Source organism: Chanos chanos, chromosome 8 (assembly GCF_902362185.1).
Source record: "Chanos chanos chromosome 8, fChaCha1.1, whole genome shotgun sequence".
In the NCBI taxonomy this organism is placed as follows: Eukaryota; Metazoa; Chordata; class Actinopteri; order Gonorynchiformes; family Chanidae; genus Chanos; species Chanos chanos.
Window position 1 is genome coordinate 38275459 of NC_044502.1, and position 143086 is coordinate 38418544.

Consider the following 143086-nt stretch of genomic DNA (forward strand, 5'->3'; position numbering starts at 1 on the left):
GTTTAGGTATAACTTCACAACATGGAAAAGGAACGAGCGCCACGTGAGTAATGCACTGTTTTCAGTTTATGCTCCGCTACCAGATTACGGTTGTCATACAGACCTCAATTGCTTTTCATGGACTTAACTGGAAAATTCAGTGTGTCAAGTTTTGAATCGTGACACCCAAACTGCCTGAGAAGTAAAGAGTATTTGCATACTTTGACCAGAGACCATCTCGTGGAATAAATGTTTGACAGGGTTATTTTGAATGTTTCTGCAATGTTACTGCATCTTTCTTTGTTCCTTTCTGAATAACCAACAACCAACACCTCATTATAGCTACTGTGTATCGCTAGTGTTATCTCTATATTTGTATTATGCTATTCTGCAAACCTGAAATTGCTTACAACCACAAACCAGCATACCTGAAGCATAGACTAGACTGTTTCATACATTTCAGAACAATGAAAACCATAATTGTGCTGATGCACAAGTGTCAACCAATTTCAACAAGGGATCACAGCAGGACTCCAAGACAGACGATCAGAACGCTGTCATTTATTCCGATGTCCGACAGTCTGGTCGAAAAAGTGATGGAGATCTCCAATACGCCACTCTCAACTTTCCAAGCAGTGGGAATGCTGTCAGTGTAAATACTGTATCACATCACCTTAAGACGGAAGAGAATACCATATACTCCACAGTGAAGGCACAAGATGAGCCTCACTATACCACCATTCAGCATGGATTCAACAGCACAGCCAGCAGGTACAACTCTGACTTCACAACTACACCATTCTGCCCTCTTGTGGAATTGTGGTGTATCTGTGTGTGTGTGTGTGTGTGTGTGTGTGTGTGTGTGTGTGATTGTGTCTATGTGTGTTTAATTACAGCTACACATTCACATTTATATATCAGGATATCAGTTTATACATTAACAAACAATGCACTGAAGATGTTTCATGTGTGTTCTTTGTTCTTTGACTAATTTGACCATACATGCTATTTGCAGGTCTGAAGAGCCTGGTGAAGACACTGCTGTGACATATAGTGCAGTCAGAGTAAAGTCTGAATAGTGAGTAACTTATGGATCAGATAATTATGTCATAACAGCAGATTTACAAACTTTAATCTTCAAGAGTAATGGTAAAGTGTCTTTATTGAACAAGAACATGAAGCAAAATGACACTGAGAGTGAATAAATACGGTAAAATGAGACTATACCAAGACAAGCTTACAAAAAGGCAAACCAATTAGTAAAACTGAAGTTTGTTACAAAGCAAAGTAAGCTGGAAACAAATGTCAGGTAGATGTATACATTTAAATAACAATAACAATAACAACAACAACAACAATAGTACTACTACTACTACTACTACTAATACTAATAGTAATTTTAATCTGTTTTAACAGCTAAGACTGACAACTATTTAATATTATTGATAAATTTGAAATAAATATTTGGAGAAATAAATAAAGCTCTTTTGTAATATTAATAGCAGGGTTACCAGAAAGTATAACTGAGAGTTTTGCTTTTGCATTCAGTTTCCTTCAGTAGGTTCAGCTTTATTTACAGCTGGACCACGAGGTCTGTCTTCCGATCTATACTTCGCTCGGAATGCAGCTGTAACACACATGCTTTAACCAATGCTCTGCTCATAGACAGATCAGCTGTCACGGAGATCATGAATCATAAACTATAAACCCAGAGGCTTACCTTACATAAACACATAATTTATTTCTGTGCAATGTATTTTAAAAATTAATAACATGTGATAGGTTTGTTGAAGTATATACAATATGTTTTGTATCAGTATACTGATACTAATATTTTGTGGCTTACGTAAAAAATAAAAAAAAAGTGATCAAAAAACACGCGGAAGACAAATGTATTTTGATGCATCAGACGCCACCATGAGGCCTAGCGTACAGTTCATAAGCAAAGTCATAGAAAAGAATAAGTTGTGACCTCTTCTTCTGTCATTTCTTTCTCAATGAATGAAAAACTCAGCTGTGACTTCACTCAGAAGCTGTCCTGTGTAGCGTCCTCTGGTTGATGTGATTTTGTGATGACCTTTCTGAAAGAAATGTTCGTTAGATCCCTTAGTTTCTTTGTTCACTGTGAAGGATGGAATGAATTTAATTAACAGTTACGTTGAAGAAAAGCATGACTTACCCCCCAACACAGGCAACGATGACAATGACCATCACAGTGAATAAAGTGAGTGGTACTGCAATTGCGATCGAATCTCTTCTTACTGTGCAAAGATCACACAAGATTTTGTATTGACATAAGCCTGTTAGATGTCACATGACTAAGTATGACGCATATGATATGAAAAGTTTGTAGATTACCAGTGGGACTGTTCTACTAAAATTTATAAAACGTATTTGATAAACTGTGATGTGATGGTTATATAAAATTAGGTTATGTTATCGCATGCTAGCACATCTGAATTATACTTTACCATTTTGGACTGTTATTGTAATGGTTGCGTTATCTGTTCCGAAGCGATTTGTTGCCACACACATGTATTTTCCGTTATCCTTGGGCCGGAGGCAATCAGTGGTATAATTCTGACCTGATCCTCTAAGTGCAATTCCGTTCCCATCAATCTTAAACCATGTGTAGTTCTTCACTGGTTGTTCTCCCTGGCTGCTACACATCAGGGTCAGTGGAGCACCCACCACAATCTCCCCAGAGATAACCATCACTGTTGTGTTTTTTGGAGGATCTGAGAGGCAGACAAATTGACTCCTGAGCACTACCGACACTGTCTGACCTGATTGAAGAAGACTTACAGGGTGTATTTTTTAAATTTGTATTCAGTAGCATGTATTTTCACAGTTTAACAGCTCTATTCACAGCGGTAAAAATGAAGATAGGAAAAAAACCCCACTTCCTTCTAGAAGTCTTACGAGAAATTACTGTACTGAATAGCATCATACCAGATGTACTGTATGAAGAGGCAAACTGACAATTTGGAACCTGACATTTTCTTATAGTGTTAGAAAAGTTTAGTTTGATAGTCCCTATACTTCATCATATGTTAAACTATTTTTAAGCAGTCTTGCTGATATAGTCTCATCTGGGATACCCAAGTACTTTGCGTGACTCAGAAAAAAAATCTTGAAAGGGTGCTTCCAGAAAACAGTCATAATCACGCGACTTCTGTCAGCACCTCGACCCCCGGTTCCCAGTATTTTCACACTGCAGGCTGACAATGTGGTAACCAGGGGTGGAAAAAATAAAAGAAGAAGTCCTCCTGCTAAAAAAAAAAAAAGTACTCTAAGTAGAGTTAAAGTATCCCTCCTGAAAAATACTTAAGTAAGAATAAAATAATTACTCATTTGCAATTTACATAAACAGTTGTTGGTTTAACTCTACGTAGGGTACCTTTTTTTGGCAAGAGTACTTCTACTTCTACTTTTTCCACCCCTGGTTGTAACTGTATTTCAACATATATAACGTATCACAAAAGCATTTTTATCACATAGATCAAACAATAGTTTAATGTGACCTTTATATATATTTTATATTTATTATTAGCAGTATTGGTAGTAGAAGTAGTACTTGTATTAGTATTATATGTAGAGATCTGAAGATTTGAACTGATTCAGAACAATTAAACCAACTGTTTGAGGAAGTGTCTAGGCATTGTTACTAAGATTCCTTGCAGCATGCAATGTGCGAGAACATAAAAGAGGAAGATGTCCATTTGTTTTACTTCTTCCTTTTATCTGTATCTTGTTCTATGTTCTATGTGGTAAAGAAACAAAAACAAAAACAAAAACAAACAAGCAAAAAAAACCAAAGCTTGATATATTCATGTCCACATTCTTTTTCACTATGATATTTCTGCAGATTTTATGTATGTCACATATGGACCGTTATACAAAAGCAATGAGAAAAGCACTTACCAGTAACCACTAGGGTGACACCAGGCTGGCCTGGCAGCTTGGCCACAGGGTGGTCAGTGATGAAGCGAAACACATACACACCACTGTCTGATGTCCTCATGTTGGAGATCTTTAAGGAGCAGTTCTTTGACCCTGGAACCCCCAGGTACTCCACTCTTCCCTGGTATGCGGGCTCAGGAGAAATCCCTTTGCTGTGGTACACATATCTGGGAGTGATGCAGTAGCTCTGTCCCAAGCACCACATCTCAGACAGCACTTTGTGATGCAAACTCTGCACAGACTTCTCCGGAAAGTCATACGAGCAGGGAAGAGTCACTGCTGAACCACTCAGGGCATAGACTGTATGAGTAGGCACATGTACAGTCCAGTCACCAGCAAAGGAAACTGAACATAAAGAACATATTTAAGAAAGAAATCTTACTGACTCCCTGATAAAATAGTTGATAAAAGTCCTGGTAAAGAAGTAAATGCATTTTTGAATATGATTTTATATAATAACTAACAGTTACATGAGAAAGATTAACAGGAAACAGGAAAAGTGAAGTGAAGTTTCAGCTATCATACTCTACATTCAGATCCTCCAAACTGTCTGTAAATAACTTCTGACATATGTTGCTTTGACTGAGTCCTCAATTAAGTCGTGTTATACAGTGACGTGTTTATAGACAGTTTTAGATGTTGCTCTTTGTGCTCTGGAGATAGCAATGGTGCAATATGAGTGATGTTAATATTGAACCAATAAAGCTCACCTGGTAGTATTAGACAGGTCGTTATCCATCTGATCGGAATGTGCCCTACACTCATGTTTATTGCTCTGTAACTCAGACGCTACTCAGAGCCCACCTATAAAGGAACAGTGGATGCACCACTTCTCCTTTTCACTCTCCACTCCTCCTTTAAGAACCCTTAAGTATTAGTTCAGCTTCGTCTAACTGTTAAAATAAAATATGTCTGCATGTTGTTTTACGTCTACATTTATGACAAGCATGTCTAGTTTGATTTACTACTCTATTAAACTTTAAACAGTAGTCTATATGTAATTTCCTCAGTTCGTTGCCACCATGACTAGTGTTCGTCGATCCCATTGTACTCTGCGATAACGGAAAGAATCCTTTTGATTTGACGCAAGACGGTAGATCTTTTCTGAGGGTTAGCCTAATGATCTCATCTGCAATGAATTCAAGCAAGCCACCTGTTCCTCACAGTTTTCGCACCATTGTAGAACAGAATTTCCATTACTTTCCCGTATTGCTGTATGGTCAAGTTTATCATATTTAAACAGATGATGACGTTAATCGTGTAAATGAGGTAAGCGATCGGCAATAATCTAACGGTCATGCGCCTACGACCCACCACTACTGATATCAAAGAGAAAATGTGCGCTCATCCAGTGTTCATTGCGAATTGTTACAGCGTCAAGAGAACGGATGTAGCTGCACTGTGGAACTCATGCAAGGTATCTATTCAATGACCGGAAGAAGGAGGTTGCGACTGAACCAGGCAGGACAGAGAAGGAATAGTGAGGAAACAGACCGTCGGTCGGGATTGCTGGAAAATTGTTACTTTTAACTGTAAACAGGACATCCAAAATCTAATCTACATGTCCCCGTGGTCCTTCCTCATCTTAACTTACATTTTCCAGGACAACATTCGATAAAGGATAGCCTACATGTGAGACAAATTTGGTTTCTCAGGAGTACTCCAAGAGGCACCTGTTGCGGACTGAGAGGTGAGCTCTTGAGTTCCTAACGGGCAGGAAATGAAAAGTAAATTTAGCATTCAGGAGGCCAATTAGATTGCCTTTTTAAGATTAATACTTACTTATGTTGGAAGTAAGTGGGATATCAGTAACATTTTCAGTAAGAAGTATTTAAAAATTCACAAGTCGTTTTTCTAAAGAAAGGAATATTTGAGTCCTTCAGGACATGAATTTAAATCTCTATCTCAACACAGAATTCGTGTTTTTCATTTAAAACCAAACTACAGGCTCTTTCAAGTAACTTACTGTTGTGTTTTCAACAGATATAGTAGACCGCCAAAACTTTTTGTGTTGAAATGAAATATACCCATTACTAAGATTAAATGAAATAAATGTAAACATTTTGTTAAATTGTTCTAATACATTTTTGAAGGAATCTGCTGTCTAAATAAAAAACAACAAACAAACAAAAAAAAAAAAGTTCTGAACTCTCAGTATCGTGCAACAGCTCATATTGCCCTTTGGTTTATTTAACTTGTTTAACCCATCTATGTCCACAGCTTCAATTTTTATTTATCAATTTCTTTCAATCTGTTGCAGGCCAAATCTTTGGAATTTAAAGCTGAACATTGCAATAACAGTGCTGGGAGGATTTTTTTTGTTTAATTTTTGGAGAGAAATGACAGACAAAAAAATGGGTGAGTTCCATATACAAAAAGACAGATTGTGCTTGTTTCTCTGTAGACATCAGATATCAGACGATGGGGATGTTAAATATTAATGGAGTTGGCCTCCGCCGGCTTATTTTTTATGAACTTCATTTGTTTTGTCCAGTCTATGACTCTGTGAGTCTGCGATAAAACGATCAATTATCTGTTCATCTTACAAGACCAATCAGTGACCCAGTAATAACTCTGTGACACATAAGGAAACACTATATTCAATGTTCCAGAATATTCTTACTGAACATTCACTCAGCTATTTGACTTATTCATACAGACAAATGTCATACAATTTCAAACCTAACCACACCAAACTGGACAAGCACATTTAAGGATTGAAGCCTGGTGTACCTGTTTGTTATTTTGCTTGATGTCTTGTTATAGGAGCCAGTATGGAGTGCAGATTGCCCTCAGTTTGTTTTTCCATATAGTGCTAAGACAAGTGAAAGGAGTCCAGTTCTGATGTTTCATAATTTATATAGACGAAAGGGAAAATCCTTTCAGTAGTTTGAGATATAAATAAACTGACTTTAATAACTGATTATAACACACTATGTGGCTTTGCTGTAAAATTTAGATACTAATGCAGTAAATGACTAACATGATATGATCTTACCTGATTACTACTTAGCATCATAGCACATAGATGTAGAGAAATGTGTCTGGTTAAATATTTGAAGTCTTGTCCAGAGGAGTGTTAAGGTGGCATTTTATTACACGAATTTAGGAGTGAAGTATTTAATGGACTTTTTATTTTAAAGGTTTAAAAGGTTTAAAGGTTTCATATAAAGAAAAAGTAGCAACTACAAATTCCAGGTTCTGATTTTTTTATATTTTTTTGTTACCGTGATGTTAGCGGTGACTATACAGTGTCGAGTGGGTTTAGCTGTCCCATAGACCGTGTTACGGGCTCATGCCGGGAGTTGAGGACTTTTACAGAAACTGCAAATCTCAGTCTACTCATGTCTCAAGGATACCTGACTCAGCGAGCACGCTTATAATTGTTACTAAAGACGACTAACACAGGAGAAAGGTTTCAGTACAGGACATTCCTAACAACGGATACATTTAAGAATAAGACTTGCCTGTCTCTAACGCCTTGAGCAATTTGAGATTTGCTCCATTACAAATGAAGTCAAATTTCTTTGTCTGGAGACGTCATCGCCTGGCTATATAAGTCTTATACTTTAAATACTGATTGTTTAAATTCTATGGTTTGATTGGGAGATTTGTGGTAGCAGTTTGAAAAAGGACTGCATTGTCTGAATTTCTTCACATTATTTAAAGCAATGGAGTGCGACCATCTCCTATTGGATGAGACAGAAGGAGCCCACCGTAGCAAACATGGCAGCATGTCTTTCACTCATGTGCACTGACTACCTTCAGTTTAAGTTCTGGGCAGACAATAGCTGTGTTTGTTCTCCTGTCCAGTGGGTCAGAACAGGTGGGGGAACTGAAGGGTGTAAGGTGGGGGTGGGGTCTAAGAGAGGATGACAGGAATTGGAAGTAGCTAGCTTTGCGGAAAAAAACAAAAAAAACACCTTTTCGGAACAAAAATATTAACATGACCTCTTATATCTTTTTACCGTAAGTGCAGACGAAAAAAAAAAAAGAAAAGAACTCCACTGGTGAATTCTAGTACAACAGGATTCTAATAGAAAGGTCTGAAATGAAATTTCTCTGCTGGGACTACTTGCTTTTGATAAATTGCTGTAACCTGACAGCAGTCGCATTGTGTAAGAGTGTTTGTATCCTGCAGCAGTTCTGAACATACCTGGCACTGAATCAGAATGTTCCATGGTTTTCCGTCCTGAGTTTAAAATGGATTTTTGCTAACACTGAGGTTACCATCAAATGATGTAATTACCCCCACAAAATGTTTTGTAGAGAATTATGTAATTTGAAATGAAAATTTTATTACTATTTAAACGTGTTTATAGATTCATTTGACAACTTATGGATCTGTATCAACTTCTTCACAGATTTCTTGGTAGCTGGCTGAATTGCCACACAAGTGAATTTCTTAAGTAATTTAATGATATAATTTTTGTAGAAACCTGCAAATTTGTAAGCTTGAAACAACATATAATAATTGTCTTTTACAATATTAGGAAATTAATTTCAATTCAATTTTTCATGGAATTTTTATATTTCAGAACACACATGCTTATCCTGAAGTAATTTTTATCTAGTATTAAGCAGGTTCATATGATAGAACTTGCCACTGAAGATTGCTGTGAATAAGCATTTAATGATGTATAACAAAATAATTATACCCCTTATCACAAAATGTTCTACTGTACAGATAACTGCAGGAACAAGAGACATTGGCTGCATTGTGTTTTCATATATATATACAGGTATATATTTATGCACTCCGTGATGTGTCTCTTATTTGACGGCCAATATCAAATAGCTTCACAAGCAGCCTTTAATGTTGCAAATTAGGCATAATTACGTTATATAGCATCATTTGTGATAATGATCACGATTGAACTTTCCTGTTCTTTTGTGTTCAGTCTGACATTTACGTGCTTTGAGTATATAATGTACGTATTTCTGTTCTCTTTTATTATTTTTATCGTCCTTGAAAGCCCCTCAGATGTTTTGATTAACTGTCACTAATCAGGGCAGACTGATCAAGTGAAGTGTTCCCCCCATTCTCCCGCTTCCTTTCTCAGGGTGTCCACACCCTGTTAGAGAGATGGAGGGTCATCCGACAGAGTGTCCGAAGGGACAGTGAAAGCCTCTCACTCATCCAAGGCTGTTGTATTCTCACTGGAGTTCACGATGCCCTATTGTGCTTTAACATGTTTTGTTACGAAATTCCAGATTCTCATCTCATTGTACGACTAGTGTTGATCTTCCTCTCTGTCAGGAGCTAGCAAGTTATATCTTTATTTTGTCACCTTAGGTGTAACAGGAAAGGAAAGTGATGTTATGATAATGATAAGAAGCATTGCTCACTGAACATACTCATAAAATTGTGAAATACAATAGACCACCCGAGCTTCTACACGACAGCATTTTAACTTTGCTGTATTGTTGCTACTGTAGCTTATTGTTTCTGCTTTTAGAACAAATATGGAACCATGATTTTTGAAAGCTCAAGATTGGAAATTCATTAGATTCCTGTGATACGTTTATTTGCTCTTAGCTTATCAGGTTTCAGTGTCTCATGTGTGCCTGCTGACATGGTGTCTATGGCCCTTTTCTACAGCTGGATGGGCATTCCAGTTAATGATCACACAAAAACCCTCTGTCACATGCAGTACCATTTAAACAAGAGCCGACTTGTGCATGAAATAGAGATGCATGTGTGGGGCTGTGTGCATCTGCGTTCACGTGTGCTTTACAAAGTTGGCGTAAATGTATGTAAGCAAGTTCACAGTTTCAAGTATGTCGAAGTGTGTGTTTATGTGTGTTTTCTCACAGGATACATGTTAGATATATGATGTGTCTTCCCCTATTCAAATAACCAATTGCATGCAGAAGAATGAAAAGGTGGCTGTTTATCGTTTTAAGATGATAGGATTAAGAGGTATACAGTGCATGACACTTTTCTGCTCAGGTTCATTACAGGTATACTAGACATTAGATTCCTTTATTTTATGTAACTGACCACTCACATGGCTAGACCTCAGTGAATGTTGCCAGGGACAGGATGACACCATGTGTCTGTGTGTGTGTGTGTGTGTGTGCAAGCATTTGTGCTAGGTCCGTGGTAATGCAGACTTTGGACTATTGATTGAGTCATCCCTATTTTCTCGTTCTGCGAGGCTCTGACTTTTTGTGTATGTACTTTATATTCCTGGTCTTCATCCAAAGTCATAGTTCAAATGCTATACTATCACAGTGTTTTATTTTTTTAGGTCACCAGTCAGACTAGGAGCTCATATTAAATACGTTTTTGGACACATATTAAAGTTCAATTTTGATCCCTCTCTAACAGGAAGTCCAGGGGTGGCAATATTCAGCCCATGCCGGTTAGCTATTGCCATCTCTCTGACTGTGATCATTCTGGGGGGACTTGGAGCTGCCATCTGGGCTCTTGGTGAGGAACTGAACTTGCTACTCTGGGAAATGAAGTTAATTTATGGAAGCTGTAGATTTTTAGCACACACTCAATTGTTTTCAAAGCGCACATGAATATAGCGATTTTTTGAAATCAGTATGCTTAACGTAAGAGCATAATTTTGGAATCATCTGAATATGGATTCTTCTGAATATGTACTGTGAATGCTATTTGGGCTGTAATATTTATTATGCTTGAACAATAATTATGTTTTTTTTTTAGTTACATATTTGGGAAGAGCGGAAGGCACAGGTTTATATGATGGTAAGAACAAACAGAATATGTGGACAGTGGGCTATGAATAGATTACCTGTGAAAAGTTGCCATCCAAACCTTGTACATAGGCACTTTAATGAGCTGTTGCATATGCCATAGTTATAAGCTTCTCTCATCTAGTGATCAGGCTGGAAAACATGATTCCAAAAATGAGAAAAAGGAAATATGTAGGGTCATAGGGCATGTCTGTCCCATTTTTAAGTTATTTTTTGGCCACGTCCGGGACTACAGTTGCCAAATGTGATTAATCGTGTACTTAGTCCATGTGTGTTCCTGTTATTTTATTACTGTTCTACAAAAATGAGCTGTTATTATACATTCGGATGTGAAATGATCATCTAGAAACCTCACACTCCAGCTCATTTTAACTGTCTTCAATATTTTTGACGTGTGAATGTGTCATAGTGATACTACACCCACAGAAATACATTAACAAAAACCTCCAATCAATGCAGCAAGGCATAAAAGACAGTTAGTCTGTCCAGCTCAACAGCATGTTACATAACAATTAACAGCGTCTAATGCCTCAGTGCAGGATTATGTAACAGTTCTGAAGAGTGGCTATGACCTGTTGTGTCAGACTTGAGCCACATTTATAACAGTGTTATGACAGTGTTTATGCTTCATTAAGGTGTCAAATTTTCATGTACCACAGTGCAGGTGAGCGTTGCAGACCGGCGGCTGCGGGTTTTTGACTCCGCTGTGCATAAATGGAAGCATGTGTGTTCTTCCAGTGCAAATCCGCTCTTGGCATCCATCAGCTGTGAGGAAATGGGCTTTGTGAGGTAACTGGGCAGGGGAGGGCGAGCAAGACACAAATCGTTATGAACTTGAAACTGATACGTGACAGGCCATAAAATCAATTTAAAAAAAAAACTGATGAAAAAAAAAAAAACTGTGCCTAAAACAAATGGTCCGTAATTCTACATATACCTTAAACTGGTCCAAAGCACTCACTTCCTCCTGTGTTAAAGTTCCCCTCGTAAAATGTGTTATGTCTTTTAAAACATTCTGCATTTGTACTCACACTCACATACTTTATTACTCCTAACCTCACCCCCTTAAGGCTGCAGTAGATATTTATTTATGGTGGCTCGGATCAGATTGTGTTGAGTTTGATCAGAGAAGTTATTCAACTCTATTTGTTTTGTTACCCACGCAGGGCAGTGAATTTCTCCGTGACTTGCGCCCCTGACAGCAGTAACGATAACGATTTCTTCTGTGTAAAAGAGAGTGAGTTATCATACGGGAAGAAGATCAAAACTGCTTTTTATCCATGGTAAGACTTTGCTTTAAAATGTTCATCTACTCACACTAAGACCAAATGTGTAAGAATAAAATATAAACAAGCCAATAAACCACTTCAAAGAGCTTGGTAAAAATCAATTTTGACCAAAATTGCGGTAAAACTGCAGGATGTTCTGTTATTGGAAGTGAAACCTTATTTGCAAAACCTCATTTGAATCTTAATTTTTCAGTAAATGCCCAAATGGACAGATTCTTGAAGTGTTGTGCCAAGGTAAGTTGCCCTAAGTGAAAATAAAACAGTTTGTGGGGGGATTTGATGTGTGTGCGTTTGGGGAGGAGGATCTTTTTTTTTCCCTTACCCACATTCTTTTCTCTCTATCCTGAGACTGCGGGCGTCGTATGTTGCCGGAGGAGAGGATAGTGGGGGGTTTGGATGCCAGGCAGGGCTCTTGGCCTTGGCAAGTCAGCCTGCAGTATGATGGTGTTCACCAGTGTGGAGGTTCCATCATATCAGACCGCTGGATTGTCAGTGCAGCACACTGTTTCCCAGAGTGAGTACTTCACACACACACACATGCACACGCACACACACGCACGCACACACACACACACACACACACACACACACCCCCAGACTCACACACACACACTCAGTCATATGTACCCATGTTCTCTCGCTGATTGTTACCGTCCTCTAGGAGGTATCGTAACATTGGGAGATGGAGGGTCTTGCTTGGCTCTATCTACAACACCCCGACACATAAAAACGTGGTCACAGCTGAGGTGAAAACAGTGGTCTACCACAGCAGTTACCTGCCATTCGTGGACCCCAACATTGACGATAACAGCCGCGATATTGCCGTCTTGGCTCTCACCTCCCCGCTGCAATTTAACGGTGAGGATACACTCCCCAAGTCAGTGTTCGAAGGTTTTTTAATACTGTTTTAATTTGTTTTAATGTTTTTGTTACGATACTTTAATGTTTAAATAGTATCATGGTCTGATAAATTCACCTAATCAATGAAATTATCCCAATCACTGAAATGATTTGAACGTAAATATTTGCATCTGTCTTGTTCGTGTTTGCAAGCTTCATTCAAAGTTCCACTTAATTAGGAGGCCCCGTGGTGAAGATGTAGGGACAAACTGGTCTCACACAGGTTTGTCTTGGGCTAGGATATCTTTTTGACAGAGTCTAGATATTTAGATCATGTCTGGCCATTATTGTAATGAACCAATATTCCCTCTAGAATAGCAGCACATAACACACCTAAGGACATTTAAGAGCGCGTGCAACGTTTCCATGTCTGACTATGTGAACGAAAGGAAGGCACTGGAGTGGGTGATGCCAGTTTGAAGGCAGTATTATAGTCATTTCTTCCTCAGGTGTCAGATTTCTGCTAAGACTTAGGGACAAAGCCCTCTTTCTCAGGCCTGCTGCTGTTGGAACAAAAGACAGCACTATCAGTACCCGAAATACTCCTGAAATACTTTTCATCATTAGCACAGTTCCATGTAACTGTACAGGACAAGAATGTTCCTGGTTTGTTACTAATGTATTGTACTATATGAACAATTAACAATAGTGTAGTGCTTTGTGAATATTAAGATGAGCAGAGCAAATAAACACGTGACTGATGTAATCAGGAGAGATTTTATCCTGTATCTGTGTTTTGGCCTAAAATACTGGGCTTTAGCATAGAATGTCACTGATGTTTCTCCGGTTGTATAGAGTAGTGTTTCTCAATCCTGACCTGCAAAGAGCACTGCACTGACTGTTTCTATGTTAGCTCAAGATCTGGCACGGCAGACAAAATTCATCTGTTTGTTGTCACACTCTTTTAATGTTTGAATTACGTTTCCACAACAGGTTTGAGTAAAAAGAAAATACACGGGGAATTGGTCTTGAATAGAAAAATTGCGAAACACTGGTGAGAGACAACTGAGAGCTAGTTGGAACTAGCAAAAGACAGTGTAACTTTTATATACAGTAGATCACCTACAGGGTCCTCAGTTTAATTTTGAAGAGGTTTCCATTTTGTGTAAACTCTCATACATAAAATTCTCTGATTAGTTGGACACTACTGTGGTAACAGCTCAAAGTAACATCTCTCCTCCTCTTCCTCTCTCTCTCTCTCTCTCTCTCTCTCTTTTTCTGTCTTGTTCTTCCCTGATCTCTTATAGATTACATTCAGCCAGTGTGCCTGCCAACATACGGCCAGCGTTTGATAGATGGGCAGATGGGTACAGTGACTGGTTGGGGAAACACTGAGTATTATGGTGAGTGACAACAAGGCCTGTACACCTCATTTGTTCTTGGCTAGGAGCTCCTTTTGAAATATTGTCCGGAACTCACGTCCTCCCTCTGATAACAGAGCACATGCAGTCCAATATCCCTGATTACCCCCGGACTGGGCTTTCGTGGCCAAAAGCCAAAATCTCTTTCTCTCTCGGTGACCTTTGTGCTTGTAAACTGTGTCAGTGCCTTTGTGCTGAGGTGTACTGAGTGCTGGAACAAACAGTTGAAAAATGAAGATATGTTTATTTCTTACTGTTTTCTGTGATGAGCTAAGTACGTTGACCTTTCGGCTAACGACATCTCTCCCCGTCTCTCTCTTTCTTTACTCCTCTCCGTCTCTGTTCGCAGGCACACTGGCAAACGTGCTTCAAGAGGCCAGCGTCCCTGTTATTAGCGATGCTGTGTGCAACGCCCCAGATTACTATGACAACCAGATCACTACCAGCATGTTCTGTGCTGGTTATGAGAAAGGAGGCACAGATGCTTGCCAGGTAAACTTGAGCTATAAAATCAGCTCACTGCATGGAAAAAAGATCACTCCACCTGTGGCCAGCAGAGGGAGCTCTTCAATGGACATTATGATTGTGTACAGGGACTACAGTTCTGATTCTTATCCAGTAGCCAATTTGATGGTGTTTTGTTTGGTAGTATGTGGTTTTAAGCTTTTGGTGTGTGATTTGTGTTTGTGTGTGTGTGATTTGTGTGTGTGTGTGTGTGTGTGTGTGTGTGTGGTTGTAGGGAGACAGTGGCGGTCCCTTTGTGGCAGCAGACTGTTTGTCGAAGACCAGTCGTTACCGCTTACTTGGTGTTGTGAGTTGGGGCACTGGTTGTGCCATGGCTAAGAAGCCTGGTGTTTATACCAAGGTATCCCGCTTCCTGCCCTGGATCTCTACTGCCATGAGGGTGAGTAGCGATAGACCATATGATACCGCACACTCACACACACACACTTATTCATAATTGCATATACAAATGCACAAAGACTGTGCAAAAATCCAAAAAACTCTCATACTAACACACACAAATATTTTTTTTTTCATATTTCATGTCTTCTTTATGTTCTCTTTCTCTGTCTGTCTCTCTGTCTCTCTCTCTCTCTCTGTCTCTCTCTCTCTCTCTCTCTTTCTCTCAACACAGACCTATGAGAACAATCCTGGAGTACATAAAATGGCTCGTACATGAGGCATTAAATCAATCAAATTTAGCCCCTGTCAGACTCTGATGCGTCTGAAGAGACTGAGAGTGTCTCTGCTGAGCTGTCTGTATTTCACCCGTCGGACGTCCTCTGTCAAAAGGAGCAACACTAAAATCTATTTTGACTCAAGGAGCCTAAGTTATCCCCTGTTGCTTATCCTTGTGTAAACTCTGAGTTCTGTCACTGTTACACATTTAATGTTATCCAAAGTTAGCATCATTTATAAAAGTAAATATTTTTACCCCGTGATGAAATCACAATTTGAGTCAGTATTGTTAGTCTGTAACCATTATGAATGTAAATATTTTATAGGGTGTTTCTCTGGCCTTTGCAGAAGAAGGGATATTTCACTCATATTTCTGTCATTCTTACAATTTTTGTCAAGTGCTAGATGTCTTCTCCAAAACAATTCTTAAAACAAATTTCACAGATACTCTACTGCATGTCTAATGTGCATGCCTCAACGCAGCAAACACGGACATGAAAATATGATGTTCCAAAGGGATTCTAACCTTGAAGCTCAGATCAATGAACACAAATACTTCTGAGGTGAATCCACCATTGTCAAATGCAATGTGATTGTGTCACCTGAATCTGTTTGGTTTCTGTAAATTAAAATGTTGGGATGGAAGAAGAATATTAGATATATGCCATACATTACACAGTTCTCAAAGAAAGGGTCGTATATAAAGATACTTTAAAACCATGGAGCCACTGGTAAATATGCAATGTAACTTCAGGTAATGAATGCAATGATGTGATGTCATGAAAGCCTAACGATTTGACATCATTTCTCAAAGTAATGCAGTACATTATATCATTGTTTTCAATGTTGGAATGATGTCACTTTGAATAGTCAAACAGTTGGTGCAACCGAATTAAAAAACTTTCTCACTTTGAAATTTAAGTGTGGGTTGAAAAAAAAAAATAGTCGAAATATTTAGTTGATATGTAATTTTTTGATTCTGTTTTGTTATGTTATTTGTTTTGTTTTGTAACTGCAAGTTATACCATGCAAATTTTAATCAGAAATTGGTTCATTTAGAGCTGAAAGGATTGCTGTTGCTGTCAGTATTTTTTGTTTATGTTATTTTCATTATTGTAAATATTGATAACTTCATTACTATGCAATGAAATGTTTAATTAAGTCTTTTAAGACATTTTCTATGATTTTACCCTCAGCTGCTATAGTGACATGTAGATGTTTTTTCTGTTATAAGCTTTGTTTTGAGTTATATATTCAGTTGAACACATCTCATAACGGCCACATAAAATAGTGCACAGCAGATGAAAACTCATATGAAAGATTTGAGTTCATTCGAGAGCAGGAGGTTTTGGTTTCCTGAAATGGTTGCTATAGAGTAATTTAAGCTGAACTCAGTTCAGTCTAGTTAGTGGTGCTGCTTCCAGTGCAATCTTTCATTCTGAATGCTGTCCTACGATAAAGTAAACCACATTTCACACGGAAGATGTTGTTCAGTGTTGGAAAATTTCTTAGCTTTTTACTTGCACTTCTGTCTTTGCTTCGAGTGTCTTTTATGTGGGTTAAAAACTAATGAATGTGAATGTATGTATATTTTCAATTTTGCTGCGAAATTTCAACTTTCAATAATCTTACCTCAGACAAATACACCGTTAATACACTGTGTTCACTGATTCAAACATCTTAAAATTTCATTGAAATAAAGCGATAATTGTAAGTGCAAGGTGTTTAATGTTGTTTTAATGAGAATGCTGATTTGATGCACCCCCAATGTGTCCAAACATCAAATGATCAGTATAAGCTGCAATCAGCAGTTTACCTCCACCCTTTATCTGCAGATCACCTCATTCCCAAGCCTGATTTAGCTGGGAAAACGAGTTTGACCAGGACGGGATCACTAAAAACACAGTCAGCTTCGTGCAGTTACTTCCTACTTCAGTCTTAATGCAATCTTCCAGTTAAATATAGCCTATGGCACCTCTCCACCTGGGATGCTACTCAAGCAGTGTATGTGTAAACTACACAATGTAGGTAGATATTCGATTTTGCAAAGATAAGGTTTAACATGTGTAAGCATCATTGGAAAATGATTTACTGATTTGCCCATCACTCTCAGATGAAAACTTGTCCGTCTAAGACACTTACAGTGAAGATAAAGCAAGGCGTAATGGAGAGAACTGTCTTAGGCTAAAGTTAATAAACAGGGTTTTTTTTTTTTTTTTGTGCAGCATGATTGAGGAGAGCTCTTAAGCATCTGTCTAAAGTGCACTGATTTCATCTTAACGTTACCCATGCTTATGCTTTTAGTTTAACAACTTCATGGTCACATAATGCTCAGGTGGCACTATCGCCATAGCTACTTGTTTGTTTTAGACATTGAATCTGCATGGCTGCTTTTGACGAGATCCTGTCCTGTCTTTCTTGTGACGTAACAGTCAAATCACTGTTGAGCTTATTTAGTATGCAAATCAGCATGAAGCTATGTCAAAATGGAATGAAAACAATGGGCACATTGGCTAGTATCTGATTTATGTGTAATGTTTATTTGTGCATAGAGTCCATTTAAAAACTGCATGCTGATTTCTGTCAGACAACATAACTGGTCATTGTTCACTACTTATTACTTATAATTTGTGTTGTGATGTTCAGTCAAGGCAGTAGCAGTTGAACATTTCTCCCTAGAAGTTGAAAAGTACTGTGAACAATGTTGTTAATGGTGATCCACCCTTAGTTTAGCAGACTAAAGCACCTATTTGTTCTTCATTTGGAATGTAATGACAAAGGCCTAAATGCAGCTGATACACATATATATTTAAGGCTGGATTAGGTCTCAGCTAACTGCTTTGCTATATATATTTATACCTAAACAATGATACATAAAACCAAACCGTAATTTCTCAGTAAAGTTTAATACTTGTCTATCGTAAGAGTCAGAGATATAATGACAGACTAACTTCTCACAGCATTTATGTAATTGACGTACAATATACTTGTCATTAAATCTTTAATTTCCTTCAGCTGGATGAATATGTACTGCAGCAAAGGAGGAAGATAGAACTGGAGAAATATTCTTTCAAAAAACACAAGTTGCGATAACGTTGGTTTCAGTTGTACCCCTGTCAGAATTGATCTGTTAAAACTGTAGAGGAGTGGAAATTGTGTATTTTTTATTCCAGCACTGATGATGGGAATTGGAAATTGGGTCTGCTTTGGAAGTGAAATACCTTTGCGTCATATGTTAAATGACTTTTAAGAAGGCTGGTACAAAGTGTAGAGCACAGGGAAGATGGTGTGACCTGTAACAGGAAGCGACAATAATGCATTCCACAGTCTTAAGGCTGATGCGTACTTGTCCAACCTGTTTGAAACCAATTCTCAGAAGTCCTTGCAAATGAGGAGTTTTGCTGTAATTTGTTTGCCATTGTCATCACTTTTTCTGGACCTGCTGGCTGAATAGTCTTACCGTGCGGCTTCGGTGAGCGTCAGGCGAAAAGGGGCATCTCCGTGCCCTGGCCGACGGGCATCAGTCCCCTCATTGTTTTTCAGTCTGCTGGTGAAAAGCACAGATTTTGGAGATGTTGTCATACGTGAATGTTGGGATTTCTCTGTCTTGGCTCACAATTTTACTGCCGTATCTCTCACCACCACTGACAGGTAGGATTGTATAGTCACCTGTGTTTGTTTCTTAAAGGTGAATAGCATGCAGTAGTGTTCTGTCAAGAAATTGGAATAATTATCCAGTGGTGTCAATTATTTTCGGCCTGGTGTGGTGGACTGTGAAGTTGTTCTAGGGCGTCGTTAAATATGAAACATAGAGGTTGAAGACAGTGAAATCACTTAAAAATAACTGCCACATGCCATTGGTTTGTTGCTACCAGCACTCTGAATATTTTACGGAGACCTTCGTGTTATAAGTTATAATAAGTTATGATTAGTTGAAATCAGTATTTAATAGCTGATTACATCAGTATTACTCAATTGATTCTACGTCCATAAAGAGCTGCCATATTTGATATTTATTTTGGATTTAGGCACTTAAGATATTGTTAGTTTGAGAGAAGACTGTTTGGATCAGGACAAAATGCATGAGTTTTGTGTACAGAGCCGGCCATTAGAATAGTCAAAGGTTTTGTCATTTCCAAGTCAAATGCGAGGGGAAATTTACAAAAACTTTACATTTTGCTTTTTTTTAAAATCCTTTCCTCATCCTGTTTTACCTTCTCTAAATTTTCATCCACTTCTTTTTTCGGAACCTTTAGCTGCCTCTCAGGCAACCTACACCGTCACTCCTCAGAATGAGACTTTGGCCAGCGGGAAGGCCGCGAGCTTCCGCTGTGCTGTTAAACCTGCCACGGCTGTCAACTTCACTGTCAGCGGAGATCAAGTGGATCTCATTCTAAAATGCCCGGGCACTTCCATTTATAGTGCCGCTGAGGTGAGAGACCGATCTCTCTCTCTCTCTCACTCACTCACTCTCTCTCTCTCTCTCTCTCTCTCTCTCTCTCTCTCTCTCTCTCTCTCTCTCTCTCTCTCGCTCTCTCTCTCTCTCTGTCTGAGGAGTCCCTGCATTGGGAGACACTGTGGGACAGGCAAAACAAACACATAAACAAACAAACAAACAAACAAAGCAGAAAACAAAGTGTATACATGAAGTAGAGATTTACTAAAGTTCTAAATTGATAAATGTTGTAAATCTTATTAATGTTAATCCAAATTCTGGATTTAGAGAGATACGGTAGTCTTTTACTCTACTGTTGCCGACACTCTTTTCCTCTCTTCTGTTCTTCCTTTCTTTGATTACAGTCATTGAAGGGGTACTGTGAAGAGAGAAGTGATGAAACAGTGGCAGTTTGGAGCATTAGTGGGACATCAATGGCGCTTAATGGCACCTCATTCAAATGCCAGGGTGATGGTCTTCCTGATAAATACGGATTTCTTTGGGTGTATGGTAGGTGCATGCATTCAAGCCTCTGGTGACACATGGTATAACATACAATTTGTTTTCCACGTTAAACAATAGCATAAATATAAGTGCAGTAAAAGTCAATTGACCATTACAAGATGTCTCTCGCCGACATCTTGTAATGGAGATGAGAGGCTAAAGGGTTTTTCCCTGAAGTTAAACTCTCTGAAACAGTTGCACCCAGATCTCAAAACTGGTGCAGTCGCTCCATTACAGATTTCTATCCAAACTAATTCAGGTTTAACGTGCAGGCAGCAGAAATCTATCCTTTTGCTGTTTATTATACCATCCTAAATATAGCATGCACTCCAGACAAAAGCTTCTACTAAATCCACCGCGTAACTCTTTCCCTCTCACTGACTTTCTCTGCTCTCTGTGTTTTACTCTTATTCTCTTACAGTAAGTGACAGTTACTATGGTATGCTCATTGGCTGCGTTATTGGGGGATTTTTTGGCATTCTCATTGTTTTTGGCATGTCCTACGTCTTTCTACAGAGATCAGAGAGATTTCAGAAATGTTTCCGTAAGTATTCAACCCTTCATCTCAAATTATTCACGACGCCGTTCCGTAATCCGGGTTAATCTGATGTTGCTAATGATTTTCTCCTGTTTATTTTAGGAGGAGGTGACGGTGAAGATGATGTGGCAACAATAGTAGAGGGCTCAAAAGACTTCTCTTGAGACCCTCTGCTTCCCTTTTTATCAGGCCACAGAGAGGGAAAGAATTTCTTTCATGTCTGTTTACTGTTTACGAGTCTGTTTTTAAAATGATGTAACAATAAAGATATTAGGCCCCTAAACAACGATGCCTCGGGGGTTGCTCGGTGAACCTTTTCAGGCAGTTCTTAATATTGTCCACCAGAGGGCAACTTGTTGTTCTGCGTAAGAATCGTTAAGATCTGGTATAGTAACTAGCACACTATCACTAGATTAGAGATAACAGCTATACATACAAGCAAAGCGCTTAATTCATTCATACAAACATAATGTATTTGTCTTAACTTTTTTTACCCACTGAGTACTGCCAAGCCCATGCACTTAAGAGGAGGAAGCTTATCTTATTGTCTGTATGTGCATTTCTTTGCTCTTTATTCCTTAGACTTACTGTGGCATTTGAATGTAAGAGTAAGTGTCTGTTATCTGAATGTTCTGAAAGCTGTAGTTACGAGACACTGAAGGGTAACATCAGCAGGACACGGTCTGGGATTCACACGCTTCAACAAGTAGATTGGTGGTAGATCAATATTGACACAGCTGGTATGTTTTGTACTGGAATGACTGTTACAGTTCGAGTCATTTTTTACTCTCCCAGATGTGTAAATGGAAGGCAGTTTACATTCAGTTCTAAATCTGCCTCTTTTTTGACCCTTGATTTAGTTTTTTTTTTGTTTGTTTGTTTGTTTTTTGTTTTAAATAATGTGCTTTTTTAAAAAAAATGTACACAAGGCTAACACACTATGTAAAATCTGCACATCATAAAATGCCATAAACATGTATGTTTAAATATAAATATTTTAAACCCATGTAGATTTTGAAAATTGTTAACTAGTTTGCATCATACAAAAACATGTCTGTCATAATTTACTTAACCCTTCAATTAAAAATGTTCACTTTATCACAGAAGACCAATCTTTTGTAACAATTCGAGGTGACAAATTCTTCAGGAAATGTTATACAAAGAACCAAGGTAATACAAAAGTTAAAGGCTTTTCCTCAGCTGTTCCAGGACTCAGCATTCATTGATTCAATGATTCAATGATTCAATGATTCGTTCATTCATTCATTCATTCATTCATTCATTCATTCATTCATTCATTCATGCATTCATTTGTGTGGACAAGCTATTTTGTTATCTTTACAGTAGGGCGAAGTCATTTGTTATTAGTGTCAAACACAAAATTGAGGTCCACTCCCTTATTTGCATCTGAATAAAGAAACCAGAGGAGATAGACTATGAAGGCTAAAGATTTTGTTTAAGCTCTGTCAATTCCCAAGTCTCCTTTCTGTAACAGATGTCTGATAGTCTTTGTTCACCTTCATGGCTCAGGTGGAGGCTTTGAAGAGGTATAATCAATAGGTGTGTAAGCTTTGTTTGCAAAGTGAAATACCTGAGATGTTCGCTCAAGATAAGAGAGCTTTAATCATTAATCTCAGGCTTTTGCAATTTGAAAATTGAATCAAGAAACTGTTCTACAGTGTTTGTGTTCTGTGTTTGTGTCTGTGTTGGTTGCCAGATATGAATAAGACTTTGATAGTTAAGTTAGTTTGAAGGCCATAGTGATTTCTCCTGCAGTGTAACTTTGCAGTTGCTTCTTGAGAGTTTCAGTCAAGGCCTAGTTGTTTTTCTGCTATCAAAACTCTCCAAGACAAAGTTAATCATTTCATGAGAGTCAGACCTATGTTCTTTCCATGTGTCAGTTTGATGAAATTTATATTAATGTAAACAGATGTGCATCGCAAAACCATAGACTGTAGAGATAATTTCCTATATGCTTTGGATCCTGCTGAGAGGTGTGTTTCCTGGCTCCAAGCTTTGCCTGAAGGGCAGAATCAGAAAACAAGTGGAATATTCCAGAAGACTACACTGCTATTGACACACCCTCTCCTCTTCCATGTCCTTTAGGGTACATCACCTCCTGAACGGTCTTCTCTCTCCTCCTGGAGATGATCCTTGTTAATCTACTGTTTGAGGAAAGATTGCCAACAGAAACTGATCAGGAAGGAGGGTTTAAAAAAAGAAAACTTCCCATGTGCTTAAAGATTGAACAGAATGAAATTTCTTGATCAGTAAGTTCAAGTTTGTTGTTTTCTTCTGAAAATGTGGGAGCCACGATCTATACCTGTATCTATACGTCTGACTGATATTTAGTGTTTAAGCAGAGGCACCTTTTCGGCCTTGTAATGTTTCTTCGGCCCTCACACATCCTGTATGCGTCTCACTGAGGAGTCCTTGAAGGACTTTGAGTGGCGATATTGTGCTGATAGGAGACTGAAATGGAACAGCTTGCCAAAATGCACTGAGCCTTGCTGAAATGTCCCAACAAGTGGGGTTACCTTTTGGATAAATCTGAGTGTATTTACTTACTCTTTGATCACAGTGCTTGTGAGTATTTTGCCAGTTTTCACCAAGAGCAAACAACAGAAATCAATGACAGACTTTTATCTCTTAGAGCCGGACAATTAAAGGCATTTTTAAAAGTGTGTTAACTTCATTAACTGCCGTTTCTCCAGGACACATTGGTTTCTGAGACAAATGTTTCAGAAACAGTTTGGAAAGTGCTTCCATGGCCAGAAGAATAATTCATGAAGGATTCCTCTCTGATAGAAACACTGTCTGAATTTTCCTCCTTTTGAAGCCAGCACAACTCGAAATGATTGCCAGTCTCTGGCTGTAACTTCCATGCTTATACATATTTCTCCAAAGACATTAAAAACATCACTGAATTCACAGAAATAAAAGAAGAAATGACATGTCCCATTGCAACTTGCCACTGATTTACCCATAAACAGCATGTCCGTGTTTAGGGCATAACAGTGTATGATGACGTAGGACACAGGTTCAGCATGTGGGGTCCTGATGCCTGGCCTTCTGTTGTATGTGTATACATAAAGGAGGAGTCATCTGTCAAGGTATAAGCTAGAGGAGAAATTGTTTTATGAATTCAAAGACTACCTGAAGTACTCATCAGATACCTTCAGATTCTTTGAGGAACACATACTCAGTAAGGTAAGACTTATCTTCTATTCATTTCCATTTTCAGTCTGGAACGGAATTCGTTGAGGTTTTGGGTGAAGAACCTTTACATGCAGTAATCATTTTATACCAAGATGGACACTTTATTTGGTATTGTCACATTTTCATATAAATTTATCTTCTGAGTTCTGTAAATATGGATCATAAATGATGAAATCAACTGGGAAAAAAAAAACTAACATCACTGTATACAATCACCATCTTTGGCCTTGTGAGATAGCCATGGGCAGTCAGAGCTTCACACGGCATTCATGACAGAGATTTGAGGCTACATAAGAGTATTGTCTGAAATTTAAATGCTGAAATAGAAATAAAAAGGCCAGCGGTTTATTTTTCATTTTAGTCTTGACTCACATCAAATAATACAGATCTCAGTATTTTATCCCTCAATGAATTAAACTGTTTGACCTCTACTATGGTCTATGGGTCCAGAAACTGAAGCAATGACATGTGAACCTCTTCCAAAATGACAGGAGAATATGAATGGCAACATATCCTTCACTGCCTTGCAAGCAGTTTGAAAGCGAACACAAGCAGCAGATACCAGTCAAATCCAGAAATGGACTCGATTTCAAAACAATCCAAACTGATACTCTGCCTATGGTGGAGGGCCCCAAATTTCCAAAACATGCCCAAAAACATCCACCGCAGGAGTCCAAGGGCAAGCCAAGGGTGCACTGGGGCCTGCTGTGTCCTTCATGCAATGACCCACAGTTCTGTTGTTTACTGTGAAAACACCAAGCCTGCTCAGTTTCAGCTGTTCTTCCAGCTGCCCATAGGGACATTTTACCACATTCCTTTCCTGCTCTCAGGGTACACTGTCATTAGTCATTTCAGATTACACAGATGTTTGGAACTACGCTGTTTTTTTTATTAGCATTCTTTTTTTTGTCAAGAATTGACTTGGACGATATAGGATATGCATGTGAAATTTTGGCTAACACTTGGACGATTTCCAAGATTCTGTCATATTTGAGCACTTGACAGTAATCACTGGAAGCCCACTTTATGCAACAGGTCTGTATAGTGTTTTTTTTTTTCTCTCTTTCCTTTCTTGGTTAGGTGGTGTGAAAGATGCGCCAGTTCGCAGCTCTGATTCTATTGGCAGGTAAGTCAAGAATTTCCTCAAGGTTTGAACGAGCAAAAAGTCATTCAGGGGGAGGAGACGTATTCCCTTATTGCGTTGCCCTTGGTGTGAAGGTCATAAACTCTAATAAACAAAATGAAACTGACTGTGCTTCAGTGGAGCACACACAGTCTCACGGTGATTTCACGGAAAGTGTGATGGGTAAGGGTGGGGGGGCGGAGCCACCATTTCTCCGTGGACTGATGAGTCACAGGTGCACACCATTGCGTGGCTCGTCAGTGCAGGCGTAAAAGCACCCAGCCTCGCAGGGGTTTCGAGAGAGGACGTTTGGGCTACATTTGGGTTTGAAAAGAGCCTGGGCTCACAGGCCAGTATCTCAGTTTGTCCACTTGTATTTAGTTTCTTAAAGGCTCAGTGAGGTTTTTTTTTTTTTGTTTTTGTTTTAATTAAGAGCCAAATCAGCGCCCTGCTTTGACCTGCTCTTTGCCTCTGGTGCCTGTCTGGCTGTTTATCTGCCCCAGGCGTCAGAGAAGTTACCACGGAGGAGTGATAAATGAAGCAACGGCAGAGAAAAAAAAAAACACTTCACACACAATTCAGTGAACAAGAAAACACTTATTTTTATATTTTGACCAGTAGTTCCAGGCATCGGTAACTGAACAGTGTAGCATTCTTAAAATTTGATGGTTTAAGCTCCTCTTTGATGTTGTTGAGGTCAGGCACTATTCTCTGAAAATGACACTCCAAAAAAAAAAAAAAAAAAAATCATTCTCTTAACTGTGTGTTTTATTTGATAAATGGCTAATACTCTTTTTTTTTCTTTTTTACTCTTTCTGTTCAGTTTTCTGCACATTCTTCTGTGAAGCTGAAGCAAGTAAGCTATTATCTCAATTGGGGGTTTTTTGGGGGATGGGGCGGTGGGATGGGTCATGTGATTCTTAGTTCAGTTATTATCATTATAACAATTATATTTCTGCCCATTATCAAAGGTCATGTGTAGGCTTGATTAACTGACAGCTGTGACTACTGAAAGAGTTCTTTATGCCTCTAACATTCTTTACTTCTATCTCCAAATTTTTGTTTTCATGAACAGATCCATTTTATTACAGTAAGTATTGATGACATTGCTTTCTCTCAGATCAATACTATTATTACTATAATCATAAATGAGTTTCTTGTTTTCTTAAATGCTGTTCTAAAGCCATACTGGTGTTTTAGTTTGATCTCTCCTCACTAATCAAACTACCATACTGCCTGATATACTCTTCAGACTATGACAGGCTACGAATCGGAGGCCTAGTGTTTGCAGGATTGCTCGTAGGAGGAGGAGTTGGTATCCTTGTCTGTATGTAAAAATTCTCATTTTTCATAGCTGAATTTTTCTCTTGCTGAAAGTTAAGTACATCAGCTATTATTTTTCTGCTGGGACTTTGTGACTTGCGTAACACTATGCATTTTTCTTTGCAGGGAACAAGTGCAAATCAAAAAACAAGTAAGTTTTTCGTTTTTCGTTGTGATCACTCTGAATTACTTTCACCTGAGTACTTTTGTTTTCCGAATATTGACTTCAAATTACAAGAAGCATTCAAACTTCAATCTGAGTTTGTATGTAATTGTCTAAATTTCAGCATATTATAAATCACCAATTCTGTGCTTTTTGTTCATCTAATGTACATCTTTCCACTTTGATTTGCCAGGAAAGGAGATGACGCAAGCGAAATCTGAGCGTCTCACTGGGATTTTGGTCGGCTTGCTTGCTGTTGTCATGGCGGTCGTGATGCGAGAGGGATTGGGGGGGGGGGAGGTGTTGTGATGATGGTGACTCTGTGGGGAGACACTTGCCCTATCTGACTGCTCAAAAATAGCTCCCACATTGATTGATCCCTTCTTCTGTCTTTTTATGTTGCACTCGAGGGACAGGATGAGGAGAACTGGCTATATTTGAGCAGTCAAAGAGGCCAGTTGATTGTGCATGGACCAAGATCATACCAAAAAACAAAAAAAAAAACCCAAACAAACAAAAAACCAAATGTCAGACCCTGTTTTTGTTATTTAAGCATATTTTTCATTGGTTGAGTTTCTATTCACATTCTTAAGGAATAAGCAGTCTAACATAACCTCACCATTATGTTCTATTAATATTTTATTTACAAACAGTTACTAAGGATTTGTTGGGAATATCTAAATTGTAAGAAACACACCTAAAACATCGTATAGTTATGAAACTGTTAATGACGAGAGATTCTTAATATTCTAGTTTGCAATCAGTTGCAATCAGAACAACTATTTTTCATTCCTCTTCTGGATTAATGTGAGTTAGAAATTGTCTGTAATACAAACTGACCTTGTCTCTCATTCTGAGCTTTCCTAATGGGTGAAGAAGTTAAACAGAAACATTCTTTTTTTTCACTTCTCTGGACATTTTAATTTATTTGTTCATTATTTCTCATATTCTGATCTGCAGATCAATAAAGTGAAATCACCTGTCAACGGTCGATTCTGATATGCTTTTTGTTCCTTCACATTCTCAACAAACAAAATATTGGTTTAAACGATCAAAAATCAAGTCAAATACGGGACTTTTGAGGCAGCCAACCGGAATGGGGGCAAAATTCGCTGCAGCGCGTTTGACAAACAAAGAAATAAAAACGCCCTCCAGTGACTTCCAAGGTACTTCATTCCAAACTCAGCCCCTTCGCTGTCTGAGCCAACCTGTAGAGCGCCACTGAAAAGGGTGTTGGTCGGAAAAACTCAATTGACAGCACTCACTCGAGGTGCTCATACGCTATTTCGTGGTTCCTGGGATTTTCCGTATAGAGAGTTTCCAATCTGTCATAAGGTCAGTTATCATTCATGTACATCTTCCTCTTGTATCGTAACTCTTTTGTAGTGATTTTTATCTTGTGGTCATCTTATCTTAGCAGCATTCTTTAAGTTGGTATTTTAATATAAGAATTTTCGATAAGCTTCTTACCGTTTTCGCCACTTTTACTTTTTGAAAACGGTGTTTCTAATGCTTAACTCTACAGCTAATGGTCTGCTTTCAAAAATTAAAAGAAAAAACAAACTTTAGCGCCCGTTTTGTTTGTGAAGAATGGGGACTGCAGATAGACCTATAGGACTAACAGCAAATCCAGGCAATTTACTTCCAGGGGCATCTGTATACAGAGTATACTCACCCTTGAAAACTATTTCACAGTCTTCAGAATTAGGCCACTTTAGTTTTGGCTGAGACTGTAATGCCTTTTCAGACATGATCACGCGGACGTAAATGCTCAAAGTTATAGTACAAACAACGTCTCTGTCTGGGATATTTAGCCCTAACCAGTACTACTGTAAACTTTTCGAGCCAATATCGTGTTTTCTTTCGGGGTATCAAATATTTAACTCATTCTAGACTATTTGACCCAAAAGCTGTTAGATCTGACGACTACGAACCACATGTCTGTACTGTGCAACATCAGTCACCGAAGTGGAAGTGGAATATATGGAATATATAATATACCATATTACTTTTTTATATTATTATCCTTATTCGTGGGGAAATCGACATTTGTGTGTGCATTCATACATACATATATGAAAAGATCGTATGGAAAACGGAAAACAGAATTAGAAATACATGCGAGATTAAAAATTCATGGGAATGATGTGTTGCTCTGCTCGGAACAATCAACATGCTTCCTCCACCATGACAACCATAAAGTAAACCTTGACTGATGGGTGCCGGGTTAATGAGGCAGCATATATGCTGCATCATTTTATATATATATATATTAACACACACACACACATATATACATATATTTATACATATCCTGCCTAATTAGAAGCTTGACCTTGCTTAACCATTCCATTCTATTTGTTAATCACTTGAATATGACCACACAAACGAAGAGTAAAAATGGCCCCTGAAAACGCATATCATCTGTAAAGAAGCTCAACAGTACAAACAAATGGCACTTTTTTTTTTCTTACATCCCTTCCTCTGTGTACAGATTGTAACACTATTCTATCAGTATGGCTGTGAAATCCTAACACACATGAACATGAAGTTAATTAGCGTACTGAGTTTGCTTAGTTTTGCGGTTCTTTTCTATGACAGACGATCGCATGCCATCTGTAACCACTGGCGGAAGGAAGGAGAATGACTCACAAGTTCCTCTCCCCCTCCAAAACACGTTGTTGCACTGAAGGCATGGGGAACAACTCGTAGCTCGCTGTGACTCCTTTTAATGTCCTCTTTTTAAAGGATAGAAAGACTCAGTTAAAATGACAGCTCCTCACAGATGTTTGTAAAGTTTTTGTGTTTGTGTGAGAGGAGGGGTGCCTGAGAAAGGGTGCGTGCACTGTTTCATGGTTCTTCAGGCCGCACACCGAATTCTGACTCAGTATGTATCAGTGTAGTTATTCAGTTAGCTTTTCCAAAGTACGTGCGTCGCACTGTTAGGTCTCTTTTCGTAACCATTTAAACACCTCTTCTGAGAGCCCTGCAGCTTTGAGGGGTTTTTTTTGCGGACGGCGCGCGGACCTCGTGTACTTCAAAGTGCCCAGCCTGTGCTCAGCGACTGTGTTTGTTCCTAATTTAGCCCAGCTCTAGATTCCTGTCCATGTGCAACATCTTTTGTGTGACACTTGATTGTGTCATGCACTCTTTTAAGGAAGTGAAAGAGAATGTGAGCGGGGACGGACAAAGCTTTTGAGTGCAGCTCACCAGCCTGTTGGAAATCTTGTACCTCACAGGCCTCACACATTCAGGGAGAGAGAGAGAGAGTAAAAGAGGGAGAGAGAGAGAAAAAAAGGGAGAGAGAGAGTGAGAAAAAGGGAGAGAGAGAGAGAAAAAAAAAGGGAGTGTTACAGCTGTTGCTGAAGCTTTGACCCTGAGAGAAGAAAATCTCTCTTAGGCACATTTTATCCAGCAGGAAGATAAACGTGTGTGTGCTGGGAGCAGTGACACATTGATTCCTATAGATCTCTTAGATTAGTCACATGACTTCTTCACACAGTCCACCCAAGGAGAGAATTAGTAAACTCGGCCTATATCAGAGACCTCTGTTTACGGTGAATCACAATGAGAAAAGATATGGATTGTTCTGTATAGGAAGTAGTATTTTATGTTGTGTTGTGCCTGTTCTTTTCCTATTAGTTACAGACTTTCCTATTGGTTCACCTTCCTATTGATTTTAGACTTACCTACCCAATAGGTGGCTACTAACATAACATCAACAGATTTCATTCTGGTTACGATGGATTTTCGATGCACTGCTTAATGTTATGTTGTGATATAGGCACCATGTAATGACTTAATGTTGCACTATATATAATTGTGGCTTTTTCCATTTTAGTGGGGCCTCTAATATAAATGTAATATTTGTTGTCTGTTATAGTAATATTTTCTGTGCTGAACGGAGACCTTTTTCACGATGAAAGTCCATTGATCTGCACTGTAATTTTTTATTTCGCAGTAATTTATTGATAAAAATTCACATTTTCCATGATCAAAGTTCACGCTTATAAGCAGTGTTTGATTCACATTTAAAAAATTCAGTTAAAGAATTATCAGAATTTACCACCAAATTACAACAACAACCATGCTTACACTCCTACACAGATAGATGCAAGTACACCACACAAGAGACAAGCTCACAGATACAAACACACTAAGACCACTTACACAGGTGTTAGTCTAACTGTCTAGTGTAAGTCTAACACAGATGTACATCTATTGGTACCTACACTTGTGGAGTGTTTACTCTTTGTTTGAAAGGTCTTTTTGAAGCAGGCCCACGGGGCCTATGAGCTACATTGTTAGCTCTTTTATCTCAGTCAGTGTCCAGAGAAGAAAAAAAAAAAAAAAACACTCTTTGAAACCCCTCACTACAGCCTCTAGGCGGTCACACCAACTACCTCTGAAGCCTAGGTAATGTACCATATAAAACCAACAGGGTAGAAGTCTTTGCAATTCCTTACAGAAACTGGGATTTAGCTATTAGTAACGAGTGGGTGAGTGACTAAGTGAGTGCATGTGTGAGCATGTTAGAATATGCCCAATAGGAGATTCTGATTTTGCTCTCTTGGGAAAGAAGGAGGGACTTGCGTGAACGTGGGTGCAGTAGTGTGCTTTTTGATTTTGATAAGAGAGCAAGGGTAGTGGATGATTGTGAGCGTACACAGAAGGTATTTTTGTGAGTGATACTGCATTAGACGATCTCTTTGTGTAAGAGGTGAGCATGTAAACTGTTAGACACAACCAGGAACGCGGTAAAATTACACAAACGCGTGTAAATAAAAGAGCACGGTGAAAGTGACAAGGCAAGTGTAGTCTGAGAAGAAGAGAAACACGTCTAACAAGTCAGGATAGTGTGGGCCTATCAGATACAGCACCACAATGAGACCCCAACGTGACCAGACAAGAACAAAAGACTCTTATTATTACAAGCACAGAGTGCCCTGGGTGATTCTGCCTGGCACTGGAGCTGCGATGGGGGTGGAAGTCTGTTAGTATCAGGACTTTGGGGATTTGCATACACAAAACCAGAGTGATTAGAGTCATCCTCTCTTTCAGTTCCACTCCAGGAAGCATGTGTTCTGTAATATGATACCACTTCAGCAAAACCTCCTCTCAGGCTCTCTGAACTGCATTATAAAATGTTCAGAGACAGTGCCTGGAACCTTCCGTCTGTGCTTCTGTACATTTTGTTTTCTTTTGGGTTTTTTTTTTTTTTTTTTTACAATAACATTGCTTGGGAGAGCAGAAGAATCTCTGTTCCGTCATTGAAAGTTCTGGCATTTGTAGACGAGTCACTGGATCATAAAAGACTGTCTGTGAACAGACTCAATGTGGTGTTTATTCTTAAGCTAAGAGAATTTTGAGCCTCAGCTTGGTATTGTCAGTGGAAAACAATGAAGCAGTCTGTTTCCAAGCAGGCTCCATAATACAGAAACTGGTTTGTCTCGTTTTGTATAAACATATCAGTGGCAAGACCTACTGGCTGTAATTCACTTCAGTGGAGTAAAAGACTGATGGTTCTGTTGGGTTGAAGAAATCTATCTGGAAGAAACAGATCAGACTAGCATGCGAATGACCTTTATATGATCGAGTTTGCATGGAGTTTTAGAGTGTGTGCATCTGTGCTTGAGACAATGTCACATCAACTGAGAATTCACGGTTGCGTAAGACGAGCCAGACATATTGGATTTTCTAAATCTCTCCCAAGACTCACCCTAAATTAGGTGCTGCCTTTTTTCCCCCCAGAGAGGTCTGACTGTGCCTGCTGTGATCAAAGGGGTGAAATATTGGGCTTTATTTCAGCCCAGCGTGATTTTGGTGATCCTGTCAAGTTTTTCTTTCTTTCTCTCTGTGCCTGGAAAGCTGGCTCTGGGTAGCAGCAGTGGTATTATTGTAGTGAATTGCGTCAGTGCTGCCATGTGAGATGGGTGTGGGCATTCCCTCTTTTCTTTAAGAGGTGCCATGGAAAAACACAGGGCTCCCATTGGCAGAGGTTTGGTGTTACAGCATGTTTGCAGAATGCCTTTGTACATGTGTTGTAATAGCACTAACAGTGTAAGCTCTAAATCTAATCTGTACTGATACAGCAAGGAGAGAGTTAGCACAGAGCGTTATACTTTGTTAGTTCATTTGAGTCCCACAAATCATGTTAAACATTAAATAACAAACAGGCTGTGATTCTCATCATTATGAAATTTGTTATTCTGCTAAAGTATTGCTTTCTTCAGAGTTCTTTGAAAATAGGCGAAAACTTACCATGTAATGTCATTGCGCCTGCCAAATGTGCTTTTAGCGGCTTATGTTTAGTCCCTGTCATAAAGCAGCCATTTTGGTCAAATTTGATCAAATGACTGGACTCAATGGGCAGTGGAAAAGTTTCAGCAGCTTGTTATTAAGATTGGAACCAGTGTGGCTTGGTTTTGTGTTCCAGTAGTTTCTATTCTTGCCCTGTCTAAAGTATGTTTTATCAAATCAGATTGACTGTAGGAGGTAATTTAATCCCTTTTCTCAATGACCTTGCACTAGACAATCACCAGACAATCATTTTGACATGAAGAAGGTCAATGTGATATATTTAGAGCATAGCTGGCTTTTTACAGGTTGTTGGCTCCAGAGCCCAGAGATACATGATATGCTTTTGTTCACAAAATTATCAAGGAAATTGCCTTTTTTTCTCTCATGTTCTCTTGTTGCTATTGTGTGATTGTGCTGTTTAATTTAAGCTGCCTTTTTGTTTTTCAGGCGAAGCACATCAAACAATGGCCAAGGTTTTTGGTGTGATCTTCTTCACATGTAAGAACTATTGATTGTGCTATTAATGTTTTATTGCCAGGCTAGGATCCACCCATTATCTGTATGTGCAGCACTGTCAGCTAGCAGCCAATCAGGTGATGGAAATGTAGCTTGTTTCTTCAACAGCATAATAGTAAGGGTGGCCAGGCAGACAGCAAGAACACATTAACAAGCAACAAAACTTCACATTAATACATTAATGTGCATTAATGCAACAAGAATTTATATATATATTTATATATATCTGTTGATATTTCATGATGTAGATCATTTTCAAAAGTCAGTTCATGTTTGCCAAAATACTTATTCTGCATAAAAATAATGAAATTTAATTTTTGCATTTTGGGAGAAAGTGTAGGACATTCAAAAAAGGCCTTGTAAACATCCTTTTGTTATGAAGTCTTACCCTTGCTCCTTTTTTCCAGTTCTGTCCCTTGTGTTGGCAGAGGACAATCAACAAAGTAAGTCATTGCCTGTTATTTAAATGACATTTTTTTTAAAATGAAAAAGCAGTTTACCACAAGACATTGTTTTCCCCTATAAATCTACCTTTCGATTCAGTTCTAGTTTTAAGATTGTGTGAATGCCTGTTCAATCTCTCCATATTTTGTCTCATTATAGATGAGGACGATCCTTTCACCTTTGGTAAGTCAAGGAAAACCATTTTACTTTATATTGCACCATGTGTTTGAGGATCTCAATGTGTGATACAGGTCTCATTGACATTTCAATTGTTGTCATATTTTACTGAAAAATTAAATTGCTGTTTTCTGTCAATGTGTCCAGATTACCACAGGCTTCGTGTGGGTGGACTGATTCTAGCAGGTGTCCTAAGTCTGATCGGTGTCACCATTCTCCTCAGTGAGTTCTCTCTCTCTCTCTCTCTCTCTCTGTCTCTCTCTCTCTCTCTCTCTCTCTCTCTCTCTCTCTCCCCTCTCTCTGTACTAATTTAGTCCTCTGTCATCACTACGCTGATATACTCTTGCATCTCTTCTCTTAATAAAGGTGGCCACTGCAGATGCAAGTTCAAGCAAGACAAAAGGTAAGAGACAGGCTTTGTTTTCGAATGTATTTTTTTTTCCATCTATCCACCAAAGGACCAGAACACGATTTAATGTTTATGGCTCTGACGCACCGCTTTTCCCCCACAGGCGAAGAACAGGAAGCAATGCTGCAGCCCAGCAGATGCTTAATGACACAGGTGGGAATATGCTTCGTTCATTTATTAATTCATTGGTTCATACTGTGCCCAAGACAGCTCCAAGTGACTGTGGCCTACCTTGTGAAGGTTAATGGTCTGAATTACAGATATACTACATTTGCTGGCCAGCACAAGGAAGCGCAGTTGGTAACGTGGGGTTTTCGGCCAGTGTCTATATCTCTCTGGCCGCACAGCAGTTTTTGCTGAGGCAACTATGTTATTTTGGCTAAATTTCAGGGAGTAGTGCTCACCTTCAGGTATGATATGTTGTTTGACAACATTATCAGACTAGATGATGCAGTTAGTCCAGCTCTCCTTCTCTGAGGTGATCATCACGTAAGGAAGAAACATTCAGGATTATGGAAAATTGGACTTTTCCAACTAGAAAACTGGGGGAAGGAGGGGGGGGGGGGTTTAATTCAAAAATCTGTTTGGAAAGCCTACTACATTGTCCGTGAAATCCATCTGCTTTAGTGGCGAGGCCAACAGTTCTGTTATGCAATGGTAGACAATGAGGGAGTGTTTGGGCACACACACCATATGGTCTGTTATCAAGAGGTAATGATATCCAAACACAAACATGAGTAAGTTTCCAGGATGACTCAATCTCCACCTTCTGTGGAAAGTCAATCCACAGAATCCCTCTGAAATAATTGAAAGTAAATTAATAAATAAATAAGATAATAAGAAAATAAAGGTATTATGCTCTCTGTGAAATTCTGGAAGTTTTGAAGTGTCTTGGGTTTAAATTTACATCGTCAGAGCTGCTTGTGATGTCTCGAATACTCCTGTTAAGATAGTAAGTCATTTGAGCAGTGGAAAAAGTTGCACTTTTCCAGGAAACATACAAATTTGTTTAGTGTGCTAAACAAACACACGCTTCTTCAATGTTGTTCTGATCTGCTCCATTCTAACCCTTCCGTTTAAATTGTTAATCTTCATAAACAGGCTTCAGATGATTTATGTAACTTCACACCTTCTTACAGCCCCTTTGTAGTCATATATTTTAGAATTCGTCATCAGTCTTTTCTTGACGGGGCATATTTTGTAGTTTGCTTATAGAACAGCGTATTTAAAAAATGATAATTATGTCAAATCTTTTTGGTTGTGTTTTTTTTTTACAGCCCGGGCCAGCGAATGCTAAGAATCAGTCCATGACCTGTTCAAGAAAACAGCATGGTTGTGACCATTGTTTTCTATCAAATGCTGGTTTTTTTTTTTTATGAGGATGGGCCTTACTCTCTAAAAAGAGGGGGAAGGCATCTGTAAAAGGTGTGCCTTACATCTGACCCGTCTCTCACTCACTCTGTGAGCGATGGACAATGGTACAACACAATCCATACCTGTGTTTCCAAACCATATACTTGTCTCAAATGTAAGATGTGTCTGAAATGATTACCAAAAAATACTGTGTTGAATCCTCTGGTTTTTTTTTTTGTTTTGTTTTGTTTTGTTTTTTCATTTCAACGTTTTTGTATTGTTAACATAAGCACATTAGCCTCTCAGCAGTAGATTTGAGAAGATCAATTTGTTTTGAAATGCCACTATGCTTACTTAAATTCAATCACACACTGAAAAATAAAGCCAAAAATACAAACAATATATTTACAAGCATCTCTCTTTCTCTCACCACATTGACGCTGCTTTTTGCATAGTGTAGAGCATTGTTAAATTAAGCTCAGTAGCTATTTAATGTATCAAATGTCAAAGTGTGTTTATGACAATAAATATTTGAGTGAGAAATTGGACTAATTGGATGTGTTTTAATGTTATCTGTCTGTAACGGTGTCATATTTTTGTCTCTTGGGTCAGTCCTCCATTAGAATATAAAACCAAACATTTCAACTGATCAAAGTTTCAGGACTGATTTTTTTGTTCTTGCAGAATAGGTCAGTTTAACAGAACATTCAAAGAAGTTATTGTCATGCTAAGATATTTTAAGGTAATGGGTGTTATGTGTATTCACATACTGTCAGTTGTCCTGAAGTACTCATAACACAATACAAACTAGTTTGTGTAGTCTGTTTGAGGGTAGTTAGATATAAACAGTATCTCCCTAATGCACTTATCACAGGTAGCTGTGACACACGGGGCATTTAGAATAATCATCAACTGGATAGGTCCACAATAGGAACATGAAAGGAAAAAGGGTATTGCTTGCTTCCACAGACATTTGTACTGAAGACTTGGATGGGCTTTGGTGCTTGTCACCACCTACTGGTGTGAGCTTTTATCATGGAACATCTGAACGAGAGACTTTAAAACTTTAGCAGCATAGTTTCGTATTGTGTCTCCCTAGGACTTGAACACAGCATGTCGGCATACCCAAGGCATCTTTTTAAAAATTCTATTTGTTTGTATATATAAACATCTGTTTGTTTATTTTCAACTGATGCCTTAGATGAGTGATTCTCAGCTCTAAACCTGGGAACCCACCAGACAGCACAATTTGTTCCATGACACACGATTAGATTGGCAATGAACAAAGAAGACATGTATAAACATAGGCATATATAAACAAGGTCACAACTCTAAAAGAGAAGTCCAACATTTTTTAATAGAGCTACAGCACTCCATGGTGCTCTTTGTGCTGAAACAGAGGAAATCAAGAGAAAATATAGGAAGTATCTCTTTAAGATCTGTGGTCACCAGTCACTCGGTGGAAACAAATGATTTAATGCCATCTGCTGGACTGCTCTGGTTACTGCTATAGCTTATGACCACTGGCAAGCACAGATTGTTCCAGAAACAAAACAAAACAAAAAGGGCATCTCCCTGAAATAGATTAAGGTCCTTATGGCAAGCAAAAAATAAATTACTATAATAATACAACTAAAAGGTACTACTAAAATATTAATGGATGGACATTGAAAAAAATGTCAAACAAAATGCAAACTTCACTCATCTTTCATGACTTTTTAAGTTTTATGCGTGCGTCTCCATAAACCATATGAACAGATGCTCTGCTGAATTAATATTAGTCATAAATTAAGTGAACATTTATTTGCTTGAAGAGGCTTCCTCTATTGATTTCAATACATTTCAGTACAGTTTTAGAAATACTAAATTTTCACATATATTAAAACTCAAAACAGAGAGCGTTATACAGGACCCATTGGACAGAGGGGGCAGAACGGGGCCTGTGGCAAAAAGAAATGATAGTGTGTATGGATAATCATTTTTGACCTGCAATCTGAAAATGGCACATTTGTACTTTCAACTGAAAGGTCAAGGGGAGTCACTGCCTTCGCGCTCCCATGCTTATGACATGCTTGTGACACATTTTATTATTTCCTTTCTTGCTATCGATGCTGCACCACCAGTCAATGATTGGAGAAAATATCCCTCCAACGCCCAACCCCCCCCCCCCCCCCCGGTGGTTTAAAATAACTGCCTGACTCAGATAGCTGCCCGTATTTTGTCATCATATGGCGTGAAAGAGGTAGATCAAAATTGTTATTAAGGTAATACTTATGGCCACATAGTTGAAGTCATAAAGGTAGGTAGAGTCCAAAAATATTTCCCCAGTTGCTCACCTGAGGCCAATACCACATGTGGAAATGCCTGGATGCATTTATATGATATGACAGACTTAGTGTCAAGTGAACCAGGACCTGCTCTGAGGGCCTTGACAAAGAAACTCAGGATCAGTTCTGACAAAGGACACATCCCTGTTCCTATCACAAGGAAACATTATATCGTTCTTTTTAGCTCAGCCACTTTCGGGAGTATGCTAGAAGACCTGTTGTCACCGTGGGTGATGCACTTCTTTATCCTTTGAGGGGAAAGTATGGCATTTTAGCAGAGGGAACACTGACGTACTTCAGTTAAGATAGGGCTTTTTAATGTGATTTACAATTGTGCTAAACAAGTACTTGGGAATCAAAAAGCTATTGAGGATGGGTTAATGTTCAAATGCTGCCTTTGAATCCTTCTGTAGATTGGACTATCTGTCCTTTTCTACAATTAAGAAACGCTGTAGAGGTCTCCTAGGTGCAGGCATCTTATATTATTATGAGCTATGATTAGATTAGCTTAGATATAAATATACCAGCTGGGACCAACGCCAACTCAGCTGGGACCAAGGCCAGCTCTGGTCCCCTATACACACACACACACACACACACACACACACACACATATATATATATAGGCATCGAGTCGTAGGGCTTTCTTGTAGTCAATATATATATATATATATATATATATATATATATATATATATATATATATATATATATATATAGACTACAAGAAAGCCTATGAGTCGATGCCTCACATATGGATTCTGGAATGCTTGGAGCTGTATAACATCAACAGGACACTAAGAGCCTTCTTCAAGAACTCAATGGGGCTGTGGAAAACAACACTAGAGGCCAACTTCAAACCAATAGCACAAGTCGCCATCAAGTGCAGCATCTACCAAGGAGATGCTTTGTCCCCGCTGCTGTTCTGCATAAGCCTGAACCACCTCAGAGAGATCATCATGAAGGGTGGCTACCGACCACGGAACGGATCGCCCATCAGCCACCTCCTCTACATGGATGACATCAAACTGTATGCCAGGAGTGAGCAAGACATCGACTCACTGATCCACACCACTAGGATCTACAGCAATGACATCGGCATGTCATTCGGGCTTGAGAAGTGTGGTTGGATGGTAACAGAGAGAGGAAAGGTTGTCAGAACAGAGGGGCTTGTACTACCAGAGGGCAACATAGCAGATGTGGAGGAAAACTACAAGTACCTTGGAATCCTAGAGACAAATGGGAATGATGAAGAGGTCGATAGGAAAGCAGCGACTGCCAAATACCTGCAGAGAGTAAGGCAAGTCCTGAGAAGTGAATGGGAAAACAATGTCCAGGCTATCAACACCTATAGGAAGAGATAGAAGCCACTGAAATCAAGACAAGAAAGCTCCTTACAATGCCTGGAGGATTTCACCCCAAATCCAGCATCCCGAGACTATACACTAAGCGGAATGAAGGAGGTCGAGGACTAGTGAGCGTCAGAGCCACTATCCAGGATGAGACAACAAAGATCCAAGACTACATCAGGAAGATGGCCCCAAGTTATGAAGTGCTTAACGAATACCTCAGGCAGCAGAATCCTGTGAGGGAAGAAGAACAGGAGCAGGAACCGTCATGGAAGGACAAGCCCCTGCACGGCATGTATCACCGTCAAATAGAGGAAGTGGCTGACATCGAGAAGTCCTACCAGTGGCTGGACAAGGCCGGATCAAAGGACAGCACAGAGGCACTGATAATGGCAGCACAGGAACAGGCCCTGAGTACAAGATCAGTAGAGGCCAAGGTCTACCACACCAGGCAGGACCCCAGGTGCAGGCTGTGCAAAGATGCCCCTGAGACAGTCCAGCACAGGAACAGCAGGGTGTAAGACAGTAGGGGGCAGGGCGTACAAGGAACGCTATGACCAAGTGGCTGGCATAGTATACAGAAACATCTGTGCCAAGTATGAACTGGAAGTCACAAGGTCAAAATGGGAAACACCCCCAGGTCATGGAGGACAACAGGGCTAAGATCCTGTGGGACTTCCAGATACAGACTGACAAGCTGGTTATGGCTAATCAACCGGACATAGTAGTGGTGGACAAGCAGGAGAAGAGAGCCATAGTGATAGACATAGCAGTCCCAAGCGAGGTGTGTGTGTGTGTGTGTGTGTGTGTGTGTGTGTGTGTATGTATGTATATATGTATATAGGGAGATGGGGATGAAAGCCAGTAGGCCAAAAACCCAGGGTTAATCTGAATACCCTAACCCTATCAACCTATCAACAAAATTACAATAATTCCCATTTAAATAAATTTCAGACGTTCATGAAACATAACTTTTAAAAAAAGAATTGCAAATTTAAAACAAAAAAACTCTGTAGTCATCTGTCATTTCTATACCACATCCGGGTTCTTCTTAATCTGCACTTATCAGAAGCATGCACACATGTATTTAGTACATCAGTATGTTTATCAGAAATAAAACAGACGTAGTGGCACATTGGCCCGCCCCCAGTGCAGCTCTCTACCACTGCATTTGACCTCACTGTGGTCAGAGTCAATATTGTGTTCACAAATATTTAGGAAAAGGTATGAAAATGAATAAAATTTTTAAAAAAAGCTCAAATAGCCTTACCGCTAAAATGGCTTGCTAGTGGTTGCCTTCATTCAGCAACATTTTTATGCTATGTTTGTGTTGGCTCAGAAACACACTAATGTGAATGACTGGACGACATATCTTTGTAACCATTTACAGTCTGAGACTCAAGGTATGATTAAAAAATATTTAAAGCAATAACATCAGAAACTGCACAACCTCAACAGCAATGACCGAACATATGACATGTCTATAGTTGGTACAGCAAATGAAAAAATAGACTATCACTCGCCAGAATGATAGTATGTATGTGTGTGCGTGTGAGTGTGAGTGTTTGGAGTGTGGGGGGGGGGGGGGGCTGATAGCAGTTCACACAGCTAACAATAAACACTGATGTGTGTGCACTGTAGAGATGCAGAAAGGAACAACCTTCTTAGACAAATCAAAATAAGACTGTTTATGTTTGTTATTGATGATTATGCCACCCATAGTATATCACTAGCAAATAGGAAACAGATGGCTGTGCATTTAGTTTTTATTCAAAGCAAATCAGCTGCCTTTTTTTGTGTTCTTAATCATTTCAGGACTGTCGCTATGAGTGGTGTCCATTCATAAACTCAGTGCAGCACTCTTGGGGCTAAGTGAGTTTAAGTATTTTGGTCAAAGACAAATAAACAAGGCCAGGAACTCTAAATAACTACTCTCCATCTCCATCATAGTTCTCTGATTCATCCTATTCCCTTACCACTAAACACTGTTTTTGCTGTTGTTATTATTTGTTTGTTTGTTTGTTTTTATGTTTAAAACGTTTTTTGATTGCTGGGACTTTTTATGCTAAGCAGTTTGGGGTCAGGACCCCACAGCCAGAATAATGACCACAGGGTGGAGCTGTTGTCCCACAGCACTGGAAGATGTGATATATTTCGCAATACATTGCCACTGGACAGGCCAAAGCTCCTCCTTTCTGACCTCCCCACTGACGTCTGCTAATAGCAAATGGGTGTGAGAGGGAGGAGAAAGAGTGAGAGAGAGAGAGAGAGAGAGAGAGAGAGAGAGAGAGAGAGAGAAAGGGCTGAGTTGGGATCATTTTCAGCAACATAAGCTCTGGTCTCAAAGATTCAGCCAGGAAGCAAGTGAAAAGTCAAGAGAGCAAAAGTAAAGCAGAGAGCAAGCAGAGCAAAAGTCATACGCCATTCAGTGATCTACAAGCTCTGCCTAACAGGGGAGTTTCAGAGGATACAGAGTACTACAAAAGAGAGTCAGATAATAAAGAAAAAGAAAAATGGATCCCAACAAGTCATCAAGTGCTCCTCCACCAGGCTGGAATCCAGATGAGAAATCAGCCATGGGACAGCCTGCACCACCACCTTACCAGGACTATCAACAGGGAGTTTACCCAGCTGCCTATCCACCGCCTCAGCCTTATGGAGGAGCCGCCCATCCACCGACTCAGCCTTATGGAGGAGCCCCCTACGGGCAACCCTACCCCCAGGGTCAGGTTCCCCCGGGGCAGTATTCACAGCCTGCTGTTATGGTCCAACCCACCGTCTATGTGGCCAGAGGCCCTCTGCCCAATCCCCTGCCAGATTATCTTGGCTACTCCATTTTTACCATGTTGTGCTGCTGTTTACCATTAGGCATTGCAGCTCTCATTTACTCCATCTCGGTGAGTATGCGCCATATGTAAATCCAGTTATGTGTAAACCATACCTAAAACTGAAATGTTAACCTACCTCTATGTGTGAACTGCAATTCATATGAATGTAAACATAAATAGGCATAAATTCTGACTCTAAATAGTCTCCCTTAACAAGACAAAACCTTAAAAGCTTCAAAATAAGCACTGATTGGAACATGACTGATTTTTTGTTTGATGAAATTTTTGACATGGCTTGGGATGGCAAAAGGTAACACTTGAATTTCCCATTTGGATAGTCCCAGTTAGTGTTTTAATGTACATTTCTTTTATATATTTGATCTCTGTGGCTTTTTACAATTGCAATGCTGTTATCCGATAGATTATCACCTGAGACATTTGTATATTAACTGATTCAAAGCTGTGTCCTATTGTCCAAAGTTAAGTTTTGTGTTGTTTCAGGATCAAATGACATTTTCTGGGCCTCTTGATTTTATGGGCAATATGCATATATTTGCCTAATAACTTAAAAAAAAACTGTTTTTCTTGTATCCACTGCAAGGGTTCTATTGGTTTTGAGACGCTTTGACACACTTGCACGCTTTCATTTTTGCATACTGCTCTACATGTGAGGGAAGGTTAGATCCACATAGATGTCCAATGTCAGGTTTGAGTAATAGGAATTTGTGTCACTACCGGAAGCACTGTAACTCTTCAGTACACACGTATGATACTTCCAGTAAAAGTGGACGGGGGTGGGGGCCCATCAACAAAAAAGGAAGGAAGCCAGACATGAAGCTGTGAACCAAGGGGGTGGGAGGATTTTGCTCCAAAAGGATGTGGCTGACTGTGTAAAAAACACTTGTTTCTGTGACCCATTTCCTCAGATATGAAGAAGAGGGGAGAAAGAGAGAGAAAGAGAGAGGGAGAGAGGGTGAGAGAGAGAGACTGAGAGAGAGAAAGAGAAATTCTAATCAGGAGCCTCTGCCATTATCAAGCATTCCCCTCTTTCATAAAACAAAATGGGGGGGCACTTTAGATAGCTCCATGCATGAAATAAAAATTCCCAGTTTGTTCTTTCAATTACAAGAGAAAGGTGAGAATTGCTATATGCTACTACTATTTGTTAGTATCCGTGGCTGTATGTTAAAAAAATAAGCACTGTGGAATAAGAGTGGAAAATTGTAACTACAGATACTGTGATCATTCGCTATTTTTGGCCCCAGTATGAACCAAGCTTTTTTTGTTCAACACAGCTGTTTTCTATGCTTATCTTTGAAGAGGGGGAGAGGGAGCGAGAGAGAGAGAGAGAGAGAGAGAGAGAAAGAGAGAGAGAGAACCTAAAAATACCTAAAACATACTGAAAAGTATCCTAAAAATTTCAGATTGTAATTATTCTCACAAAATAAGGATTTTCTTTTTAAATCACTGGGCAATAAGCGAAAACAAATTCCCCCAACATACCAAACTAAACCTGTGTATGCACCCCAACTCACAGCAGACCTCATAATAACTCAGAGACACATAACAGCAAAGTAAATGGATGTAGGAATTTTACCATCCCAAATTTTGGCATCCCAAAATATATATCCACCATTATAAAGAAATATTCTGTTGCAGCTTTTGGAATCTGAGGAAACACATATATGCTTTAGACCGTTGTCAGGGCACTATCCTGTGCTTTTTATGGAAAACTAAAGCATAATAATGCAGTTTTAATCCCATTTCTCAGCATCATGTGAAACAACTATTCTATTAAGCAAGTTCGGCCAGATAACCATCATCTTTTTACACTACCTGATTTTGCAGTTATTGTTAGCATCTTGAAACTCAGTTCCCCTCCAAAATGAAATTCATTTATTGAGTTATTTTAAAATAAGCGCGCAATAGTGAAAGAATGGTCAGATCCTTTCATTTTAATGTGTTCCGGAAAGATCAATAATCAAAGATCAGTGTCCTCAAAATATGATTCCCCTGGCTTCTGGCTATGCACTTAGTCATCTGTAGCTGATACAAGTTCAGTTGGCAGGGTTAAGGAACAGAGTCACAGATTACTGTAGGTGGCCCATTATGAGTCACCCAGACCACATGGAGCCAGTGTTAGAAGTGCGGGGGTGGGGAGTGTGGGGCTGTGGGGGGGGTGGGGGGGGGGGGCGTCGAGATGGAGTGTGATGTTCTTTTGCACCTACATGTTTACATCCAAGTCCTTTTCGACATTAACAGCTAGTTACAGTTAACAGTTATCCAGTAATCCCACTGGTTAGATCAGATTTAAAAAGTTATGTAAATGCACAGTAAGTAAAAGCATAAAAGCCTTTAATAACCCAAATGAGTCAGAGGAATTTCAGGTGCAAGAGCAGTGTGTGAAAGTATGAGTAGGGATCAGCAGTAACAACCCACTCCAGTTGTCAACTTCACCATTCATGCTTGTTCAAGGGTACATCATAATGAAGTCTCTGATCAACTTTAAAAAAGCAGAAAAAAAAGACCAGGTTTAAATGTTAAACTCAACACTTCTGTTCACACTAACACCACGTAATGAATCATATAGTATATCTTGATGATGTTTACTGAAAGAAGTGGGTATCATGTGCATATATACAAAGCTCTTTAAATGAACAGGGCTTCCCCACTCTATATTTTCTAGTACTAATAATGGATATTAATTAAGAGGAGGTAGAAGTAATTCCTAAACTGCTCAAAAAAACAGAACATTTTGGCCCCTCTTAGCTGTATAAACGAGGTGCTTCTGAGGCTGAAATATGTACAGTTGAAGAAGTATTTTCACCAGTTACAGTCAGCTCAAATTTCATGACCACATATATTTTGACATATATTTTACATTTCATGTCATAAATTTGAATATAATGAATATATTTCACACAACATTATATATTTTGTTTTGTTTCAAACTATATTTCGAAATTACAAATGTATGTGAACAATAATGCAAATATATTGCAGTGTATTTACAATATATTCCACATATATTTTGGACACTTTCACTTTAAAAGATATTTCAAAACATTTTTTTCTGTATGGGAATGTTGCTTTTTTTTTTTTTTTCCAAAAAATGAAATGTTTCAAAATATTTTACAGAAGCTCTGCTGAATTATGATAACACTGTAGTCCACATATTTTTTTTCTTTTTTAATTAAGAGAATATGATAGAAACATTTTGAAACATATCAAAATTGGAATGTTCATAAATGGAGACAAATCCGAATTTTTCAGGAGCAGCCTACATGAACAACCTACATTAAGTCTCCGAAATGTTCCTCTGTCTGTTTTCCTGATGAGTACTCTGTGTGCTAAGACATTGCCCTGGATTTAATTTGTCCCCCTAGTTGGGGCCTTCCAGCCATTTGCCTTTGTTGCGTACCATTGTGAACACTGCGTGCGAGAAACAGAACATGTTATAAATGAATTACTCTCAAACATTGCATCCCGTTCACATTCAAAAAGAATGTTTATTTTTCTCTACTGTTTCCTGGACCATTTTATTTTGCCACGAAAATGAAAAGTGAAGACTGAAAGGAGAACATCCTGTTTTTCCTGATAAAGGGGAATTCATGATAGTCATTTTCTTATCCTGGAAATGATCCTTTGCAATCAAAGAGGAAGGATACATAATGCCTGTTTAGTGAGCATCATATTTTACCGCTGCACATAAGGGCCTGCTAAACTCAATTTTTTTTGGTATGGAAAGTACAGAATTTCATAATACCTTGTGATACCACTGCTTAAAAAGCTGTATTTTTTCTTTCTTCTCCATCTGTTATCCATAGGTTCACATAGAAGCTTTTTCTAATCACAGCTGGTTTTCATTGTTTTTTGTTTTTTTTCAGTTGTTGAATCTACAATGCTTACATTCCATTCAGATGACTAAATTAGCTCATGAGAGAGAGAGAGAGAGAGAGAGAGAGAGAGCAAGTATTAAGAGTTTAAAACATTTTCCACACTGATTTTGTCAAAACTGGGGTAAGCCACACATTTCTCAATATAAGTATTATAAAGAATGAGCAAAGAGCTGGAAGACTGTAGATGAATTTATTAAAAGTACCTGCAGTATCAGAAAATACACACCTGCACACACACACATGCATACACTAAAAACAAACCTCTGGATTTGGTAACATCAGTTGGAATGTCTTTGCTTTGCTTTTTAGTTTAGGTTTGTACACTTTTGTAGCTTCAAACATAGATGAACAGTTATCTCGCCTTTTAATGGAAACATATGATTATGAATTGATCTCAGTAGAATAGCTCATCACCTATGTCAGTTTTTATTCAACTGTCAAACCTATTGCCAACTAGACACACAGGTCACATCATCCAGTTCCACACTTTGTTATAATTAGCATCATAGTTTGTTAGATCGGTTTTCAAAAGCAAGTGAAATGGCAGTTTTTTTATACCACGTCTGTCATGATATATCATTTGATGACAAGGCAGATAATTTCTAATAATGCTATGAAGGAATATATATATATATATATATATATATATATATATATATATATATATATATATATATATATATATATATATATATATATGTGTGTGTGTGTGTGTGTGTGTGTGTGTGTGTGTATGTGTGTGTGTGTGTTATATGCAATACTGCTGATAGTTAGTGCTTGCCTGAAACTTTCTGTGCTGTTCTTTTACATTCAAACAGTTAATTAGGGTTGTACCCAACTCGGAATTCTGTCAGTCGAATCAGATTTGGCTGCTCAATACAAAGATTCGACTATTCGCTACTTTTTTCATATGGACTATCTGGCGATCAGAGAATCCATTGGCATGAGTTTCAGTGATGATTTCGACCACATTAACATAGTCAAATGCAACAGTGTCATGGGAACATATTTTTGATAAGGTCGGGCTACCATATGGATTTGTCAGAATAAGGAGACAGGCAGTGCACATGTATTACTGTTTAAATCAAGCTCTTATAGCCTAATTGTTTTATTTCGCTTTAAACATTAAAAACAAAGTGTAGCCTAAATGAATAAACAAATGAAACTGAAATAAAATAAATTCACGGCATTGCCCTCTATGAAATAATAACTTCTTAAGCTACTGTATGCCTAAATCTTAAGTGTGAAATAATAAATAAACAAATTAAACATCTGCAACTTAAGATTTTAAATTTCTAAGGCGAAAAAGCAAAGTCTTCAGTCTGTTTATCGATGGCCGCCTAGCTATGCCACTTACCCATTTCAACTGGTTTGCCATGTTCGTTGTGGTTGAGTGATAAGCGAATTCTTGCATGAGGCTGTCCCTCAAAAGTTTCAACTGCTGCCATACTTTAGACTTTTTCTGAGGCTTAGTTATAGCTAGCCTAGTTTACCAATCACTCCACCTCAGGTTTCAGCTGCTCTCATCAGTTAACCATCAGCACATGTTGTGACGTGGTTTTTTTTAGTAGCGTGCGAGCTAGCCCTGCTAGAATATAAAAATATATTTATCTCACTCACTCGTTTTCAAAGTACCTTACCCTAATTAGGGTCGCGGGGGGTGCTGGAGCCTATCCCAGCTTTCGCTGGAGGAAAGGCAGGTACACCCTGGGCAGGTCGCCAGTCCATCGCATATAATTCCTCTTTGAAATGTTATCCCTGTGCATTTTTTGTTACCTTCTATCTGTTTTATCCGCTTATTGTAATGCACACTGAATGACCAAAAAAAAACAAAAACAAGAAACAAACAAAAAAAAACTGCTGGCTTTGAAGAATCTCGGTCGACTGACGGGTCTCCGACAAATGATTCGACTAGTCGACTTTAAGGGAGCAGTCCTACAGTTTGTCATTACTTAAAGATGAATTCATTTCACTTAAGCATCGCTTGCAAATGATCAAAAATTACATTTGACTGATGAATGTTTTTCTGGGAAAGATAAAGACGTTACAGAAATTCTTGTCACATGACTGAATGACTAAACATCAAATCCAATTAGCCAGGCCTCTGGTGGTCAGCTGGACAGAAGGTGAATCACTCACAGATGTTCTGATGAGTGATGCACTTTCGTAATTTTCCTCCTCTGGTAATTGGCAGGGGGGCTTCTTGAGAGTCTTGTGGGGTGGGGTGACCGTTGCATTCACTTGATTCATGGCATAGCTATGCGCTTCATTGGGGGCTTGTCCTGAGCACTGATAAACACTAACCAAACTTACCAGTCTCACTGTTACTGCTGATTGGCAACGTATAAAGAAAGTATGCATCAACACTCCTCTTCCAAAAGTGAAGTAGAAATGATGTATTTTTTTTGTTTCTGTGTTCAGTACAGAGTTGTTCTTCCATTCCTTTAAAATGCTACCCATAACACAAGGACCTGTGTAAGTCGGGCTGTTCCAGTCAGAAAAAGAAAATGGGAGCCGGGGGGGGGGGGGGGGGGGGGGGGAGAAGCAAGAGAGAGAGAAAAAGTACAAGGGAGGGGAAGTACGAAAGGGAGGGGAGTTAACTGGAATCTGACTCCACAGTGGGGCCCTCTCAAAATGAACAGTGAACAAGAGGGCAAAGTTAGACAGCAGAAAGAACCTCTTTATAGCGTGGTGTGTGTGTGCGCGCGAGCATGTGTGTGCGCGCGTGTGTGCGTGTGTGTGTGTGTGTGTGTGTGTGTGTGTGTGTGTGTGCGTGTGTGTGTGCACGTGTGTGTGTGTGTGTGTGTGTGTGTTTTTGTGCGCATTCGTGTGTTTTAGGGTGAGGGTTCTGCCGTGTTTACCAGTGTTTGAGAGTCATGATACAGTGAGAGTGACCATTATATTGTTTTCAATAACTGCTCTGTATGTAGAAAAGTCAAAAGATAGGACACTGCCATTTTCTATGTGACTTTCTCTGTTGATAAGTTCTACAGAACAGTCTTATTTACATACATTTGTGTTCTGTTTAACTTCAGTCAGAACCACTAGACTTACTTTCTCTGAACATTCCCACACAATCACTATCAGCTGTCAAGTTGCTAGAGAAACATTCATTTTTAACAAGCTGCCTCCTGCTAAGGCTTATAGCATTGCCCAAAATTAAGGGAAATGAGACCTTTCTTTTGTGTACCACATGTTTCTCACATGCAGCACTTTGCAAAATCATTCAGCAATATGAGAAAGTTTGAGGAAGCGTTTTCAACCAAATTCCTCTCAGTTCAAAGTATGTGCATGCATGTTTGTGTTGGTTTGTTCAGCGAACTTATTCATCCACAGCAGATCAGTTCTACTGTCTGGGAAGTGTCATGTTTTTAACGTCACAGCACAGTGGCTATCTGAGAGTTCATGCCCTGTTTCCTCTCATCAGGACAAAGCAGTGGTATTTAAAACATTCCATAGAGATATGCTGCTCTCGGTTCTGGAAAAAAAATATTGCCTCTAAGTGTGTTCTGACTCATTAAATAAGTAGAGTAATGTCTCCCTACATAACATAAGAAGCACTTTGAAAATCAATGGCCTCAATGCTTAAACAGGGATATGTCAATATCAATATCTAGAAGGGAACTTTATCAACACAGTCTCATAAAAAAACTTCCTCTTGGAATGACTCCCTGTACACACTCCATGTAATTAACCATTAAAGATCAATGATCAGTGGGTAATATGAAAATATACCCTGATGGTTGTTTTTTTTTTAAAATCAAAACAACTAGATGGAGAGGTAGACAACTTACACAGAGCAACATTTGAAAATATAGTTTTTTTATTTCCTTTACAGAAAATTTGTTTTTTTGTACAAGAACATAATCTACAGTGTTTATCCAAAAACTGCACAGATAAATGCTTAAAGAAGGGTTGTACAGAGCCCAAGTGTTGAAAAGGGCAAATAGCCCTGTTAAAAGGTCACACACATTGATTTACCCCAAAATATAGACCCACCATAGTGTCTCAAAAACCTTTCTTCCAGACTGCATCATGTACAAGGTAAATAACTAGTGTTTTAAAGCAGGATTTCGCTGTGAAAACAATGTAGAAATGGGTTGCGTTGGATATCTTATCAATCGACTCTCTGTAGTTTTTTGTTTTGGTGAAGTACTCAGATAGTTGATCTGTAAAATCAACCATCTGTTTTGAATGTGGTTACAGCAACTGTTTGCTTTCCTTTTGCACACGCCCCACATGCATTTTTTCTCTCTGTCCATACCTCTGCTGATTCAGTCGCAGTAATTTGTTATTCAAGTTATGTTTACAGAGTAAATCAATAGGATCTACTGAATATATTCGAATAAATCATATTTCAACGGACAGTGTCCGTTATCAGTGAAAGGGAGAAAGAGTCACCGGGGATTTCTAAACATCTCTCTCTGGGCTTATCTATTACAGTGGCTACAGAAAGCTGTGGCACCCTCTCTCTCTCAATTTTGTCTCCTCCTACCATCTATTGGCTGTTTGGTCATGTCCAAGAATTGGAAGCTGAGCCAATGCATTTAACATTAATTAAAAAGTCCAAAGAACAATACATTTTCTTAAAAGTGAAAAGTAATAAAATATTAGTTCACCATAGTCATCAAGAAACGACAGCCACGGGGTTAAGACTTGTTTACAATAAAAAAAAAAAAATACATGATACTGAATATGTAGGCACGGTGGTGAAACCCGGAGTGAGTTTATAATCTATGTTTACATTTACGTTTACATTGATTCATTTAGCAGATTTGTCCAAAGTGACTTCCGAGACAGGAGGAATACAAACCAAGCATGGAGCTATGTAGTGGCTGTCTGTGCAATAAGTGTCACCACTCAAGTTCTATATTAATTTGCCATTGTTTCAGTCTGTCGTTAGCTTACTCTGGTTATCCACACAGAATGGAGTGCTGGTATAAAGAAAGGTAAAACATGTTGAGAAACCACAAGTGTACTGGCTCTTGGCTGTCTCTATCAACATATTCTTTTATGCAAAAAACAAGTTATTCAAGGACAATGCAGGAAATGCTTCTGGTAACATCTCCACCCAGTCTTGCTCTTCTGTGCTCAACTGTTTACAGCGGAGTTGAATGCTGTACAGAGAGGAACAAATATTGTTAAGCATAATTTCTGTTCTTAGTTTCAGTTATCATACGTCAGAGGAAAGTCTGCCCTCAAAAACAAGAGAAACTTTCGGTTGGTAAGAACAAGCAGCTGCAAAAGACAGTAGTGTAACTGTCAGAGTGTTCCATGTTAGTTTGTTGTAACGCCGTTAGGTATGTCACACACGAATTCAATAACTGAATGAGTCTGCAGAAGAAAAAAATGAAATTGAAAGAGTCTGATGATTTTCAAATAAGACCAGAACGAAAAACAGGTATAACAACGATAATGCCCCACCCATTGCATTCACCTCTGTTTTGATAACTCATTTTCTTCCTTCCTGGAAGTCTTTTATATAACTTTTTTCTTTTTTTTTTACTTTTTGTCTATACATGTTGTTTTTGCCTCTTTAGATCTACTTGTCAGCACTGTAAATCTTATAAATATTACCACATGGAATAACATTCTTTTAAAGTAGAATAGAAAAGAAAAAGACATGCCAAAACGGGGTGGTAGTGCAGATTACATTTTTAAAATATAATCTCTCTATTGCCCCATTGGACATAAAAAAAAAAGAGATTATTTGTGCAATGAGCTGTAGTGGTAATAACTAAGTCAAAGATTCCTATCATACAAGTAGTGTGAATATTGTCTTTTCCTGACACCATTCAGTACCTTTTTTTTTTTTTGGTACTTTCAGTTATTTTTCAGTACCTCTTCATTCTTCATGAACCGTGGAAGACCTGTGGAACCGAGCATAAAGTTGTGTTTCTAATTGTTTCCCACACTACACATTGGTTTTTCATTTCCTGTTAGAGAGTGTCAGATGCAACCACGTGCTTTGGAGACATCATCAAAGGTCTAGAGATACATTGATATCACTGTCTTATCATTCAGAGTCTATGCTGCTATTCACAGTCTTTTTTTTTCTTTTTTTTATGCTTTTTCTTTCACAGTCCCTACACAGTTGAGGCTCTAAACCAGAATGTCATTCTCAGTTTTGTTCACTCATATTCATCCCTTTTCTTCTCTCTGCTCTTCTAGACTCGAGATGCTAATAACCAGGGGAACCAGCAGCAGGCTGAGCGGAGCTCCCGACTCGCACGAAACCTGAACCACGCTGCACTGGGGATTGGCATCACCTTAGTCGTTCTGTGGATCATCCTTGTCACAGTTGCCAGGAACTGATCTGCCATCAGCTCTTGGCAACATCATGCATATGTTGGCCTTATACAAAGAAGCCATTTGAAGCTGACCATATTCCAAAGAAAAATGTTGTACGTTTTGTCCAATATGTTTTTTGTCTTCCCCTCATTTCCTTTATGAAGCTTTTGCATTCTACAGTTGTCAAATTATTTGCATGCTTTGCTGCTTTTTGTTTAGCATCAGGTCTTATAGGGCATTATATAGTGGTTTGGATGCAAAATTCATTTAAATTGTTTGTTTAAAGAGACATATACACATAAATATATATCTCATCTAATAAACCATCTCTTTTCAATATTTCAAAAATTGTATCGCAGAATATCAGTATCAGCATTTCAAAATACATTTTCCCCCACAATTAGCAGCTACCTGCTTAGCAATGTAAAATACACACTGATTGAGAAACACAGTTCATTCAGTTCACTCAGATTAGGACAGCCTAAGGTTATGATCATTCTAAAAAGAGGACAGTTTTTCCAAAGTGGGAAATATCTATAATGTGTTTTCTTAAATATGCAAATGGCTTTTGCTTTGTATATGAATACACCCATGTATACAAAAAAGTTATATTCTAGCATAATAAGATCTATAGTGCGACTGAGTAAACTAAACCGTGTAAACTAAATGCCATGTAAACCAAATGCCACGTGAACTTCTAACTTAAGTTAGGTATTTTATGCTTGTTGCACAGTCACAGGCAAGATACATTACATTTTTAGGCTTCATTTTACAACCATAACATTGCAAGACTATGCAGAGGGCCACAGCAAACCATTGTATTTTAATGCTAAGTCTAATTAGGTTTAATTTCTTTCAAATCCCACCGGTATCATTTTGATATGTTTTGTTATGAGTATATGCAATATAGTTTAGTTTCACTCATACTCTGTATTTTATGGGGAAGATTACTATAGAACATCCTATAAATGTTCGTTTGTTTGGTACAATAGAAGTTTATACCATAAGTGAATACACTGTAACAAAAACATATATAAACAAATGATTTAATAAATCTGAAAGCCTTAAACATTATGATGAAAGGTGTTGTTATTTGAAATTCAGTAAGTGAAGTTGTTATTCACAAATTGCAGTAAATAGTTCACTGATTTTTACTTAGGCTTTAAAAACAAGCAATAAATTTGTTGTCAGCCACCTGACGAATACTTTTTTTACATTGTTCAAAGCAAAAAAAAAAAAAAAGACACATTAGTTTACTGAATTGGCAAAGATTTAATATCCTTGAAAGCTGTGATAGGAAAAAGAAAGAGTTAAGTTTCATTGGATTTGATTTGATTTGATTTGATTTGATTTCTGTATTTTTGTCTTGAAATTTGTTGTTGCTGAATGTGAAACATGTGTTTCACTTTCACATATCACGATAAACATTGAAAATATTAAATACAACAGGTTCCTCTAATTGTCCATTTAGTTGAATATCTTGGTCCTTGCCTTTTTCCAACACTTCCAGACGAAAGTTAGAATACCACCTTGACGAAATAAATGAAATTCCCAGTTAGGCTTGAGGACTCTCAGTTAGGCCTCAGACTTAATTTCTTGTAGGCTCATCAGATGAATCAATTTCAAATGCTGTTCTTTCAGTTCAGCTCAGTGCTTTCTCCCTACAAGTTGTTGGTTGTGCAGGACGAAAGCTCTGTTAATGTTTCAATATTTATTTTGTCGCTCTACGAAATCCTCGGGTGTACAAATAACACTCTCTGTTATATTTCATCATTTCTGCACCATGTCCAAAATCTACAAATCAATTATTTTTGTCAAGTGAAACAGAACCGTTTTAGCTCTTTATTTTGTCAACTAATATAAAAATATATATATATAGCTGCATTCAAAGCTTGCATTCTGGGATCATGACAGCACCTTTGCAGTGTTATCATGTACTTGACTGGATCAGTGCTTTCTTTAAAAAATGACACTCACCAGTATTTGGGACAAACTAAAGAGAACTGTCAGGGGTTATGCAGGTGAGTGGGCATGGATGTGATGGTTATTCATGTGGCCTTCTCACAACTGGAGGGCACATGATTACATCACTTATGTTTTGTGCTTGACCCATATTAAAGCAAGGTAGGGTGTGGCAGAACTGGCTTTGTTTGTTTTTCTTTTTTTTTCAGGTAAGCAAGCTTCTCTTTCACTTTTTAACAACAGTTGCCTTTTAAATGTGAAGGATAGAGCAACTGTGATAGCGTGTTATTGCAAGCATTACCATTGACGGATTTGACGAGGATTGAGATCAAACACAGTTCTTTTTCTTCCAACAATCTTTTCATTAAGTTTCCATGTGTGTGCTGACTGTCTTAAAGTTGATGCTCAGTGCAGACTATGAGAGGGAGATAAGACACAGAGCTACTGACGAGACTGACAAGATTATATCAGCCCCACTCCTTCAATCCCTACAAGACACGTGTCTATTTATCAACACGTGGCAACTCTATATTGGGTATTTGACTTGGCATTTAGCAACTGTTTTTTTCTGTTATTCTTTCTATCTCTGAAATTGACTACACGTTATACACCAACACCTATGCAAACCAATGATCTGGTTCATCAGTTTACATTTTTTTTTACAATGATCATTTTTTTTTGGAAGGAAGAGCTCAAGCATAGTTTAAGTTTGAACTCAGTATTCTGCACATTAAAAATAAGAGTATTAAAACCCTCTAAGTGTATTTATCATAAAAAATTGACTTCAGCGAAGACCTACATGTATAATGGCTTAAGGCTGGTTTGATAATTACCTGGGAGGTCAGACTGGGTGCATTGGAGCATGGCTGGAACAAAATGTTCCCACTGAACAGGAAGCACTACTCATTGTTCATTATTTTTTTTTTAAGCCTTAGGCCAAAGAATACACCCAACTTATGAAAACATATCCAATTTGGATTAAAAAAAAAACACGCTATATACCATCCGTTGAGACAAGAATACCGTGAGAAAAGATTCAACACATGAGAAATTTCTTGCCCGTTTGCGTAAACTGACCTTTGGAATTGCTCTCACTGCAAAAAAAAAAAAGATATTCAACATCAGATATTTCAATAAAACTTTAACGGAATAAATAATACAATGACCTAAATATAAGGGTTTTTTTTTACAAAAAGCAATCAATCCTGGTCTTATTTGCATCATGCTGATGAGAGCCTCAGGATGTGCTGTTCTAGACTTGTGCTGCCTCGTGAAAGCGTGGAAAATATTTTCTCGAAACACCTTCAGCCTCCTGATGTTGCACAAGGTCTGGATGCAGAAGCACATCTGATCTGTGGCTAACCAGCCACAATCTTTCTCTGCTTCAGTTTGCCCTCCAGCAATGAGCTCTTCCAGCAGGATGATGAGCCATTTTCAAAAAGCAGATATTATCAACGAGAGTGGTTCCAGGAACGCCGCACATGTTTGTTTTACTTGCGGCCTGCACAACCCCCTAATCACAAGCAAACAGAGCATCATTCAGTCAGCATTGAATGAGTTATTAATGACATGAGTGAACCGCCCTTCAGTCTGCAGCCACTGCATTACAACATTACATAATTGTGCAGCAGCATCCCTGTGCCATGTTTTCCCCAGTTTTTTTAAGAAAAATTTTGTCTCAAAGACCTCAGAACCGACCAGGCGGGAAAGGGATGGGCGTGTGTGTGTGTGTGTGTGTGTGTGTTGGAGGGGGGGGGGGGGCGGTTAATTTGCACATACATGGAAATGTGGGTCAGTAACAGCGCCCATTGCAGAAATATGAGAGAATAGAAAAATGAGAATTTTAGAGCATTTATTATATAATTATTACCTTATATACTATATATATTTAAAAAGTAAATATTTACATTTACATTTCATTTCTACACACAGGATATGCTTTTGCTTCAGCGTCCTCACGCTGGGAATTTTCAGCTGATTCAGTTCAGTCCAAAGTGATTTTTTCAAGACTCCCTCTGAAGGCTTTTGGCTGTCTGTCTTTTTCTAGACCAGTTTCTCTTTGGCTCTCGCCTCTCTTCTTTTATTTTGGCTTTGTCTGTCCTCCCTGCCTGGCAGTCCCTGACTCGTGCTTCTGAATCATCAATAGACTTGAAAAATATGTATTGGTATTTCAAATAAATTTATGACTGGATCTGCACTTCACATTGGTGACTTTCCTGTAAATCCTCCTACTTCCAAGCAAGCAGAACCGACTACGTCAATATGTAACTACGCAGTTATGACTGATGAAGCAGTACACAACAAGAGCTCTTCCTCTTTCCCCACTGACTGCTTCCCCCTTTTCTTTTGTTCTCTAATTCCCGGTTTTTTGATTTTAAAAAAAAAAAAGTAACATCAAAGATTTGAAGAGATTTATTCACCACTCTAATTGCTGCTTCTTCACTAGCCCATGCTTCTGTAACAGCAGATCAGTTTGCTCTTAAACTGGTGTGAAAACACCAATTCACAGCCTGACTGATGCAGGGAGACTGCTTCGGTTGGGCTACAAAGTGAATTATACACGAGTTTGAGCATATCACAAAATTAACCAAATTATTACTGAATTAGGATTTTAAAAGAATACGAAATCCAGTGTACAATTAAATCACCATCTCTCGTTGAATATATTGAAGACAAAAGCTCACCCCCCCGCCCCCCCCAGTCAGATCTGTCAAATTTCTGCAGGGAGACAGCACTAGACAGCACAAACATCAGGGTATGGGCGTGACTTAACGACTCTGCCAAAGACCTTTAATATACCCTCTGAGTCAGCGTTGGCAGGAATGTTTGTTTCATTGCCTTGGAAATGAGTTAAACGTCTCGGACTCGCAAACTGACTTCTCAGACTCGGTCACGAAACATTTCCAAGTGTTTTAGTTGATTATGTAGTGTCTCTGTAATTCTTTCGAAATGAAATTGAATTGAAATGGACAAACTTCTTATCATTCTGAGGCAGAACTCATTCAGCCTGAAATTTTACTCCCCATATCACAGTGGATTTTGGCCCATTCCCAGGCCTATTTACAGGCTGGTTCCACTTGGGTATAATTAATCAAGTTTTTGTGTGCTGGTTTACACAAGTGTGTTTTTTTATACATATAAAAGCTAAAAAAAAACATGCTAGTCTTTTCTTTTTTTATCCATCCAGTTACACCCTTTTCTTGATTTTCAGTGAGCAAAAAATGTGTTTTCTTACCAATTGTGTAAACTGACCTTTGGATTTGCTCTCACTGCAAAACAAGGGGGAAAAAAAGATATTCAACATCAGACATTTCAATAAAACTTTAATGGAATAAATAATACAATGACCTAAATATATAGTTTCTTCGTGAAATCTGATCCTCATTTTCAAAGCATACACAAGAATGTGATTAAAGTTCACACTTAACACTTTCTTCATCAAGTCACATGGTTGAACTTGAGAAGCAAATGCTACTTAGGTCAATTTGGGCAACACCCAACTGTTTTATTTTATAATCTCTGGCTTTCACACTTAGAACTCAAGGTTTATCTGAGTCTTACTGTACGTTCACACTGAGAGCGGCGAGAGCGTCAAAGGTTGCTCAAACCTCCCTGCCAACGACGCTGTTGAACACTGTGGACGATCTGACATTGATGAAATAGGCGGGTACAAGTGCAAGGCTAGGTCAAATTCCAGCATGGAGTTTATAGGACACGTTTACTAGCCTTGGTCTTTAATTAACACTACCGTTTGTGCATAACCTACATTACAGTACAACATGGGGAAACCCACCACAGTATAATTAGTTTCTCCTCCATTTTGCCTAGGACTTCAACGGTATTTTGCCGCGACGCTCTTCGCTGCTTAAAGACGCTGGCTCTCATAGAAAATGAATGACTTCCGGTCACTTTGACGCTCTCGCCGCTCTCAGTGTGAACGTACAGTTAGAATATTGTGACATGGTTCAATATTTGTCTGCAGACTTTCAAAATGGTTTATTTCAACACCTGAAAACATAAGAATTCATGAATGAATAGTAATAAACTCATATTTATTTGTAGTTTAAGAATCATAGCACACAATTCTTAGGGATTATCTTGTTTCAGTTTATTGTTAAAAAAAAAAATAACATTAAAAAAAAGCAATAGTAAAGTGCTTTCATTCTTGGTCTTCTCTCTGGCTATATAAACTGTTCTCTGGGGAATATAATGTACTGCTGTGACAGTTTAAGCTGTATTGTTCTATAAACGAGTTCTTGCTTCTGGAATTTACAGTACAATGCTCTACCTTGTGAGCCCTACTGGCGGATGTGTGCAAAGTCCAAAGACAGAAAAGATAGAATGGATAGAGCGGATAAAAAAGCAGCCTGGACCCGTTCAGATGTACTCAGCAGCAATAGACCACTTGTAGTTTTTCAGTGGTGTCTTCATCAAGTGCAGGAATGCACGAACAGTTTCCAAAAAGAGGTACCTAATGCTTACTGAAAGCAGTAAAATAGAGTCTGACATTGTTTGATTTGGTGTATAACTAATTGGTTATAAATGTCTCTCTTTTAAGAAAGCATCATCAACTCATTCCTGTCCAGAATGATTCTTCTTTTTCTTCATCTTGTGCAACGGGAGAAATGAGTTCGTGTACTGTTGTTATATGCGTGATAAAAAAAAAAAAAAACAGACATACCAGCCATGAAAAATTGATTTCAGGGAGTGAAAAGAATACAAGGAGGCATCTCCTCTTCAAAAAAAGATTGCAGATGTAATTCAGTTCACTGATCTGAGGGTATAACAGTTTCGACCGGGGGCGTCCCGTCAATATCTTAGACATTCCCGAGCAATTCCGGCTTACTTACAGGAATCAGGGAGGTGGCGCTGATTTCCGGGACGCTCCAAGAACTTTCCAAAAGACTTGGGATGCCTGAAACAGCAATGTTGTGTTTTTGAGGCACTTAGCTCATTGATGTATTTCAGTGTCCCATTTGAAAACAACACTTATTAATTTCTCTGCATTAGATATGCATGTATCCTGAGGGACTTTTTTTGGACACATGAATTGGATTTTATTTGTGTTCATTTTACTTTTAGTTTACATCTTGCTTTTACTTTTACTGATCTTGGTGGGTCTGTCTACAATTATTGGTCCTAAACATTAGCAGAGAATTAGTTGTTTATCATGACTATTGAGAAGAGTTTCCACTATCAAACGAAAGTTCCTTTCTGGGAAAACATGTCCATCCATCTTGTGTCCTGTAAATCAGTAAACAGGAGGGCAGGAATGTTACGGGAAATGTTATTGGGAACAATCCATTATGGACTCTTATCGCCCTCTTTTGGTAGACTCCATACTGGAACACATTCAAGAAACATATTTGAGAACAAAAACAAGACGTCTCAGGCATGCAGTTTTTCCTCTCAAATTTGGTCTTGAAAAACTTTAACATGAAAAACCAGTGTGAGATTCATGCAGTGTGTGTAAGCATTTGTGTACAGCCTTTAAGATTTCTAACAATGAATTCCAAATGTTCTTATATAGAACGCATGAATGGTCATCTTACAGAGAACATGTTTAATGTCATGTTTGAGCACATTTAGAGAGAGGGAGAGAGAGAGAGAGAGAGAGAGAGAGAGAGAGAGAGAGAGAGAGAGAGAGAGAATGAGAGATACAAATGGTGCAATGTGAAAACCGATATGTATATCAGAAAACAATCTACTTTACTTCTATTTTTTACTTACTTTCATTGTTTTGCAAAATCTCTCTGTCTCCCTCTCCCTCATTCTCTCTCTCCCTCCCTCCCTCCCTCCCTCCCTCTCTCTCCCTCCCTCCCTCCCTCCCTCTCTCTCTCCCCCTCCCTCCCTCCCTCCCTCCCTCTCTCTCTCTCTCTCTCTCTCTGTCTCTCTCTCTCTCTCTCTCCCCCCTCCCTCTCGCTCTACCTCCCTCTCTCTCTCTCTCTCTCTCTCTCTCTCTCTCTCTCTCTCTCTCACTCTCTCCTCAGACGTCTCCAGACTTTCCACCCTTAAGTTCAGCTTTATTTACGTGGACGGAATAGAAAGCATTTGACTAATTAGACCATCCATTCTGGAGCCATTTGTTTTCTCCCAGGGATTTAAAGTAAAGTGCTCCATGGTAGAGCTGAGAGTGTACTGAAGGTCAACAGTAGCTCAAGAGCTTTTATTGCTGGGGGAGGGTGTTAGTCCGGGTTGCACGCTGTCAGGCATGCAGTACTCCATCACCATAATAGCGCAGGTGCAGTTGCATCACTATATTCTACACAGAGGATGTGATGGTTTCTGCAGCTGCAAACAGTGATGAGGAAGTTGAATTCCATTGTCAAAATCTATTCTGTCAGGGTAAGAGTTTATGACATTTAGTGGGTAAATGGGAAGAAGTAAGGTGCATCATTTTAACCATCAGGGCCAAAGTGGTCAAAAAAGCAGGATGAAATATTTTGGGGGTTATTTAGGACTCTGTTCCACAGATTACTGACTCCTCTCCTGCAGACATGTCTTTGGAGGGAGCAAAAAGGAAATAGGAAAGTGTTAAGCAGTCTGGTAGGCTGTCACGTTATGAACAATCTGGTTGCAGTGGCACAGAGACTGGGCATGCAGTCTGCTCATCTGACGGGACTCTTCTCTGGGGACTTTCTGACAAGTCTGAGGAGAGGGCTGTTTTACTGAGGAATTGGTTGGCTAAAACATTGAACTCAAACACTTCAGTTTTCTTTCTGAAGATTGCTACTGGTCCCAACTTATTAGAGACTGAAAATAATGTCTTCCTTGTTTAATGCAAGGGACCTGGAGAATATGGGTTTGGACTCAGTTTGGACTCAGATCTATATGTTAAATTTTTGAATACAGAAAAAAAATCAGAAATAGGGTTGACATACCATGAAGATCTTGCCTTGGGGTTGAATCCAAACTATGTCTCACTGTAACGCTCTCCTCAAGTATCTTGACCAGTTGAGGTGGAGACATGCACTAGTGTATGCTACACTATAATATTGCTGTAAATGCTTTTTGGAGCTGTTTTGATCCCAACAGTCTCTAAAATGCCACATTTTAGATAGTACCTCCTTTCTCTTTATCCTCTTTCTCTCCCTCTCCCAATAGACGTGTTGTGACCGATAACACACGCTGTCACCAGATAACAATCTATGTGCAATGGACCTTGGCTTGTGTTTACTCATGACAAGCTAAACACATATCCTCCAGTGTGCAAATGGCCCGGTCAGTTTAACCTTCAAATTTTTATTCGGTTTTACTGCAGAAGACTTTCAGTCCTACCATACATTACTGCTGATCTCTAAAGTAACTAAATATCTCCTAAAAAGCAAAATACGCATTGTATTGTGTGGGCAGAATAATGGAAACAATAAACATTTAATGCACACCTAGTAAATAATAAGGTTTTTGCCCATCTTTTGCCTTCAGAACGGTTTAATCCCTTCATAGAATCCTGATATACAAAATTTTGAACTGTGTATAGTGAAACATTTGAACACATTTCAAAGAGGAAAACATGCAGCGATGAAGGAAATGGAACTCTATCATACACATCCATAAAGTTCCAATGACGTTTAGTTTTGATGATTGCAGAGGTGAAGACAGACATTTGGCTTTTTCCCGGCGTTCCTCACTCACCATAAACGTGGGTGGTATTTTCTTTGAATAAGGATCATCATTGAGGAAACTGTAGATGCAGCAGAGGGTACTTACTGATATGCTAACAAACACAGCAGCAGTCCAGCCCAGTGTCTCCTGCAACATAACTTTACATACCATGGCATAAAAGACTCAGCACCATGCGTCACAGTTGGCTGAAGTTTTTGATTTGAAGGAATCTTTTAACTTTTACGAAATACAAACCCATTAGGCTGCAGGATGGAGAGGGAGACACATTAAACCATGCCGCTAGAACAAAATACAGAGATCTGAATGCTTCCTCTTCCCCTGCCTAAAGATAGGATTACACCATCCAAAAAGCATTGGGTAAAGCGTGTTTTACAGATGCAAAAAACCTTTTGGAAACCACTGTGTATGGGGAAAAAAAACTTTCTGGATTCATAGAAGAATAACCACAAATGAATGAGTCCAAATAAAACTTTTGGGGCCAAATAGGTACTATTACATCTAACCAGAAGAATCTCATGTTAATGATCACCATGGTAATGGAACTGTTATGGTTTTAGGGTGCTTTGCTGCTTTTGACTTGGATAACCTGCCGTCACGGAAGGTGAATACAACACTCCAACAACATGAATAGTGTGTGTAAGCTGATGACGTGGATGTGATGTCAAACAGGAGTCACCTAAGGCATCACCCACTCAGTGTTTGTTTTGTGAATGCTATGTAATCACTAAATTGATCCTCTTGAAAACATACACACACACACACACACACACACTCACACATATGATGTACGTGTCATAATAAGAACTGTTAATACAGTTCTTTTAAAAAAATCAGATTCAAGTAACATTAAATTTGGATGGAAAATTAATCAACATCAAGACTGCATTAATGAAAGAACAGTGAAAAGTGAAAAAAAGTGAAAGAAAGTGAAAAAATCTAGATAAACATCAGGCCATCCAAAGAGCAAATTTCATTTTCAAATTAACTGTTACTTTAACAGGAATAATACTGCTGAAATTCAGAAATGACTCTGCAAGGGAAACCTGGCTACAAAACTGGTCCAGAAAAAAATCTTTTGAAATACACGAATGTATTCAACAAAGCAGAATTTCTCAGCCCGAGATCTTGAGAGCACTTACTGTAATGAACAGTCTGAAAGGGTCAGACCTGACTTTTGGCAGACCTGAGCTTTTTATAGCATCCTGCTTTTGTAGAATGCCCCCCAGATCAAGAAATGCTGTAAAAATACAATAGTAAGTCGTGTAAATCCAGGATAACAGGCAAACAGAAATAGACGCAAAAGCTGACTCAAAAATAAAAGTCATTATTCTCCATGAACGTTAATGTTGCCCATAGACAAAGAGGATAAGTGTGTGAAAAAGTGCTCTTTGTATTAGATATTCTGCCTAAATGCCTTTTCACCAATTTTATCCTCCGTCCATTAGTCAACAGGCACTTTGCCTAGAACCGACCTTGAAAATTATTCCGGGGCCAAGGAACAAGTCAGCCAAAAGCATCTCTGTGTGGTTTCAATCAAGCAGTGCCATCGCTACTTCATTATATAGTGGAATGATGAATAACACTTAAATCAATATCAAGTGACTTATAAAGACTGAAACCTACTCACAAGACCCATTTACAATCTAAACAGCATAATCAACTGCTTTATAAAAAAGCATAATTTAGCAATGTTGTTCATAACCTTTACTGCAGCATATACAGAGATCTCTCTTTTTCTTTTGTTCAGAAATCCACAGAACACATCACCTGCTAAAGATCACTTATTCAATTATTAGTCTTTCAGTTAGGTAAAAACTGAGAGTGCGGATCAGAAGGAAGCTTTTGTCTTAAAGCTTTGACTGGTTTCCATCTTTCAGAGGTGAAAGAACACCTTCTGCATTCCATTTGTCATTTTCCAGCTGAGGTCAAGCGTTTAAATTTAAGGTTCAACAATTCAGCAATAGTTTTCCAACCAAACTTTTGATATCTTTTTAAAATAAGGGCAGTCCACGTATTTTTAGCCACAGAAGAATTATGTGTAAAATCAGACTGCGGTACCTTTTGAGATCAGAATCTTTTTTCCACATAAAGTTTCAATATGAACCAGAGTGAAATGACTTTGAAGTGTGATGACCTTGTCTTTGCTCTTTACATGAACGTTTAAGATAGCTGAGAAACAGTGTGCACATGTTAATTTACCCACAAACGCAAACATAAAAATCCCTATTGTTCACGCTGATAAAACCACAGTGCCAGAGCTTTGAGTACAGTGCTGTGGCCTTTGATACGCAAGCAGGGGTGACATTGGTGGCACCTCACATGTGAGGGGCAGTTTTGGGCGGGTTTTCTTGGACACAGGACAAAAGTTGTTGGTATATAAATCCATCTCGAGTGATAAGACCTGTCCTGTGGAGTTTGGGGATTCTTGGTTAAGAGTTAAAGCCCTTGGAACGGTAACATCAGTTTTCAAGATTTCAGGGGGAAAGGACTTTGGGATTTGGACATCAATTGATTTGGACAGTGAACCCAATTCTAGGACCAACACCATGAGTAAAGAGGTGAGTAAACGGCCAGTTCCTTTCATGTCCATTTTATTTGAATACCTTTATTAAATTCTCAGACGAATTGCAAAATCTTCAATTTACAGAGCAATGAGAACTTATCCCAAATCATACACAGTATAACAATGTAATTATCTTCAGAGACTTACACTTTTTCAATGCAGTAGTGAGTGAACAATGTAGGTATTTGGTGGTGTAGGACATGTCATGAACCGATACGTCACCTGTTTTTCCGCAGAACTCATACGACATGTTTGTCGAGATGGACAAGATGGATGGGGAGATGGATGTCAAGATCAAGAAAAAGAAGAAGATGAAGAAAAAGGAAAAATTAGAAAGCATGAAGAGAGAGATGGACATTGTCAGTATGATACAAAAACTGACCACAGAGTAGTCAGATCACCCGTGATTTTATCCTGTAAACGTTAGGCTCCTACTCATAGCAATAAACTGCAAAGCCATAAAGTCAACTTTATCACGTAAATGTGTTTGAAGTTAACAGTTGCAGGAAGCCCTTTGTCCTAATCCTTAAATTATTTCTGTCCGTAAAATTATACAGGATGACCATGAACTCAGCATTGAGGACCTGGAGATGAAATATTCCACCAGTATAACCAAGGTAGCCCTATTTGCCACTTTTGCCGTAGATGTCTCACATGTAGTTAAACGGTCATGCAATTAGAAACGAATTAAGAACATAATTAATACATAATTATAGATACATAATTATATAATTAACAACTGATACATAAATTGTACAAAATACATTTTTAATGCCCTGTGCTCTGTCATACAAATTTTTATTTATTTTTTTTTTCACTATAACTGCGTCACATAGGTTTTGTAACACGAACTCTTTTTCTTAGGGAAGTGTGTTCTTTCATATTCCTGTCAATGACTTCACGTCTCTCTTTCGCTGTCGTAATACTTCCTTTTTTCTCCAGGGCTTGAGTAGCACTTTAGCCCAGCAGATTCTTGAGCGAGATGGACCCAATGAACTGAAACCACCCAAGGGCACGCCCGAGTACGTCAAGTTTGCCCGGCAGTTGGCTGGAGGGCTGCAGTGCCTGATGTGGGTGGCGGCCACTATCTGTTTCATTGCTTTTGGCATTTTGTGTGCAAAGGGCGAACTCTCCAGTTATGACGACGTGAGTACAATGAGGAGGGGGGCAAATACGCGAGGGCTAATCCAATCCTGCGAAGGAGATAACATAAGAAGGATGCAAAGCGCTGAAAAATAATGCTGAAGAGAAGGCAGCTTGATTGTGATGTAGAAAAAGACAGAAAAAAAATATATGATTGATATTTGAGTTTAACGTACTCAGCAGGACATGAATTGGTTTATTTTCTCCATTGTCATTGTAAGTCATGGCTGATGTGTAATGAAAGTTTTTTTTCTTTTCTTTTTTTTCTGTCCCTTCACAGCTCTATTTGGCTATCACTCTTATTGCTGTAGTGGTGGTCACTGGATGTTTCGGTTACTACCAGGAATTCAAAAGCACAAACATCATTGCTAGTTTCAAAAATCTGGTACCGCAGGTAAAGTTTCAGACAGGTCACGTTCATATTCTTCAATGTTCTTCGAGCAATATTCATTAACACAGAAAATCCAGGCAACAACAATTAGGCATCTACACAGCATTCTTTTGTCCTTCCCTAGCAAGCCCTGGTGATTCGTGATGGACAGAAAAACCAGATCAATGCTAATATGCTTGTTGTGGGAGATCTGGTGGAAATTAAGGGAGGAGACCGAGTGCCTGCTGACATCCGCATCATCACAGCACAAGGATGCAAGGTGGGTGAGCTCTCTGGTTGGAGCCAGCCAGCCACAACATTACACAGGCCCAAAACTCACTAATTGCTGCATGAGTGCAAGTACTGGAAAGTACCAGTAAATGAACAGTTGGCATTTATTCTTTGATAGTATGGTTTCTGGGAGAACATAAAGGATCTGGTTGGTCAGACTGCAGTCCTATGTAAGCTATTACTGTGAGATGGCAGCCTACTGACGTCGGTTTTCAACTCTGTTGTTACCAGGTGGATAACTCCTCTCTGACAGGAGAGTCTGAGCCGCAAACCAGAAGCCCAGAGTGCACCCATGAGAACCCCCTGGAGACCAGAAACATTGCCTTCTTCTCCACCACATGCCTGGAGGGTCAGTCATTAAGCTTTCTGTAGATATTGAAGAGCAAGGCACACAAATGGGTATTTTTCATAAGAACATACATATACAGTCACTCAAGCATGCACGCACACATACAGACACACACAAACACAGACACACACACACACACACACACAGACTTATAAACACATGCATGCATATTCCCACGTGCGCACGCACACACACACACACACGCACACACCAAATCATCCATTTTGTAATATCTCTCTTTATCCCACTCTCAGGGGTAGCCACAGGAGTGATCATTAACACAGGTGACCGCACCATCATCGGCCGTATTGCCAGCCTGGCCTCCGGAGTGGGCAATGAGAAGACGCCAATCGCCATTGAGATCGAACATTTTGTGGATATCATCGCCGGCCTGGCCATTTTCTTTGGCTTCTCCTTCTTTGTGGTGGCCATGTTCATCGGTTACGCCTTCCTTGAGGCCATGATCTTCTTCATGGCCATCGTGGTGGCTTATGTGCCCGAGGGACTGCTGGCCACTGTTACAGTGAGTACAGAGACACCGTAACAGAAACTGCTATGGTCATGTTATACAATTAAATTTAATGAATCATCACATTCATGTCACACCGTCAGGTATTCAAGGAAAACGAACTGTTTAGGAAAGTCATTTAATTTCGGTCACATGAGATAGGGGTTGCACGCGCGGTTACGTCAGTTCTCGATTTTCCGCGTGATCATCGAGTAGGTTACTCGTCAGTCGCTCGACGCTAGATCTTGCGTGCACTCAGTTTTCAGTCAGAGCCCTTGGTAAACAACAGGAAGGATGGCAACAGCAGAAAAGGGTGAATTGATTGTTTGCTTGCTTTATTGTTGTACTTCACTGCGCAAATTTTCTTTCCCAGCTGCCATTGTGATCAAATAAATGTGCACCGATTGTGAGCTGTGGATGGATTTCTCAAGGATGGCTCTAATATCGAGTCTGTCATATAACAGACTAGGCTACTACACTAACACAGTTTAACAAATTAATGTTGTTAAAAAAATAGATGCAAGCAAATATGACTAATTTCATTTTTAAGTCAGTTAGGCTTACTAATGATGACCAGCTTTTACCGAATTAAAAAACAAAACAAAAAAAAAACAGCCGCTATATATGTAAAAACTATAAGAACACTTAATAGAGGAATAATTATGCGTTTTCAAATTTACCCGGGTTAATGTGGACAATCTCGGGCTACTAGGGCTACTGTAGAATGTTGGTAACATTACTGTTGTTACCCCCCCCCCCCCCCCCCAACCCCCTCACCCCTGCCCCCACCACCACCACTACCCAAGAACTCGAGTTTTTCAGGCAGTTCTTACACTCGAGTTTTTACACTCGCGTTGTAATATTATGCACTCGTGCAACCTCTACTGTGAGAATTAATGACCACTAAGTACATAGTTATTTAGTAATGTATAACAAAAATACGACTCCCCCTTTTCTCTGTAGGTGTGTCTGTCCCTCACAGCAAAACGCCTAGCCAGTAAGAACTGTGTGGTAAAGAACCTGGAAGCTGTGGAGACTCTGGGTTCAACCTCTGTCATTTGCTCTGATAAGACCGGAACTCTGACCCAGAACCGGATGACTGTGGCTCACCTGTGGTTTGACAATATGATCCACGCAGCAGATACCACCGAGGATCAGTCAGGTACGAGTCGACCACAGGGAAACTGAGGTTACAGTTCAGGGACAAAACAATAGTATTTGTAGTATTTTAGGAAAGCATCTTTGAAATGTCTGACTAACAGAAAGCCTTGTTTCAGTTCTATAGCTGTTTTGCTCCTTATAACCTCACACAGGTCAAAGTTTTGACCAGTCATCAGAAACATGGCGAGCATTGGCAAGGGTGGCAAGCCTGTGCAATCGTGCTATTTTCAAACCCAATCAGGAGTCTGTGCCCATCCCTAAGGTGAGCGAATACCAGTTTATCAGATGTTTCAAAAAATTATGTCATATTCTCTCCTTCTCGTGTGTGTGTGTGTGTGTGTGTGTGTGTGTGTGTGTGTGTGTGCGTGCGTGTGAGGAATTGTGCAAATTTACTTGTCTATTCAACCACCTGCATTTGTAACTGACAGTCTCTTATTCTTCCCCCTTCTCTCTTCCCCTTCCTGTTCTCTCTCTCTCTCTCTCTCTCTCTCTCTCACTCTCTCAGCCTCCCTCAGTCTCTCTAAATCAGTGATTCTCAATTCCAGTCCTGGGGACCTACTGTCTTTGTATTAACTCTTCAGTATCACAGTTAATTGAGCCAGTCAAGGGCTTGATGATTAATTGATCACGGGAATCAGGTGTGTCAGTCCTGAGTTAAAACAAAGACGCGCAGGACAATGGGCCCTCAGGACTGGAGTTGAGAATCACTGCTCCAAATAATGTTCTCATTAATGATGATAAATAATTAGTAATTCATAAACATTGTTGTGTATCTGTATTTCCCATCCACACCCTCTTGCCTCAGAGGATGGTGGTAGGAGATGCATCCGAGACAGCCCTGCTCAAATTCACAGAGCTGACCATTGGGAACATTATGGACTACCGGGCCAGATTCAAAAAGGTCTGTGAGGTGCCGTTCAACTCAACCAACAAATTTCAGGTAAGATGCATTAGTAAAACCACGATTCTCCTTTCCATTTTAATGGGCCATGTTAACTACCATTTAATTGACACTTTACTTGGCTCTCTGCCTCCCCCATGTGGTGAGTAGCTGTCAATTCATGAGCTGGAGGATCCGCTGGACCTGCGCTACCTGCTAGTGATGAAGGGGGCACCAGAGCGAATCCTGGAGCGTTGTTCCACCATCCTTATTAAGGGTCAAGAGCTGCCCCTAGATGAGCAATGGAGAGAGGCTTTCCAGACCGCATACATGGACCTTGGAGGCTTGGGAGAGAGAGTGCTGGGTAGAAACTGAATTATTATTAGTTGTTACTGTATGCATTTTGCCCACTGATTATTGTAGTGCAAGTCATTGTTCTTGTATGCATGCTACCCACTGATATATTTTTGCTCATGCCACAAGGATTTTTTTGATTACTGCTGACACCTACAGGACTAAAAGATTTTGCGTGTGGAATTGTTTCTAAAAATGTAAAATTCTTGTTAGGTTTCTGCCATATTTACCTGAATGACAAAGAATTCCCTCGTGGGTTCAACTTTGATGCTGATGAGATGAACTTCCCCACATCTGGCCTGTGTTTTGCTGGTCTGATCTCCATGATTGATCCACCCCGCGCCACTGTGCCTGATGCCGTCATGAAGTGTCGCACTGCTGGTATTCGGGTAAGAAGAACGGTTTCCCATCATTATTACATTATAACAATTCTATGCCTGCTACCCTCAGCACCACCATCACTACCACCTCCGTATCATAATCATAACAATAACAATAACAACACAACAACAACAGCAATAATAATACATACATACATACATACATACATACATACATACATACATCATGACAGCGTTTTGCCAACGTTCTTTTTCATCCTACACGTTTAGGTTGTCATGGTAACAGGTGATCATCCCATCACAGCAAAGGCCATTGCAGCCAATGTGGGCATTATCTCAGAGGGCAGTGAGACAGTTGAAGATATTGCCAACAGGCTGCGCATACCAGTGGAGCAGGTTAGAAAGAGGTAGGATATGGCTAACACATTTTAGTCACTTAAAAGTGATTTAAGTTAAGAATATTCATTAAACTTCTCCGACTAAGATTAATATAAAAGTGCTGCAATTCTTTAAAGTAGTAGATTCTGAAGGGCTCTTTGAGGTTGTACAGCAGTTCAGCCTACCATGATAAATTCCTTCCTCTCAGTTTAAGAAGTCATATCTGTTTCTAAGTCCATTGGGAATAGTTTTCTCCATATGTTTTCCACAAATATAAACTCATTGAGTGTTTGTAGAGGTTTTAAGTGTCTTTTTGTTGTAATTACAATGATTACAATGTGTTATAATATTGCATTAGCGACAATGAAAGAGGAGCTATGAGTTTAATGTGTTTAATGTGTGTCTGATTTGAATGGTGTGGTTATTAGTGATGCTCGTGCCTGTGTGATAAACGGCGGTCAGCTGAAGGACATGTCCAGTGATGAGCTGGATGACGCTCTCAGGACTCATCCAGAGATGGTGTTCGCCCGTACCTCTCCCCAGCAGAAACTCATCATAGTAGAGAGCTGTCAGCGTCTGGTGAGGCCAACAATCCAGCAATGTTCCACACAATGTTTCAAGACAAAGTCTCACTGCATACTTGCATTGTCTGTGACACATTTAAGAGCATTTAAGATATAAATCTATCATGTAAAAGGCACAGAATATATTTCAGGTGTGCAGTATCCACTGTATGTGCGCATTTCCTTGTAAATATATGGTAGAAGATTTCAGGTTTTTGTATAATACTGGTAAGGCCACAGATAAGAGATTTCAATTAGGCTTATGCAAAATGTTCTAAAACAGATTATTAAAACAGTCGTTAATCCAATCTGATCAGTCTGCTCTAGCCAATTTTCAGATTAAGCAGCATTCTCACATTTTTCTTCTTTCAGGGCTCCATTGTGGCTGTAACAGGTGATGGTGTGAATGATTCACCAGCACTGAAAAAGGCAGACATTGGAGTTGCTATGGGAATTGCTGGTTCTGATGCTGCTAAGAATGCTGCTGACATGATCTTGTTGGACGACAACTTTGCCTCCATAGTAACGGGGGTAGAGCAGGGTAAGCGAATGGAAATTTTAATTCATGGAAATGTGTCGACACTTTCAAAGCTGCACTTAGTGAACCATTAGAATCATTTTAGTCAATATAGCTCACAGGTCAGTTTCATGAGTAATGGTAATATGTTTCTGAGTTCTTCTGCATTAGGACTTATAAGTCTTAGGACTTAAAGATAAGCACATTAATAAGTAGAGAATAAGTAAATTGCAATAGTATCCTTATATACGGATATAGCAATGTAGATCATACAGCAATGTTCACGCACCGACATATTTCAATCCACAGGCCGTCTGATCTTTGACAACTTGAAGAAGTCCATTGCCTACACTCTGACCAAGAACATTCCAGAACTAACACCCTACCTTATCTACATTACTGTCAGTGTTCCTCTACCACTTGGCTGTATCACTATCCTCTTCATTGAGCTTGCCACTGATATTGTGAGTAACACTTCTCCCTATAGAACTTTGGCTACTTGTTCAAACTAGTGATGTTAATCTGTTCTATTCTTTTCTAACCCTGAAAGTAGGAAAACGGTATCTGTTTATGTTTAGTCCATGAAACTGTCATTGTTCTTGTCACTTCCCTGTCTGTTCCATAGTTCCCCTCTGTTTCACTGGCCTATGAGAAAGCTGAGAGTGACATCATGCATCTGAAACCCAGGAACCCACGTAGAGATAGGCTTGTCAATGAAGCCCTGGCTGTCTACTCTTACTTCCAGATAGGTATGAAGGCTTTGTGTGTGTGTGTGTTTGAATGGTTGCGTGTGTATGTGTGTGTGTGTGTGTATGTGCTGGAGGTACTGTGCAGGATTGAGTAATTAAACCATCCGCATTTGTTACTGACAGTCTCTTTTCCTTTCTCCCTCTTTCTCTCTCTGTCTGTCACATACACACACACACACATGCCCACACATACTATACAGGTGCGATCCAGTCCTTTGCAGGCTTCACAGATTACTTTACTGCGATGGCCCAGGAGGGCTGGTTCCCACTCCTGTGTGTGGGATTGAGATCACAGTGGGAGAATGTTGAGTTACAAGATCTGCAAGACAGCTATGGACAGGAATGGGTTAGTATGAGAGGAATAACTTGAAAGTTAGGGGGTTAAAGCAGTGGTTCAAAACCTATTCTTCTGGGCCCCCACTGCCCAGCACATTTTTGTTCCAATGCAACACTAAACCACCTGATTCCACTGATCACGTAATAATCAAGCCCTTGGTTCACTCAATCACCTGCGATAAGGAGGAGCTAGAATAAGGACATGTAAGGCAGAGTTACCCTGAGGAACAGTGTGTTAAACTGCCATTTACCAGGCTCAAGTAAGCATTTATTAAGCACAAAAATCAGTTCTGCAGTTATGCCTGAAAGTCCTCAGATCAAACAGAACATTATGTTTGTTATTAATTATTGCATTTGGAGAGATTACTGATGAATTTGCTCTGTTTCAGACATTCAACCAGCGCCTGTATCAGGAGTATACCTGCTACACAGTGTTTTTTGTCAGTATTGAGGTCTGCCAAATCTCAGACGTCTTGATCAGGAAAACACGCCGTCTCTCACTCTTCCAGCAAGGCTTCTTTAGGTAAGTGGGAACACTTTGTATTCTCTTTTCTAAATTTCAAACAAGCCTGGAGGAGACTGTATTTGTTTGTCATAAAAAAAAATTACTGCTATAGAGCATTTGTCTGAAGAAAATTAAAAAAAAAACCTAAATCCTGAAAAATCCTTGAGTTTCTTGTCTTAAGTAAAGTCCTTCAGTTTCCTAGTAAATATTTTGATCTGGTTAACTCACTGAACATTCTAAAGTAAGTTCAGTTGAGTCTTTTCATGAACATTGTTATGGATTCAGTGTCTTTTCCCTTTTTCCACTACACAGAAACCGCGTGCTCCTGTCGGCCATAGTCTTCCAGCTGTGTCTCGGTAACTTGCTGTGTTACTGCCCAGGAATGCCCAACATCTTCAACTTCATGCCTATAAGGTATACCACCTTTCCATATTAATCCAATCAAATCCAATAATAACAACATCCCACTCTATATCCACCACAGTCATCATCAAGCATCTTAGGGAGCTCTATATCTAAGAGGAGGATGATTTTAATATTGGTATAAAAATTTTTAACATATGCTATAACATTGTTTTGTTTGGCTTCTCCCTCTCCCTTCCCTGTGACAGAGTGCAGTGGTGGTTTGTTCCACTGCCATATGGAATTCTTATCTTTGTCTATGATGAGATAAGGAAACTGGGGGTCAGAAGACATCCAGGAAGTAAGTTCTTGTTTCCTATTACCAGGTGATACCTTTTTACTGGGGCTGATATGTGAACTTACGGTTATATCACTTCTGCTTTTTCTGACAGGCTGGTGGGACCAGGAACTGTATTATTGAGAGAAGGCAACAAAGGTTATTTTATGTCATGTGTCACCAAATTTTACCACAAGTGCTCTATACAGTGTATGCTTTATGTTTAATATCCTAGAGTAAAAGAATGCCAAAAAATGTATTTTAGAGCACAGTGCCAAAAACTGTATTTTAGTGCTCAATGTCTAAAATATTCAAAGACGTTAAAGTAGTTCATATGCAAATGTAATGCTGTACTTGACAAGAAATTAAAAAGTCAACTGAACCGATTAGATCACCCTAACAGATCAAGCTGAACTCAGTGTACAACTTCAACAAAATGTCTCATTAATTTTAATGAAATGAAGGAGTGTAAATGATGAAGTCCACATCGTGACAATTGTGCTTTCACACAGATTAACGCTATTCATAATTGTCTTGTAGATTGGATACCTGTGTATACCATATTTTAATTTCAGGAGTCAAAAGAGGTGAAGGTTTGTCAAAGTGAATTTGCCAGTGAATGTAGTTTGGAGAATCCTTCTTCTGTATGAATACAAGAAACAAACATTTTTGTCGTGTATGCCCTGTATTTTTACATATACCATGTAACACAAATAATAAAACAGACTGCCTAAATCCCAGTGCTTTACTGGCATTACAAGTGTGAAAATATATTTATAACGCAACTCATATTTGGAATATCTTAAAACAGCTCGTACCATATAACCGTTAGCTTCTAACTATCTATTTAAATCTATTTTATCTTGCTTTATTTTGGCTATTTTGAGTCGTTTTGAGCTACGGTGTGGCGAGTAATGCTGAACAGGCAACGATGGGCACTGAGAAGTGAAGGGAAAACTGCAGCACAACAATCAGCCACACGGGGGAACTCAAACAAGCAACGAGCAGAGAGAGAGAGAGAGAGAGAGAGAGAGAGAGAGAGAGAGAGAGAGAGAGAGAGAGAGAGAGAGAGAGAGAGAGAGAGAGAGAGAGAGATGTTTGTTTTGTAAGTGATACAGTAACATATACTCACTTAAGTGATCCTTCTGAAAACACACACACACGCACACACACACAACATTACAGCACTAACTGATGCTCTAAACTTGACTCCTGAAGATGCAGCGATGACAACCTAAAGATGCTCTCTGTGAATATTTTCTTTAGTGTGCTGAAAATATCGTATTTGACCGGGAAGTAAGCCTTTCGCTGAATTTACTAAAAAATTATTAGCTAAACATAATCAAAACTTAAACTACATCTCTCAGTATTATACCGCCTACATCTATGCAACGGTGAGCTCGGTTGCTAACAATATTACTGGCTTGCTCAGTATTTATTCCATATTAAGTATTTATTGAGGTAGCCTGCTCCGTTCACAATGGGCAGCGTAGTCTGACCTACACGTTTCATTCCTCACGTAGTGCACTACAGCAGAGCTGAGCCCGTTGCATCGCCTTCCTTTTTCATCGTCACGTGCTACAACATGTGGCCTCACATGGATTATTATATGGCAGATGCAGTTATACGGCCTATGCCAGAAAGCTAAACACGCGACAGGAAATTTAAATTTCATAATTGCACATGAAAATGACACGCTGTTGTAAAATAATCCTGCTTCCAATAATATGATATGAATGCGTGGTTCAATTATTAAGATCAATTCATTGTAAGTGATTTTAAAATGTCACTCCATGTGTGCTTATGAAATTACGCTATACGCTCTACGCCATAAACGCTCCTTTGATAAAGACACTGTTTCAATGCATGATAACTGAACTGAAAAGTATTCGCTGTCTCTGCCCTTCACATCCTCTTACTCAGTCTTCCCTATATAGTTTCCATGGCAGCCGTGACTGTCCTCTAGTCGCTGTACATTTAGATTGATCCTCCAGCCTATCTGACGTCAAGTTACCAGGGAGACTGGAGGTGTGCACGTGTCCGGTATAAAAGCCAGTAGCACCGCACGGAAACTGAGCAGACACTGCAGCATCACTCCAAGAGGTAGGCATGCATCTAACACATGACTAGATCTACATTGTACTAATTCATGTATTTATGTGATCCCCTACAAATATCTGAATTGAGAATTGCCTCTTTTCTTACACATTATTTGTGTACAGGGATCTTTCTGGCGCTGAATGAAAAGGGATGCGCCCTTGCTTCGGCCTTGTCGCACTGAGGCTGTTATGTAATCATTAATAGCACCGAATTTCATCTTCCAAACGCAACTTGTATAAGTATTTCATTTTAAAGACGTTGTTTACTTTTTAAGGGGTGAAGCAGGCACTCAAGTGGCACCCACGCAGATCCATTGTCTCTTTCAGCCTTTTGAAAAAATTAAACTGTCGCGGTAACGTGATAGCGCTAACTTAGCTTACTGTGGTGCAGTAAAAATTGCGGAAGATGTCGACATTTCATGAAGGCGTGTACCAAATTTCTGTAATTCTTTTATATTCGAGTGAAATTCTATTGTATCATCGTTAGAATTCGCAAAGAACAAATGGTTTAAGAAATACAAAGTACGTTTCGAAATGGGTCGTCACATTTTTCTCCAGTGTGGAATGAATGAATGTACAGGAAATCCATGTCCTACAATTGAGTACGTGCCTTCCGAGTTACCCACGATGAACACTCATATTACGTCATATCGCTCCAGAATGTGCGTTTTCTGTGAATGAAAAACGTTTTGATCGTTTTTAGTGGCTGTATAATGTTGTTTAATACGGGTACATTGGTCTTCAAATTTTCTTTATTAACATGAAATCGGGCGGTACTCGGTGTGCTTCTTGTGTTTAGTCTACGCATCCGGTCAAGTAAAACTCTTTATCTTTAGACAAGTGTCTCTTATCAGTCCGTTTCTACTGTTGACTTAGATGTTATGTGTTGGAAAACAGGATTGGAGATTTTGCTTTGCGCATGCCATGTCCTAACGTTTCGTTAACTATTCCTTCTTCAGAACACCACAGTTTGCTAGATGTTAGTCGAAAACGTTTTTACTGTCTCTCCCGTTGATAATAGAGCAACAAGTTGCTTCGTCAATAATTCTCCCTAAACGCTGATTGATGGAGATGTAAACCGCAGGTGGTAGGCCACTCGCATCCCTATTCTTATGAAGGTCAAATTGACCGTCAAGGTCAGACAAGATATATTTTAAAGATGCAACACTTCCGTGCTTTCGACTAAGCTAACTGGAAGTATATTATGACTATCCGACAGTGACCTGTTATTCAGTAGTTTTAGTTAACATGTCTGGTGTAGCCATGTTCACCACGTGTAGGATATTCGCAAGGCTAATTGCCTGTCTACGTGCTCAGCGTCAAGTATGAATTCGGCACGCACAAGTGTTGCTGATGCAATGAAGGGTTTCATGTTCCTGACTCGGATTTGTCATATAAAGAAAAGAACTATTGAGTCATCCACGCTCCTTGCCTTTTAGGCAGGGTTTTTCCAACCTTAGACTTTTACTTCTAGAAACCTCCCTATTCACTGGTCTTTCCCCTTTGGCTACTGCTCTGCATACATGTACAGGAAATTATGCACGTGCAACTCAGTATCTGTCTTACCTTTCAAGGAGATATATACATTTTACATTTCATCAAATTTACCTGTTGAACTTCAGCTGTTCTCTCTTACCTAGAATAGGTCTTGACAATAAGGCTGTTTCTTTTTATATAAATTGACTTGAAGATAGTTGAGAAAATGGAGGCAGTAAGATGCCAAACTCTGCATGATGACACAGCATACCTGCTGTGTGTGGACCGCAGGCAGATCACATGAAGGTTGCTGGCCACCCCTCCTTCCTCCACTCACTGCAGTTCCATAGCTCTGCTCTTTTATTCATGATTGGTTTACAACGGCCTGAAACAAGCTAACAGATCTCCAACTGGCCCCGTTATTCGCCATGAGGTTGAAGTATGGGGAGTATATAAATGCGCATAACAGATTTTTGAGACCTATTTGAGACTCAGGTCTCTTCTTAGGCTTTGACATAGTATGTTGTGCACTTATTTAGGAAAAAAACATGACCTTTATTTCAAAAATACTTGATTTCCTACTGATGCACACTGAGGTAATATCTGTGTTGTTCCATAACAAAGCAACTGAAATTTTTGGCATGACTAGTCACAGGATTGCAGACTTGTTTGCATTGGTAGATAATTCACATTTAAAAATAGTGAAGGAAAAAAAATTGAGGTCTGAAATTCGTATTGAATAAATCACTAATAACACAGTAAAATGTTCATAAAATTAAAATCATGTCCATGTTTTATATGTTATCTGTTTTAACTAGGAAAACAAGTGTTTCTAAAATTCAAGCAGTTCTTGATAAGTCCTGAGATCCTATTCAGAAACCTGCACAGAGGTTATCCAGATTTGGCTTATTCCAGAACTGGACATACCTACTACACACATTCTTACCAGCTGTTTTGGGGAAAACAGAAATAAAAAGACACATTTTTGATCAGGGTGTGGTAGAAGACTTTGGGGGGGGGGGTTGAATACCAGGGATCTCTCTATCCTGTCGCTTTTTTTTCATGCTGTTAGTGCTGCTTATGGAAAAGTACTGAGCCTACCAGACACAGTCGGGAATTTAGGAAGTGGCCGTGAGAAGTGGTGCATGTGTGTGTAGCTGCATAAATTCATTCTCTTTCTTTCTTTCTTTCTTTCCTTCTTTCTTTGTTTCTCTCTTTTTTTCTTTCTTTCTTTCTTTCTTTCTTTCTTTCTTTCTTTCTTTCTTTCTTTCTTTTCCTTCTTCTCATCTGTAAATGTGAATGTGGGTTAGTTTGCTCATCGTAACTCATGTAGTGTGGGCAGTCAACATTAAATAAACTCTTTCTCTGAAGTATTTGGGAAAGGAACGAGGCTGGAACGTGTGGTAATGGCAGGATGTGCACAAGTGCTGGAGTATGACACAGCACTTCCTCAAAATGGCCTCTGGTCCCACGACTGCAGGGAGGAATGCTGCCCTTGAGACACAGACACACAAAGTCAACTGTCTCAGTCAACAAACAACTTTTTTTTTTTTTTTTTTTTTGCAACAAACCCCTGAAATGTGTTTTAAGTGACAAGATTACATACATTGTCAAATTTGGGATAAATTTGTTTCATTTGTGATTAATTTGATTCCTTTCTAAAATTGAGGCTTGGTCCTCCCACATATCCAGTACCCACCATGTTTTTGTGCCATTGTTAGAGATATTTTCTGCTCTAATGGATGTCTGTGTGCCCCAAGGGGGGCTGACCCAGTTACTCATGGCGTTTTTTTTTTTTGAGGGATGGGCACTGGCTGTTAGCTGGGGTGTTTAAAGTTGCAGGCTTGTCCCTGTGTCTGTGCCTGGGGTTGAGTGGGCGTGGCAGAGTGTCACCTCAGCGGAAGGACGGCTTTGTTACACACTGAACAGCAGGGTTCTCTAGCCAAGGACCAGCCGGCTGCTATTGAGAAAAAGCGTGTTAAAAATCATTTGAGATGAACTGGTTCATTTTCCAGTTTGTTACTCATGGTAGAGTTTAGTTCTGCGCTGCATTTCTTAGGAAGTGGTATGTGGTTTAGAACTGATAATTTGGGGGGGGGGGGTTGTGATATGTTTCACATGACATCTGAATTCATGCACTGCAGAAACGGGACACACCGTTAACACAACAAGTAGTCCATGTCTTCTAATTGGAGGCACTAGCATTAACCTTCTATGGTCACAAACTGACACTCTGTGGCCTGTCACCGACTCTTCCTCGTGCCTTGTGAGTTTTTGAGTAAGAGCACTGGGCTTCTTATGAGGCAGCTGTAAGACAAAACCCGTATTGATAAGAACCCTAACAATTAAATTCCAGAGGTCATCCCGCTGTGTTCGCCAAAAAAAAAAAAAGTGTTAGAGGAGGAATGTGTCCATAACAAAAACGCCTGCACAGTGGAACACTCTTTGACGAGATTATCATTTTCATATAAGAGAGGAGAGCAGAAGTTCGAAAAAACTTGGATGATGTTTGTGCATTTCAGACCATGGAAAACATAGTGGTTTGCGGTGATAGAGCGATAGAATATGAGTTGGAGTAAAAAAAAAAAATGGAGAAGGAAAGGGAAGGTTAAAATGCAGACTTGAGTTTTTTCTTCCTGCACACGTGACCACACAGACAGCAGAAGCAACGTTTATCAAAACTTACACACTCACAGTTGTGGTCAGAATTGTGACATAAATAAAATTCTTACGCCCTTGGACTGAATGCTAGGAAGTACGTACATAGCTCTTTGGAGTTTTACAGTGTTGTGTGAGAATGGGCCCGTGAGCCAGCTTCCCTAGGCCCAGTCAGCCAGCCTAGGCGCAGTGCACTGTGGGACGCTTTAAAAAGACTACACACTGTGCGCGGGACTAGAGAGATTAGGATAAGCCATATGGGTTAGGTGCAATGGACCCTAGAGAGACACACACACACACACACACACACATATTGGCTCAGATTAGGAGATTAGAGGGATGTCTTCTGTTAGACTCAGCTAGGTGCAAGGGTAATGCTGAGTTGTCGTGTGATAGGCTGAGGTTGGCCCTACTGTTTTGGATATCTTCACGGACCCTTGTGTTCGTTCATTTTGTGAAAAGAGCACTACAGACCAAGTTCACAGCAAGGTACTCTCTACTTTTTGGTCCAGTCGACATCTTAGCGCCAGAAACACACTGGCATAGTTTTTATAGTCACAATGTTATGTGGACTTTATCAAAGTGTTTGTGGCTTAGTTATCAGTATTGGACGTTTGAATTGTCAAGTTATTTGGCGCCATGTACTGTCACTATGTTCAGTTTAGATGACCCCAGATTAGTAAGGGTGCCGTTTAACAGCATGTCCGGCTAGCTAAGCAGTCGACTGAAAAAAAAAACCCCAAATAAAAAAATAGTTCATGTCTACAGTTGGTTGATTTGTTCAAGGTTGTACTTCAGTTGTTCCGCTGTTTATAAGTCTGAGTGTGCCAGCTATCATTACCGGAGAAAAAGCTGGAGGCCTTTTCCACCCGAGCACGGAATCGGCTCTGCGCCCCGTGAGTGGAAAAGGACGTCATGTCCGTCTGATATGCAGGGATCATTTTGACACCAACACAGAGATGATAGGTCATCAAGGGCCACTTGGCTGTGTTTTCAAGGACATGTCGAACATGTGCCAAATGATAGTCACCTTGACTGTGGCACAGTGCATGTGTAAGCCCATTTAAGAGCACTACTTGTTTAAAAGCTTTTTATCACCAGATAACACTGCAGCCCTTTGAGGTCTGTACAAAAAGAATAGTCAGATTGCACTGTACTGTTCACTGCTGTTTGTCCATTAACGGACTGAGTTGTAGATATGGATTTTCCAGGTGTCGTTTTTGTCCTCTTCGATTGAACCTTGATTCACCCCACGTCTGTTTCCAAAACCAGTAATTGTACTGACAGATTGGGATAGGCCTGTGCATGGTGTTGTACTGCTCTATCGATTAAATCAAAGCATTAACGAAAGTGCTCTCAAATTTCCTGCTCTGTCTTAAAGTTAGCATTATGCCATCTTGATCAACTTCTGATTGCTTCACAACTGCATTACATCAGTTTCATAAGCCGCTTTCCTGAGTTTTTGTTCCGTTCTTTTGCAACATTTGAGACTTTGCACAGAATGGAGAAACGAGGTGTAACACCCCCAGTATCTGTTAAGACTTGCATGTGTAATCAGCCACCCCCAAAAATACTGTTAACAGTATTGCTTTTTGTTGTTGTTGTTGTTTTTTTTCCTTTGATGAAAACAACTTTTCTATAATTTCAGAGTTCCTAAAAAAAAAAAAGTTTTGTCCTGTATCAGATGGCCGTGCACTTGGGCATGTCCCCTGCTCCTCTCTGCTTTTCTCCTGTGAGAGAACAGTGCTTCTTCTGGCTCCTCCCTCTTTCTTTCCTAGTGGTCTTGTGAAACGCCCCTTGGCCACAGCAAGCCTTATAAGGAAAGTGGTGTTGATTATTTGAGTCAGGTCTAAAGCGGCCCATCTCCTTCCCTTTGTTTAGTAAATACTGTGTGGGTTGCACAACTGACCTTGTCTTCCCTCTGCATCTCTCAATGTTGAAAACATGCCCTGACAAAGCCAAAGAGTGTATGATCAGAAGTGCTGCATGTATTCTACACATTCATGCAGTGACTTGCAACATATACCAGGCATTGAACTTCATGCTCCTCTTTCAACACATATATGGAAAATTCCAGTTTGGCTGTGTATAGCTAAGACAACCAGCCTGTCTAACATTTGCTGAAATGGAACTCAAGAAAACGGCTCCTCTGATTAAACTGCGAGAAGAGGAGAGGGAAGGTTTTGGTCACAGGCTGTGACCACAGCTTTTTGCGGGGGGTTTTTTTTTGGCTGTTCTCTTTCTCTGGACCCTACACAATGGGCCTGTGACTGCCAAGCCAAAAAAACGTGGTGAACTGAAGTTGGGCATGGCCTGAACTGCATGCTAATGCTTACACAACAATCGGATCTCCCATGGAGCTCAGCCAAAGGCGTGGCTGTTAGCGTACAGCTCCGTATAGAATGTACAATTTTCTTTTTATTTTGGTGTTTGTTTGTTTGTTTGTTTTTTTGCATCACGCATTCTGCGCAGTCACGTAGAAGTCGCTCTGTAGAAAAAACATCGAGTCCAATGAGTACACCAGTGTTAAAAAAAACAGCGGGAATTCTGAAAAATTATTTCAAGCAGGCTAAATTCTTGTAAATAAACCAAATGGGGATAAGATGTGTTTGCCACGGAAAGGGGCGAAAAGTGGTTTTGTGTTTTATACTGCGTGTGATGAAAAAAGGTCCTACATGTCGTAAAAGTCAGTCGAGTGTGATCTAAAGACACATGCTTGCCCACCAGCTGTCAGTCTGCAGGTTATGCAGATTTGGCTTTTGTAATTTTTTTTTATCTGGGATTTCATTTGTCGTCTCCTTCATGTTTCAGGCTCAGCAAGACAACCCCGTCAACTGCAATAATGTCAGATCTCTGTGTTGGAATCAATGGGTGAGAAAAACACTAAACTCTGTACCTACTTTATTACAAAGAGACAGTTTTTGACATCTCACTAGGCATTTAGTCTCTCCAGTTTGCTGTCTAGACCACTAAGCAGGTCTAAAAAAGTAAAAATGCTGCATGTACTGAGGGACATGAAAGCCTGCTGCAGAGCATCCTACTGATAATCTTACTGGAGATCCAGAAGTTTCTGTCGATACACGTAGAGCTGGAGAGACAGACACTTTGGCTCTGTTAAAAAAAAAAGAAAGAAAAACAGTCGGAGGACAGTGGGAGAGGAATTATCAGAACAAGATTACACAGAAAGTCCCAAGCCAAATCCAATATGAGTACATGCTTGCACATGCACACACTGAAGCACAGCTCACATATCTAATAAAAAATAAGCTGTCAAGATTCAGTACGCACCAATTTAATCTTTTTACAAAACTCTTTGTACAGTAATTACATCAGTGTTACATCAATTTGTACATCAACACTACATCACTAAATATATAACTTGTGCTACAGATTATTTGCTGTAAACCCTCTATAATACAGTGGAAATTCCCAATTCCCTCAGTATTCCCTGTTGATAGAGATGAAGTGTGGAAATGGGGCAGCTGAACACATGAGACACTGGTTTTCCTCCCCTTATGCTACAGATGGCTGAACAGATGGAACAAGCTTTAGTTCAGCCAGAACAAAAATTGAGACAAAATTAAAACCCCAGACATATTAAAAACACTGCAGACTGTAGACTGATTTGTTTTTTTTTTTTATTTCTGTCTACATCAAATAATAACTAATTGAGATTGTACTGAATGCGTCATTGTGTTACGGTTTATCATTACATTATAATAAATGATCATTTGGAGTTCGACTCTTTCATTTTCTAAGTATATATGAGAGTAGTGTTTTTGTTTGATGTTTGGAAAGTCACACCTACTCCTCATAGGCCTTCAGTGTCATACAATAAATGCGTCCTTTCCCATATCTGACAGATTTGGCCGTATTGGCCGTCTGGTCCTTCGGGCCTGCCTGCAGAAAGGAATCAAAGTCACAGCCATCAACGACCCCTTTATTGACCTGCAGTACATGGTGAGTCCCCGCCCGGGTCAGACCTGCTCTGCCCCCGTTTCCCAGCCTGTAAGAGCAACACATCTACATCAGTGTAATTGTGTTTCAAAAATGTTTGTTTAGGCCGTGGATTTTAGTCGAATAACTGATGGATACTGATTCGGGCAAAACTGAGTAACGCGTCGTCCTCTTATTTTCACGCAGGTTTACATGTTCAAGTATGACTCCACCCATGGCCGTTACCGTGGAGAGGTGCGTCATGAAGACGGCAAGCTGATTGTTGACAACCACGCCATCTCCGTTTACCAGTGGTGAGTGTCAGGTCTGAGGAATGGGCCTCTGCACTGAGTTTATATCTCCTCCTTAATGTGTAGCCAGGTGAGACATGGGTCCATAATGAGCAAACGGTACATGTGTGACTCAGAGTTTGAGTTGAGAAAGACGAGCAGTATTTTTTTTCATACTGTCTCCATGTTGAGCTACACCTCAGCGTCATATATCACTGTCTGGCATAGCTGTTGTTAACAAACAAGCCTTTAGGTCTGTCACCAGGACCTGAGGTATAATTATAACTCACAGAAAGAGACACAGGGTAGAGTGAGTTAGACAGAGAGTGAGTTTATTTTTTTATCATCTGCCCATGATGTGTGAGTTTTGAGGGGGATTTTTTTCTTAGTTCCTTTCCTTTGCTCACAGGTCAACCTCATTTAATAAAAAACATTCTGTTCTCTTCTCTCTCTCTCTCTGTCAGTATGAAGCCTGCTGAGATCCCATGGGGTGAGGCTGGTGCTCTCTATGTAGTTGAGTCCACTGGAGTCTTCCTCAGCATTGAGAAAGCCTCAGTGAGTATTCACCCCAAGTCAAACAGCCAAAACATCAGCTGTTCGTTTACAGCGGGTAACAAAACAACTCCAGAAAATATATGTCAGTATACAAAACAATTTAGAATGTAAATGCCATTAAAAGTGATATTGCCATAGTTTTATTATGGCTTGAGGCTCATTCTTATCCTGTAATCCTTATGATCATAAATTTCAGTGCGGCTGACAGATGTGTCTCTTGTGTTGCTGATAGGCTCACCTACAGGGAGGAGCCAAGCGTGTTGTTGTGTCTGCCCCCTCCCCTGATGCTCCCATGTTCGTGATGGGCGTCAACCAGGAAAAATATGACCCCTCTAGCATGACCATTGTCAGGTGAGATGGGCTCTAGCCTCAGGGATACATTAGCACTACCTTTGTATTTCAAACGCTTCTTTGAAAAGGTTTAGATGTTGCGTTGCATGTTTATGGACTAAGGTGTTTTCCTGTGCTCAGCAATCCAATAACATGACAGCACTAACACGGACGTTTTATTGGTTGAATCGTAGCAATGCATCCTGTACTACTAACTGCTTGGCTCCCCTGGCCAAGGTCATCCATGACAATTTTGGCATTGAGGAGGCTCTTATGGTAAGTGAATGAGTGTGTGACTGTTTTCCTGAAACTTTTTTTTTTTTCTTTTTCAAATTGTTTTATTGAGCAGATGTTGCAGGTGGCTAATATTTGTACGCTCTTCCCCCCTTGTTCTCCAGACCACAGTCCACGCCTACACCGCCACCCAGAAGACAGTGGATGGTCCCTCTGCCAAGGCATGGCGTGATGGGCGCGGTGCCCACCAGAACATCATCCCTGCCTCCACTGGCGCTGCAAAGGCTGTCGGCAAAGTTATCCCTGAGCTCAATGGGTCAGTGTGGAAGCAACAGACAGACAACACTATGATGACAAATCAATATTTAGTATATAACAGTTCCTTTAAGGATATCACAATATAAAATTTAAAGATGTGTAACGAGACCAGTTTGTCACTTTTTTCACAATAGTTTTTTGATTGGGTGTTTAATTCTTGAAATGTCATCAAAAGATCTTTTTTGATGGAGAACCTGGTGTCAAAACAAGCGGTATTCATCTTGCCATGACTGCTGAAATGCCTTATCTTGGTCGTTTCTTCAGGAAGCTGACAGGCATGGCATTCCGTGTGCCCGTCTCTGACGTGTCAGTGGTGGATCTGACCTGCCGCCTCTCACGACCTGCCAGCTACGCCGAGATCAAAGAGTCTGTCAAGAAGGCCGCTCACGGACCCATGAAGGGAGTCCTGGGATACACAGAGGATTCAGTGAGTTTTAGGAGTCATTTGGCATGTCGAAAACCAGATAAAGGCATTCCACGACGTGCTTCTCAGTGAATTCTAAATATATTTACTAGAAGCTCCAGTATTGTAATGTTCTCTTGCGTTTTCTGTTTTCAGGTTGTGTCCTCTGACTTCATTGGTGACACTCACTCTTCAATTTTCGATGCCGGTGCTGGCATTTCCCTCAATGACAACTTTGTCAAACTCATCTCCTGGTAAGCTTAATAGTTAAATCTCAAGCATTGGTCTGTCTGAAATGCTTTTTTGGAATATTATAACACTGTATGTGCTGTACACAGTCACGTATTAAGCAATGTCTTAATTTTTTTTTTAATCTATCACAGGTATGACAATGAGTTTGGCTACAGCCACCGTGTTGCTGACCTCTTGATGTACATGCACACCAAGGAGTAACTTCCCAGCAATTCCGAAAAGCCTGAATGGGACCATCATTCCTTCTTTTACATGCACTCACTTCATAGTTAAAGCCATAGTGACACACCCTAGTACCCAGTTTCTTCACTCTCTACAAGACGAATTAGTCTCTGTAGTAGTCTGAGTGTGAGTGTTAGTTTTCCTTTATGAAAAAGTCCCACTTTGAGGCAAATTTTGACTTGGCGGTATTTGTGTCTGTGTCGCTCCACAAGCATTGCTGTAGTTGTTTCCATAGTGGGTGTTTAACATGTGATATTGGTGTTAAGAATTCGAGATACAAGGTTAAGTGAGAAAAATGATAACTGTAACGCGAAAGGAAATAAATCTGACAAAAAATATTTAAAGTAAAAAATCTGTGGTGTTCATTTTCTTTTTTTTGTCTCACCATTCATGTCTACCACATATTATGGTATTTTGGACAGAACATGCTTTCCCAGATCTCAGTTAATAAAACATGATAAAAACTGAAAGAGTGTTTAGTGTATTTTTGCTTCATCTCAAATGATTTAACACAATACCAGGCAACCATTAACACTCCATGAAACACGAGTAAATCATCAATTTGAAAGAATTTTTTAAACCAGTACCTTCTCATAGATGGTAACTGAACAGACACTTGGGTATCTATTTTAATATTAACGATGAGAAATGTGTAGGTGAAGAGTGTAAATGCCACCTTGAGTACTTTCAAGCTATTCAAAGAATGAATAACGACAGATAAATCGCAAGATGCATCTAAAATCGATAGGAGCCATTTTGAGTTCACTTACTGCAAACCTGCTTTTTGCAAAACGCAATAATGAGGATCTCTCCAGAGAACGGTTGGCGGCATCTTGTGGTAATGATTTTACTTTCTCAACTATAGGGAGAGAGGCGAAGGAAAAGTTGCTTGAGACTAATTAATTCATTTGCACGTACATAAAAATGTTCTCTTTTGCAAGATTTTATGATAAGAAAGCGCCCATATGAAGGAGCCCATATTAACAGCTGCATTCAAACTAAGAGACGGTACTGAAGTACACCGTTACATTAAAAGATGACTGTGAAAGACATCTTCAGGTGTAAATGCCTAAGCTCTAATACTGAACAAAAAACAAGGACGCTGAGTGTCACAGATGCCAAGTACCAGTCTTATGTATTATCCCAGGCTATACAGTTCGCCCTTTTTTCGCCGTGCTCCCTGCAAGTTAGTATGTGCATTTCTTGAACTGATGAGGCAGCGCTAGCTAGCGGTAACGGATTTTCATTTCAGCTTGATATTTTTGCCTGTTGTATTTAAAACTTCGAGTGAGATATAAATGAGAAGGACTTTGAAGGAGATACCCTTGCGGACAGACGAGGAGGGCTGAACGTAGTGAGATGCCTCACGTCTAGAAATCGAGGTGTTCTGTGCGATGTAGGTGTTGCATAATTTTGGTGCTTAGCACAGACGGAACGGTATTCTGTATACCCTTAGAGACAGTCGGAAACCCTTTGCGGTGGTACATTACCGTACTTCCGGCTGTGTCGGTTCTGTCGGAGAAACTGCAGTAAGTAAATGTCATTCTTTTTCGTCTGATTAATGACGGACTTAAGCTATTGTTTCAGGGTAGTTTGGTCATTCACACCTAAATGATATTACAGTCATTGTAGTGTATGTGTCAGTGTGTTTAAATCAGCGTAACTATAAATGTATTTCCGTACTAGCATGCAGTGCTATACCTAGCTCCTCATGTGTCATTACAGTCCATCTAATCAGCAAGAGCGATAAATCTTGACGTTAAATCAGTTAGGTTCAACTTTTTTAAAAAAATATAGCTATAATTCTATGGATTTTGTCACAACATAAGTGACTGTTTTCACGAGTGGTAATCAATAGTGGTCTGTAAATGAAAACTGTTAGTCATATTATATAAATTAATTTTTTCATTGTTTTTTTTCATAGACCGACACGGAGGCTAAGAAGGGGGCCTGACTGCACTCATCATGACTCTTTTTCATTTTGGGAATTGTTTTGCTCTGGCATATTTTCCGTACTTCATCACATATAAGTGTAGTGGCTTGTAAGTACTTGGATCCTTATTTATTTTAATCATGCTACACCTTGTCGTACTGGCGGCCCATATGAAGTTTGTGAACACATATTTAGTCCGAATAGTATGTCTTAACATGCATGCGTGTAATACAGTGCTTGGGCATGCTTGGGCTGCAGCTTGGTAATAGGATCAGAAAAGTAATCCTCTATTGGTGAACATTTGCACAACCCAAATGGTCCTCCTTACAGTTTAATCCATTGTCACCAGAGACATGGAGCCTTTGGGTTGAGCCTTTGGATTTTAATTTATTCTGTAAAGGTGAACACTGCCAACAGGCTTTTCGCATATGTTGAAATTTTAGCTCTGATATTGGTTAATGTCTCAACATACATGTCGTTACATAGGATTAAATGTATGGAGCTATCTCTAACACAAATCAGTTATGAAGAATCTTTAGGTTGCAAAAGTGAGACTAATAGTTTACTTCTAGTTCAGATAGACTGTTCTGTTTGGCACAGCAGACACTGATGTATTTCTAACCTGTTTAACTCTGTCTCTTTTACAGATCTGAATACAATGCTTTTTGGAGATGTGTTCAGGCTGGTGCTACCTACCTCTTTGTACAGCTCTGTAAAGTAGGTGACTGTTGAATGAATTTAAAACTTTGGCTTATTGAGTTTTGTTTGGTAGTCTGATACGGGATCCCCAGTGAGTCCCACTTCTCAGGTTTCTTTGTATATTCAATTTTTAGATGCTGTTCCTAGCCACATTTTTCCCAACCTGGGAAGGAGGTGCTGGTGTCTATGATTTTGTTGGGGTAAGAAACTGCAGGTGTTTTTTTGTTGTTGTTGTTGTTGTTGTGTTTTGTTTGTTTGTTTGTTTTTAAACGAGCAGATGAGTCTCCACCATCTGCCTTTTCTGTTTTTGTTCTAGAAGTACAGGATTATTTTTCCTAAACGGTTTCCCTTTTATGACATTTGCTACAATTCAGTGTTTCATTCGCATAGAATCTTACCTAAATTTGTCAGTTTTAGTACTCACAGAGGTTAGCATGGTTAGCATCACTCTTTTTTTTTCCCAATGTAACACAGGAGTTCATGAAAGCCACAGTGGATATGGCTGACCTGTTAGGTCTTCATCTGGTCATGTCCAGAAACGCTGGCAAGGGTGAATATAAGATCATGGTGGCAGCTATGGGTTGGGCAACAGCAGAACTTGTCATGTCAAGGTATTAGGACACATGCTTGCACCTTTCCACTACACTTAAAAGGTTTAAATGTATTAAACTTCACTTCTTAGTGGAGATACATGCCCTTTGACTATTTTTCTTCGTTATAAAAATTGAGTAAAAGGACATTTTAATGCACACTAATATTGACCAGCAAGTTGTTGCTGGAAATCTACACTCACCAGCCACTTAATTAGAAAACCATCCCTTGTGGGGGCACTTTGTTGGTGTACAGTTAGAGACTATGGCCCAGCTGTTGCCATGTACAGTTTATGTCAGCAATCCTCTAGCCCCGCATCAGTTGCCAGTTTCTGAGAACAGAACTGCTGTTGGCTGGTTGTTTTTGATTGGCAGAAGACTCTCAGCCCAGCAGTGACACAAACATGTGTAAAAACCAAGGGACAAGGGACGTTTTTCTAATAAAGTGGCTAGTGAATGTAGATTTCCAGCAACAACTTGCTGGTCAATATTAGAAGAGAAATAGAACCCGATACTTTTGTATCATTGTGGCATCTATTACCACGTCAGTGTCAGTACCATGTTGAGAATGGTCTTCCACCCAAATAAAATTCGAATAGCATTGATCTGGGTATAACAATGGCCATTGGGTGCAGGTCTAGGGCAGGTGTTTCTAATGGTGAGTGTAAAATCATGGTTGCTCAGAATTTAGATTCATAAAAACATTTATTTACTGTACCTTTTCTACAGGTGTATCCCTTTATGGGTGGGTGCACGGGGGATTGAGTTTGACTGGAAGTACATCCAGATGAGCTTTGACTCCAACATCAGTTTGGTAAGACACGCTGCTGTATGTGTGTCCATTGTCCTGTTTGCACTCTTGTATAGTTAACATGGTAGTACGCAACATAGCAATGTCTGTGTCTGGCTGGGTTCGCATAGTATTTAGGAAATTTGTATTGCCTGTTGAAATTGATTGTAATCATTTTCACTTTACCTTCTTTGGGAACATTTTCAGTCTGGGGTTTTTTGTTTTGTTAAAAGACATTTTATTGTCATTGTAATGCTTTTTCCATGTTGACGTAGGTGCATTACATTGCCATGGCAGCAGTAGTTTGGATGTTCACACGGTACGACCTGCCCAAAAGCTTCCGTCTGCCTGTCACAGTGCTGCTGGGGCTTTGTGTGTACAAAGCCTTTTTGATGGAGTGAGTATGTCTCCACACACACACACACAGGTGATCCTGTGCACCAGTGCTATAACTCTTAATGGGGGGGGGGGGGGGGGGGGGGGGGGGGCGTTGTTATACGATTATTTATGTACACTTTTGAAAATCTGTCAAACCAGTCTTATTCTAGAAAAACATTCACATAATTTTATAATAAAAAGGAATATTGTTGTGCAATTTCTATGCCTGTAAAACATGCAGTTTGCATGTCTAGGACTCGCATAGCTTTTTAAAATTAAGTCTGCCCGGATTATGCCCTTGAATGTTACTAACCAATGAATGTTAAATGTTAAATTTACCAAAAACTTGCATGTGTTAATCAGCTGATCTCAATTGTGTTCATAGTTCATTTTAAATGGCAAGCAAACATGACTTTTGACATTTAGGTGCACATGCTGTTTTTGTCCTCTAGAGGTCACTGTTTCATATTGTAATGGTGTCATGGTTGTATCTCCAGATGGTAGTGCTGGTATAAAATCTCTTCTCTAGTGTTAGACACATTAAGAACAGTTGAATTCAGTAATACTCCAAAGCATAATTGGTGTCAGCATCTTAAAACTTGCAAGTTTTTGTCGTAGTCCATCATATGTAACACTAAAAGTACGACTCTTTAATGATGGTGATTTGAAAGGAAATGTTATGGGGTTGTTTTAAAGGACTTAAAATCATTGACAAATACTTTCCAGTAGCCTACCAGGAAACAATTATTTGGCATTGAATTAAAAATTTAATTTTTGTCTGTTTGCACTTGAATCCCCCTCATATGTATAAATCCTCTTCAACCGTCACATGATGGATCTCTCTGACCCTGTCCTTTTTGTCACCATTTTTTAGGCTATTCATCCACGTATTTCACTTGGGCAGCTGGACAGCTCTTTTAGTGAAGGCCGTACTCACTGGAGCCATCTCCCTCTGTTCACTTTTCCTGTTCGTCACACATTTTCACAGCAACTGAGGCTGTTCTGCACTGCAGATCTCAGCAGACAGTGGGCCCTTTCAGGTTTTACATACAGAAAACCCACTGTAGTACATGCAAGTCTTTGGGGCCAGATCAACCTATCCAGGCATCGTGGAATAACTTTTTGTGAGGGTATTTTTGTTGTTGTTTTTTTTCTAGGGGTCACAGATAGAATGGGATATTTAAAATGAAATAGATACGGTGGTCTTGCTGGGCCATATTAGACTTGAGTCATTGGGTCACTGTGTGTGATCAACACTAAATGCCCCAACAGGTTTGAATTTATTCCTGTTATATTGAGGAAGAAAATCTAAACATGTTTTTGTATCACAATGTTGCTTCTGATTTTTTTTTTTTTATTGACTTGCCTATGACTTTCAATAAACGCCCGTTTATATATTCCACACCAATGGACAGCATTGTTTTCACGTTCAAACGTGCTTACAGTCAGTCAACTCCATGAGGTTCTTTGAGCAGAAATCATAGCCCAGGGGCATAAATGCCTTTAGAGAAGTCAGCAGTGTTGTACATGACACAGCAAGACCACATAAGCTTAAACATGTCAACATTTATTTCACAACTGTCAGTTAACCATATCTTCGTGGACTTGAACAAGAGAGTTTTAAGTGTCAGTACATGAGATGCATTACATTATTGCTGTGTGAGCCATTGCCTCTTTCATTTCATTTATAATATAGACTAGTTTTATGTTCTAAATAAATCAAATAACTTGCCTCAGTGATTTTTAATTTCAGGATACAGTTTTAGAGGCATAGTAGATTGCTTGAGGATAAACACTTGTCTATTCAGTCTTTACGGAGCACAGAGTCAGGGATATGAGAATTTCAACTGAGTTCATTGTTTTAAAAAAAAAACAAAAAAAACTAAGTTCTGTGCTTTCCTCTGAAGAAATCCTTTTAGGTCACATTTTTGCGCACTGACTTGCGTGTAATTTATCAGTGAGCAGAAAAAAAATCTCAATTAAAGCACACCTTAGATCGTTTGCGAGTACACTGCGGCTACATAGGAGCAGTGATGTGTACACGGTATGCCGCGGTCTTTCATACACCTGCTTTAATAAACCAAATCTTGATACTCAGTTTTATAAGTTCAGTCAGGTGTGTTAGAGCAAGAGAGATTCAAAATGTGCAAACAAGCGGGCCTCCATGAGAAAGGTCAGGGAAACAGTGACCACCACTGAGTTTTGCAACAAACCAGAGTGCTTTGCAACGTACAGAAATAATGTACAAATCATGTATGTGTGTTTCTGTGTTCCACGACATGACGACGCACCCCTAGGCTTATCATTTGTCAAATATAATGCGTATTGTTATACTGTAAACCTTTGGACAGCTGTTGTAATTTATATATGTATATACTGGCACGCATTTCTAATTGCATGCGTCGACAGTCTGATATTTCTTACAATTTGTATTACAAAAGACAGAAAATGTCTTTTAAACAGACATTTGGGGATTTTTGATATCAGCTCTTAAGGTTGGTTATGTACCTTGTCGTGTACTGCTACTTCTGAAAAATTATACTGAGTTACGACTGCGAACTTAAGGCAGAAGTTGGGTTTGCTTTGATTAGGTAATAGGCGCAAAAAGGTAACCGTTATTCCCCTTAGAGAACACATATGTGCAACACCTCCATCCCTGACACTTCGTCATGGCACGTTCTGACAGGTATCTTGAGTACAATGGTCTTCCTCTGCCAACTGTTTCACATTCTGAAGCGAGCCTGAAATACTTCGAGACATTTCAAGTTCAAGACGATGATACCTTCGCCATTACTTATCCCAAGTCAGGTAAGTTCCAAAAGTTCCTTTTAGATAGTGATGTATCGCTCGCGAACGATTCGTTCATTTTGAACTGATCTTTTGTATGCCTCGGGAGTAACAAGTCGTCTGAATAATTCGTTCATTTTATTCCCTAGGCCACGCATGCGCGCTACTCAGGCTCAGCTTCGTTCACGAACGGGTCTTTCGGGTCCGTGTCTTCAGTTCACTTGTCACACAACTGCTACGCAGGCTCAGTGTTAGAATGAAGTATTCGTTCACGACTCACAACTATGGGTCTTCGGGCCTCAGTCTTTCGTTCATTATTCACGCGGTTACAGCAATAACAGGACCAATGCTATTATTACTGGTGAGGAGGGCTTGCTAACTTAAGTTGGTCAACCAGAACAGTTCTGTAGCTAGCTGAGCTAGCTGTGTGCAATGTAGATACTGAATGGGTGTTTAATTTGCCTTTCCGTTGGAACGAGTTTATGCACTACGGGTCCTCAATGACTAGGTATGCTAAAGTTAATAGCTGTTATTGAATGAGGAGAGCGATATTTTTTATTGATAAGCGCAGCGCTCTCGTACGGGCAATTGAACATATTGAACATGGTGCTCTTCGGATATGTTTATGTATTTTAATTGTTTTCCTTTATCTCTCCTTTTTATACCTCGTGTTTATTTGATAAACGGCGTTCAGAGTGAAAGGCAGAATCATGGTACGGGGAAACTTGTTTTAACTGTGCATATGACAATAAACGTTTTGACTTTGACTTTTGAATTAAGGTAACCAGTCATTTCAACTGAATAACTCAATAGGGTGTGGTCCAAAAGGTTGCTTAAGAGCTTAATGAAGTGAACTTGTGTATTATACTTTACCAAGTGACGCAAACCATGTTGCTCTTAGTGTTTCAGAACCGTGCTCTTGCTCTTCTGTCATCACTCAGATGACAGCTACATCGCCACACTAGTTTCAATGAACGAATGACTTGAAAAAAGATTCGTTCATTTTACTGAACGAGATTCAAAGATCTGAGACAGTAAAAAGATCCGAACTTCCCATCACTATTTTGAGACCGGGTGTCGTGGGAGCTTAATTTGCAACGTTTGGGTATGAGCTCAAAGTTCTGATTCGTCCTGCCATAACGTGATAGTGATACAAGGCAATATCATTGGCTAAGTTGGCTTTTTCTCTTTTCTGGTGGTCAACTTTTACCACTGGTGTGCCTTCAGGCTACCAGATAGCCCTTTTTAGTTAAGTCGCAGCAATATCAGGTGACTTCCGTGAGAACTATGTTGTTCTTGATTTTTGATCAAATGCATAATTTGAATTTAAAACTGTGAACTGTAAATGTTTCTTTCAGCTGGTAAAAAGTTAATGAATACCTGTGCTCCCCAGGGCAGAGATATTAGTTACTACTTGATGCCATTAGTTAATGGTATTACTCATTAATTAATGGTATTCATGTTGATCTACTGTGTGTACTTAATGGTATTCATGGTGATCTACTGTGTGTAACCTACTTTTCAGGAACTACATGGATGCAAGAGATTCTCCCCTTAATTCTTAATGGGGGGGATCTCACCCCCGTGCAGACTATCCCAAACTGGGATAGAGTTCCCTGGCTTGAAGAGACACGTGCAGCCTTAGTCATGGACAAAATCCCTGCACCTCGAACTATGGTTTCCCACATGCCTTACCATCTAATGCCTGCTTCCTTCTTCTCCTCAAAAGCAAAGGTAAAATTCAAAATTTAGTAACAGTGAAGATCAGGCACATCTCAACACCCTTATACCGACATAATGACTTATTTATCATAAGCTTCTCAATCCATTCCTGTGGACTACCCCAATCCTTTCACTTTTATTTCAGTCTAAAGATGCTTTTATTTCAGCTAAAAATGCTCTGCTGACCATAGCAAAACACAGGCTAAATTATGTGTTGTCATTTTGTGGAAAAACCCCACCCTATAAAGTCGTTAAGTCAGACTGAGTGGATTTTGCTATTCTCTCACCCTCAGGTCATTTATGTGACTCGAAATCCTAAAGACGTTGTGGTGTCTTCATTTTATTTCCACCAAATGGCGAGTTTCTTGGACGACCCTGGAAGTTTTGATGAGTTTGTTGACAAGTTTCTTGCGGGGCAAGGTAAGCTCTACACATAACTGTTAGGGACAATATGATATTTGGAGTTTTTGGCATATTAAACCTACATACATTTGTTATTGCATACCCTAGTGCTGTTTGGGAAGTGGACAGACCATGTGAAGAGCTGGAGAAACACTGACATGAAAGAGAGGATTCTACACATTACCTATGAAGAAATGGTCCAGGTATAACAGTGGCACTGTACTCAATCCAAACCAAATTAAACATTTGTCAGTTTATGTTTTGTGACATCCAGTTACTGATGAAAGAGTCTAGTTGATCATTATGATGTTGATGAACATAATTAAGTTAGTGTGTTGAAAATATTTGCATGAAGAACACTGTTCTTTTTCAGTAGTTCTTTGTCTTCTTCTGAAGGACCTACAGGGGGCTGTGCAGTGCATATCTCAGTTCCTTGGTCGAGAGCTGAGTGCAGAGACACTGGAGCATGTGGCTAATCACTGCTGTTTCAAAAACATGAAGAAGAACTCCATGTCCAACTATTCCCTTGTGCCGCAAGACATCATGGATAGCAAAAAATCACCCTTTCTGAGAAAAGGTAGTAGTAACTAAACAATAAATAATGACTGTTGTAATTGGGTAATAATTAATTGGTTAAAGGACATACATGCATATAAGAAGCTACAGTGAGCTAACCTGAATTGAAAAAGGAATAAGTTATAGCAATATATCACAAATACAGTTTTTTTATATCCCATTTCTAAATGGTTTGTTCTCTGGTATTTTAAGGGACTGCTGGGGACTGGAAGAATCATTTCAGCCCTGTGCTTGAAGCCAAATTCACATCTGCTATAAGAGAGGATATGAAGGGAACCAACATTGAGCTCTATTGGGATGACGAATGAAAAGGAACACTGTAACCAGGAAGCTCAAAATGGACATACCCAAAAGTGGCCTGAATAAAAATTATGTTAGCTTTTTTTTTCTGTGTTTGAAATCATGCCACAAATATAAATTCATCTGTCTCCTTCAACATTTGCCTTCACCCTTTAAGCTTTCCAAAAATATATATTTGATATGGTTTTTACTACAAAGTGTTTCTGGTCCAAGGAATTTGTTTTGGATCTCTCTATGTTAAGGAGTTCTGAAGACTTAATAAACATAACAAAATAGCATCTGTGTAAGCTCAGGTCATGTTTCACATCAGACGTATGATCCAGATGTTTTGTTTGCTGCAGTTGTCATAAGTGTGGAATGTTTTGAAGAGTTGGTCGGAAACATGACACTGAAATACTTCTTTAGATATGTCCTGAAACACCTCTTAAATCACTTGCGTTGAATGCATCCTGTTTCTTCATCGAGAACCCTTCATGTGAGAACTGCCCAGAGTCGTAGAACAGTTTGACCCAGAGATGTGTAAAAGCAATGCAGAATCATATCTGGAGGCAGGCCCGGGACCAAGGGTGAGGGGGCAAACCTTTTTATATAGTAAAACAGTAGGTTATCATCCTACGATGCCTATTGCTGCACTTTTTTCATCCTGCGGGTGGCATTTTGAATAGATCCCAACAATTTCCTACCTTACCTTCTCCATGTGTTTGTGCATCATGGCCATAATACGAAATAGGAATATTTGGTGCAAATTGCCAGGTCAACACCTCACATTGGCCTGGTGGTAGTTTTAATGAAATTCATTGATTTAACCATGCTATAGCCTCTGAAATAACAACAACACAAGACTACTGTTTCAAAATCAAGTAATACATTTATTTCACAGCAGTGGTTAAGCCAGTGTTAAACCTGGGCATACTCGAACAATTTAGGGAATCGGAGCACTCGGAATGTAGCTCTACAAGACGCTAAATAATACAATTTCTGAACGATTCCGACCACTGAGAGATGTAACTGCTAAAATCAACAAAATAATAGCCAACAGTGTCAGGATCCTTAAGTAAGAGGGGGGGGGGCAGAAGATACAACTGAGGGGGCAAAGCACCTTCTTGCCCCCTCATGGAGTTGGGTGAGTCTGGAGGACACAGATTATGCCATTTCCTTTATGCCAGAAGCCACCAATGCTGATGAGACTTTCTTACACAGAAAGGACCAAAATGCGTATAAGGACCCAAATGCACCACACGTTTCACTCTACAGATTCAATGCTGAGTACTCAGGGTTCTGTACCCCAGTTGGAGGCGTCAGAGCTAGTCCCTGAAGTGTCCAGTAGACAGAGAAGAGGGGCTAACATGGTGCTTCTGGCCACTCTGCGCCCCCCACGCTATTCCAAACTGGAAGGGAAAGAGCATTTTAGAAGAAAACTTAACCAGTCAGACCAGCATCACAGATCTAACAGGCTCAGAGAGGAACGTCTCCTTAAGGAGGCTTGCTGGCTCGTCATCACATTTTTGGGGCAGCCCATGGCCTAAAGGTTAGAGAAGCGGGCTTGTGACCAAAAGGCCACAAGCCTGTTCAATTCCCAGGACAGACAGGAAACATCCACTGCTGAGGTGCCCTTGACCTAGGCACTTAACCCCCAACTGCTCCCTGGGCGCTGCAGCCTGTGGCGCAGCTGTCCACTGCATCGGCCTACGACAAAGATGGGACTACCCATCTTCACAGGCCATCAAAAGAGGAACCTCCATGGTCACAGCGTGACAAGCTGATGAGCCATCTGAAGCATCTACGTGTGACTGTAAAATAAGCACAAAGTGTTCCTGTCCTGCTGAGGTATGGAGGCCCTGGCACCATCAAGATTGGATCAAACCCAGAAAGCACAAACAGTAACATAGGGATCAATTCTTCATTCTGTTCAAAGTGCTAATGTAATATATCAAGACCTGCATCAAAATGTTGAATTCCATGCTAGACAGTAAACTTTCATTCCATGAATGAATGGCTGGTTCGTCATAATTTTTTTGGGGCAGCCTGTGGCCTAAAGGTTAGAGAAGTGGGCTTATGACTGAAAGGCCACCAGTTCAATGCCACGTAAAGTTTGAAATGAATTTTAATGGTATATTCAGGAAAGAACAATAAAGGGATAGAAAAAAACAGGCAAAAGAAAAGCAGATAAAATGAGTTATTTGTAAGAGTGGATTGAACAAGACAGAGGAAACACAACATGAAATGAGTAGTGGTAAAGTGCAGATGTGGAACAGACATGTGGAAGTCTGTGAGCCCTTATTCTGCGAGGTGATCAGAAATTGTTGAAAAGTCAATAATAACGAATGTCAGCTGTTGGAAAAAGTGGTTTAACACAGCTCAAGTTTCTTAGTGAGTTCAAACTAAACAGAGCTGAGTAAATGCAGATATTGGGAGAGCTAATTATTCAACCTGTGTCAGTGCAATGGAGAAAGGGCAGGTTATCTTACGGTCTGGCATACGATGGTCTCGTCTTGATCTTCTCAGGCTAGGAGAAGATAACTGTCCCAAGGGTCATGAAGACTGAAGTCACAGAAAGTCCTCATATTAGAGGCACACAAAAAGAGAAATGCAGAGGCATACAGCATACCTTGCCCCTCTATGCTCTGGAACCAGCACCATTTCATTACTCTGTTGGTAGCAGATACAGTGACAATAAGGTAACAGCAATTACAACTGAATGAAAGGATAAGACTAGAAAACAAAATTAACTTTTAGAGGGAAAGGAAGAGAGAGAGAGAAAAAGAAACTAATTAAAGGAACAAACTGTTTTGAGCATGTGTGGTTATATTCACATCTCTCAACACATTTCTAAATTGAAGAAAGGAAAGAAAAAAACAACAACGAAAGAAAGAGCCAGAGCCTCAAAGCCTATATCCTCCCCCAACAAGCAAAATACTAGGATGGGGGGGGGGGGGGATTTTGGCCTGGATGTGTAGTCAACACTGAGTCCCTACCTCAACCATTAGTAGGCTGTTGAGCCCACCACTCTGCTATTGAATGTGTCAGCATGCCATGGAACTTTGCTTTCCACTTTTCCTCACTACACAGTGACTCACTAATTTCCCCAGAATGGACATTATGTCTTTTTTTTTTTATTGAGATACTACATTAATCCCCCAAGTGGAAATTTGGGCTCTACATTTAACCCATCTGAGCAGTGCAATGCCCAGGGAGCAGATGGGGCACTTAAATTCCCAGGGCAAATAGGAAACATCCACTGCTGAGGTGCCCTTGACCTAGGCACTTAACCCCCAACTGCTCCCTGGGCGCTGCAGCCTGTGGCGCAGCTGTCCACTGCATCGGCCTACGACAAAGATGGGACTACCCATCTTCACAGGCCATCAAAAGAGGAACCCCCATGGTCACAGCGTGACAAGCTGATGAGCCATCTGAAGCATCTACGTGTGACTGTAACATAAGCACAAAGTGTTCCTGTCCTGCTGTGGTATGGAGGCCCTGGCACCATCAAGATTGGATCAAACCCAGAATGCACAAACAGTAACTAAGGGATCAATTCTTCACTCTGTTCAAAGTGCTAATGTAATATATCAAGACCTGCATCAAAATGTTGAATTCCATGCTAGACAATAAACTTTCATTCCACGAATGAATGGCTGGTTCGTCATAATTTTTTTGGGGCAGCCTGTGGCCTAAAGGTTAGAGAAGAGGGCTTGTGACTGAAAGGCCACCAGTTCAATGCCACGTAAAGTTTTAAATGAATTTTAATGGTATATTCAGGAAAGAACAATAAAGGGATAGAAAAAAACAGGCAAAAGAAAAGCAGATAAAATGAGTTATTTGTAAGAGTGGATTGAACAAGACAGAGGAAACACAACATGAAATGAGTAGTGGTAAAGTGCAGATGTGGAACAGACATGTGGAAGTCTGTGAGCCCTTATTCTGCGAGGTGATCAGAAATTGTTGAAAAGTCAATAATAACGAATGTCAGCTGTTGGAAAAAGTGGTTTAACACAGCTCAAGTTTCTTAGTGAGTTCAAACTAAACAGAGCTGAGTAAATGCAGATATTGGGAGAGCTAATTATTCAACTTGTGTCAATGCAATGGAGAAAGGGCAGGTTATCTTACGGTCTGGCATACGATGGTCTTGTCTTGATCTTCTCAGGCTAGGAGAAGATAACTGTCCCAAGGGTCATGAAGACTGAAGTCACAGAAAGTCCTCATATTAGTGGCACACAAAAAGAGAAATGCAGAGGCATACAGTATACCTTGCCCCTCTATGCTCTGGAACCAGCACCATGCCATTACTCTGTAGGTAGCAGATACAGTGACAATAAGGTAACAGCAATTACAACTGAATGAAAGGATAAGACTAGAAAACAAAATTAACTTTTAGAGGGAAAGGAAGAGAGTCCCTACACTGAGTCCCTACCTCAACCATTAGTAGGCTGTTGAGCCCACCACTCTGCTATTGCATGTGTCAGCATGCCATGGAACTTTGCTTTCCACTTTTCCTCACTACACAGTGACTCACTAATTTCCCCAGAATGGACATTATGTTTTTCTTTGTGTGCGCGCTGCTCGGATGGATTAAAAGTAAAGTCCAAGTTCCTCTTGGGGGATTAATGTAGTATCTCAAGAAAAAAAAAAGACAATGTCCATTCTGGGGAAATTAGGGAGTCACTGAATTCTCAGAACTGCGCCTCTCATCAACCTCCAACGTCTCGACATCAGAGCTGGAGACAGTTATCTTCTCCTAGCCTGAGAAGATCCAGACAAGACCATCATATTCCAGATGTAAGAGCATCATATTCCAGACGTAAGATCCAGACCGTAAGATAACCTGCCCTTTCTCCATTGCACTGACACAGGTTGAATAATTAGCTCTCCCAATATCTGCATTTACTCAGCTCTGTTTAGTTTGAACTCACTAAGAAACTTGATCTGTGTTAAACTACTTTTTCCAACAACTGACATTCTTTATTACTGACTTTTCAACAATTTACGATCACCTTGCAAAATAAGGGCTCACAGACTTCCACATGTCCGTTCCACATCTGTACTTTACCACTACTCATTTCACGTTGTGTTTCCTCTGTCTTGTTAAATCCACTGTTACAAATAACTCATATTATCTGTTTTACAAATAACTCATGTCGTTTTGCCTGTTTTTTTTTTTTATTCCTTTATTGTTCTTTCCTGAACATACCATTAAAATTCATTTAAAACTTTATGTGGTATTCTATCTCTTATGGTGCTCTACAAAATCGTAGAATTGAAATCTCAGTAAATGTCTGATTGAACTGTCCATCAGGACTGGTGCCCTGAATTATTACCAGTAGTGCTTTAACTCCTGGCACCTCTCCAACATGACCTACAATGCTATGTATTTTGAATATTTTCTGGGAAGGTTTTTGCTTGTTTGTTTAGTTTTTTTGTACATTTATAGCCACAGCATGTGGATATCATCTGTCACCATGGAAATATTCCTGCTAACAATTAACCTTAAGATTACTTGCATCAAAATAAAATGAGATTCTGAAATGTTTTTTTGTGTTTGTGTCTGTATTTTGATTTGAAAAGTTTAATATATGATACTACTTTGATATCCATGTAAATTCTTTAGTTCTTCAAAATGACAGAATACATTGTGACAGTGTACAACTGACAAAATCCAGTAAGAAGCAGGGAAATGTTAAACTGCAATTCAGTACTGTACTTTTGCAAGAAAGTAGACTAATAATTACTGTTAATTACTGTAAAAATTTAATACACATTTTAAATAATAAAAAAAAAAATTCTTGCAATGTATACATGAAACCAAACTGTAGAGAAATACGTTTGTTTATGCTCCTCTTTCATAGTTGTAGATGTTCTTCTGAATGCAATTTTCTAAGAAAAGTCTCAGTTGAGTTAAATGTATTTGTACTTTACAGGGAAGGTCAATACTTATGATGTCTTCACACATCGGCCTAAGATGAAGATGGGACCATCCATCTTTAAAGGCTATCAAAAGAGGAATCTCCATGGTCACAGTGTGATGAGCTAATAGGCCATCTGAAGCATCTACGTGTGACTGTAAGATAAGCACAAAGTGTTCTTGTCCTGCTGTGGTATGGAGGCCAAGGCACCATCAAGATTGGATCAAATCCAGAAAGCACAAACATTAACAAAGGGATCAGTTCTTCACTCTGTTCAAAGTGCTAAAGTAATATATCAAGACTCGCATCAAAATGTATATTCTATGCTAGACAGTGAACTTTGATTCCGTTGTATGTGAAAAGTATTACATGCTGTTGTGTTGTTTTGTGCTGTGTGTCCCTAAAAGGCCTTCCTCTGATATCACATATCAGGCTTATTAAGGTTTTTAGTCATGCGTTTATGAGAGAAGACCTGCTCTGTTACCCATGTGGTTTGCAACCACTAAAGTCTGCTGTCTTAAGGCAGGTATACACAGAGTGATTTTGGGCTGTCCTAAATGAAAGATGGCAAAACGTGGCGATATCTTCGGTCGTGGTTCCAAAATGGTGGTCCTACATCACACTGTGAGAGAGGCTCAAAGATCGTCGTTGTCATGCACGCTTGTCTTGCGACAAAAGATAGCCTGGGACAAAAATTCTGACAGTGTCAAAAAAGTTAGAATAACCACCTCGCAATGTGACTGCTGCTACAACCTATGTCTACTAACCAACTAACTACTAATGCTACATCTACTAACGCTGATGACGCTTTATTCCTGTGTACTGACTTGCGTCGTAGCCTATGATGCAGTAAGTGTTACCATCGTACAGACTACTTAGATCAAACTTGATGTCGTACCCAAGTTTATTAGATCCATGTCGCACGGTGTGGCTTGCAGTAAAATTGCTCAAATCTGAGTCTTACAGTGTATGCAGAAGCTAACAGCCAGAAGACACGTTTCGCCACATGAAACATGTGGTCAGCAGGACATGCTGCAATAGCATTGCAACTTTTTTTTTTTTTTTTTTTGAGAAGTACTAGTATAATTTGGTATCTCACATTGTTCCCTTTCAGGGTAAACGTACAGAGTACAGAGTTTCTTTCTGCAACTACAAAGGGGCCCTTCTGTGCGAGTGTCCACATCTTCACCTCATGCACTGTATAGTTGATGATTTATAACCTATCAGCTCTATTTTATTTACACATCATTTGACATTTGATATACATGTATTTCATTTTTTTGGTACATGATGGAAAAAAAAGGACATTCCAAAAATATTTAATCACCAAACTACAATAATTAAGGTTTCTCATGTGTCATGTATTTTAGTTAGAAATGAGAGAAACTATTAAAACAAAATAGAATCTAATGATTAATTCATGATACAAAATAATAATAATTCAAAATGATATCTCATGATGAAAATTAGATTTCACTCAACAATGAAGTATTTTAGATTATTCTGAGGGTATTCATCAGGTCCAGATTGGATTGTGTATCTAATGTGTACAAGATCTCCTTTGTGGACCACTTAAGTCAGACCCATGAATTTAATCTATATTTGGTATACTTAGATAAGCACAAGTGATGTCTGGTGTGAGTCTGATATGGGGGATAGGTCAGTCTTCTTTCATTTCATTTGCTTTGCAAAAAATGCTTGAGTAAGGTTAATAACATCAAGATGTAGACTAAATAAATAGTTGACATAAATCAGGCCTATTCAGTTGATGGCCTGCGGCCGAGAGTGACCCGGATAATGTTTAAGAAAGGCGAAGCGCACACTGGCTGTGGAATGTATTTTGTTGATTTGGGAAATCGGAACGACGAGCAGAGATTACTTGATTGTAAAGCACAATTTCTTTGTAATTCCATCTAAAGTTACGCTGAAAATACGTCCCTGCCCCGCTGGCGCTGTCCTACTGAAGGCTCAAACTCTCCAGCTCCGGCCTCTGAGTTTTGACAGTTTTTGATTGTGTCAATTTAGTAGTTGCGAAGTTGCAATGTAGCATACGCTATGACCTCCTGGTAACACCACTGCCTTCCCGCCTCTGTCTCAAACTGCAGGAAAATGGTGCATTTAGCTGCCAGAATTAAGAACATTTTCCCCGGGGGAGGATGCCCGCGGACCACCCTACAGGCCTGGATTTACCCCGTGTTCTTGGCCCTACTCTGAGACTCGTTCCCCCCGCCGCTGGTCTGCACAGCACCAAGGTGAATCAGTTAAGTCTTGACTCTTGGTTGACAGTGTTGGGGGATGGGTAATGTATTGATGCTCGAGTGCCAAATCAGCACAAATGGATATTTGTCTTTGTTACTTCTTTTTGATATTTCTGAGTCTTAGTTTTGTATATATTATTATATTTATACAGTTTTAAATGTTATGATTATTTATATGTCTTGTTCCAAAAGTCTGAATAATGATTATAGTTAGTACCAGTCATAGACACAAGGAAATATACACGATATACACAGTCAGTGCACACAGGACAGTATAAGCATCAGCATGGAATTATGGTAGTAGATTTATGGTAATTTCACCCCTCCTTCCACTGGAACTTAATGTTGGCCCCCTTCATATCCTCCCTTATAGCAGATGTGAATTTGGCTTCAAGCACAGGGCTGACATAATTCTTCCAGTCCTCAGCAGTCCCTTAAAATGTACCAGAGAACAAGCCATTTAGAAATGGGAAATAAAATAGTTATTCCTTAATTTAAAGATGAGCTATTCTTTTTTCAATTCAGATTAGGTTACAGTAGCTTCTTATATGCATATATGTCCTTTAACCAGTTAATTACTACTCAGTTACAACAATCATTATTTGTTGTGTAATTACTACTACCTTTTCTTAGAAAGGGTGATTTCTTGCTATCCTTCACATCTAGCAGCACAAGGGAGTAGTTGGACATGGAGTTCTTCTTCATGTTTTTGAAACAGCAGTGATTAGCCACATGCTCCAGTGTCTCTGCACTCAGCTCTCGACCAAGGAACTGAGATATGCACTGCACAGCCCCCTGTAGGTCCTTCAGAAGAAGACAAAGAACTACTGAGAGAGAACAGTTTTATTTGTGTAGATATTTTCAACACACTAACTTACTGGCATATTTCTCTGAAACACCGTGACCTGCTTCCTAATATGCAGGGGCATTTACCATACATATGTATAACTTTATTGGTAAACATCATGTTTGTGCACATCATATATACAGCATTAGCAGTAGAGTCAGCAGAAACACTCTTCATATTTCTCAGCTAACCGGTAGGGTAAAATTGCAGGGCAGAATGGACCATACATACACTATCAATGTAAAATAGTCCGATTTTCAGTTTCTAATTTCAATACAGATGGCGTTATTAATAGCCAACTAAAGTCTTCCCCTCAATGCTACATTGTTTAATATGTTACAGTGGAAGTGTGAATTTTCCCTTGAAGCAAGAAACAAACTACACCATAAATTATGTGTTATGTATAGTGGTAATTATGTATTATTTGTTAAGTAATTATGCTATTAGTAGTTATTATGCTAATTGCTGTAAGTGTATTTTAATCACACTTTCATTTGCGTTAGCTATAATCTACCTAAAGAAATTCACCATTTCTATCAGACAGGAATTCAGAGGGAGAAAAAAAACTACACTCAAACCAAAACAGTAAGGATCTTCCAAGAAATCAAAACAAAATGAAAGGCAATATATAAATACACTTTACAGAAAGATTGATAGACAGACAGGCAGACAGACATAGATAGATAGATAGATAGATAGATAGATAGATAGATAGATAGATAGATAGATAGATAGATAAAATAAGATAAGCCAAAACACTGGGAAATCAATTCAAAATCACTCTGCTACAGCTCACTGACGTAGAGCTGTATATTATGTAATCGAGTTGATATCAGAATTTTCAGGATTAAGGCTGGACTGGCCATACTTTTAGGGTGGTTTTACAGGCCAACAATAAATTTTTCTTTTTTATTTTATGCTCAGGCTAAAAAATAAACACTTCATAGGAGAATGCCCCCACCCCCCAAAAAAATCATCACAACGCCTTTTTTTTGACAACTTCCAATGACCTTTTGCACTCAATACATATGAGGAACAACGTTCAGTTTAAGAACAACATAAATCACTTTTCCCTCACTGCAGAATCCAAGCAATCCTGGGGTGTGTTTGTAGCTATTGCGCTATGCAAAGATCATCTGTCTTCTTTCCAATAACGCATTTCCGCAAGGACTGCCAGGTACTGCCAGGAGATAGGCCTGACCCCAAAGACTTATGTCTTTTACTTCTTCCAAGAAATAAAAGCTTAAGATCTTCACGCTCTAAGCTTCTCCCTCATTGTTGTCCATTCCTCTACAGCTTCACATCCATTAAGGTATGGGAAACATCAGGCACACTTTCTTTCATTGACTCTGCCAACTCCATGTCAAGAGATGTTTTCAGGTCTGGTGGCAGAGCATGTGCTTCATCGTTTTTGTTTTCTTCTTTTCTTTTCTTTTCTTTTCTTTTCTTTTTTTTTTTGGTGCTTCCAATGAACCTCACTCTCAAACTGGCTGTAATCACATCTGGGGACAGCACTCCATCATCTGTATGAAGCTGACCAATTTGGTGAGCTGTCCAGGTCAGGTCAGTGCTGCCACATCCAAGAAAAGTCAACTTGATGCCTGCTGATGACTCCTACTAACTCTTTTGGCAAATCCTGAAGTACTGTCCTGGGTCACATCACAGAGGCAACAAGTTTACTGATTAACAGGAGCTTTCTGGAATAGCCACCATTGCCTATTAGACAATTTGTCATCAGAGATAGGGACTCGAATTTGCGACTTGGACTCAAGTCGCACTTAAGTCGCACACACAGTGAAGTTGTGATTTGATTTGACTCGTCCTCAAAAGACTTCAGACTTGACTCAAACTCAACAATCTTTAATTATTTCATTTTATTTTATTTCAGCGCATTAACATTGAGGACATGTCTGCCGACTGACGAGCTGGATGTCATTCCCTCCCTTATTATCATGTGTAACTTTACACATGCACGTAGCCACAGATGACTGTACGCTGCAGTAACAACACCGCACCCATGGTGAGCACACCTGCAGCTGCTGTGCCCTTTGTGATAACCCTGGGCTATAATGGCTGTGTCTGAAATGGCATACTAGTGTACTGCATACTGCATACTGGCCCAGTATACACTGTGTACTGCACTCTAAGTTTCAAGTTCAAGTTTAAGTTTATTTAGAGCCCAATATCACTGTTTACAGTCTCAAAGGGCTTTACATGCCCACAGGATTACAACAAAACAGAGCAGGGCGGCACCCCCTGACTTGATCCTCATAGCGGGCAAGAAAAAACTCCTCAAAAAACCCAGACGTTAGGGAAAAATAGGAGAAATCTTGAGAAGGACCACAAAGAGAGGAGACCCCTTCTAGGCCAGCCAGGCGTGCAGTAGGTGCCAGCCCAGAGGGCAATTTACAAAACAACAGAGTGATAATAAATGAGAACACAACTGGTAGGTAGTATGAGGAATGACACAACAGCATGGGGCTCAGTTGGGGTGGACGGCACAGCTGTAGCAGCGCAGGAGGACACGAAGCCGCAGCAGCCATCGGGATGACGGTGAAGAGGGATGGCATGGAGGGTGGGGGGGGGGGGGGGGGGGGGACACCTAAGAGAAAGTAGCCACATTCACACCAGACACTCATGCTCAAACAGATGAGCCACAGCCATGCAGGAGATGAGGGAGGGAAAGAGAGCAATTGGAGTAGTCCACATGTTAGTATACAGTATGGTACGCAATTATGAGAACTTTCGTGTAGTGTACTACACGTTTGCTATCGGTTGGGCTATCTGTTCTGTTAAAATCGAACAACACACGACTACCACAAATATCTATCAAAAGTAGCCCTATAAGAAAGCATATGAAGACTTATTACACCAAAATATGCAACTGATGTTGAAGCCGCTTCGGTCGCTGTCCGCCATGTTTTTTTAATCTTTTGACAGTTGGAAATCACCGTGTTGCTTCATGGGATGCAGTACCCGACGAAGTGAGCTCCGGTGTCGTATGAAATATGGAACGGTGTCGTATGAAATATGGAACGGCATGAAGTCTCGAACAGGTACATCCGGTTAGCCATTTCGTGCATCCGGTTAAGCATTTTCACAGGAAATACGTCAAATTCTGTCGACAATACAACGGTGCATTGCAAAATCAAAATGGGAAAATCAATTATTTAAAATATAGAAGTAACACGATACCTAATTGCTAGACACACTACCAAACTACAAATTCACTACAATTATCCTGTTCGTATAGACATGTAATGTACATCCCATATCATATCGTCTACAATCAGTTTATTGAGCCGAGGTATAGGGGCAAAGCATCGCTTATCTGTATTAGTGGCTTGGTTAGCCAAACGTATTGTAAAGGGATTAGATACACTACAAAAGTGGGATTTCATTCTTTCACACTTTACTTTTTGTAAGTATGTTGCATCTCTAACAGCCGTTTCACAGTTTGGTGCCTCCAAATGTGATAGTTTACATTAGTAACTGTAGACAGAATTTGACGCATTTCCTGTGAAAATGGCTAACCGGATGCACCCATTCCAGATTTCATGCCGTTCCATATTTAATACAACACAGGTACTGGACTCTAACCGGCGACCTGCGGGATGGGAGGCGGTGTGTTAGCAAGGAGGCTAAAACTCACGGATGCTGCCGTCGTTCGCTAGCACACGTCTTAAGGTGTCCGGGGAGTGAGGTATACTCACTGCGCGGCACTCTACTCGCTGGCTACCGTTACACTATAGCCTACTACACACCTAGGCTATATGGTATAGCCTATTGCCCCTTGGCTACAAACCTGTACAGAGACGTGGTAAACACTTGACTAACTTTAAATACGTAACCTTTTTTATAAGTAGAAAGAGTACACTCTAAAATAAGGATAAAAAGTACAGTAAATACATAAACCAGTAACATAGTTGTTTATTATCATTATCAAGTATTATGTACTGTACATGCATCACCACAAACACGGGAATAATGTGTTGCATTATGACGGCTACGACGTCAACAGGCGATAAGAATTTTTCAGCTCCATTGTAATCTTATGGGTCCACCGTCGTATATGTGGTGCGTCGTTGACCGAAACATTGTTTTGCAGCACATGACTGTATTTGAATATAGGCCGACATAATGAGATATCTTGGCGGCAGCAGAACGTCAGAGCCCCACATGGGCAAGTGAGCTCAGGTGTAGAATTTTCCATTTGTGGCGTTATGTCGGCGCTCAAAAAGTTTCGGATTTTGGACCATTTCGGATTTGGGATTTGGGATGCTCAATCAGTGCATGCTTTGAATTCCTTAGATATAGCAATGCAGTGTTCTAAGCAGATCGGATGGCATGCAGCAGATGATAGAGTGCTCATTACAACCATAAGAGACTTGAGACTTGACTTGTAACCAGAGACTTGAGACTTGTCTTGGACTTGCCTCTCAAAGACTTGAGATTTGACTTCAACTCTCGCTCATAGACTTGTGAGCATCTATGCTTGTCATATAGCCACACCCCAGTTCTCTCTCAATTATTCCTTTTAAAATGGTCAGTTCATAAAAAAAAAAGAGACAATTCTTCACCTCTGTACCTCCCAATGGAGTTATGGGACACTGTATCTTTAATCCGTCCTTCGTGGACTAAACCACAAAGCTTTACTTTTTGACCAGCTGACTTTTTAGGTCATTGGCATAAACTAACAGCTTGACTGATCCCACCATGTGGAGATCATTAACCTGCAGCCTACTTTACTCAGAGAGAGAATTCTCCTTATCTGGGTTGGTCTACCTCCAATCACTCATGTTAGTTTCCAGAATTTAAGATTTAATGGATAGTAGTCAGCCTGCTGTGCAATAACTGAATGAGATAACCTTAAATGCCACCACCAATAATTTGACAAACAGTCGTAGTAGAATAGCAAAAAACTGGAATAACAGACTTTTTTCTCTTTCTTTCTTTTGTAGGATAAAATCCTACATTGACATTGTTGTTTAATATACTCCAACACTCCCACGGATATGTTCTTACAGTCAACACAAAACCCTGTCTATCCCCTCTGAGGGAGTTCTGTAACCAAATACTGACATACAATGGGCTCCCAATTATGGACTTGGCCTGTAGTAACCGGTGCTAAAGTACCATTGGGTAACAGTAAACACAATGTGGAGGGTGCATTTAACCACTGGGTTTGACAACACTCATTAGATGTTATATGGTTTGACAACACTCATTAGATGTCATATTAATCATAGTGAAGCAACGACCTTCATCATACTGTCTTTTGCTTGTCACCCTAACAAACACATTTTATATAGGGACCACTGAGGACACTAGAGCCCTCATCGTGTGACTTAAACGTTTAGGCTGATAAACGTCAGTATATTGCTGCCGAAATTAATCGAGCCTGGTGTAATGCATACTAACAAATACGCATCACATCGTAAATTCCTTTAGGTGCACTCTCCCGCCTTGTGCTCTTGCGAGTCCATTCTTGCAAGGTAACTTGGCAAGAACATTCTTCCCAAACACCTATGTACGTTCTTTGCGTTCTTGGCATTGTGAAACAGTGATCATGATCAACTGGATACCTAATAATTCTACATCTGTAATATTTAACGTGTCATAATAGTAGGATATAAAATTTCGCACGGTTGATTTGTCTTTAGATTTCTCAAAATGGTTTTCATTTACAAATCTAAACTTGGATTAAAGATAAAACGCCTTTAAACTAGAGGTGTACAGAGATGCCATTATCTGTGTCTGTATCTGCTCAGCCAACAAAATGATCTGTCTCTGTATCTGTAGTCAGATGGTAGACCATGGTAGGACCATGGTTTATACAGGAAGTCACGTAAATCGGGCAAATGTATTTTCTAACCTAATATTCATTAGCAATGCAATTTTTGTGTCTTGACTCTGTGTTGGCGACTACAGAATATAGCAATCACTTTTCAATAATGTGTAGTAAATGAAACGACTTTCGGCTGTTTTTTAAGTGGATAAAAATTAACACTAATGCTTAAAACAAGCCTACAGGTTCTAAGCTTCATTTTGATCTATAGATTGTGGGGGTAATGCCTGTCTCGCTAGCTCCGGACTTGGTGGGGGCGTCTACAGAATGACGATCACTTTTCAACAATGTGTAATAAATGAACCGACTAGTTAGTGAAACCAAACTCCTATGTTGCAGACAGAATGGGCATCTTATATTGTGGCCATCTAATGATATGAATCGATCTGAAGAAACATAATGGCTGACGCACAGACATGTCTAGAATAATAACGAGCAACTTCGGGTAGAAGAAATATCTGTTTCCATTGCGTTATTCATGCTTTCCGAATAACGTATTCGGACTCGGGTACATCCCTACTTTAAACGATTCAAAAAGTTCTGCCAGCAACTCTCAGTCAATCCCTTTGCAATTGTTAGAGGAAATGCTACGAATCCCGTCGTAATTTTATCTCCCTGTGAATACACACGCCCATTCATTGCAGCTATATAGGCTGCAGATCAGCGCTCTAGACAAAACGGTCTTGTTACTGGACTTCATTATGGCGTGTTCCGATAAGTACTATATTTATCATGGACTTTTGCTGCCAAGTATTGCACACTCCAATGAGAGCTTGAAATATATGGAGAAGTTTCAAGTTCAAGATAATGACATCTTTGCCATCACGTATCCCAAATCCGGTAAGTTAACGAAAGACGTTCTGAGACAAACATGGTTCTCACGAGTTTCGAGGAAACATATACTTGTATTTGTCATTTGGATAACAAATTGCAAAGAACATTACCGTCCCAAAAATGCGAACTGGGCCGTCTAAAAAGTGCATTAACACGGCAGTGGATAGATGACGATGATTATGTTGTCACTACTACTACTACGACTAGTACCACTACTACCACTACTACAATTAAAACAACTTGTAGTTGAATATGTGGGCCTTAACAAGTCTAGAACAACTTATAGTTTTGAAACATTTGTCTTGGCTGCATTTGCTAAATATTCCTTTCTAATAAATTGCAACCATATGAAATCGGTATGACAGAGAAAGTTAAAATCTTGTAGTGGAATGAACAGCCTCTCACATGTACATTACACCTGTTAGCATGTGAAATTTTTTGCTGGATTTAAATTTTAGTCATTTGCTATTACGTGACCTCACAACCCCACTGCAAATGCTTGCGCTTGGAAATATGGCTTAAATTATTTTAGCAAATATTTCTAAAAATCTGTTGTAACTGCACGACATCTGCATAACACAGAAATCTAAAATAACCAGTGACGAAGTTTTAGATTTGTCAAGACAAAAATGTCTTAGTTGAACTTGAATATTTATTTGGAACCAGAGTTCGAATTACGGTGGGATTGGGGGTGTCTGATCCCCCCTATTTAAGACTTGGACTCTCCAAAAGAGGTGAAAACAACAGTTCCCCCATTGTCATTATATAATTCGCACTCTGTTTGAGTTTGTAACTAATTCTAAATGGATTACTTGAGGTCTACATGATACATCAGCAATTAAGGGCATCGGAGTAAGTGTCTTTTCACACGCTTAATCCAACCTCTAGTACTGGGAAGCCTTTGTCCCCAGGGATAAATTGCAAATTTTCTTTGACACCTTGGCATTTTAGTTATTTATATTTTTTAGCCTTTCTGTGTAATTTGGCTGTTTAAGACCAAAAAAAAAGGTGATTTCTAAAGAACTGCACTCTGTTCTTGTTGCTAGTTCTGCATTGTTGTCACACAGAACTGTGGTACAATAACACCAGGACAAGTACTGAGAACCTTTGGGTTCCTACTTTCATTTTTTTTTAAATTGTGGTTCTTGCGCTGCTTGGGTGGTGGAATGGAAAGAATGCTAGACCCCCACCCAGGACACGAAGGTTTGTATCCCAATAGCGCTGCCTCAGGCTCGGTAGGAGTGTCCACATGAACGGGTTGGGAAGCTGGCGGGGGATTTTCTCCCTATTGCAGCGGTGACATTTGTTGCTCAGGGTTGCCAGATTAGTGGCGGACAGATTTAGTGATTATAATGTAAACCGCTGCACTTTATATAGCTGATGAAAAGAAACAGTTTATGGCTCGGCATGTAGGACCCAGTGTAGGGGTTGCGGAAACAATGGGGAACAGAAATAAAAGGGCACCAAGACGTTGGGAGGAAAAAAAGCTGAAAATATGCTGTTCAGATGTACTTCATCATAAGCATTAGCTAGGAAAATTCAAATATAGTTTTCATACATTTAATGGTGAAATATGGGGTTCTTGGTGATCGTTGCACGAGAAGGTAGTGGAGTTTACTGTGCTTCAAGAATCCGTCGAACGTTACAAAAGGCACATTTTTACGTCGTTCCCTTACAGACAACAATCTGGCATGTAGCCCTCTAGATCCTTGTTTTAGATATTCGAAAAATATACTTAGTCGCCTACATTTCGTCGTGTTGTGGCTGAGAATAGGCTAATTTGTTTTCAAAGTCCATTTATGGTTTCTGTAGTGAAATGTCGAAATGAGAAATCTGAATGTTTAGTGAACATGTAGTTTAAAAGTTTGGATGGACATGCAATGGCTTTAGTGTGACATGTTTCTGAGAGACACTTTCGATTAATTATAATTGTTAGACTGATCACTGATGCACAGCGCAAGATGCAGAGACGTACCGGCTCTGCTTCGTCCATATATTCAAACAGTCCCTACTCTGGGAAATCTCACACACGCACACATACACAACACAAACAGAGAGAGGGGGCGGGGCAGCTCTTATAGGCGATTCTCTCCTACTCGGCGAAAGGAAGGACCGTATCATTTGAAAATAGACTGTAGTTCAGATTTTCACGATTAGATTTTTCGTAAAACAGGGGAGAAACCCAAACAGGCTCTTGAATGAAAAAAACCTGCTTTCAAAGCGAAAGACGACTGAACGCAACGTAGTCTCCACGGATCCAAATACCCCCTGAATATCCAGTGTAAAACGAATTTAACTGGGTCATTGACAGTATACTGTAACTATATGGTACTTTTGGACTAAAGAGCCCCCAAAGAAGCTGCAGCATTGCAGTTATTGTTTTACAAAAATACTGAAACTTTTCGCCACGTTCCACCTAAAATCTGGTGAACTCGATCTCAGTTCTTTACTGCTTCTATTTTTACCGATTTCTCTTTGGTTAAACCTGTCGTTGTTACATGAATTTTCTTTGTGGTGCCAGAGATTTAGTTATGTCTCTGTATTTAAAAAACGAACACATCAGCAGTTGTAAGCCTTATGAATGTACCCTTATTTTTGATACCATACTCATGTTAAAAATATGCCAAGAATTTGCCGTATTAAATGTTGCTGTTGCTGTTTGAGCACATTCCAAATGTGGATGACTACATGTTCTATGGCATACATGGAGAGGACAAAAGGCCAGAGAAAGTCAATAATTAGTGCCAAATAATTCTGATTAAGTCCTCAGAGTAGAGTAATGAGTCACCATTTCACACCATTGATTCACTGCGTGTAACCTACTTTGCAGGAACTACATGGATGCAAGAGATTCTCCCCTTAATTCTTAATGGAGGGGATCTTACCCCTGTGCAAACTATCCCAAACTGGGACAGAGTTCCCTGGCTTGAAGAGACACGTGCAGCCTTAGTCATGGACAAAATCCCTGCACCTCGAACTATGGTTTCCCACATGCCTTACCATCTAATGCCTGCTTCCTTCTTCTCCTCAAAAGCAAAGGTAAAGTTCAAAATTCAGTGTGCGAAGATAATGGCAGTAGTGTGAAGATCATCCCTCTAGTTAAGATGTTATAACTTATTTGATATCGCATGTCTGAGTTCATTCCAACAGACTAACCTAGTTCCTTCACTTTTAACGTAGTCATAAGTTAAGTCATAAGCAACCTACTGTGATGGATTCCAGTTCCACTATCAGCGCGCCCAATCACCTGAATATTAGCTTCACCTGTTGTGTTTCTATTTATGCTCTGCCTGTCTCTCTCTTTCTTTGTTAGATATTGTTGTGTTTCATGCTCGTACATACCATGCTATTTTTCTCGTTCTGTTATTTGCATTCCCTGTTGGTTTTGTGACTTGTCCTCGTGTTTTTTCCTATTTATGTTTTTTGGTTTGAATTCTCGGTTTTGACTTTAGACTTTGCTTTTTTGGATTACCCTTGGTTGTGGAAGAACAAAGGTTTCTGCAATTGGATACAACTTGTCTTGTTGCGTTACACTTAAGTTTAAGGAATGAATGATTTAAAAATGCAGTGCTGGGGAGGCTTCTTTTATTAGATTTTAAAATAGTAATTTAGAGATTGGTTAGGTAGTAGCAGAGTATAGCAACACACAAGCTAGATTAATGTTCAGTCATTTTTTGGGTGACCACACAAGAGCTGTATTGAGCCTACATACTGTACTGAGCCTGCATACTATAAAGTACGTAGACTCAATGAATTTTGCATTTCTCTAACCCTTAGGCCATATATGTTACTCGAAATCCCAAAGATGTGGTGGTGTCATCATTTCATTTCCATCAAATGGCGAGTTTCTTGGATGATCCTGGAACGTTTGATGAGTTTGTTGACAAGTTTCTTGCTGGAAATGGTAAGCTACATGTATAAATGTCATTTGACAAGAAATGCGGTGCTTTCATGTACCTTTATACCTATTGACAGTTGGTTTTATTTACCCAGTTATGTTTGGGAAGTGGACAGATCATGTGAAGAGCTGGAGAAATACTGATATGGGGGACAGAATTATGTACATCACCTATGAAGAAATGGTGCAGGTAAAACATTTCTTCTTAAAGGAGTTAAGTGATTGAAATGGTTAATGCATAATGTGAGCTACATCTAACAAAAGTCTATGACCCACGAATAAATTTAGACTCATAGATTGATACATACATTTTACATCATTAATGCAATGAAACTGGTAATCAACAATACTTACAAATTACATTGTCACCATTTTGTCTTTTGTACAGCATGCGTTTCACAGAAATTTTGTCCTATTTTAAAGAAAAATAATAATTTCCTGACACACAGACAAACAAAAAAGTACGAATATTTCTTTCATGTACTTTGCGTTTTGCTCGTTTGCTATATTCATAATGCAGTCATAAGATATTGGACCCCAATGACTTTCCAACTTCCCATTATGATCTGTCTTTCAAGTATAATATCAATCTGAGTCCAGCCTCAAGTTTCAAAATATGTCTCTGAAGATGGTGGTCTCTAGGAGAGAAGCATAGAATTTATACTCCACTCTAAATAGTCCAGTGGGATTCTAGTTGGAATTTCCCTAGACGTATGTTTTGACAAAATCATATCCCGTGCCTGCTCTTCAAATGAGATTAAATCAGTTCCCTTCTCACAGTGCCTTGAAAGCAGAGATGGCTTTATTTCCAAATTGGTTGGTAAACATAGAGAAATAGAAAGATGCTTGGTGAGTATGTCACTGAGAGTGCAGCCCACAATCTACATTTGAGTTATGGCAACAGTTACTTTTTAAAATCATGTATTCTAAGAACAGAAATCCACCATGTTTCATTCTCAGTGTCTGAGGTCCCTGAACTCGGAAGCAACTAGAAGTGCACTCAGAGAGCGCAGACCTCCGCCAAAGCTAATAGTCCACTCCTCTATAATATTCAAATCTGCAACTGCAACCACTATATACGTATGGATATATTTCCAAAACTATTAGAACAAAAAAGTCCGAATTTATGATTGTGAAAGTTAATTTATTGTAAGGAACGATTAGCGATTAAGCGCGTGTTATGCAAGCCCACAATAACCTTTAAATAGGCTTATTTTGGTCATTTCGGCTTGGAAAAACAGTAAGGATAATTTAGACATTGCTTATTTCTTAAATACTTGCTGTATTTGTTTCTACAATGATGTTTGAGGTGGCTATTATGTTTTGTTTTATATGTAGTCGCGGCACACCATTCACTGTAACCATGACTGGTTCGCGCATCCACGACAAGTTCAGCTCATTTTTGCCCTATCTCACAACGTTAACGAAGTGGAAAATAATACGTGGATCCACCCCATGTCTCGGGTTCCGCTCCAAATTTAATGGGTTCTTCCAGAGTACGAATTGTACAATGACAGTCGGGGGGGGGTCAACTTTTTCTCCAGGGCTATATAGCATAGGATGTATAAATGTTTCGACCCCCCGTACTGTTGTTTTTACCTCTTCTGGGGAGGGGGGGGGGGGGTCCAAGTCTTAATTAGGGGGATCAGACACCTCCCCCAGTCCCCCAGTAATTCTAACCCTGGGTTCTTCCTTGGCCCACGCTACACCCTTCCACAAAGTTTCGTGAAAATCGGCCCAGTATTTTTTCCGTTACCCTGCTAACAAACAGACAGACAGACAAACAAACAAACCGCACTAAAAACGTAACCTCCTTGGCGAAGGTAATAAAAACAATATATGATCACTAGTAAAGCATGTCATAATGCATATATGAGTGAAGCATATGCATGCATATGAGTCTATGTCTGCCCAGTGTCCTTAAGGTTAGAAAACAGGCCACTTCAGAGAAGTTCTGCCTATAAGATAATATGTTCTAAATATCTACATTGGTCCTCTGAACCAATAAAACTGTCATTCTGTCTCAGTAGAGTTCTACCTCTGAGATGTACTGTTTTTCTCTGAAGGACCTACAGGGGGCTGTGCAGCGCATGTCTCAGTTCCTTGGTCGAGAGCTGAGTGCAGAGGCACTGGAGCGTGTGGCTAATCACTGCTGTTTCAAAAACATGAAGACAAATCCCATGTCCAACTACTCCCTTGTGCCGCAAGACATCATGGATAGCAAGAAATCATCCTTTCTGAGAAAAGGTAGTAGTATCAACAATCAATAGCTGCTGCTGTAATTAATTAATTAATTTAAAGACATGTTGAAGGTTAAAGACATGTATATAGAGGAAGCCACAGTAACCCATTCTAAATTGAACATAGAGGGAACTGAATTGTAAAGGAATATACCACAAATACGTTTGAAAGACATTTGAGTCCATTGTATAATGTGTATTTTATTTCTCTTTATGAAATGGCTGTTTCTCTGGTATTTTTAAGGAACTACTGGGGACTGGGAGAATCATTTCAGCCCTGAGCTTGAAGCCAAATTCACATCTACTATAAGAGAGGATATGAAGGGAACCAACATTAAGCTTTATTGGGATGAGGAATGAAAAGGAATTCTATAAACGGTAAATTCAAAATGGACGTACACAAAACTGGCCAGAATAAAAATTGTTTTAGCTTATTGCTGTGTTTAAAATTGCCATAAAAAATAAATTCAGCTGTCCTCTTCGATAGTTGCCTTCACCCTTTAAGCGTTCCAAAAAATTTGTACAACGAAGTGTCTCTGTTCCAAGGAATTAGAAAACCAGAATTTGTTTTGGATCTCTCCAGGTTAAGGAGTTAAGATAATTTAATAAACAAAACAAAATAGCCTCTGCATAATCTCAGGTCATGTGTCATATCAGATGTATCATCCAGATGTTTTGTTTTGTTTGTTGCAGATGTCACAAATGTTGAATGTTATGAAGAGATTGATGAAAACAAATATTTAATTCAGCTGTGAACCTGGTGTCAAGTTGGATATGAAATCTCCAACATGACTCTGAAACACTATTTTAGATTTGTCCTTTGTCCTGAAACACCCCTTACATTACTTATGTTGAATGCATCCTACATCATCATCATCATCATCATCATCATCATTATCATCATAGCTGTCATCATCGTTGACATTGTCATCATCGTTGTCATCATCATCATCATCATCATCACCCTATGACCCCTGGTTCATCACTGAAGATTTGTCCAAGTCGCACCATCTCGTGTTTCAAGAAACAAACTTAAAGTAACGTGCTTTTTTTTGCAGTTAAGTTTTTTAAAAATATCTTTTAAGCTTATCACAGACAAATACTAACAAATAAGAGGTGACTTTGACTGATTACGATCAGCTGCAATAAAGGATCTTGCCAAACTTTACTCTATTTAAAGATGTTGCCTTTTAATAAACTTTGTTATGTTGTAGGTGTCATGTATTAAATCACAAAGGAGAAGACAAAGCACATAATCTGCCTTATATATCACTTCCACATCCACTTATGTATATTGATGTCTCATATTGTCTGTATATGCCTGAAGTACTAGAGAGACGCCATCAGCCAGAACAAAATCCCTTGTGTGTGTTAACATACTTGGCCAAAAAATCTGATTCTGATTCTGATTCTGATATATAGAGTGGCAAGAAAAGTATGGGAACCCTTTGGAATTGCCTAGTTTTCTGCATTAATTGGTCATAAAATGTGATCCAGTCTACATCTAAGTCACAAATATAGACAAACAAAATGTGCTTAACCTAATACCACACAAACAATCATAATCTTTCATGTCACTTTTGATTCCATCCATTAAACATTTACAGTTCTGGTGGTTGTATATATATACAGTTCTTGCCACTGTATATATATTTTTTCTTTGGTGGTTAGTTTGTTTTATACATAGTACACTCAAAAAAATAATTTGAATTTGTGATTTGTATATTTAAAGCAAATAAATCAAGCTGATTTAACCGAATTCTTGAATTTCCATGTTTTACTTGAAATGTTATAGTCGAAAGAACATAAATTGTACGCTCAAAAAAATGAAAACTGATGTTTGTATGTTTAAAGCAAATAAATCAAGTTGAAATAACTGAATTCTTGAATTTCCATGTTTTACTTGAAATGTTATAGTCGAAAGAGCATAAATAAGCCAACAGTTCAACCAACTAAAACCAGTCATGTAAAATGCACTAGAATGAAATATTTTTATCAAAGTCTCACAGAGGGCCCTACCATTGAGAGATTGTAGGTGCAGCAACCACGCGAAAAACACTGGATGGAAAGAAACGGTAGTTCGTTCCAGTAAGAAACGGAGTTCGTTCCAGTAAGGCAGCTTACAGTTGATGCAGCTAAGACTTGGTTTTCAATCATTAGTGCATGCCTATAACTCCAGGTTTGTTGTGGTTTTTCCAGGTGGTTTTCAATTTAGATGACAAAGAATCTGTCATTAGGTTTATATTTACATGCTTATTGAATGAGCTACTTATGCCTTGTGCCACTGTGAACTTGTGCCACTTGTGTGTGATGTCCCTCATTCCGCTGTGCGGAAACTTTTTAGACGTGTGTCCATTAATTCTGAGATTTTTGAAAATACGAGTTTTCTGTTTGCTGCACGGCAGTGTAGTGGGTAGCGCTGCTGCCTCACAGCAAGAAGGTCCCAGGTCCGATTCCTGGTCAGCTCCAGTACCCCCCCCCCACCCTAACTAGGACAAGCAGCTTTAAAAAAGAATGAATGCTGCAAACACTGGTTGTCATGACCAAGTGAGACCAATTTGGCTGTAAATGGTTTCAGTTAAGTCTTCAATTTTAGCATTGATGAGTTACTGCTAGATTAGATTTATTTGTTAAATCGACATATTCAGAATCAGATCACTGACAGCTGTAGTAACTACTTACTCAGATAAATCAAGTTCATCTAACTTGATCACATTAAATTGAAGTTACCACTGTAAATTACATTCACTGAATCTGTCTTAATTTTGAATGAACATGATTTATTTTCTTGGAAAGACTTTCCATAATTAAATGAAGTACTTTTTTTTCAGTGTACATTTGCCTTTGATGTCCACTCTGAAAGACACTAGCTTCTTGGCCTCAGTCGCCACAACAGATGTCACCACACAAACACCATATTTTTCGTGTAAATGATGGGCGTCTTCAAACTTCATGCACTTCAGTGAAAATTGAATTTGGCCAGACAATAGGAACAAGAAACACTGGTTTTGGTTTTGTACAAAGGGACACCTGCCATTCGTTGAGACAGTCTTGTTCTGCATTTCCATTGATGTGGTCACAGTGACTGGCATGTATAATTGCCTGAATGAAGTTTTTCAGCTGCATTATTGAACAGCCTTAACATATTTCGAATGATCCATCTAAAATGGCATTATACCCTTTATGTCGCAGCAGTTAAAATGCAAACCTTCACACTCCTAATGTACAGGTAAAACAGAAGCAAAGGTACTCTTAGCACAATCTTTAAATAAGGGCTATCCAATTACAAATTCAAAAGGGCAACATTTCAAAACCAGGCTATGTTCATGGGCCGGAGAGTTTCAGTCTCTGTCATCAGCATTTCTTTCCAGTGTTGATGAAGACATTTCTGTTGGTTGCCAATTGAACAGAAATATTCTCCTCAGAAATTTCTGTGGGGTGTAAATGTTTAACAGGGTAAACACATTAAATATGTGAAATATATTGCAATTATGTGATTGTTAACATCATGTTTGTTTAACAAGCTGTAAAGCCACCTTATATGTCACACAGATGATTGTTCTACAATATGTTTCTTTTTGTTTTTAGCGTGCTTGTTTTGGACCAAAAGTTTGAAATCCTGGAGATTTTGGATAGTGTTTATTAAATGACACATTGATCAGGAGTTCCTCTGGCTCATTTTCATTGCAATAGCTTGTCCGATCTGACATTGAGAAAAGAGTCCACAGGGTGGCATCACAGTACAGTGGTCTGCAATGCTGTCCCAAATTTTTTGAGAAATCAGTGACTGAGTAAATACAGTTTAACAGGCAAATAAGAGATATATTTGTCTGAGAAAAATCAAACTCATAGAAGCAAAACATGTCAACATTTCATCTCCAAATGTATTTCATGCTGATAGCTGATGCCTAAGTATTTGTGACTCCGATGTTTCATCCTTCTCTAATGCTTTTGCACATCACAGACATGACTCCAGCAGCAGGGCGCGTCAGAAACACTCTGCATTTTCTCAACTGATTGGGTAAAATTGTACGGCATCATCCGTGACATATACTTAAATAATCATCATTGCTCATTGCGGTCTGATGCGTGCACAAGTAAAAGCATTAGCTACATTAAAAACCTTGCTCACAAGATCTTTGGCCACACCAGAGTCAAGCAACTGTGTAGATGATTTTACTTGTTGCTATGCTACTGCCAGTTGTGTTGTTGTCTGAAAATATTTTTAAAACTTTTTAATTGTTATTTTAATTACATATTCATAATAATTTGCAGTTATAATTTAGTTGTAATGTGACTATAATACATTAATAAATTCATAGTTAGGTAACAATAATTATGAATTTAAATGAATTGTAGCTCAGTTTTCACAAGGTGGATATTCATTTTGTAAGAGAGAGAGAGACAGAGAGAGGGAGCTTGAGAGTGAATATAGTGAATAAACTGTGATGGCCAAAAGAGTTAAAATAAGGATTGTACAAACAGACAACACCTGCAGACACAACCTCACATGTTTCTTTTGCTTTTATCTACAGAAAATGATTTTGCCATTAACATTGCCTGTAATGATGTAACCCACAATGTAAATCATTTTATGTTCACAATATACTCCAGCATCATCATACTTTGATAAAGACTTATTTGAAAAACGGGACAGAAGTAGGCAATATTGGCATGTGGGCGTATGATTGTCTGTAGCACATGTTTTGTGTTACGCCACATTACATGGTTACTTAAATGCTATAACAGACAAAGATTTTGACATAACAAGACTTATGTGTCAATACATGTTATGTTAGGAGAGATCCCTCTGTGCCTCCTGCCAGCAGAACAGATGTGAATCATCTCTGATCAGACTGTAAATATGAATAGCAAGATGTTAGTGCATTTCCCTCAGGCCTTCAATTTGCTCATCCTTAAAGCAGTACAGCTCTACACATAGTATTAGAAGTTGGGGTTATTTTACAAAAGTTGGATGATTTATTAAATACCCATCTTAAAATATGGAGAAAGGCTACCTGAGGCTAAATGTACCAGTGCTAACCCCCATGTACATACCCTCTGAAATTTGCATCACTGCAAATTTAGCAAAAATTCATTATCAGATCACCTTCACCAATGCAAAGTGTCTGTTAAGCTACACAATATGCGCCGCAAATTCCTCTTTGGATGAGTTAAATGAAGCCAGGAAACAATTATTTACAGCTTTGTTCAAAGACTAAGCCTGTTTGGATCTACAAAAGTAAAATCTTGATGTTAAGTTCTGTTCAATGCAGCCAAAGTATTATTGTTGATTGTAGAGCTGAAGAACATGGATAATTTTACAAGGGCTCATGCTAAGAAGACTCTTGGTTCTGTTGATTATATAGAGAAACCAGAATTTCCACAGGGAAAGCTACCCACAGCAAGAAAATGTGATAGAAAGCGTATTATATTTGCTGTGTCCCAAGAGGGCTGGCAAAGCACAGCATCCTGGAAATGAAACTGCTCATTCACCTCCTGAATTTGTCCAAGAACACCAGCTTTTTTTTTTTTTGGAATTTGTATACAATCAGCACTAGGCATATAAAAAAATCACATCCTCAATTGTTATAGTGGATTTCTGACACTTTTTCAATGAGAAAGCAGCAGGAAAATGCTAACTTCTTCAAAAGAGCTGAAGCATTCAAGAAGCAAGTTCTAGACATTTTTGTGAAGACCCAATAATTAAAGAAACTTGAAGAAAGGCATGGTGTGAACAGAACAGCGGCACAGTGACATGGTGTGAACAGAACAATGGTGCAGTGGGTAGCACTGTTGCCTAACAGCAAGAAGGTCCTGGGCTCGATCCCTGGCCGGGCAGCCTTTCTGTGCATATTCTTTGTGCATATTCTCCCAGGTCCTTTGCACGTTCTGTGCATATTCTCCCCGGTCCTTCGCACGTTCTTGTGGGTTTCCTCCGGGAGCTCTGGTTTCCTCCCAAAGTCCAAAGCCATGAAAATCAGGCAAATTAGGGACACTAAATTGTTCCTAGGTGTGAATCTGCGTGTCTGCCTATTGATGGACTGGCGTTCTTTCCGGGGATAGGCTCCAGCACCCCCGTGAACCTAATTAGTGTAAGCAGCTTTGAAAATGGAATGAATGAATTGTGTGAAGATGAGCAACATGAAGTGGGAGTTTCTGCTCCCACTCCATGTTGACCAAATGACCCAATCTCAACCAGAGAGATTATATGTGAAGGTTTTGTTGACCAGAAATACGATATGCACAACACACTTCGCTGTCCTTGCCCAAAGCCAGTGGTCTGTTCCGTTTGAAGGATCATAAGAAGTTGCCCTTGGCCTCTTATGTTATAAACCTCGAGTTGTATCTTAATGATATTACAAGCAATACAGAAGTGACATTAGATGATTTCAACTATGCAACTGTACTCCTAATGACCTAGCCAAATTCCCTACCGCACTTTTGCCAAGGTTCATTTAACTATCGCTCTGACGCACATTGACTTTAGATTACATTGTTATAGAATATAAGAAAATTTGGCACTTTTCTTGATTCCGATTCTGCCAATAAATGACGATGTTAACAAAAAACTGTATTTTTTCACAATTTTGGAGGGGTCCGATTTTCAGAGTGTATGTACATGGGGGTTAAACTAAGATGTCTGGCCTAATATTGGCATCTCTAGTGTCAGACAAACCAGTTATATAAAATTAAATTGATATCAGACATGACTTCATGTCTAGCCCCACCCCCTAATAGTATATACCAAAAAGAGCAGCAAACTTTGGTTCGGCAATGAATGCACTAAAAGAAAAAGAGTCACAGAAGTTTTCTTGCCATTTAATATGTTAAAATTATATTTTCACCTCAAATCAAATTGTCCTGACACATGGCATTTCAAACGATCAAGCTGATTGGTTTAGTCATGAGAAAGATAACTTGGTGCCACCTGGTCTCAAAGCTGATTCGTGTGCTGCCATCTAATGATAATTATCATGCTAAAAATCACATCTGCTCTCAAAGCAAACTGCGACTGTTTGTCTATGTGTGTGTGTGTGTGTGTGTGTGTGTGTGTGTGTTTGTTTAGTAGTTTTGGTTATCTTAAGTTTGTCCAGTTAAACTAAATGGTTTAAGATTTCAGTTCAGTTTTTGTTCTGAGGTTCTCATTCAGTTGTTATTATTATTGCTCATATTTGGCTGGGAGTTCCGGAGCTTGTGTTGGCTTGGGTCTGGATTTGTCCATTCTAGATGAGGAGAACAGACTCCTCAGTTTGCTTCATGATCCAGAACAGCCACACCAGAGTCTTGGGGTTATTTAAGACCTTTTATTGACATCTAATTTGTATCGCTTGTATGTACTACTTTATATATCAAATATTGTAACTAATGCAACCCGATAATGTCTTTGAATGGGATGGAACTGTATTGAGAGAAAGAAAGTGACAGACGAAGTCATAAAATTAAATGAAAGATTTTGCTTTCTTTCAAAAGACAGATTTGCACTTTTCTAATCACACATATAGGTGTGCACATATAGGATCGTACTTCATGCTAAAATGTTCATATGTCTCTGTGAGTGACAGGGAAATATCCTCAGGTTATTAAGGATTCCCCTCTTGTGCATTGCCTTGAATGTGCATTGTTCCAGACTATACATAGGCCTATTGCCTGAACAGAATTTTGTGAGTATATGTATATTTTTTAGGATGTGTTGTGAATTCACGTGAATGAGAGAGGGCTGGTGGGTGTACGAGTGTGTGAGGGTGTGTGTGTGTGTGTGTGTGTGTGTACGTGCATGTTGAAGAACGAGAGAGTCAACAGTACACATTCTCCTCTGAGGGCATTTCACTCGGGGGTATGTGCCCTACGTGACTTTGATGGGGTCCAGCTCCGCCAGTGCTAGCCTCCCTGTCCACTGATAACACTGATTGACTTCCTGCAATTTCCTGTAATTGCCCATGGCCATGACTGAGACCTTTTGGGTGGAGCACGTGAGCTTGGTGTTAGAGAGAGAGCATCGACTTCCCTCCTGTGCCAATTTGTTTTGTGTCTTCATGACACTGAACACGTGCCCGTATTGATTGAGGTTATAGAGGAACATCAAATCCCAGTTTATCTGCATATTTCTGATGATTTCTTAGAAAAGGACAGAGAGCAGAGCGCATTTGATTTAAGTAGGCCTTTTTTTAATGGACGCTGTATTTTCTAGCCACTAGAAAATTTTCGAGCTTTTGCATGATCCTACAGATATTTCATATCAAAGAAGCAGGCTATCATCACAAACTAGAAGGAATACAAGACAACAACTAGATTAGAGTCTTGTTCAAACAGACAATTTTACATAAAAGTTTATGTAGACTGCGGCAATCAGTCCGACCACAATCAGACCACATAAAATGCGGATATCAAAGTGAGTCCAGTCCAGCAGACTCTATGATGTTGAAACATTCAATCATTTCACTGGCATAACATAGTGGGTGTCCAAGGGCGGCGGCGACAATCCGCCTCTCTGTTCCCTCTGGTACAAAGGGTCACCATTTAATTGTACCAACATCTAATCACAGGGGGAAAAGATGCAAAAAAGAGACAGAGTGAGAGAGAGGCAGGAAGGAAGGGTCTGAGCACATGAACTCATTCTTAGAGAGAACACGACTTTCTGAAACCCGTTGAACACAACATGTACCTCATAAGAGGAAATGGTGTCTCTTAATGTGACATAATGCAAGTATGAAGATGTAACGAGATAAACTTTCAGCCCTTATCACTGAGAGGCTTTGTAACTGAAAGTGAAGAGTGTGTGTCTGGCAAGGATAGCACATGAGTCTACCTCCCAAAAAAAAAAGGAAAAAAAACCCCACAGGAAAATAAGGTAATAACCTGCATATGTGTTAATTCTGTAAATGAGTAACTTACATGGAGGAGATTGTGACCAAAAAAGCAATGTGGGCCATAGTACCGTCACAGTCAAAACACTGACATTTTAATATGATGTACATATGTTTACATGTCCACAGTCACATCATCAGTTCTTCACGTGAACATCTCAAAACTTTGAAAATAATTTTTTGGCTTTTGGATAAAAGTATGTTTTAGCATCAAAGTTGTAAAAATTCATTAGAAGTGTTCTTAGATTATTGGGATGTTCTTGTATGTCAAGGAATCAAAAGGTATATCATTTTCTCTCACACTCTCAGATAACATAGTAGTTGGTAAAAGGCAGAGTGTGAATTGTACAATGACAATCGAGGGGGGGGGGGGTCAACTTTTTCTCCAGGGCTATATACCATATGATATATAAATGTTTTGACAACCCACCCCACCCCTCCCCGAACTGTTGTTTTTCCTCTTTTGGGGGGGCCCAAGTCTTAATTAAGGGTGTCAGAACCCCCCAGTCCTGCATATAATTCGAACCCTGGTAAGGTGCCTCTTATCAGAATACCCTCTACCCACTAATTGTTACAACTAACGCCCCACTATTCAGACACAACTTAGGCTCAGCTCCCATCCACTGTGAGTCACCATCATATTTAAAAACTAACAGAGTCCAACTTAGTGAGGAACAACACGTAAGGGAGCACCAAGGGACATACTTGGAATTACAACCAGAAATATGGGTTCACTGGGAATGTGGTCTGGAACAGTGATATCTTTCATGTCATCTTCCATCCATTTTGGAAATAAATTTGTTCTTGTTTGATGTGCAACTGGATGTCAACATTTGATAAACAACGAGAATTTATCTACCACATATCAATGTAATGTGACATTAAGATCATGTGTGCACAGGTTAAAACATGTTGATTAACAAATTTTGTGGTAGTATTACGCAACCAAAAAAATGGACTGCTTACTCTACAAATTGAAAAACAAGAATGTGGTAAGGAGTGGTGATGTTGAGTTCAAGTGAGGACTTGTCTGAATGACAGTGAAGAACAGTTTGCTGTTCGTAGTTAAGGCCTGTTCTGGTGGCAGAGACAATTATGTTGTTTAGACAAAGGTTAATTCAAATATTCTTGTCATCAATAAGCAAAATCCAAAAAAAATTCCACTTTCTTTTATGTTTTAGTTTTCTTTAACAATGTCAGTCTGTTAAATAATCATGAATTTTTGTCTGCTTATAGCTCTGGGGGGAAGAAAATATCCAGGAAAGTTAGAGAGATCGTGTCGATATTGTAGTGCAATGGGCATTTTGGTTGCCAATGTGAATGAATGCGCAAACACACACACAGAGAAAACTAAACTAAATTTTGCAGCTGGGAGCCTTTTCCCAGACTAACCTGTTTATTTTTCTTGGCTATTCTGAGAGCACTCAGGAGACTTGTGGATGTGTTTTGATTTACGAGAAATCAACACACAGCTTTTAGTTACTGTCAGATTTGTGTTTCCTGTTTTGTTTGTGCCCATTGTGAGTTCGTTCATTCTTACTGGTCTTTATGGAGATGTCTATATTTATGTGTTACGTGCATGTGCAAAATATGTATGTTAACATCACATCAGTTTCAATGTATGTGTGTTTAAGAGAGCATATTTAATCATTTAACAAACTTGCTAATTTTAACACAATGGACAGAATGCTTGTTGCTGAGCAGAGGCAGGCTACACTCAAAGAGAGCCACCTGCTTGTCATGCTACAACATGTCTTGTCTTGTTCGCATCATCACCTGAACACATATTGTAATGATTAGTGTTTTAAACGTTGTGGAAAATATTTAAGCATTAACACTGCCTGAACATATATTCCGCCTAACCAAGTCTTAAGCAGCAATACCCAGTGTCATTTTAGATTGAACAGTAAAAAATAACAAAGAGGAAGTTATGCGAGAATGCGATGGTTGAGTGTGTGCAGGAATGTGCCTACAAGCCCAAAAGAAGAAGTATTATGGATCTGTTGTAACCTCTATATAATCAAGAATATTGGTCATTGCTTGAACTGTCTGTAACCTTGGGTGAAAATATCTTTTGGATTAGACAAGCGTAACTGTCAAAGGGATGCCAGGTCATGACCATGTGTCACAGACAAAAATTCTGTCTGTATTAAAGATAAAATCACATTTCAGACAAAGACAAGTTGTTAGGGAGCATTTGAGGTTCACTCTGCAGTTTCCCTTCGGGAATATGTTGAGTTGAAATTCGAGGCCAGGACGGACTGGTCCCGCTCCCACATCGCACCACCTCTAAAGTTGTTTGTGTCACTGTACAAATACTCTATCATTCTCTCTGTTCGGAGAGACTGTGCTCACAGTTGACCAGAGTGCATTCTCCCATGATCATGCTATTGGCATAAAGGTAAATGATTCATCACATCTGAAGTTTGTTGTCTCTGAGACTTAGCCGTTCCCCATAAGGAGACTCCTGATTTCCCTTACAACGTCGTGCTTTGTGATGAAAACTAAATTTGGACCAAAAACTGGTTTTATCAAAACAGTTACATGGCAGGGTTTTGTTTGTTTGTTTGTTTGATTTTTTTTGGGGGGGGGGGGCTCTTCATTTAGTGATTTATCTTTCTCTGTTCCTGTCTCCACACTACCTGATGGTTTGCTGCACTGGTTGCCTGACAGAAGGGTGCTCTGAGTCTGTGCAGTTACACGAGGCTTCAAGTCTATCCAAGAGCTGGAAAGAACTCCATACCTTAATTGGCTGTGACAGTCTAGTGCTGCATGTTTATTTTTACAGTAATACTAACTGACATGAACATTTAAAAAGAATATGACATAAAGTTTTGTTTATATTTTCAATTTTTGATTTTTTAATTAAATGCAGAGTAATGATAAGCATTTTTGTTTTGTGTTTTGTTCTAACCCTTAGTTCTAGAAATTATTTCAGGACACCCCCCCCTAAAAAAAAAATCACCACCCCCACTTTGACAACCAAGGAACAAAGGACAAAAACACTTCAGGGCCATTGTGGCTTATACCTTTTGTACTCAGACAACATTAATTATCAGTCCATTAAGCTTTTGCCAGTATGCTATTTTTAATTCCATTTGTTGTGTAATGATTAAACATTCCATCCTTCCTTGCATTGTTTTGTCAGCCTACTTCAGCTGCTTATGTCAGTTTGCTTATTTATTTATTCATTTATTTATTTATTTATCTATTTATTTATCGTTGTAAATATATTTGTTTTGACTACGCACCAATATTAACACAAAAGCGTAGCACTCTTTGCTGAGTGGAAGCAGGCTGCTGTAACCTGTATAGTGTTACAATCTTATAAAAAATGTAAGCAGAATGTGTGTAATAGCTGCCAGAAATGTCTTTTCTTTCTTCAAGTCATGTGTTGTCATATATTGTGTCATATATAGTGGAGCTGATTTTGACCTGCTTTCATTTTAAGAAAAGGAATAGATGCTTTGGATACTGACATGCACGTTGAGCTAGATACCTATTCTGACAATAGAAGCATTCCAAAAAAGAAAAAAAAATGGAAAAATCAGCGCTTTGCGAAAAAATTCCCTTACTCAAGTCAAAATATAGGAAGGGACTTTGGGATCTCTCTGTTTGCCCACCCTCCAGACTCGATCAAGAGCCAAGCGAGGGTGTGTCAGTTAACGCTATGGGAGCCAGCTTGACGTCTGTCCCTGTTTCCTGGAGTGTCTGCTCACGTCCGGGGCTACTGTTTTAGATGATAACACGTGTGTGTGTGTGTGCATGTCTGTGTGCATGCTCTGTGAAGCATGTGTTTATTCTAAACTAGTGCTACGATCCAGGCTCCAAAGCAACACTCTATTGTCTGTGAGACCATTGTTTGTTTACTGGAATAAGAATAGGACAAAGCCTGGAACAGCGGCTGGTCTACACTTTTGGGACCTGGCGTCAAGTGGCATCCCAAAAATTAGAGGGTGTGTGATCATTGTTTCGGGGTGTATTCTCTAACCTGCACGTAAAGGTCACAAACTAATAGAGAACTGAAATCAATGTAATTCACTCATAGACCACTTTAATCACCTCCAAAGTTAGTTTATTGAAAGGGTAAAAATGATTATAGGCCCTGGATTCACTGTGGAGTCAGTACCCTGTGCAGAACTTGAAAAAGATACTTAAGTTTGTTCTTCTCGGTCATCAAAGGTGGCTTCAACTAGATTTGCTCTGTGCCATTACTTAAAGGTGACATCTAGGTGATAGATTTGAAGATTGGCAATATGTAAAATGCATTATGTCTCACCAATGGGTGTGATGGAGATGAGATGATGGAAAGTAGGGAGGAAAGATATGAAACCCCAGACAACTACAAGTTCATAGAGAGTCTTTGTGAGAGGAAAAAATCTTGTTGGAGACATGAGCGTTTTCCCGTTGCCAGCGCCAAGCTCCAAAAGCGCACGCTCCCCCATAATGAGAGAAAATGAGAGGGCTGATAATCAGGTTGATACAAGGCCCCAGTGGGTGGACTTTTATGCCAAGCAGACTGTTGCACAGCGTCATGTAGTGCCTTGATGATGGATTTGATGTTGGTGTGGAGGTGCTGGGAAGGGCTGCCTTCCAATGGGTCCCTGAGCTGATACGGTCAGAGGCGTGGTGGACTGTGGGAGAACAGTGGAGCTGCACATGGCACATACTGTGTGGCTTGCCAGATAACAGACCTGGAGAGCACAGAGGCTTTGTTTGAGTAGGGCATATCTCAAAGTTTTGAGTTTGACCAATTCTTTGTGGGGGGGGGGGGGGGGGGTTCTTCTGAAGCTCTGTCTAGTGATGGAAATAGGATCCAGACAATAATGACATTTTTCTTTTGTTGAAGGTTTTTTTTTTTATATTATTGCCTTTTCACTTGCATATTGGACGTTTAACAAAAGACATTCACTCGTGTAACTGATGTGGTGGTATCCAAGCTAAGAGCACGTGTTAATAATGAAATTATTTAAAAATAAGTTGTATAATTTATGTAGTAAAATTTAATGTGATGATTACTAGGGGTGTGTATCTCTCCCTTATAAGACGATCCGATACGTATCTATTCATGGACTAAGATAGGATTCAAGGACGATACATTGTAATACGGAATGACTCGGTGCTATGCCATATGATGCAATCTGATACAGTTCTTAACATTTGTTTAATGTAGACATTCACTTTCCATTATAAATTAAAATAAGCCAATTCTATAAAATCAGCATTGCTCACCTTCAAACAGATATATTTCACGAAAGAGGGAATCCCAAGTATTTTTGTTACTTGGCACAGGGGAAAAAGGGAAGACAAATCATTTCAGAATTACATTGTGTTTATTGCTTTTCCAGGAGACACAGACAAACAAGACTTATTGTATGAACAAACATTTTAAGTCCTTAGCAGTAAAACGGGCTATAGATTCCGTGGTTACTTTTGACCTCGCCAAGTTGTGACAGGACAAAGTGTTTAATATTCGTGTCTTTGTGTTGTGTGTTCTTGCTTGTGCTAGCTGCATTAGCATCCACAGACCCCTCGTCGCCCGCATTTAGGTTTCACCATGCCGAATCACCAGGTGAGTGGTAAGATTTGTCGTGCTACCACTGTACCTAATCACTGTTCTACAGACCTCGCCAGTCTTTAGTACAATTTTGCGTCCTTCTTATGAAATCCAAATGTCTTCCAAACTTTAGATTTTAGATTTGATGGTAAACCGTGTCAGCGTTCTCCGAAGCGTTGTTCTTGTTTTTACCAGGCAAGCAAGGCTAACTCTCGTAAAAGGTAAAAGGTTAACGGGAGAGGCTGTACAGTTATTAGCGAATGAGAGATGTTCATTATTATTTTGATAGTAACATAACTTGTAACGTTGGATAAGCGAGTCTTCCACAGCAGCTAAATAGCAAAGTAGAAATAACAGCAAATCTTCGGTCCACCAGTTCATAACTTAAGAATCTGGACATCGAACGGTTCATAGTACATTTAGACGAACCAGGGGTCCGCCACCGTCCGCGTATCGACGTAGTCAGATCTTAACGTTAAAACCGGTATCCGATTCGTATCGGGGAATCGTTACACCCCTAATGATTACCACTGGCACCTGCTGACCACCTGTTACCACTGTGTTGGCCAAAAGGCAATGGTTTAAGTAAAGAAGCACTGATCTAGCTAAGTATCAACCTTACAGGATATTTTCAAGTTTAATGGGTTTTACCTACCTTTCACTTCCCAGTAACTTTTCAGTATGTAAGATGTAAAAGAAATTGACGAAAATACAGAAAATTCATTTTTATTTTACATTATGACAAAACATACAGGCTTAACAGTTGACCCAAGGGTGACTAAACAGTGGGGGTGTATGTTATTGAGGATTTTTTTTAATTGTTTCATCTGAGTCCCAAATCGCCTCGCAATTCACTGTAAACAGTGACCTAGTTTCCAGGATGTCCTCAATCAAAGGGGAGAGACAGGCAGTTTTGTTGACGGATTATTTCGAAATCTGATCATCTATCCGATTCTCTCCTCCGGAATCTTTTCCTTTGAAGTTAAGGATCCGCTGTGTGGGTTCTGATGTCAGATAATATCTATTAAAACTTAAACTACAAATCTCATGTCTAACATTCTAGGTCACTTAAGATTTAGAGTGTACCAGCGGCAACTTAAAGTATGATCATGGAAAGACATAAGAAATAAAAGAGACAAGCAAAACCCAAATGTCTGAAAACCAACAGATTCTGTGCACTGAATCATGAATCTGTTCCATATCTATAGAATAGTCTATGCCCCTCTATGACAATCACATGACCAGAACAATCCTTAAAACAACACAGTGTCACAAAAGAAATAAGATGAATGCACTGATTTGGTTTGTACACTGGTCCATATATGTTTTGTTAAAACAAAGAGAAATCTGCTGTGAAATGGAAAGCCTCTGACTTGATGTTTCTAAGGAGACTTGGGGCACTTACATTTTAATATTTGATTGTTTTGATGTCTGTGACATGCACCATTTCTTGAGCATATTACAGTTGGTCACTGTGGAAACTCATAGCAACCAACGGCTTGATCTATACATATCTATGGTTTTAGAGCTGCAAAGCCATTTCAGTATTCAAAATAGTTCAAAGCTGCTAGATTTTACATTCATTAGCATTTACAAAGACTAATCTTTCATGCCAACATTTCTGGTTTTCACTTTAGAAATCCAAAACTCTGTTTCTGATAAACAATGATTAATTATTTTATAAGTCAAAGTATTGGTATATTGTTTTCAATTTACCGCACTATATTACAATATAATAATTAAAATCAATACGCATTTTTCCATGAAATACATTCTCATGTAAATGTAATTTTAAAGCAGCAAAATCACACATAACAGGCAAGTACAGCTATTTATAAAAAGAAATAGTCAGAAACCAAAGTAGCACAGTTGCCTCATATACTTTTTATAGGACACAATTAAGAAAGTGTGTGTGTGTTGGGGGGGGGGGGGGGGGGTAGGCAGACAGCACTGGGGCCTAGACAAATCTGAAAAGTGAACAGTGATAATAGCAAAAGAAAAAAAAAGCATCTTGAAAATTTATAGTTCTTCTGTTTAGTTCTGTTCTTTAAAATAGGCCTATTTTAAATTTGCCAATGGTTAACTACATTGCTCATTATCAATATTGATCATGTAACAGAAATAATAATTTAATACAAATCCTACAGTAAAATTTGGATTAAAAGAGCATCTTGTCCAACAGCTATTTAAGTATAGACATGTGACGAAAATTGCACTGCTGTGGGTTTATGACAAAGCAGCACATTGTAGATGTTTATTCGTGTCTCCTGGGACGCAACCACTACAATAATGCATTGTATTTTGCACGCAACTGTGACAATGTTGTCCTGAGCCAGAACAGGTGAGTCAAACAATTGTCGTGGTTAACATCCCTTGGAGTGTTACAGAAATAACTTCTAGTTTATTTATTAAATCTTATCCTGCTGCTTAGCACAGTGCGTGACTACACGCGTGCGGACGTGTCAGTGTCATATCCTTTTAATATGGTACGGTTTTAAATTCTCTTTAGGCATAATACACATCTCTTATTAAAAGAAGCATTTTCTAATGAGGAGCAGAACAAAATTATAGGCAATCAGCCCTATGTTTAGAATGTCCTATTACGATCATTAATATCATTACAGCAGGGATTTCAGTTTAAAAACCACTTATTGAAATTTATGATGTTGATATATTGACAGTTGATTTCCAAATAATTTAGAAGAAAAACATCCTCCCAAATATGTATATAGAAAAACCCCACGTGTTGTTTAAATTTAAGTTTAAAGAACCAATATATTAGGCTAATGGAGGAGTAACAGGTGCCTGTGGGGGGCCTTGCAGTGCAATGACAGTGACACTGCATGTATTTCAATGATATGGACGATCATGAGATAAAAATATCTTCTCCCATCAAGTCTCAAGAGAGGACAACCCTCCTTTCATCTAGAGCATCGGACAGCAGCATCGGTTAGCTGCCGTGGCGCCTGCGAGGGTAGGGCGCTTTTTTTTCATGCATCCATTCACGTTAGCGGATGGCTTGCAGTAAGAATTTTAGGAGGTGGGTTTTTGAACCGGGAAGTATCAGGGCAGATTTAAGAGATAACAGTGTTCCTGTCTGTCTCCTTCGGGTATCCCTCATAGGATATAAGGCTGTCGAGCGCATTTCGCATTCCACATTTGACTAATCGCTAGTACGCAGCAGGTGGAAAGGACAGGACACGACGCTCTTATAGTGATGGCCGCATCAGTAATGATTTTGGAACTCTGTAGCTTCTTAATTTTACTCTCGAGTACAATAGGTAAGCATAATTTATCTTATAATTTATATGGGGACACATTTTCAATCTCAACACCTGCAAAAATAATTATTACTTTTTAAATGTAACAAGCAACATTTAAAAAAGACACTTAGTTCAATTTAAAGTATCATATGTTGACATATTTATTAACTGTCTCTGAATTTATTTTTGACCAACCTCATGAACATAATTCACAGTTCAGTATTTTTGTTTTGGGGTTTTTTGTTTGTTTGTTTTCAGTTACAATGGACAGACTTAGAAATTTTCTGAATTTGCTATTTCTTCACTTCACCATTTTACCACTTTACCACTTCGTTTATGCTCAGAACATAGATTAATTTTTCTGGTTCTCATTCCAGAGGTAGTGTTAGTGTCTATAGAGGAAGAAAAAGGGTGTTGTAAAGGAAGTCAGCCACCATCAAATACCTTCCTGGTTGCCTGTCAACAGTTCTCTAGTAGCTGCTTTTGGCCAATTTCCCACTAGGACAACGGAGAAATGAAACATATATGCATAAGCATGATGGTAATCGTAACAAAAGTGAACTAATTTCCCCAAGACAAGTTTCTTTGGTGAAAATGAATGGACTGTCTCTCTCTTTCTCTCTCTCTCTCTCTCTCTCTCTCATTCTGTAAATTTACTGTTAAAGTGTGCCGTGCTTCTTATTCTGTGTTCATTTTATTTTAGATGCAAAAAAGGGAAAAATGGAGATTATTTTGGCTGATCCAGATGTGCTGATTGGAGAGGATGCTCTGCTCCTGTGTAAAGGTTTGCTGATCTCTCATGTTAAATCCATATCATATGCTCAGTTTTCATATACAGAATCATGTGTTTAACATTTTGATAGAATTAAATAATTACTAACATTTATCTTGTAGAATACAGTCTTTTCCAAAAGCCTCAATATTATGTACATGTATGTATACAGCATAGTCATGCCAACATAACCATTCTTTCTGTAAAACCTCACTCTGTGCTGAAAACAGCTGGAGGAGAAGGAGAAATCAAATGGCTGAAGAATGAGGAGGATGTTGATGAAGATCAATATGTGGTGGAGAAAATTGATGAAACTACAAGCAAACTGACTATAAAAAAGGCTAAGCCGGAAGACAGTGGAAAATACACTTGCGAGTGCGAATTTGAGACAGGCCAAACTGATTCCAGATCAGTTGACATTTTTGTGTACGGTGAGGCTACCACTCCATGTTCACATCATCTACTGTTTTTTGGTGCCGTTCAGGGCCTTTATTTAAAATACTCCCAGACAATATCATTATATATATTGACACATGTACATTGAACTGAACATCTCAGAACATACCTTAACTCTCTCCTTCTTTTCTTTTATTCTTCACCCACAGACAAGGTGGCTTTTGGTAGTACAACGACCTACCATGAGTTTTTACAGGGTCAGACAGTGGTCGTTCCCTGTATAGTCACTGGGAAGCCAGAGGTGGAGGTCAATTGGATCTGGAAAAATCGCGTAATTGATGACGGTAGGGGGAGTGCCCATACAACGGCCTCTTCTGGTTACTCATGTGGTACGGGGTCTCCTCGCCTTCATTGCTCCTCATGATGCCTGCGGCTGGCAGAGTGCAGGGGTGGCGATGGTGGACGCGATGGTGATAGAGGGAAGGGCAGATAACAAACGTATGTGATTTGTCAGTCAAATCATTTGATGTTTTTCGCATCTGTCGGGAAACATCAGTAAATATCTTCTATCAGATTGAATTTCTTTCCGGTGGTGAGAATAAGACCTAACAACAATTTGATCAAATGCTTAGCCCTGCCCCATTTCATGTTAACGCCACCATTGACAACCTTAAAGAGAGTGTGTGTGCTTTTTAAGGCTTCTTTCTACATAGTGACATGAATGATGTGGTCTCTGGTATTGCTAATCTTTCCACTGCCTTTGTCTTCCCTCCGTGTCTCTCCTAGGTCATAAACACTTCAAAATCCTGCCAGATAAGTCTCTGGAGATACAGAACATTCAGAGGGAGGATGATGGAAACTATATATGCGAGGGCAAAATAAAGGGAGCTAAGGGACCTGACAAAGCTGCTCAACTTAGTATCTCTGTCGTTGTTAATGGTGAGTATAGTTGAAATAGCAATGAAGTGAATGAGGAGATATATTGTATTGTTTTGGTCTTTGCGCTTGAAATTCTCGTTATTCATCGCCTGTGAAGGATCTGAAATGTCTGTGACTCTCATACGTGCACTTCAGGCATCACCTATTTTGATGCTGTGCCCAGGGTTCTGGTCATATATGTGATCTGTAGTATTGTATGAAATATTATAAAGTTTGAACATGTCGCCAACTGGTCCTAAGTATTTTCAATTTTTTAGCTCCACCAACGGTGAAAATTCGTGAGGAGCTAAAAAAAGTCGTGGCAGGCCCAGAAACCAATGTAACTCTTCAATGTTTGGTCACCGGAGCTCCGCAGCCAACCATTTCTTGGACATAGTAAGTATCTTTACGTTAGAAAATGCATACGAGCCTCCGAGTTTTACTTCGCATTGTGTGTAATGCGCACATGTGTGTGTGTGTGTGTGTGTGTGTCTGTGTGTGTTTGCTTGTGTTAGAGTATAGTAAGAGTACAGTAAGAATGTGTGTCAGTGTGTGAAAACTGTGTTTTGCACTGTTTAGAGGTAGGTTGGTGTCCTAATGCAGCGTTAATGTGCCATGCCATCCTGTGTGTTTTTCACTTCCCTCTTCTTTTCCTGTCATTTGCCTGCATCTGCTTTATCAGTGCCGCTCTAATGTGCTGTGGCGATTGACCCATTTGCTCTGTCTCTCACTGCCCCCCCCCCCCCCCGACAGCCCTGCAAACTCTGATTTCTCCCGTTACATTTTCAACTCTGACAAGAGTCAGCTGGTCATTCCATCTGTGGTCAGGAGTGACTTTGGGGAGTACATCTGCACTGCCACCAATAAGATTGCAGAAAATAGTGCTACATTCACACTGGATGTCTCAGGTGGGACCTACAGATATTTTGTAATGTACTCCATCTCACAGTTAGACCTTAGGGCCTAAACTCAGGTCATCAGCCTGGTACTGTCTTTTAATAAGGATTCATAGCTCTTGGGTTTTTCCTTCTTTGACGAACCTTCCGTGAACATTAGAAGAAAAAAAAAACCAGTGCACAACGGTTGGTTGTGCATTGTTTCTCCTGCGAAACAGTTGCGTTATGTATAAGAGAAGACCACCAAATGGTTTGTTAGAAGGATGTATTCTCTTTGTTAGAGTATAAATGAGCCAAGCAAATGAGAGTTTACTCCAAACATAAGCAGAGATATCATGGGGCATTTGTTTTGGAGTAAACAACCATTTTCAGCCAGATTTCCAAGTGGGCCAAAACTGAAGTGAAAAAGACAAGAGTAAGACAGGGAACCCAAAGTCTCTCTGATCTTAGGGTTAAATTCTGAGTTGTTTGAATTTTACATCATAGCCTTCAAAATGATTTAGACCATCATTTCGTTCTGTAAGCATTTTTTTTCCCAAAGTTGCAGTCTTTTTCCTGTTCTATATTAGTTCTTTTGATCCACCTCCGTGTTCTGTCGTTTTATTTATCCGGTCATCGATCTGTTCAGCGCTGTTCTGCCCAAGCTGAATAGCTTGTGTTAATGATTGTTCTCAGAGCATCCTGTGGTTGTCCTGAGCCAAGAAGTGTTGCAGGTGGAGCCTGGACAGACAGTCTCCGTATCCTGTAACGCCACTGGACACCCGGCCCCCACACTTCGCTGGGTCAGGAAGAACTCCAACGAGGACTTGGTAAGACACCTCGGCCACTGGAGATAAATCTGTCTTTTTGAAAACTGAATAGAGATATAAGAAAATGCGTTGAAGAGAGGAAGACAAATAAAATGTGTTTTTGCTGTTGTGAGCTACATGCTTTCTCAGAGTATCTTCTGTGCCTATGCTCTCAGAGTCAGTGCAACTGTAAACAGAAGAAGTGTGTGTCGGAGTGTGTGTCTTATTTTGTATCCTCTGTGCGTGCAGAGCTCCTCTATTGGCCGGAGGAGGGTGGTGGAGAATGAGTTAATCATTGAGAATGTGGCGCCCTCTGATGGTGGCCTGTATTCCTGCGTGGCTGTGAATAATCTAGCGACTACCTCTCGAGACTTTGCCTTACAGAGTAAGCAATATCACTCTTTTTCCAAAAAAAAACTATGATTTATAATATATGTAATATTACAGCCACTCAAAAAACACTGTTACAGTGATAGAGAAGGATTTAAGCACATGAGGGTCATTGGTCTGTGATAAAACTGGACCAAGCCCTCTATTAAGTTATTGTTAGTGTAATACAATCCTACAGTGATTATGGTAATGACTGTCACCAGCAGTATGTGATCCAACAACATTATTAACAACAACAACAACAACTACAGTTTTCTTTTCTGCTAATGTTCCACCTTTCCAGCTAAACCAGACAAGCCAGTCCACATCACTGCTGCCCCAGGTCCCACTTCAGTTCATTTCACCCTTAACAATGATGTGTTGAATGGAGGCTCACCAATCACCTACTACGTAGCCCAATGGAGAAAAAACTCTGCACAGGATTGGAAACAAATTAACATTTCTCATACAGGTAAAGTCTTGACAAGAGTTCTCCAACATCATACATATTGGATCACAGTAATTATATCATGATACTTTGAAAGGGATTGATAGAATTTGACCAAACTGTGCTTTTCATGCATAGAGCAACTGGTGATCACATCTTTAGAGCCTTACACCGCATACTTAGTCCGCTTGGCTGCCCAAAACGCTGTTGGTTTGGGAAACTTTTCATCTGAACTTCCTGTTCGCACTCAGGGAATGCGTAAGTATTATCATCTCCATCTTTGCCATGTCATGAAGCTCTCATGCAAGTTTATTCATTTGTTTCTCGCTCTGTGTTTTTTTTTTAGTAGTTTTATACCATTATGAAGGACAATTCAGTCTGTGCTATTTGTTTCATTTAACATTTTATTGGAAATACCCTTAGGTTTTTATTTATGTCCCTTCCCATTTTTATTTGGAAAATTTCAGATATTCTTGTTTCATAATTTTGTCTGTATGTATGCATACCTTATGCTTCTTTCCATACCATTGGAGCTCATCTCATAATTATCTTCTTATCATCTTAACTTCATCTACTTGCTGATGACCATTTGCCATGTCTTACCACCCATTCCTGATCTCATCATCTCTGTTCCCATGACATCTACCAATGTAGAAGGTAAACAAAACACAGCAAAACCTATATGTATATGTAAAACATATATGTATATGCATATGTGTATGTATGTATACACACACACACGCGCGCGCACATATAAATATGTCTGTGTGTGTGTGTGTGTGTGTGTGTGTGTGTGTGTGTGTGTGTGTGTGTGTGTGTGATGCTGCATTATGAGACTAATGAAATGGTACAGATGTGGAGATTCACAGGGAACTTCTATAAGAGGCTGTCCCATCAGAAACGCTTTGTTCTCCATACCAACAGTTTGTTACAAAATTCACTACAAAGTTCTAGCTTTGAAATTAATTTTCATAAGGATATAAAGACGACACACTTAGATGATCTGAAAACAGGAAAGCACCCTCACAAGATTTCTTTTTACCAATGAAATCAGTACATCTTTAAAAGATGGCATGGCATTTCTGGATAGAGATCTGCTGCACAGTGTATTTGAGCCTCTTAAGTGGATTCTCTTTGTATCTAGCTGATAGATTTGGTTTGGAAAATATTGGATGGTGCTATATCAGACTCAGTGACTCATTTTCTGTTTCTGTGTGTATCATGCTTAAACACGCTGTGTTTCAACTCTGAAGTGTCATTTCTGCTTCATTTTGAGATATTCCTCTTCTGTCTCCACCTGTTCTCTTATCACTAGGAGAGCCTGACAGTCCTGTCCTGACAGCAAGCAAGAGCCAGGTGAAGGACAATTCCTTCTCGATTCCTCTCAAACAGCTGGACAATGGTGGCTCACCAATCACAAGCTATGCAGTGCATTACAAAGTGGTCAGTATCCTGTTTCAGATTCCCTCACAGTGCTTGACAGGAAGTTAACAAATAGTTTTTGCTTTCCTAGGGAGCAAAATTAATGATGCACCATCATGTCTGTTAGAAGTGAAAGCCATTTGCTCTTTCACACACATATTAGGATTGCTTTATCTGAAAGAATTGTCTTTGCTTGGTCTGAAAATCCTTGTTTCAGAAACTACTGTAGTGATTACAAAATTCATCTTCTAGAAGAGGGATTTAGTACATCTGATTCAATACATTTGTACAACATTAAGGGAGAAGACTAAGTTTGATCACCTTAAGTAAATTTACCAAAATGGATATTTGAAATAATTTTTTTAAGGGACACTCTTGCAAAGAAATTAATGTGCATGCATGTCTGCCAGGACAAGGACAAGGAAGATTGGAGAACTAAGTCATTCCCTGGAAATTCTACCAGTATTTACCTAGATAACCTTCAGTACAATGCTGAGTACCAGATGGAAGTTTTTGCTGTCAATCTCAATGGTTCATCAATCCCCGTCAGTTTTAATTTCTCCATTCCACAGCCGGCAGGTAACAAAGCTTCGAAAATGATCAAAAAACTATCACAGAGTCAACTCTGAACAGTGTAAGAAACGATAGAGGCTTCTCTATTAAAACCAACTCTCGTTTTGTTTCGTTTTTCACAGCTTCCAGTGGGCCTACCTTGGGCAAAGGTGGTGTTGTTGGAATA

General features: G+C 39.4%; 10 protein-coding genes and 1 long non-coding RNA gene across 11 annotated transcripts in view; 9 read left to right on the plus strand and 2 right to left on the minus strand.

Annotated features, from left to right (window-relative positions):
- Nucleotides 1-1819: 1819 nt before the first annotated feature.
- LOC115818950 (V-set and immunoglobulin domain-containing protein 1) lies at nucleotides 1820-5308 on the minus strand. Its single transcript, XM_030782465.1, has 5 exons — nucleotides 4653-5308; nucleotides 3904-4287; nucleotides 2451-2717; nucleotides 2159-2240; nucleotides 1820-2060 (listed from the first exon to the last, which is right to left on the minus strand). Exons 1-5 carry the CDS (start codon nucleotides 4705-4707, stop codon nucleotides 2006-2008), a joined length of 843 nt encoding a protein of 280 aa, XP_030638325.1. The 5' UTR covers nucleotides 4708-5308; the 3' UTR covers nucleotides 1820-2005.
- A 32-nt stretch (nucleotides 5309-5340) lies between these two features.
- hpn (hepsin) lies at nucleotides 5341-17123 on the plus strand. Its single transcript, XM_030782464.1, has 13 exons — nucleotides 5341-5632; nucleotides 6203-6300; nucleotides 10277-10378; nucleotides 10622-10663; nucleotides 11331-11460; nucleotides 11838-11954; nucleotides 12154-12194; nucleotides 12309-12474; nucleotides 12622-12818; nucleotides 14108-14203; nucleotides 14571-14713; nucleotides 14961-15125; nucleotides 15360-17123. The coding sequence occupies exons 2-13, from the start codon at nucleotides 6282-6284 to the stop codon at nucleotides 15402-15404; spliced, it is 1263 nt and encodes a 420-aa protein (XP_030638324.1). The 5' UTR covers nucleotides 5341-5632; nucleotides 6203-6281; the 3' UTR covers nucleotides 15405-17123.
- Nucleotides 17124-27958: 10835 nt separating this feature from the next.
- On the plus strand, nucleotides 27959-36455 carry fxyd3 (FXYD domain containing ion transport regulator 3). The gene is made up of 8 exons (XM_030782434.1): nucleotides 27959-28043; nucleotides 33456-33506; nucleotides 33932-33967; nucleotides 34128-34151; nucleotides 34293-34367; nucleotides 34512-34548; nucleotides 34658-34707; nucleotides 35832-36455. The coding sequence occupies exons 2-8, from the start codon at nucleotides 33473-33475 to the stop codon at nucleotides 35849-35851; spliced, it is 276 nt and encodes a 91-aa protein (XP_030638294.1). The 5' UTR covers nucleotides 27959-28043; nucleotides 33456-33472; the 3' UTR covers nucleotides 35852-36455.
- A 5419-nt stretch (nucleotides 36456-41874) lies between these two features.
- LOC115817860 (proline rich transmembrane protein 1B) lies at nucleotides 41875-53675 on the plus strand. Its single transcript, XM_030781001.1, has 2 exons — nucleotides 41875-42480; nucleotides 52482-53675. Exons 1-2 carry the CDS (start codon nucleotides 42097-42099, stop codon nucleotides 52623-52625), a joined length of 528 nt encoding a protein of 175 aa, XP_030636861.1. The 5' UTR covers nucleotides 41875-42096; the 3' UTR covers nucleotides 52626-53675.
- A 4135-nt stretch (nucleotides 53676-57810) lies between these two features.
- LOC115817861 (uncharacterized) lies at nucleotides 57811-61628 on the minus strand. Its single transcript, XR_004025535.1, has 3 exons — nucleotides 61445-61628; nucleotides 59414-59478; nucleotides 57811-57832 (listed from the first exon to the last, which is right to left on the minus strand). It is a non-coding gene; the product is annotated as an uncharacterized LOC115817861 (long non-coding RNA).
- A 3081-nt stretch (nucleotides 61629-64709) lies between these two features.
- LOC115818239 (potassium-transporting ATPase alpha chain 1) lies at nucleotides 64710-74020 on the plus strand. Its single transcript, XM_030781561.1, has 23 exons — nucleotides 64710-64747; nucleotides 64989-65111; nucleotides 65310-65369; nucleotides 65695-65898; nucleotides 66176-66289; nucleotides 66411-66545; nucleotides 66788-66905; nucleotides 67160-67428; nucleotides 68377-68575; nucleotides 68727-68836; nucleotides 69380-69514; nucleotides 69626-69818; nucleotides 70022-70197; nucleotides 70420-70556; nucleotides 70956-71106; nucleotides 71463-71631; nucleotides 71917-72071; nucleotides 72233-72356; nucleotides 72557-72702; nucleotides 73082-73215; nucleotides 73510-73611; nucleotides 73809-73900; nucleotides 73992-74020. Exons 1-23 carry the CDS (start codon nucleotides 64736-64738, stop codon nucleotides 74018-74020), a joined length of 3087 nt encoding a protein of 1028 aa, XP_030637421.1. The 5' UTR covers nucleotides 64710-64735.
- A 1923-nt stretch (nucleotides 74021-75943) lies between these two features.
- On the plus strand, nucleotides 75944-87100 carry gapdhs (glyceraldehyde-3-phosphate dehydrogenase, spermatogenic). Its single transcript, XM_030781055.1, has 11 exons — nucleotides 75944-75979; nucleotides 82921-82980; nucleotides 83973-84069; nucleotides 84253-84359; nucleotides 84800-84890; nucleotides 85123-85241; nucleotides 85415-85496; nucleotides 85619-85770; nucleotides 86037-86199; nucleotides 86332-86429; nucleotides 86559-87100. The coding sequence occupies exons 2-11, from the start codon at nucleotides 82952-82954 to the stop codon at nucleotides 86626-86628; spliced, it is 1008 nt and encodes a 335-aa protein (XP_030636915.1). The 5' UTR covers nucleotides 75944-75979; nucleotides 82921-82951; the 3' UTR covers nucleotides 86629-87100.
- A 1030-nt stretch (nucleotides 87101-88130) lies between these two features.
- On the plus strand, nucleotides 88131-92709 carry tmem147 (transmembrane protein 147). The gene is made up of 8 exons (XM_030782045.1): nucleotides 88131-88178; nucleotides 88574-88691; nucleotides 89230-89299; nucleotides 89416-89481; nucleotides 89756-89892; nucleotides 90601-90685; nucleotides 90937-91058; nucleotides 91914-92709. The coding sequence occupies exons 2-8, from the start codon at nucleotides 88615-88617 to the stop codon at nucleotides 92032-92034; spliced, it is 678 nt and encodes a 225-aa protein (XP_030637905.1). The 5' UTR covers nucleotides 88131-88178; nucleotides 88574-88614; the 3' UTR covers nucleotides 92035-92709.
- A 999-nt stretch (nucleotides 92710-93708) lies between these two features.
- Nucleotides 93709-96920, plus strand: LOC115818705 (sulfotransferase 2B1-like). The gene is made up of 6 exons (XM_030782157.1): nucleotides 93709-93847; nucleotides 95352-95560; nucleotides 95842-95968; nucleotides 96059-96153; nucleotides 96347-96527; nucleotides 96719-96920. Exons 1-6 carry the CDS (start codon nucleotides 93709-93711, stop codon nucleotides 96832-96834), a joined length of 867 nt encoding a protein of 288 aa, XP_030638017.1. The 3' UTR covers nucleotides 96835-96920.
- A 15451-nt stretch (nucleotides 96921-112371) lies between these two features.
- Nucleotides 112372-119591, plus strand: LOC115818904 (sulfotransferase 2B1-like). Its single transcript, XM_030782403.1, has 7 exons — nucleotides 112372-112519; nucleotides 115344-115552; nucleotides 116291-116417; nucleotides 116507-116601; nucleotides 118478-118658; nucleotides 118896-119029; nucleotides 119345-119591. Exons 1-6 carry the CDS (start codon nucleotides 112381-112383, stop codon nucleotides 119009-119011), a joined length of 867 nt encoding a protein of 288 aa, XP_030638263.1. The 5' UTR covers nucleotides 112372-112380; the 3' UTR covers nucleotides 119012-119029; nucleotides 119345-119591.
- A 16701-nt stretch (nucleotides 119592-136292) lies between these two features.
- Nucleotides 136293-143086, plus strand: part of ncam3 (neural cell adhesion molecule 3) — an 8308-nt gene continuing 1514 nt past the window's right edge. Inside the window, exons 1-15 of the mRNA XM_030783183.1 lie at nucleotides 136293-136347; nucleotides 137042-137122; nucleotides 137341-137541; nucleotides 137716-137850; nucleotides 138293-138445; nucleotides 138703-138820; nucleotides 139178-139332; nucleotides 139996-140129; nucleotides 140358-140493; nucleotides 140782-140949; nucleotides 141064-141183; nucleotides 141580-141582; nucleotides 142241-142368; nucleotides 142758-142926; nucleotides 143043-143086. The exon at nucleotides 143043-143086 is cut by the window's right edge and continues 158 nt beyond it. Of these exons, the coding sequence (XP_030639043.1) occupies nucleotides 136293-136347; nucleotides 137042-137122; nucleotides 137341-137541; nucleotides 137716-137850; nucleotides 138293-138445; nucleotides 138703-138820; nucleotides 139178-139332; nucleotides 139996-140129; nucleotides 140358-140493; nucleotides 140782-140949; nucleotides 141064-141183; nucleotides 141580-141582; nucleotides 142241-142368; nucleotides 142758-142926; nucleotides 143043-143086 (1800 nt within the window). The remainder of the gene's footprint in view (nucleotides 136348-137041; nucleotides 137123-137340; nucleotides 137542-137715; nucleotides 137851-138292; nucleotides 138446-138702; nucleotides 138821-139177; nucleotides 139333-139995; nucleotides 140130-140357; nucleotides 140494-140781; nucleotides 140950-141063; nucleotides 141184-141579; nucleotides 141583-142240; nucleotides 142369-142757; nucleotides 142927-143042) is intronic.

Bases quoted from the DNA above. Each gene is read 5' to 3' on its own strand.
- LOC115818950 (XM_030782465.1), bottom strand. From the start codon at position 4,707: ATGAGTGTAGGGCACATTCCGATCAGATGGATAACGACCTGTCTAATA. The intron at 2,718-3,903 runs GTAAGTGCTTTT...TCTGCCTCTCAG, and splicing joins TGTCACCCTAGTGGTTACTG to ATCCTCCAAAAAACACAACA. The intron at 2,061-2,158 runs GTAAGTCATGCT...CATTTCTTTCAG, and splicing joins ATCGTTGCCTGTGTTGGGGG to AAAGGTCATCACAAAATCAC.
- hpn (XM_030782464.1), top strand. The intron at 10,379-10,621 runs GTGAGGAACTGA...TTTTTTTTTTAG, and splicing joins AGCTGCCATCTGGGCTCTTG to TTACATATTTGGGAAGAGCG. The intron at 11,955-12,153 runs GTAAGACTTTGC...TTAATTTTTCAG, and splicing joins AAAACTGCTTTTTATCCATG to TAAATGCCCAAATGGACAGA.
- fxyd3 (XM_030782434.1), top strand. From the start codon at position 33,473: ATGGCCAAGGTTTTTGGTGTGATCTTCTTCACAT. The intron at 33,968-34,127 runs GTAAGTCATTGC...GTCTCATTATAG, and splicing joins GGCAGAGGACAATCAACAAA to ATGAGGACGATCCTTTCACC. The intron at 34,152-34,292 runs GTAAGTCAAGGA...CAATGTGTCCAG, and splicing joins GGACGATCCTTTCACCTTTG to ATTACCACAGGCTTCGTGTG.
- LOC115817860 (XM_030781001.1), top strand. From the start codon at position 42,097: ATGGATCCCAACAAGTCATCAAGTGCTCCTCCACCAGGCTGGAATCCA. The intron at 42,481-52,481 runs GTGAGTATGCGC...CTGCTCTTCTAG, and splicing joins CTCTCATTTACTCCATCTCG to ACTCGAGATGCTAATAACCA.
- LOC115818239 (XM_030781561.1), top strand. The intron at 69,819-70,021 runs GTAGAAACTGAA...AATTCTTGTTAG, and splicing joins CTTGGGAGAGAGAGTGCTGG to GTTTCTGCCATATTTACCTG. The intron at 73,216-73,509 runs GTAAGTGGGAAC...TCCACTACACAG, and splicing joins TTCCAGCAAGGCTTCTTTAG to AAACCGCGTGCTCCTGTCGG.
- gapdhs (XM_030781055.1), top strand. From the start codon at position 82,952: ATGTCAGATCTCTGTGTTGGAATCAATGG. The intron at 85,242-85,414 runs GTGAGATGGGCT...GTTGAATCGTAG, and splicing joins TCTAGCATGACCATTGTCAG to CAATGCATCCTGTACTACTA. The intron at 86,430-86,558 runs GTAAGCTTAATA...AATCTATCACAG, and splicing joins TTTGTCAAACTCATCTCCTG to GTATGACAATGAGTTTGGCT.
- tmem147 (XM_030782045.1), top strand. From the start codon at position 88,615: ATGACTCTTTTTCATTTTGGGAATTGTTTTGCTCTGGCATATTTTCCG. The intron at 90,686-90,936 runs GTAAGACACGCT...ATGTTGACGTAG, and splicing joins TTGACTCCAACATCAGTTTG to GTGCATTACATTGCCATGGC. The intron at 91,059-91,913 runs GTGAGTATGTCT...ACCATTTTTTAG, and splicing joins TACAAAGCCTTTTTGATGGA to GCTATTCATCCACGTATTTC.
- LOC115818705 (XM_030782157.1), top strand. From the start codon at position 93,709: ATGGCACGTTCTGACAGGTATCTTGAGTACAATGGTCTTCCTCTGCCA. The intron at 95,561-95,841 runs GTAAAATTCAAA...TCTCACCCTCAG, and splicing joins TCTTCTCCTCAAAAGCAAAG to GTCATTTATGTGACTCGAAA. The intron at 96,154-96,346 runs GTATAACAGTGG...CTTCTTCTGAAG, and splicing joins CCTATGAAGAAATGGTCCAG to GACCTACAGGGGGCTGTGCA.
- LOC115818904 (XM_030782403.1), top strand. From the start codon at position 112,381: ATGGCGTGTTCCGATAAGTACTATATTTATCATGGACTTTTGCTGCCA. The intron at 115,553-116,290 runs GTAAAGTTCAAA...TCTAACCCTTAG, and splicing joins TCTTCTCCTCAAAAGCAAAG to GCCATATATGTTACTCGAAA. The intron at 118,659-118,895 runs GTAGTAGTATCA...GGTATTTTTAAG, and splicing joins ATCATCCTTTCTGAGAAAAG to GAACTACTGGGGACTGGGAG.